This window comes from Hyla sarda, chromosome 5 (assembly GCF_029499605.1).
Source record: "Hyla sarda isolate aHylSar1 chromosome 5, aHylSar1.hap1, whole genome shotgun sequence".
In the NCBI taxonomy this organism is placed as follows: domain Eukaryota; kingdom Metazoa; phylum Chordata; class Amphibia; order Anura; family Hylidae; genus Hyla; species Hyla sarda.
Window position 1 is genome coordinate 203,136,642 of NC_079193.1, and position 144,179 is coordinate 203,280,820.

Genomic DNA, 144,179 nt, shown 5'->3' on the forward strand with positions numbered 1-144,179 from the left:
CTAATCTCCCTGGGTGTGGACGGAAGAGAAAAAATGATGAAAGGTGTCAACAAAGGATAGTCTTGATGGTGGATAAGCAGCCCCAAACAAGTACCAAAGATATTCAAGCTGTCCTGCATGCTCAGGGAGCATCAGTTACAGCGTAATCTATCCATCGACATTTAAATGAATGAAACGCTATGGCAGGAGACCCAGGAGGACCCAGGAGGACCACATAAAAAAAGCAAGACTATATTTTGCCAAATGAACTTGAGTAAGCTAAAATCTTTCCGGGAAAACATCTTGTAGACAGATGAGACCAAGATAGAGCTTTTTGGTAAAGCACATCGTTCTACTGTTTACCGAAAATGGAATGAGACCTACAGAGAAAAGAACACAGTACCTACAGTGAAATATGATGCAGGTTTAATGATGTTTTGGGGTTGTTTTGCTGTGTCTGGCACTGGGTGCCTTGAATGTGTGCAAGGCATCATGAAATCTGAGGATTACCAATGGATTTTGGGTTACACTGTACAGTCCAGTGTCAAAAAGCTGGGTTTTGCGTTTGAGATCTTGGGTCTCTCAGCAGGACAATGACCCCAAACATACGTCAAAAAGCACCTAGAAATGGATGGCAACAAAGCGCTGGAGAGTTTTGAAGTGGCCAGCGATGAGTCCATATCTAAATCCCATTGAACACTTGTGAGAGACCTTAAAATTGCTGTTGGGAAAAGGTGCCCTTCCAATAAGAGAGACCTGGAGCAGTTTGCAAAGAAAGAGTGGTCCAACATTCCGGCTGAGAGGTATAAGAAGCTCATTGGTGGTTATAGAAAGCGAGTGATTTCAGTTATTTTTTCCAAAGGGTGTGCAAATAAATATTAAGTTAAGCCGCTGCCCCCCCCCCCCCTCCGCACACACCCTGCCTGTTACCATCCACAGCTCCCTGTGCACCTTATCTCTGTAACCAGCACAGTGCTTGAATAAAGCTACTCCATTGGTCTCAGCAAGAAACTGGGTGAGTGCGTCTTCCTTACCGCTTGTTCCCAATATATGCTATTCTTCTTCCAGTTCTTCGAATACTGCACCACTCCAGGAGACATTGCACAGCGCATAACAGAGACACATAGGAATTGTCTTATATCCTGTTCATTGTCCTTTGTTTTAGGACTAGCGGTGCCGGACATACTCTTTTTCTCTCTATTCATTGACAAATATTAAGTTAAGGGTGCCAATAATTTTGTCCAGACCATTTTTTGAGTTTGGTGTGACATTATGTCCAATTTGCTTTTTTTCCTCCCTTTTTTGGTTTAATTCCAATACACACAAAGGGATCATTTTCTGCAATCATTTTCTGTGAGAAATACTTAATTTTCTTTAAAATTTTCAGGTGTGCCAACATTTAGGCCATGACTGTAAACTTTTATAGATTTTTGACAAAATGGTATGTCTAGAAATGCATATTTAATTCCTTATGATTGACTTTTTCTGTAAATATATACTGTATACAGTGTAAAGGTTAAAATTTTAATGTGGTTGTCTCCATCCACATAATAGAGGAGTAAATGTATGTTCATAGGAGGTCTGACCTTTGGAACCCCCCACAATCTCAATAACAGGGCTCTAGAGCATTCCATCAGAATGGAGCAGTGCTTATTTGTGTGCACTGCAATCCATTCACTTTCTGTGGGTTTTGCAGACATAGCCAAGTACAGCACTTAGCTGTCTCTAGCAGTCCCATAGACAATGAATGGAGCGGCAGTGCCACATGTCGTTGATGATAAGGGATGTCAAGACTGTGTATATGTTAGCTTCACATCCTACTAGAAAGAGATACTATTTAGAAATACCATATGAGCAGATGCACAAAGTACTGTTTATTTTCGTACCTTTGGTCTACAAATGGCTACATAAAGGATGCCCTTTAAATCAAGACAGTCTGGAAGTTAACACTGCACACAGAGAGAAGTATGGTTGCTTTTGTGACCTACAAATTGTAGAAATACTTTTTATAGTGATTTTGATTAGATAACAGTTGTAAGGTTGCCTGACCATAGTTTGATGGATGCTAAAGCCTTTGAGGATGGCTTTGTGACCTTCTCCATCTTCCTGAACATGAACAATGAACACTGTTTTTTTCTTCTTAGGTTCACGCTATCTCTTTGATCAAGGCACAATTCACTTTTATAAATTTGTACTGTAAAGGGCTGACTTTGATCATGACATAGTTTGTGCTGTTTGTAAGGAAGAACATACAATCTCACATCTCACTGTCAGCTCCCTCAATAAAGCATTTTTAATCTGTTAATAAAACTGATGTAAACCATTGAACACAAGGGCACTGAATGTTCAGAACAAAACCTAAGAAAGTTGATTAATGGTCAGTTTGTTCAATTTGAATAGATCCACACAATATGACAACTTTAATGGACAGTGAATGTTTTCGCTTGAGGTATGTGACCACAGAAAGCAATTTTAATATAAATATGGCTATGGGCATTATTTTTTTTTTTAAATAAAAACACTATATGCAAATCTTGCTTTGTGATATTACTTTGTGTGTTTTTAATTTAAAGTGATATCTTGATCACAGTTTTTTTCTATCACTGTGTGCATAGTTATATACTACATCTTCATCATATACATACAGACTTGGCACACAGTAATACTTGCTCCATAAGTAATTTATTTGCAGTCTATTATAGAAACAATGGAGGTCATTTATTAATGTGATCCCGGCTGTTTTTCTTTTGTTTGTTTTTCAAGTTTTGCTCCCAAATAATGTTGCATACTTTGGGCACTAGAATGTGCAACCTAAAAAATCCCAATATATTTACTAATTTTCCCACATAGCTTGTGGTGGATTTGAGCTCAGAGAAGCTGTACAAAAAGCAAATAAAAGGGAAAATGCCAAGTTAGTAAATACCATGGAAAAAACCTGTTTGGAAAAAAAAACACAAAGAAAACTACATTCCACTATTAGTGTCAGCACTATTAGTGTCATCAGTCAGGGACAATAGGTTTACACACAGGATTTTGGTCAGTATTTTTAGGAAAAAAACAATTATGGGTTCAAAACACCGAAAAAGCTACACATCTTTCCATTATCACCTTAAGAGCGCAGGACATACATGTATGCCCTGAGCCTGCTCCCCTTCTATGACGCACTCTTAGGAGCTGAGCGTGTGTCATTGAGAAATGGTCCCAGCGGCAATCAGGGTGATGCCTAACATTAACTTTTTAGCCACCACGATTAAAGTTGACCTAAAATGCTAAAAAGTAGCTCGGGCTGATCGGGACCACAATTCTGAACAGCGGGAGGGCCCTTACCTGTCTCCTCACTGTCCTATTGGCGCTCTATGTACAAGTCAGCCATGGCAGGCTGGAGCAATGGAGCACTAATGTCACTGAGCAATGCTGCTCTATGGAGCAGCATTAAAGGGGTACTCTGGCGCTTAGACATCTTATCTCCTATCCAAAGGATAGGGGATAAGATGCCTGATCGCGGGGGTCCCGCTGCTTGGGACCCCCGTGATCTTGCACGCCGCACCCCATTAAAATCAGTCCCATTACCGTCGATCACGGGGATGGAGCATTGTGACATCACGGCTCCACCTCTCAATGCAAACCTATGGGAGGGGGCGTGACAGTGGCGCGATCAGGCATCTTATCCCCTATCTTTTGGATAGGAGATAAGTTGTCTAAATGCCGGAGTACCCCTTTAAACAGCGTATGCAATCTGAAGATTGCATGCAATAGTCCCCTATGGGGGGACCCTCATTATCTATTTAGACATCAATGCCGATCAAGAAGTAAGCAAAGGTGTCGGTGGTATATTGATACTAGCTCAGCGAGCTGATAAGGGCACACCATGATGAAATTGTGTGTTCCGATCAGTTAAGAGTAGTCAGTCAGGATAGGGATGAGGATGACCATTTAGCTATAAAATTCTACTTGAGGCTTGCAGCACATCACCTGAGGACACGATGGTGGTAAGGACAAAGTGTCTTTTATTAGGTAAATACATACAGTAATGGTATGGACAACGTATTTCAAAGAACTCTTCCTTCTTCCTTAGGTCCATATTACATCAAACACACAGGGGGGGGAAATATATCAAACTGTGTGAGAGAAAAAGTGGAGTGAGTTCCCCACAGCAACCAATCACAGCTCAGCTTTCACTTTACCAGAGCTCATTAGGGAACCCTGAGGAAGATGTAAGAGACCTTTGAAACGCATTGTCTATAGCTTTGTCCTCACCACCATTGTGTCCTCGAGTGATGCGCCGAAAGCCTCAAGATGAATTTTACAGGGAAAGGAGAACTCTGCCAGGTCATCCCTATCCTGACTGCCTACTTGTATTCCGCACTGTTATGACAACGGCATCGACGGCTGGCTGTTTCCTGACCTCTACTAATCTAAAGTGCTTCACAGTGTTGTGCCTGTTAGCGCAACACTGCAAGGTGAGCAAGATCTATGTACCTATTCTGCACCTCACGGTTATCCATCAAAAGAAACTGCACTTTATAGCGCTGTCTCTGTACCTCTGCTTTTTGCATGTCTACACCATTCAGTTAAGAGGACAAATGGTGGTATCTTATCTTTCTCTGGCTCCGGAACTAATGGAGTGCCAATAACACTGATCAATGCTGTAAACAGTGTATGCAATCGAAAGATTGCAAGTAATATTCCCTTGTGGAGACTACAAAATAGTGTAAAAAAAATTCTGAATGTAAATAAGCCCCTTTCCTAATAAAAGTTTGAATCATTCCCCTGTTCCAGTTTATTAAATAAGAAAATGTAATAAAAAAAATAAACATAAGCATATTTGGTAATGCTGCATACAAAAATATCCAAACTATTAAAACATAATGGTAATAAAACCACACAGTCAATGATGTGAACATATAAAGATACCAAAGTCCAGAATTGCTGATTTTTGCTCACTTCATATAACTAAAAAAATAAAAATAAAAAGCTGATAAAAAAAAAGATAACAGCAGAAAAAAAATTGCCCTCATACACCCATATATATATACGGAAAAGTAAAAGAGCTATTGGGATATTTTCGTACAAAAAGTTATAATTTTTTAAACTTCGTAAAATAAAAGAAAACCTGAATAAATTTGGTATCATTGTAATTATATGGACCTACAGATTAATTTTAATGTGCCACATTTACTGAAAAGTGCACTGCGTTGAAATGAAAACTGCTAAAAGTAGCAAAATGGGGGAGTTTCACTGTAGATTTTGTGGTAAAATGGGTGATCTCATTGCAAATTACAATTGGTGGCACCAAAAGGAAGCCCTCATTTTACCTCAAGTGGTCCAGCCCCATGGTATTGCTTTGTAGTGTTGATTTCGCAGATGGACTCACCTCTGCTACCTCAGGAGTCGGGAAAATGGTAATCAAGGCTTATACTTTATAAATAAAAACATATAAACATGCTTTGACATGTGGTAGCATACTTAGTTTCTTCTTAAACTAAATTTAAAAAAAATGTACCCATGTCTACAGATGACATCTTACCTTAGCACTATAGAAAGTAATGCAAGTGTTTCTTCTCTATACAGGGTGGACAATTTTTATGGATAAACCTTAATAAAATGGGAATGGTTGTGATATTAACTTCCTGTTTGTGGCACATTTGTATATGTGAGGGGGAAACTTTTCAAGATGGGTGGTGACCATGGCGGCAATTTTGAAGTTGGCCATTTTGAATTCAACTTTTGTATTTTCAATAGGAAGAGGGTCATGTGACACATCACACTTTTTGGGGAATTTCACAAGAAAAACTATGATGTGCTTGGTTTTAACGTAACTTTATTCTTTCATGAGTTATAAAATGTGTTCAATGTGCTGCCCATTGTGTTGGATTGTCAATGCAACCCTCTTCTCCCACTCTTCACACACTGATAGCAACACCACAGGAGAAATGGTAGCACAGGCTTCCAGCATCCGTAGTTTCAGGTGCAGCACATCTCGTATCTTCACAGCATAGACAATTGCCTTCAGATGACCCCAAAGATAAAAGTCTAATGGGGTCAAATCGGGAGACCTTGGGGGCCATTCAACTGGCCCACGATGACCAATCCCCTTTCTAAGAAACTGTTCATCTAGGAATGCTCGGACCTGACACCCATAATGTGGTGCACCATCTTGCTGGAAAATCTCAGGAAATGTGCCAGCTTCTGTGCATAAAGAGGGAAACACATCATCATGTAGCAATTTTGCATATCCAGTAGCCTTGATGTTTCCATTGATGAAGAATGGCCCCACTATCTTTGTACCCCATATACCACACCATACCATCAATTTTTGTGTCCCAACAGTCTTGGAGGGATCTGTCCAATGTGGGTTAGTGTCAGACCAATAGTGGTGGTTTTGTTTGTTAACTTCACCATTCACATAAAAGTTTGCCTCATCACTGAACAAAATCTTCTGCGTAAACTGAGGGTCCTGTTCCAATTTTTGTTTTGCCCATTCTGCAAATTTAGTGTGCCAATCTGGGTCATCCTCGTTGAGATGCTGCAGTAGCTGGAGTTTGTAAGGGTGCCATTTGTGAGTAGCTAATATCCACCGAAGGGATGTTTGACTGATGCCACTCTCCAGTGACATGCGGCGAGTGCTACGGTGTGGGTTCTTGCTGAATTAAGCTAGGACAGCCACTAATGTTACGTTAAAACCAAGCACATCAGCGTTTTTCTTGTGAAATTCCCAATAAGTTTGATGTGTCACATGTCCCTCTTCTTATTGAAAAAACAAAAGTTGGATTCAAAATGGCCAACTTCAAAATGGCCGCCATGGTCACCACCGATCTTGAAAAGTTTCCCCCCTCACATATACTAATGTGCCACAAACAGGAAGTTAATATCACCAACCATTCCCATTTTATTAAGGTGTATCCATATAAATGGCCCACCCTGTACTATGACATCACTGTTATTATCTATGTGACATCACTGTATTTTTATCCTCCATACTATATATCAATGTGTATTTGTTTTAAAATGCTACATAATCTTTTTTTGTATAATACTAAAACCTTAGCATCTAGCTATAATCCATGGTTATTATACTTGTTCTGTAACATTATGTTTATTTTGTGAAATGAATGGGCACATTATTTCATACTGTGATACTGTATCAGTGTAAACCTTAACCTGTATCTATGACAGCACTATGTTTTTTTATACCTTTTCTGGACATATTAATAACCTTTTTCCAATTATTTCTCATTGTTTAGTATCCATGTACTGTGACACTACTTTGAATATTATTACTAATATCACCTCATGTGTTATCTCCTTAATGGAATACATAATCACTGTACAGTGTCATCACCTCATGTATCACCCCTGCAATATGATAGCACTGTGACTATTGCTCCTGTGCTGTTATTAGTATGACAATTACCCATCACCGTTTATTATTTCTGTATCGTAATATCACTGTATAAACTATATGTGTACTGTGACATTGTGTTTATTTCCCTTGTGTTGTGACTTCATTGTATTTACTACCATATTGATGTGACATTATGTACATTATAAATGTTCCCTTTCATAATGAAATAATTGATGTGTACAGACATTACTGTGTGCATTTTTGTGGGTGTGCAATGGTCCAGAAGTTGCAGGTATCTGGCAGGGATCTATTTCTTTCTCTTTCACATAAGTGGATAACAGTGTGGCAGCCCACAGAGTGCAAATAGAATAATAGAGAGGAGGCTTGGGGGCTGCTTGATGCGTGTAGTTCTCATGCTGTGTCTCACTGGTCACTATAGCTTGAGGGTGTTCATGGGCATCTCACAATTAGTAGGCTAACAAAGTGAAGAGATAGGAGGAAGGGTTGCATTAGGTGTAACTTGTAGTTTTCAGATCGTCCACTCACGCCAGCACCACATGAGATTGCCCCCTATCTGCATAAGAACAGGAAGCAAAAGAGAGGTTAAAAAGGTCCCTCCCTCCATACTCCCTCAGAGTTTCCTGTTCCTATGGAGCAGGGGTGCAGAGAGGTCAGTACCTTTTTTCCCTGCTGGCTGCGTTGGTGGAGTTAAGGCGGGGTGAGTCGGTCGCCATTGGTCTCGCTCTCTTCTTTCCTGTACCGGGTCGTGGCCTGTTCCTGAGGTGCCTCTCCGGTCCTGCTTTCGGTCACCTGAGACTTTCGGGAATTTATGCAGAGGGCCTAATTCATTGCCTGGCCTCGGGTGCCCTGGTTCCCCTGGCTGTTTCCAGTTTCTGGTGGTGGCGTTGCCCTGGTGTCAGAGTCATTCCAGGACTCTTCAGTCACAAATACTGAAAACCTGGGATCGCTCTCAGTTGTCACTAGAAAACAAGATGAAAGTTCCTCTTATTGTAAATAAATCCCTAAAGTGGTGGCTGAAGAAGGAAAATCTTCTGGTAGGGATACCATGGATCCCTCTTCCATCTATCTCTATAATGACAGATGCCAGTCTGTGGGGCTGGGGAGCTGTGGTGGAAGATCTCCAAATTCAGGGTGCCTGGCCCCCAGAAACCCGAACCTGTTCTTTGAATTTTTGAGAATTAAAAACAATATTAAAAGCTTTAAAAACTTCAAAAAATTCAGTGGAGGGCCAACATGTAAAAGTCTACTCGGACAAGACTACAGCAGTGGACTTTATCAATCATCAGGGTGGAACAAGACACACACCCCTAAAGATTCTAACAGAGAAGATATTTATTTGGGCAGAACAAAATGTGTTATCCCTTTCTACAGTACATCTAAAAGGAGTAGACAACCCATCAGCCGATTTCCTAAGTTGCCATATTCTAGATCCAGGGGAATGGTCCCTGAATGCTCAAGTCTTTCTCTCTTTGACTCAAACTTGGGGCCTTCCAGAAATAGACCTTTTTGCTTCCCTGAAGAATCTCAGAGTTGTCCGTTTCTTCTCTCTCAATCACAGAGAGAACCCGGAGGCAGTGGATTCTCTTCAACAAATATGGTCGTTCAACCAATATGGTCGTTTATGATTTTCTACCAATTCCTCTAATCATTAGAGCTTGCCAGAAGGTTAGATTACGAAGAGGGAAATTCATCTTCATAGCCCCGATGTGGCTGAAGAGAAGCTAGTTCAGTCTTCTAAAAGAACTTGCCATAGTGGAGCCTATTCTTCTACCTCAGAAGGATGAACTATTGTCCCAGGGCCCTCTATTCCACAAAGATCTAAAGAACCTCCAACTGGCAGCCTGGCTATTGAGAGGCTTGTGCTAGAACAAAAGGATCTCTCTAAAAAGGTGGTTGACACTCTCCTAAAAAGTAAAAAGGATTCTACTTGCTCCATTTATCTTAAACAATGGATGACATTTTTTTCCTGGTGTGGCTCCTCTCCTTCGAATCTTCTTAACCCAGATATTCCTAGAATTTTAGATTTCCTGCAGGATGTTTTTTATCTAGTGTGAACAGAGGCGTAGAGGTGGCTACTATTAGACAGGTGCACTTGTGTGAGGACCGTAAGATAATGGAGTAGCTCAAAAGGAAGCCAATAAATATAGCTGGTGCAGCGGAGGTGCTAGGATAAACAAAAGATAGTAGCATCAATATACGGGGTAACTAGCAAAGAAAAATATCCGCACTCACCACAAGAATCATGACCAAGAGCTCCTACATGGAGATGCCGTTCGAACCGGGAGGTCACTGCTGCATAGCGTTCAGAAGGCGATTACTGGTAATTTCACGCACTTAGTGGCTGGCCGGATGAAGTGCTAAGTGTGCGAAATTACCGGTAATCGCTTCTCAACGCTATGCAGCAGTGACTTCTCGGATCGAACGGCATCTCCATGTAGGAGCTCTTGGTCGCGATTCTTGCGGTGAGTGCAGATATCGTTTTTCTTTGCTAGTTAACCCATGGGGTTTGATCTAGGTTTATCTTTGAGAACACTAAAAGTTCAGGTGGCAGCCCTTGGCTGTTTTTTTATGTCAGCATAGCTAAACAAAAATGGGTCAAAAGGTTTTTTCGGTAATGTCCAGAAAAAGACCAAAATTATCTAATCTTACTTCCCCTTGGGATTTAAATATTGTTTTATCATCTCTAACTAAAACTTTTGAGCCTTTGTCAGATTCAGATATCAGGTTCCTTACCTGGAAAACAGTTTTTCTTGTGGCAATAACATCTGCCAGAAGAGTAAGTGAAATTCAAGCCTTGTCTATTGATTATCCTTACCTTACTGTACTCGAAGATAAGATTATTCTAAAACATAATCCTGCCTTTCTCCCAAAAGTTGTATCCAATTTTCATAGGTCTCAATACTTCTTCCCTCTTTCTGTGCCAGTCCCAAAAACAGAAAGGAGGAAGAGTTCCGTAAACTGGATGTCAGGAGAGCAGTCTTATTATTATCTGAAGATTACTAAAACCTGGAGAAAAGATTCTATCCTGTTTGTTCAGTATCAAGGACCAATCGCGGGAAGAAGGCAGAAAAAAACTCAATTTCCAGATGGCTTAAGTCGGCAATCAGTCATTCCTATACTGCTGCGGGTCAAGATGTTCAGGTAAGCATCAAAGCCCATTCGACTAGGGCTGTTTCCGTCTACGGGGCCGAGAGAGCTTTGGCCTCTCTAGAACAGATATGCAGAGCGGTAACATGGTCTTCTCCGCACACTTTCTTCAAGCATTATAAGCTGGACGTGGCCTCTTCTCAGGACCTTGGGTTTGGTCAAAAGGTGCTGCAGGCTGTGGTCCCTCCCTAAATCTACACTTATCTGGTATGTCTCATGTGGTGCTGCCGTGATTGGACAATCTGAAAAGTCGGAATTATAACTTACCGATAATTCAGTTTTCATGAGTCCATCACGATAGCACCTATCCATTTTCCACCCTTATTCTTACATGTGTTACGTTATGCACTCCGGCAGCACACACTGGCCGTGAGCGTATGGTCCCGTTACCTGCTGCTGCTGGCTGGGCTGTGACTTGCCCGCATGCGAGCCCCAGTCCGTCACTCACCTGGGGCTTCTCCTGCCCCCACCTCTGCCTCTCTGCTCCGGTGCGTGTGTCCCGTAGGGCGCAGGCGCGCCAGAGCTTTAAGATTTAAAGGGTCAGTGCACTCATTAATGTAATTCACCTGTGGCTCATTGATAAATTCCTCCGCCCTCCTCATTTCCCTGCCGGATATTTGTTGCCTTGTGCCTGAGAGAAAGCATTCATGAGAGTTGCCTTGCCGTGTATCTGATCCTTTGCTCTGTGACTTGACCTTGCTCCACTGCCACCTGCCTTGACCTGCTGCTATCCTGACTACGAGCTGCCTTATCCCTCCAGTGCTTCGCATCTCCTAAGCCACCTGTGTGGTGGAGCCGTGCTATTGGTAGCGACCTGGGTGCCGCCATCCCCAGCAAGTCCATCTCACTTGCCACTGGCTCTGGTGAAAGCCAGTGGCACCTTAGACTCCACTCCCTGGTATGGTCTCTGCCACACAGTCATCTGCCACACAGGTCCAGTGGATCCACTTCCACCGAAGTTCCTGTCTTCTTAAACGTGCGTGTTACAGTAAGATCCGGCCATTGATCCCGCTGAGGTACCCCTGCCTGAAGTCATGTATGTTCCCTCCGTTGTGGTACGTCAGTTTCTGCAATTGGCGTGACAGGCGCAGCAATTTATCCAACTGTCTGCTATGATACAACAGATTTTGGCCTTGCAACAGCAGCATCCGCATCCTGTCCCACTCCCTCCTCCAGCTCCTGCAGTGTCTTCTGGCTCCCAGCAATGTCTACCATTTCCCTCTAAATATGACGGTGATTCCAACTCATGCAGAGGCTTTGTTACACAGTGCTCCATGCATTTGGTGCTCATGTCTGAACTGTTTCCAATGGAACATGCTTAGGGGGCCTTTGTTATTAGCCTGCTGTCCGGAAAAGCCCCGGCCTGGGCTGCACCCCTTTGGGACCGCAGTGATCCAGTAGCTTCCAACTTGATGGCTTTTCTGGCAGAATTTCGCTGTGTCTTTGAAGAATCCTCACGTGCCTCTTCTGCTGAGACAGCTTTGCTGAACCTCTGTCAAGGGAATTCTTCTGTTGGTGACTATGCGGTTCAATTCCGCACTCTAGCCTCAGAACTTGCATGGAATGATGAGACCTTGTGTGCCACATTCAAAAAAGGACTGTCAAGCAGGATTAAAGATGCCCTGGCTCCACGTGTCTTACTTCTTCTCTGACTGAACTTATCTACCTGGCCACACGTATTGGTGTGCGTTTTGCTGAGAGGCAGGAAGAACTGCGCTTAGAGAAGGAATCTGCTCGAACACGAAGATATCCTTGCCTGGCACCCGTGTTTCAACGTCCACCTCTACAGTTTCCTGCGCCTCTTGCCGAAGAGGCTATGCAAGTGGATTGTTCCCGTCTTACGCAACAGGAAAGATCACAACGACGACGCCCCTGCTGAAAACCAGCAGCACCTTAGACTCCGCTCCCTGGTACGGTCCGAGTCATCTGCCACACAGGTCCAGCGGATCCACATGCACCTGAGTTCCTTTCTTCTGAAACGTACGTACTTAGTAATTTATAAACACAGAGGGAGTATGGTGGGATTAGCCTTTTTAACTTCTCTTTTGCTTCCTGTTCCTATACACATAGGGGGCAATCTCATGTGGTGCTGTCGTGATCTCATGAAAACTGAATTATCGGTTAGTTATAATTCTGACTTTTCGGGGGCACAGACTATGTGAAAGTGTTGGATGATGATGTGTTGGCGTACCCTTGATGGTTGTTTGCAATGATAGAGTTGTGGTAACAACTCAAGGTTTCCTTACAGAAGATCAGCAATTAAACAGTAAAATAGGGAGGCTTTTGGACAGAGAAACACTAACCAAGATGTTGGTGTTGCTAGTGTACCTGGAATAGTACCACTTTTTTCTATCCCTTCTTGTCGCTAATCTCATGTTTTATACATACAATATGGCATAAATGCCTGGCTCACACCTGTGAGGTCAATTTCTAGAGGGTAATTGTTAGAAACACACATTGTACTAGGCCTGGACAGAAGTCCACTTTGTTTCCAATATCTTGGAATTCTCATTCCCGGCCCTAAAATGGAAAATAGCCCTGATTTACTATTGTAAACCCGACATGTTCTTTTGGGTTGTGCATCAGATTCTGGCGCTTTGCGGCAGAATTTGCACCAGAATTTGCATCAGAATTGGAAACAAAAACCTGACCAACTCTACATTTTACTGAAAACAAACTAGAAAAAGGGGCATGGCTGCCAAAAAGGGGACGTGTCCCGGACATTTTCACAAAAACAACAAAATATTTACGAAGGTTTCCACAGAAAATGTCATCAGCTGAGGAAAACCTGACAGATCAGAGCATGTGTAAAAAAAAAAAACAAAATGAAGGGAAAAGTGCAAAATGTAGGGAAGCCCTAGTAAATACTGTGGGGAAAAAATTGTAGGGAATTAAAATCCACAAAGAAAACTCCACTCCACTCTTAGTAAATCAGGGCCAATGTGTTGAACTGGTGTCCTGGACTGTAGTCTTAGTAGGAGTTGGCATTACCTTAAAGGGGTACTCCGGTGGTTAATTTTTTTGACTATATGGCATCTTCTTTGTAAGTTTTGTTTTTTTGCAGTATACATGTGTTATATGTTTTGACAGCATGTGTGTGTTTTTCTTACCTGTTTGTTGGGCAGGAAGTTTTGTAGTTCAGAGGGTTTTCTTTTACTGTTGTCCACAGTTCTGAGTCTGTTGTGGACAAGATGTCACAGCTTTTTTTTTTCTCTGTCTGTATGAGAGGAATAAGCCACGCCCCTCATTCATCCAGCTGAGTACACAGCTCCTAACCTCCCCTCCCTCCTGCTCTGTATTCTAAGGACACAGGTCTGCACAGGAGAAGGACCTCACAGAGAAGATAAGTGTTATCTGAAGGGGAGGATGAGAAGGTGCACGGGCTGGGGATGTATGGACTGCAGGGGAATAAATCTCATACTGGGAATGATCTCTATGGGGGAGATTTATCAAAACCTGTGCAGAGGAAAACTTGCCCAGTTGCCCATAGCAACCAATCAGATTGCTTCTTTAATTTTTCACAGGCCTTCATAAAAATGAAAGCAGCAAGCTGATTGGTTGCTATGGGCAACTGGGCAAGTTTTCCTCTGCACAGGTTTTAAAAAATGTCCCCCTATATGTGAAGGGGGAGGGGGGACTCCTGAATGACACATGCTGGGAGTTGTAGTCCCTTTTGTGTGTGTGTATGACAGTGTATCCCAACCAAGGCTGATTATATTAGTGTGCTGTGTATAAGGGGGCTGACCCGAAAAAAATTGTAGGGTTGGTAAAGGGCGGAACAAAAAAAAAGGAGCCGCCCCAAACCAGCAAGGCATGTGGCATGCCGAGATTTGTAGTTTTCAGCACAGCAAGAAATAGGAAATAGAAGCAAAGATAGGAAAATAAAGTGGGGGATAAAAAGACAACAAAGAACGGAAATAGAGTAGGCTAAACAACAAGAATAGAAATGAAACAAAACAAATAGGGTAAGTCAAAAACAGAAAAACACATTGACCACCGGAGTACCCCTTTAAGCTGTCTTGGACTTCTCACAATTTCTTAAAGGAAGAGTGGCTTGTACACTCCTCTCTCCTCCTTACTCTGCACATAACATAACTAACTACACCTTCTTGCCCTTTTAATAAAGAGTCTGGACCAGGGAAAGCAAATCCCTTCCCTCTTGAAGGTTCCCAGTAGTGTGTGTAGGTGTTAACACTTTATATGCCTGGTTCAGTACTTATACAACTATATAAATTATCATAAGACATATTACATCTGTTCAAGTAGGTTGAAAACTATTTAGATATCAGAATCATTCTTAAAACATGATTCTTAGTCGTCTTAGGGCATTCCTTTTCTCTGAATGCTAAGAATAGCATTCAGAGAAAAGGAATATGGCTGCCTTATAAAGCTATGCGTCAAAGTGTCTTAGAAAAAGAGATCACAGTATGTTGAAATGGTACAGGTATTAATAGCTGTGTCTATTAGTTTTAAGGCAAGCTGTCTATTTGCAATGAATGAAATCAAATTAAAGTGAATAAAGGTTGGTGAAATGACATGTGTGGAGGTCAAATGATCTGAACAGGGTTATTCTGTATAAGTAATTGTATGTAACCATGTGCCAATCATGTTAAAAATGCATGAAGTGAATGGGTACTTGTTAAAATTTAATTGGATTAACATTTCTCTAAAATTAAGTCCTTAGATACAGACTGAAAATAATAACAAAATAAATTGGCTTTAACTGCCTAAATTGTTTTCATAAGGAAACCAATTGTGGTCTAGAGCACATTTTCATGATGCTTATTGTATATTTACTTATTGACCATTCACTTTAACTTAAACACATTATTACTACAACAAATTCCTCATTCACCCACTAGTAAATCCTTAAAGGGCTTGACCACCTTATAATACATTTATAAACTATATGAATGATTAGAGTAATTTACTGTACTTCCAAATGTCTAATCCCTTCCTTGTGGCCCATTCACTGTTAAGAAGTCCCTACAACACCAATAACTGACAGATGACTCCTCCAACCAAAACTTACAGAAAACGGGGCCGCAGTGAAGGGATCAAAAGCAATTATTTTGGCCTACTTTTTTCTTTTATATGCAGCTTTATTAGCTGCACAGGTCACTATTACTGTTGGCTTGTTTGATGCATATAAGGGACTGATCCATGATGAGCATTTGCCAAGATCAACATTGTTTTGTGCATGTGTTTTTATATAATAGGTTAGGAAGAAATACCTTAAGCTTTATGTGAAGGGAATGTATGAAAAGTAATATAATTTATGGCATGTTTGTACTGTATGTCGCTATTATAAAAATGACAAAGGTGACATTGCCACATTATATGGAATTATAGTGAATTATTATGTACAACAAAAGCTTACAATGAAACACACAGGAGCAATTACTGGTGTTTGTACATTTTCAGCACAGAGAAAATCCCCCTGCAGCTCTGAAGTGTCATAATTTTAGTATACATGCTGTAATTGATTTGTATTTGATATCATTATTTTTGCTATATGTAGAGAACAAAATTGTTTTTTTTTTTTACTTTCAAAGAGTTTTATTGAGAGATTAAAAAAGGTATGCAATTCCCTATATTAAAGTAAAATACATAACACGTGGCAATGCATTATATATGGTAAAATCCTCTTCCTTACTATCCACAGGAGACATTTCTGCCACAGGGATGGTGAAGATATGAAGTTAGAAAGTGTCCCCCACATGCCCCGTAAGTAGTCCCCGGGGCAGGAGCTATACTCACCTCATCCCAATGCTAAGACTGTAATCATGCCCCCCTCAGTGTGATTCACAGTCTAGGCACAGCCTTTGTCATGTCTGATGGGCTGTCAATCATGTTGAGGGGGCAGGATTACAGCCGAGCAGCTAGACTAGGTAAGTATAGCTCCCTGCCCAGGGGACTACTTCTGGGGTTGGCGGAGGAGACTTTCTAACTTCCTATCCTAACCATCACTGCCGGTAGAAACATCTCCCCAGGATGGTGAGATTTTACCGTATATAAAGTATTGCCACATGTTATATATGGCAAAATCTCATGACAGGTTCCCTTTAAGTATTGTTACTATGCTCTCATATAGCTGGGAAAAGGCCTCCAACCAGAATGTGCACTCTAACAATAAACTTGTTTTTTCAAAACAAAGGAGCCCTAACTAAACAAACAGACAAAACACCAAAGGAAAGACAAGACAGACAGTCAGTGTACAGTTAAAATGACATGTTATTGTTATTCTGTAGGTTCATACGATTACAACAATTATTTAGGTTTTGTTTTAATGCACTGCTTTAAAAAAAAATCACATCTTTTTGTAAGAAAATGAGTATACTAAAAATTGTCCTTTCTGACCATTATAACTTTCCATATAAGGTGCTGTATGAGGGCTTATTTTTTGTAACTATACCTTACTGGGTGGGAATGGGATAAGGTGTATGTGGTGAGGAACTGTGTGGAAAGCCTTGTGGGGTGTAGGGTAGTTGGGGTGTTGCTGTTATAGAAACTGAAAGGGCGCTGTTAACCCTTGTCACTCGTGACGCCAGGGTGAGGGTTAAAACTCTGTAGTGATGCTGGGCCTATCGACACCCTTCCCAAGAGCGATAGGTGAGTGTGAAATAAATAGATTGTCCACAGCAGTGCTGAACTTAAAACTTGCGGAACCTTTACTGAAGATTTTCTGTATTTGCAATAATGGTAACAGTCCAGATAACAGAGTCTATTGAAACAGCACAGCAGTGATTGACAGATGCTTAGGACCGGAAAGTTCGCTTTAACTTTAGAGGATTGTATTTGCATAGATCCGCCGGATGTAGGGGTTTGATTAGGTCCAGAGATCTTGCTGAGGTAATTGTATGAACTATCCGTCTCTAGCGCAGGCTTAGGCCGCAAGGCTTAGGCCTAGTAATTTGGCTTGTAAGCTGCGGGGGTCCTACCTCATCCAGAGTCAGCAACCCAAGAGCGAAGAGAGAAGAGAGTGATCAAGATGGCGCAGCTCCCTTATATGGGTAGGGGCTGGCCGGTTTGGATTGGTCCAATCAGCTGTCACTCACCGTTACATTGTATTATGGGTGATCACCAAAGGTCCTTCAGCAAACCATAGAGTTCTGCGATCCAGTCACATGACCCACAGGTCCTGCAACGCAAACAAAGTAAAAATTTGAATAGACATATTTACATGTTTATTTACATAAATATTAACTAACTATGGAGTGACGAGGGGCTAGCTAAGGTAGAGGACCCCCCACTGTTCCTAGGGACTCTGTCTTTGGGGACCTCACCACAAGGTAACGTATGAAATACGGTACCGGGACACCCCAAACCCCCTTATTTAAAACAAGTCGACCCCAACGCCTGTCCCCTAAGGCAGAGGGACTAGGACAGGATTATTAATACTTTCTATACATCCTGACAAAATCTGAATAAACATTGAATACCTTCATATTTTCTGGATACTCTTTCTAGTATCTTGACTAGACAATATGAATCTCTCTAGACATTATGAAGCTTAGTATACATCTTGAAGCTTACTAGACATTGTTGAAGCTATCAAACCTTTAGTCTCTAGCTCCTTAGACATTTCTATAGCTCTCTATAACATTTATGAGGCTAACTAGAAATTTATGTAGTTCTTAAGATATTTATGAAGCTCACTAGACATTTATATACAGCTTTCTATACATTTAGTCTCAAGCTGTCTAAATTTTTTTTTGAAATCTCACCACATTTTTTCTTTTTGCCACGATGAGTCACCTGTTAGTACACAGAAGGGTATATTGGCTTGCCCGAGGCTCTCTACCAATAAGGTTAGCTTACTAGGGTCTATCGGCTACACACTACTTACCCCTAGAACACAACAGTATAACCTACCTAGGTTACCTTTAGAAATACGTGTTTAATCTTAAGCTCGGAAGAGCATATACTGGCCAGGTAGAGCATCTCACACACGTAATAAAGAGAAGAGAAATATGAGTGTACCTAACAGTGGCAGGAATTGAATATCAATAGGCTACAATTCCTAAAGTGTTTCTTGAATGTGAGATATATATATTTTTTGTTTTGTGTACTGAGAAGACTGAGGTAGTACATTTAAGTGAGGAATTTGGTGTACTGAAAAGACAAAGGTAGTACATTGAAGTGAGTTATTGAAGGTACTATGTGTGCAGGTACTGAATGTGAATCTTGGTACCTTAAGGGTAGTTTACTCTGTGTAGTCCTTTGAGACCGATGCTAGCGATTGGCGACTGTAACAATGCTACTCTTGGAGGAGCCGGGAGAGTCACCCATTTAGCAACTGCTAAAACACCTTGTAAATGTTCCTAGTGTATGTACTTGTGTACAAGGACTACTGACAATTGTTTCTTTTGTGTACACGTGCATCTAGCGGACAATTTTCGTGTACAACATTTACTTATGTCTTATGTACACAGACACAAAGCTATTTTTCTGTGTACAGGAACCATATACATTTTTATTACACAGACTTACATATTTATTAACACTCCAACAAGGTTCAGGTGCATACACCTGATAAGTGCAATCTTTAGCAAGAAAGTCCTTATGAATACAGGGATATGTACACAAAACTGGTGTGTAAGGATCTGCAGTCCACCTACACTAGGAGTCCATGGGAAACACAGCCTTACCACAATCAGCCGGGCACAAAACTTACGAATCTCCTACTGGCTAGGAGTCTCTTGACCTAATGGTCAGGCACAAAGCTTGATGGTTACGTTGCTGAACTTGAAACTGGAACAATCTTAGCACAGTCCTGCTAGGCACATGTCTTGAACTTGGTTACTGGAAAACAAAAGTGGTTAGCACAAAAACAATAGACATTACTTTACAGTCCTTCAAAATACATTTTTCCGGAATCTTCTTGTGCCTCTTGTAGACCCCCTATACCTTCCAATATCTGGAGCAGGCAAGGAGTTAATGTAACTCTCCCACACCACATTTTGTGAGAGTAGAGTGGGAAACAGTGGGATTCAAAGTGACCAGAGGGTTACTGGTCTGGATCAAGGTTGGTGCATAAGGTTTTAGCCCCACTTCCATGCCAGGAGTGGGCCAGAGCACTTTTGTCGGTACCCTGAAAGCAGGCAAACTCTCCACGTCGGAAGAGGGCCTTGGTACATATGTTGGTACCTGTGCAGGAGGTAAACTCTCATTGCTCCGAGAGGGCCCAGGTACATACATTGGTACCTCTGGAACAGACAAACTCTCATTCCTCCGAGAGGGTCTAGGTATGGTCTTTGGTGTCGGCAATTTGGGCCTACTTTCTTGGTCTTGAGCAGGTTTTGACACTTTGCTGTATGAAGAAGATGATTGATGCTGTAGAGACTCCTCCTCCTTGAGCATCAGGAGCAGACCATTTCGGGTTGAAGGGATCTGATTCCCAATCTGTATACGGAAAGTATTTGAAGGAAAGCTGTGTTGGGGCTGTTGGTCTTGTGACCACTGCAGCCCATTCTCCACGCAGGCTCTGGACGGGGGTGTACTCCACTATCTCACCCACCTCCAGAGAGTAGAAGTTTTTGTGAAGATATGGCCTCTGTACTGCTCGCCGGTTTACGAGTATGGTTTGCCCTTTATGGCAATCTAGGAGTGTCCCATAACCTCTGACCTTGTCAAACTTGGCCACAGTTGCTCTTCGTCGTTCTAAAGGCTCCTCCCCTTCTCGGGGATGATCTCACTTGCGGATGTAGAGTGCTTCCATTTCTTTAGTATTCTCCTGATAATGAATTCTTTCCTCAGGAGGCAAATGCACATGCTTTGGGGCATACAGTTCTCTGTGTCGGGCCTTTAATTTATCCATCAGCTCAGCCAGCTCGGCTTCTTGACGGGCCCTTTGCCTTTGTGCTGCTGGAATTGGTGGGAATGGCTTCCCAGGTATAGGTTGTAGAACCACGTGCATATACTCGATGAGTCCCGGCTCGTCCCCAAAAATCCACTGGGGCAAATCTGGTGAGCACGGTCGTGCACTTGGCAATCTGGATAGGGGTATTTCAGCTTCAGGGCTGGAGGAGGAGGAAAAGGCCGCCTCTGGAGGGGTACTCACTGCAGACTCCTCCGATGGGATTTCGGCCCACGAGCCCCAAGTTCTGTGGTGAGGGGACAATCTCACCAGTGATGCACCTCCAGGTGTCCCTGCGCTCTCCGCTGGAGGTGTGTTCGGCCAGTCATCGTCGTCATCGGGCAGTGGGGGAAGAGTGCAGGCCCCCTCTTCATCCAGTCACAACCGCTGAAGACGGTCGGCAATTTCTTGGAACAGTTGGGCTGCGACTGCCACAACTTTCCGTTGTTCCGGCGCCATTTTGCTGTTCTCACCACGTGGAATGCTGCTCTCCACCATGTCTGTACTCTCCAGCTCCCTGCGCAGACTAAAGAGGTCGCTGTGCGTGGTGTCTTTTATATTGGGCTTCCCCAAAATGGCGGCCGGCAGGAAGGACGTCATCGGTGCAGCCCCGACTTCCGGTCCTCCCAGAAACAACTCCTCTGTTTCCAAGCTCCCTTTCGGCAACTTGGCAGCCACATCCAGGGGCGGGTCGTGGCTCAGCGTGGGACTTCTTTGCGCGCTTCTTTGGTAGCAGGTTAACTCCTCCCGTGCTGACCGGACCAGAGGATCGTAGCATAAATTAGTTTCGCAGTTTACACATTGCAGCAAATAAATCTTCGCCTCCCCCCTTACTTTTCGCGTGGCCCCCCTGTAATTCGCACCACACGCACCGCTCCTGTACACTGTATTGCCGTCTGCGACACATGAATAAAGTCTGTTACTTTTTGAGGGGGAGTACAATTTCACTAGTGGCAACAGCAGCAGGCACACACCCGAATCCTGTTCGTGACGCCAAAAAGGCTTTGTGGTGAGGAACTGTGTGGAAAGCCTTGTGGGGTGTAGGGTAGTGGGGGTGTTGCTGTTCTAGATACTGAAAGAGCGCTGTTAACCCTTGTCACTCGTGACGCCAGGGTGAGGGTTAAAACTCTGTAGTAATGCTGGGCCTATCGCCACCCTTCCCAAGAGCGATAGGTGAGAGTGAAATAACTAGATTGTCCACAGCAGTGCTGAACTCAAAACTTGCGGAACCTTTACTGAAAATTTTCTGCATTTGCAATAACGGTAACAGTCAAGATAACAGAGTCTATTGAAACAGCACCGAAGTAATTGACAGATGCTTAGGAACGGAAAGTTCGCTTTAGCTTTAGAGGATTGTATTTGCATAGATCCGCCAGATTTAGGGGTTTGATTAGGTCCGGAGATCTTGCTGAGGTAATAGGGAATTGTATGAACTATCCGTCTCTAGCGCAGGCTTAGGCCGCAAGGCTTAGGCCTAGTTATTTGTCTTGTAAGCTGCGGAGGTCCTACCTCATCCAGAGCAAAGAGAGCGATCAAGATGGCGCAGCTCCCTTATATGGGTAGGGGCTGGCCAGTTTGGATTGGTCCAATCAGGTGTGACTCACCGTTACATTGCATTGTGGGTGATCACATGTCTTGAGAACCACCAAAGGTCCTTCAGCAAACCATAGAGTTCTGCAACCCGATCACATTACCCGCAGGTCCTGCAACGCAAACAAGTTAAGAATCATCTTTAATAGACATATTTACATGTTTATTTACATAAATATTAACTAACTATGGGGTGACGAGGGGCTAGCTAAGGTAGAGAACCCCCTCTGTTCCTAGGAACTCTGTCTTTGGGGACCTCACCACACGGTAACGTATGAAATGCGGTACTGGGACACCACATGTAGTTCTAAGCATAGAATTAAGGGCTCTATGTTTGGCAGGAATGAGGCACAGAAGAGCTACTTTGCCGATATCAGAAAGGGAAAAAGGTTTAAAATATCATATAGTTTTCAAAAATGTTGTTGAATCTCCCACAGTTGCTCTGGTAAAGAGACAATTCTATCTACAGTTTGATTTGCAAGTATGAATAGTACTGTATATAAATAGAGTACAAACGGTAAAGCTGTTCAGCACCTACACTATAATGTACTTGAAGCACCTGCTTTTGCTCGGAATGCATACCAGGTTCATTTTAAGGTCGCACATACAGAAGAGAAAGCAGATTGGCCTACATTACTGTATTTTCACCTTGGCCTATAGTTATTCCATTCTGCAGGCCCAGTGCTACTACCCCTTTCTGCATTCTATGTAAGTAATATGAAAGGGGTATTCCAGTGTGGGGGGGGGATTCCAAATTAAATGGTGCCAGAAAGTTACAAAAAATAGAGAGCTCCGCGGTCAGACAGAAAAGAACAACTCAACTTCCTATGTAGTATACAGCAGCTGATAAGTACTGAAAAGATTAGGATTTTTTTATATAGTAATTAACAAACCTGTTCAATTTTCTGGAGCCAGTTGATATGAATTTTTTTTTCCCACTGGAGTACTCCTTTAAGAAATAAAAAATTATACAGTATACAAAACAAGATTGATATTAAACATTTATGCTGCACAAAAGGGTTTAAAGAAAATATAGTTCAATAAAATTACCATTAATATTCTGCTGTAAAATGAACATTACTAATGCACAATAAAATTAAACAATAGTGTGTTGTAAAGTGAACGATAATTCTACACAATAAACAGTAAAAAAAAAGTGCAAAAAATGAATTGCATTCTGCTAAAATATTATTAAGATCATGCTGCTAATTAAAGATTTAGACTGTAGTAAAACAAACATTTAAACTTAGACAATAAACACAGTGTTTATCTTATTAATAAAAACTCCTCAATCCTGGAACCAAAGATAGATAGATAGATAGATAGATAGATAGATAAAATATATAATTATATGAGATAGATAGATAGATAAAAGATAGAATTATATGAGATAGATAGATAGATAGATAGATTTATGTGTGTGTGTGTGTGTGTGTGTATCACAATAAAACAGCAAACTTGTTTGCCGCAGTGGTCATGTAGACATACTTTTTGTGACCACACAATCCTCAGCTTCAGGCAATCATTCCAATGCTATGTTCAGTAGAAAGAAGCAGAAACATTTTGGCACATGCTATTGAGAGTTTAGCTGTATTCGGTCATGCCTTTTGTCAGTCGTTTATATACAGTATGTAAACCCCACCATCAACTCAGAAGAAAAGTATATATTAAAGTGTTTACGTTTTAAGACCTCTGGTCTGAAGGTCATGAGAGATGCCATGCCAAGTGCCCTGCAAAATAATACCGTGAACCAATATGTGTAAACATCTGTCCACGGCAAACAAGCATAATGTTGAAAGTATTTGTCTACATCTTAGCACTCTGTCTTCATACCCCCTGCCATGGTGCCCTTCTCCTCCTTAGCTTCATGCACTTTAGAAATTGGTTGGTGACTGGTTCACTCATCTTTCTTCGTGATCTCCCCTATTTATAAACATGGCTGGATAATTATATAAATAAAGAGCTCTGGGCCTTTTGTCTTAACTCCATACTTCATAGATTGTAAGCTCTTGAGAGCAGCATCCTTACTCCTATTTTTGAATATTTATTATGTAACATTGCAATGCCTAATACTTGTCTTTATTTGTACCCTTCAAATTGTAAAATGCTACAGAATTTGTTGGTGTTACATAAATTTATCATTTAAATAAAAAAAAAAAATTGTAGAAGCGAGAATAATAATAATTAAAAAAAACTATGAGGAATATATAGAAACACTTAATGAGAATGTCAAAAGAAGGTTTCTTTAGACCCAAACGTATATTAACACTATACAAGCACTAATATAATCAATAATACCACCACACATTATAGTGGACAGATATTACTACTACACAGGCACTCTGCAATTTTATCATGCTGTAGACCAGGTGTTCTCAACTATTATTAGTGAGGGTCCACTTATCCAGGTCTTCCACTGGTAAACGTCCGAGCAAAGCACTGAGGCCTGATTCACACCTAGTGGCTGGAGGATGTAAATGTACTGTTTCTTGTATTTTCTGAATACTGCCAGAGACTGTACCCCTAAATAAAATACTGTCACATGCTGTACCCCTAAATATAATACTGCCACATGATGTACCCCTGAATATAATACTGCCACATGCTGCACACCTGAATATAATACTGCCACACACGGTACCCCTGAATGTAATACTGCCTCACGTTGTACCCCTTAATGTAATACTGCCACATGCTGTACCCCTGAATATAATACTGTCACACACTGTACCCCTGAATATAATACTGCCACACACTGTACCCCTGAATATAATACTGCGACACGCTGTACTCCTGAATATAATACTGCCACAAGCTATACCCCTGAATATAATACTGCCACGCACTGTACCCCTGAATATAATACTGCCATACTGCCACACGCTGTACCCCTGAATATAATACTGCCACATACTTTACCCCTGAATATAATACGGCCAGACATTGTACCCCTGAATATAATACTGCCACACACTGTACCCCTGAATATAATACTGCCACATACTTTACCCCTGGGTATAATACTGCCAGACACTGTACCCCTGAATATAATACTGCCACATGCTGTACCCCTGAATATATTACTGCAACACACTGTTCCCCTGAATATAAAACTGCCACATACAATACCCCTGAATATATTACTGAGACATGCTGTGCCCGTGAATATATTACTGCAGCATGCAGAGTTGTAGTTCTATAAAACTGGAGAATCACAGGTGGGGGAATGACTGCTCACCTGACAGAATAGGCTCCCAATCCCAGGTCCAACGCTGCTCCACTTCTCTGGCCTCTTTTAGTGAGGCCTGGTCAGAGCAGATGATGCTGGCAGCGCTAATCGCACCACCTGCATCACAGGAAAAGCACCGGGCCGCCGGGCAAGGGGCACAGTGTTCCCTCGCTCTGGCCACGGCTATTCATTTAATTCAAAGACATCTATGCAAATGAATGAGTGGAGAGCGGTGGGTGGTCCACATGACTGGCGGCCACGGTCTGGATCCAGTTGAGTATCCCTGCTGTAGACTATACAAGAGAATAGAGTATTAAAACTATTAAATACTTCTATAACCCATAAAATAACAATCTTGTAACACCCTTTCTTAAAACCCTGTCAATTTGTTATTTTATCACTCCTTTTTGTAAAAGGCTTGTTTTTCTACAGTCATCCGACAGTATCTATTCATCACAGTACTGGATGTGTAGGGATTAAATATCAATAACAAAGTGAATGGTAAAGCCTAATTGTCAATTATTTGATGGCTACAGAAAGCCGTAATGATTTAGTCATGTGATACCTACAGTCCTAAAGCTTCATAGTAAAAATGAAATACAAAAATTCTCATTGTAGTCCATGGCTGATTCTCCTTAATTGTTATCTGATGAATTCCATAAGGATTTACCATAACAGACTTGCAGGTGCTGTCCTCTCGGATTGCAGACATTTTCCTTTCTATTTATCTCTAATTCTATTTCTATTTATCTCTAACCCCCCCCCCCCCCACACACACACACATACACTTTCCTTATTTCTCAGCCTCAATAGCAACACAAATAAATTCAGACTTCAGCCTAGACCCTTAAATTAATTCAGACAATTTCGCCCAATAGATGGGACTTCCCCTGTATGCTTACCTTCCTTAATACTGGTATGCATGGTTCTAATACTGCATACATGGTTTTAATGCTGGGAGCATTAGATCAAGGGGTATGCTGCCACATACTAAGACCTGACACTGCATCAGAGGCCAGCGTGGAAGCTCCTGGAGCTGAAGAGGAACACAGGACAATGGGAGATACATATCATTCAGCCATTTTGGTCACAACCTAATCCCCCTGGAAGTTTTTTCATGTGGTACACCGTCCTCCAGACACATAAACTGATTGCAAATACTAAGCTTGTCATACATCAATGTAAAAAAAAAAAAAAAAAATAACATGTTCCTTCACCAACTTACAGATGCTGAAAGCATCTTATCCCCTATCTAAAGGATAGGGGATAATATGTTAGATCGCAGGGGTCCTGCCACTGGGGACCCCCTCAACCTCTGCCCCAGCACCCCTGTCATACGGTGAGCAGAGCGAACTCCACACCGTGTCCAATAACTGGCGATGCCAGCTGCCACGCCCCCTCCATTCACTTCTATGGGAGGAGGCGTGATGGCTGTGTACTAGTTGTCCCACCCCCTACCATACATATGAATGGAGGGGGCATTGCATGACATCACGCTGCCGATCCGAAGATCGCAGGGGTCACCAGCGGTGGGACCCCCGAGATCTAACATCGTATTCCCTATCCTTTGGATAGGGGATAAGATGTTTAGAGCGGAGTACCCCTATAATCCTTAAATAGTATGAATGATTATTATTTGTATGTCCTCATTCATTCAGACATTATTGTTTTAATATATTATCTCACTAAATAATTACAATTATTCTTGGGTTTCAGATTATGAATATTTGATTTGCTTGGTATAAAGCCTAAATTGTTGTCCTTACCTTAGATGTTTATGGCACATTGACTACAAGCTAGATGGGTTGGGAAATGAAAGCCTGAAACCCTAACAATGTTCATCGCTTATGAAGAAAATTGTTGCAAGTTAAATCCACTTTTTACAGAAATATCTTACAGCGAATACTGAATTTGCTTCCCGACAAGCATCAAGGTACCAATGCTGTCCAAAGAGTTCTGCTTATTACCTATTTGTCCATCATGTCTTCTGTGATATCTGAGATAGTCATGCACTTTTATGTTTGACTTGTTATAATGTAAAGGAGAGAATGATTCTCACTCTTAAAAGAACACACAAGCCTTAGAAAACTTTCCAGACATTTGTCATTCCCAAAAAATATTTTCATAGAAGCTTAGTATACTTGTAGAAATTGTGTGATGAAATGGTCTCTCTCATAATAAGGATCAATATACAGTATGATGTGGTTTAGATTTAACAGAATTGGCTCAGTCTAGCTTGCCTTTGTTTAATCAACTAAATCTAATTTGCAATTACACTTGAATAATCGGAGGGGGCAAGGGGGCATTCACTTTTATACATTAGTGCTATTGGTTTTGAATAGTTTTAATCCTTAGAATAAGGCTGCAATATTTAGGATTTGCATTTTAGTATGACAATTCAGTTCCCTATGTTTACTTTCAGTTAAATATTAGGTGCCTTTCCGTGCTATGTTGAAAGGGAACTGTTTCTCTATTACTGTACCTATTTGTGATAGAATTCTCTGTGACTGAGACACTATAATCCAGCATAATCTTATATGTAGTTTAAATAAATACAAATTTCCATCTTTATTTAAAAATGTTGTCAGCACAGATTTACTATTGAAAATGTGACATACATGTTGCGCCCCACATTTATTATGTGTTTTAGACACCTTTATTGCTATGTCTAATAGAGTGTGATAAAAGAGAGCATAACCTTGGCAAAAAGAAAGATCCCCTGTCATTTATTTGTTTTTAACCCCTTAACGACGCAGGACGTATATTTACGTCCTGCGCCGGCTCCCGCGATATGAAGCGGGATCGCGCCGCGATCCCGCATCATATCTCGTCGGTCCCAGCGCTAATCAACGGCCGGGACCCGCGGCTAATATCACACATCGCCGATCGCGGCGATGTGCGGTATTAACCCTTTAGAAGCGGTGGTCAAAGCTGACCGCCGCTTCTAAAGCGAAAGTGAAAGTGACCCGGTGGCTCAGTCGGGCTGTTCGGGACCGCCGCGGCGTCCCGAACAGCTGACCGGACACCGGGAGGGCTCTTACCTGCCTCCCCGGTGTCCGATCGGCGAATGACTGCTCCGTGCCTGAGATTCAGGCAGGAGCAGTCAAGCGCCGATAATGCTAATCACAGGCGTGTTAATACACGCCAGTGATCAGCATAGGAGATCAGTGTGTGCAGTGTTATAGGTCCCTATGGGACCTATAACATTGCAAAAAAAATGTAAAAAAAAGTGTTATTAAAGGTCATTTAACCCCTTCCCTAATAAAAGTTTGAATCACCCCCCTTTTCCCATAAAAAAAAATAAAACAGTGTAAAAAAATAATAAATAAACATATGTGCTATCGCCGCGTGCGTAAATGTCCGAACTATAAAAATATATCATTAATTAAGCCGTACGGTCAATGGCGTACGCGCAAAAAAATTCCAAAGTCCAAAAAAGCGTATTTTGGTCACTTTTTATAACATTAAAAAATGAATAAAAAGTGATCAAAAAGTCCGATCAAAACAAAAATCATACCGATAAAAACTTCAGATCACGGCGCAATAAAATGAGTCCTCATATCGCCCCGTACGTGGAAAAATAAAAAAGTTATAGGGGTCAGAAGATGACATTTTTAAACGTATAAATTTTCCTGCATGTAGTTATGATTTTTCCAGAAGTGCGACAAAATCAAACCTATATAAGTAGGGCATCATTTTAACCGTATGGACCTACAGAATAATGATAAGGTGTAATTTTTACCGAAATATGCACTGCGTAGAAACGGAAGCCCCCAAAAGTTACATAATGGCGTTTTTTTTTTTCGATTTTGTCGCACAATGATTTTTTTTTCCGTTTCACCGTGCATTTTTCGGTAAAATGACTAATGTCACTGCAAAGTAGAATTGTCGACGCAAAAAATAAGCCATAATATGGATTTTTAGGTGGAAAATTGAAAGGGTTATGATTTTTAAAAGGTAAGGAGGAAAAAACGAAAGTGCAAAAACGGAAAAACCCCGAGTCCTTAAGGGGTTAATAAACATTTTAAATTAGTTAGAAGCCTAACAATTTAACTTGAAATTTTGAAAATTTAGAAAATTTGAAAAGTACAACTTTTTTTGTGTGCTATGCAAGGTTGGCAGAAATTAAAAGGTAGTAGAACATAGGAACACCCCCCCAAATGACCCCATTTTAAAAACTAGACCCCTCAAGGTATTCGCTAGGGGGTACAGTGAGTATTTTAACACCATAGTTTTTTGGCAGGAATTATTACAAAGTCAGTGTTAAAAATTCGAAATTTGCAATTTTTCACAAATGCATCATTTGGGGGGCATATTTTTTGTACATCACTTCTGATATTGAAAGAAATGCACCCTATATTTTATTTAGCTGCTTGTCCCATGTTTGGAAATACCCCCGCTTTGGCCATATATGGTTCCTTGGCCACGTGGTAGGACTCAGAAGGAGAGGAGCGCCATTTGGCTTTGAGGGCAGAACAGTACCCCCACCCCCACAAGTGACCCCATTTATATACCGCACCCCTACAAGTTATTGGCTGGACCAGGGACCTCTCTGATTGGTCCTTGGTCGGCTGGCAGTATAACGCGTCTGTCTGTGACAGTTAAGGCTCCTGATGGATATATCCGTCATGTTGTGGGAATAAGCACCCGCTCATGGCGAATATATCCATCACTGCTGCGGCTGGGTAGCTCAGTGTGTCCGCTCATGACTGCTGGCGGGAAATCCGCCGCTATGAGTGGACACACAAAGCTACCCAGCCGCAGCAGGGAGCTCATTACCGTGACTGCTGCATAATGTGTAGGATCACATGGAGGTCACATGTAATATGCTGCGGATGTCCGCCAATGCGATCCTACACATTATGCATTTTTTTAAATTAGATTCATTTACTAAATGTATTTTTAATATATATATATATATATATATAATTTTTTTTTACACTTTTATTACATTTTTATTTATTTTTACACTTTTATTTTATTTATTTATTTTTACACTTTTCAATGCTTTGGAATACTTAGTATTCCAAAGCATTACAGTCATATGCTGCCTGCCAGTTTTCACTAGCAGGCAGCATATTAGGACGTGCCTCTGGCACGTCCTTTCAGGCAATACCCAGGGCAGACCTGGGGGTCTTTGTAGGACCCCCGGCTTCCCAGGTATGCAGCAGCACCCCGCGATGCTCCGGGGTGCTGCAGAAGAGACAGAGGGAGCCCCCTCCCTCTGCCAGAACTCCTTACAGCGCGCGGTCACTTCTGACCACGGCTGTAAGGGTTAAACTGTCGGGAGTGAAGTGAACTTCACTCCCAGCAGTGCGGCAGGTCCCGGCCAGCCGTGGCCACACACAGCACCCCGCGATCGCGATGCGGGGTGCTGCAGAGAAGACAGAGGGAGCTCCCTCCCTCTGTTATAACACTTACAGCTCGCGGTCACTTCCGACCGCGGCTGTAAGGGTTAAAACTGCCGTGACCGAAGTTTACTTCGGTCCTGGCAGTGCAGCAAGGTCCCGGCTGTGTGATACAGCCGGAACCATGCCGCGATCTTGTGGGTGCACTGGGCAGCACCCACGAGAAAAATGGACGAGTATAGACGTCCAGGTGCGGGAACGGCCGCCAACCTGGACGTCTATACTCGTCGGTGGTCGTCATCGGGTTAAGTCAACAAATAGGTGGTGTAAATTTAGACTAGACACTCTAAACACGTACCAAATTTATAAAGCACAATGAGCCACTTCTAGTGCAACCTTATACTGTCTAGTCTAAGATTACATTGTATTAAGAATTAAACAGTTTTAATAGATTTGTTCAAGTTTATAATGAAAGAAAGCTTGACCTCTACTTTATGTCCTTAAACTGTCCAAGTGTATTGACTAAACTGCGGCAAAAGCTTTAGCCTCTCCATTTGCAAGGAATGCCATTGACAATCTAATCATTGGTACTGCCTTCACGAAAATGATCCATAGCATGGCTAGTTGACTGCAAGATGTGTTCCCCTATCTAGACTCTTCGGCATCTCATTTGAGATGCGGATTAATCTGAACTGTCCCATTTAAATAAATGGTCTCAGTTCAATGATCAGTTTCCCTCTAATCTATACTGTATATAAAACTCAATGGGGGAGATTTATCATTGAGAGTGTACCCTACTCTTTTTTTCTTGCGTTTTTTTCTGTCTAACTTTTTCCGTTGCAGCGTGTAATTTATCATAAGTGTGTACTGTAGATGATGAATTCCCCGACGCTTTGCACGTGCGGGAAAAGCTCTAGCTTACTAGGTTTTGTACGTGTACTTTTGATCGGCGTACTTTAGCGCCTGGAAATCAGGGTTTGCACAATTTTTATTTGCATGTCTAAATCGGAAAAAGGTGTACTGCTACTCAAAAACTTAGGAAAGGCCACCTATAAAAGTCTCACAAATGTCGCTAATATTACATGACTGTGTCATCAGAGCGCCAATGATAGACGGAAAATAACATCTATATTGAATGATAAATCTCCCCCAATGTGTGTGTGTGTGTATGTTTACATGTTCCAGCATCACTTCCAAACGACTAAAGATATTAACATGAAACTTGGCACACATGTTACTAATATGTCAACAACAAACATAGGATAGGTAATTTTACCCTTACCCACCCCCATTTGTGACAGTCAGGGTTTTTATTTGAAGTCCCATACAAGTCTATGGGAAATAGATATTACTGCATAACTTCCAAACAGCTGAAGATATTTCGATAATACTCGGTGACATGTTGAGTATATGTCTATTAAAAATATAGGATAGTTAATTTAACCCTAACCTACCCTCATTTGCAAGGGTCTGGGTTTTTGTTTAAAGTCCAATGCAAATCTATGGGAAAAGTATGTTCCAGCATAACTTCTGTACGGCTGGAGATATTTCTATAATACTTGGTCACATGTTACTTATAATTCAAATAAAAAATATATAATAGTTAAATTAACCCCTAACCTACCCCCATATGTGAATGACTAAGTTTTTGTTTAAGTCTCATGCAAGTATATAGGACTTCTGGTGCCTTACTCCAAAAGCTCCTCTCTACATCCCGTGGTGAATGCTTCAGTCCGGCTGACAAGCCACACCCTCCCTGCATTCCATGCCCCATCGTGCAAAGATATGCCCACCCTTTAAGCCACACCTCTTTTATTTTCAGCTTACAATTCCTTCTTCACAACTCAGCCCCATCTGAGGCTGGGAAATGAGGACGGGATATGAAGTTGGAATATGAGGATGGCATATGAGGTTGGGATATAAGGTAGGGATATTGGGACAGGATATGGGGACGGGATATGGGGATGGGATAAAGGGATGGGATATGAGGCTGTGATATGACGTGTTAATTTGAGGAAGGGATATGAGGTCGGGATATGAGGACGGCATATGAGATTGGGATTTGAGGACGGGATATGAGGACGCGATATGAGGTTGGGATATGAGGTCAGGACATGGGGATGGGATATGGGGATAGGATATGAGGTCGGGATATGAGATCAGGGGATGGGATATGGGGACGGGATATAGGGATGGGATATGAGGTCAGGATATGAGGATGGGATATGAGGTTGAGATATGAGTGCAAAATATGAGGAGAGGATATGAGGTCGGAATGTGAGGAGGTGATTTGGGGTCGGGATATGAGGAGGGGATATGGGGTTAGGATTTAAAGATGGGATATGAGGACAGAAGCTTTCTCCTTTGTTGCTTTTCCTCCACCACAAGGATAAGGTACGAAAAACCGGGCAGTGCCGGGTACTATGCTAGTGCTTTGTAAAAGAGATGTAGGGAAACTGAGCCGAATTGACGGAATTCTAACTCTATTGGCAGCTGTATTGGCAGCATTTCTCCAGTGTTGTGCACATGCATCTTTTGCAAGTGCCTTAAAATTAAATGTTAAAAGTTCTGATGTTCAAGAGCAAACTGTATCATGAATATATTTATTCACGTAGAACTTAAAAAACTAACATAAGCCAACTATGGCATATAAAAGAATAAATAACCATTAACAATATATTTTTGGTCATTCAAACTATTCACTTGCAGTAATAAAATCTGTGAATATTTTATTTTGATAATTTAAAAGCTGTAGGCACTCTACATGGTGCATCTGTTTGACACATTACTACGGACACATGCCCACCTAAAAGCAATGCTTCTGGGGCAAAATAGCTTCATAATATCATATTTGATAAAGCATGGCACATTTTATATCACACTAGATTTACATTAAATCCTAAATAAAATTTAAAAAAAACAACAACACTGTATTGCATTTCTCTGTATGAAACCAGATCAATAGTGAATTTTACAGGAACCTATAGAAGAAAATGTGAAATAATATGGGTTTGTAGTTTGAAGTTTGTACAGAGTTTTAATATGCCTGTGTTCATGTGCCCTAAACCTCATACTTTGGAATTGCTCAAAAGCCCTCATTCATAATTATATGAAGTGAGAAATGCAGTAGAGTTCTTGTGTTTGTAGGTAGTGCCTTCCAAAAATTTTAGTTTTGAGATTACCTACAATATACCGCTTGGATCTCTGTAAGATCTGTGCTTGGGTTTTTCTCCAATCAATACTTAACTTTATATGTATTTTATACTTTTGTACCATTTGATGCAATAATTATAATCCACTCTCATCTTATATGTAGTGATAACTGTATTTGTATTTGTTATGTTTGAAGACCCAAAGTGTTAACATACACACAAAAAGACTTAGGGAACCTTCCAACTTTCCGCCTCTTTAATAAGAGGGACCGGAATCTAGTGTAGGAAACAAAAGCACACTAACTTCTTAACCTGTAAGACTCCTTTCACACTGCCATTGTCACATGGCAGTGCAGCGCACATCAGAAAATCAGGGGAGAATAGCGGGAGAAAAATTACTGCAAGTGCCGTCTTTGTCTCCCGCTAGAAAACAATAGTGCTCGATGGACCACATTGACTATAATGAGATCCATTGGGACCCTCGTTGCCCGTTGTCTAGATGACGGAGGAGAAAAAAAAGAGGCCGTTCTCTACAGGCGCAACAGCAGTGTGAAAGGAGCCTAAGAGATATCTAGAGACCCAGAATAGCTCTGGGCTATAACATCTTCTGTTAAGAATATTTTCCTGGACCTCACCTTTGCAGGCCTCACCTAAAAGCAGAGAAAGAGGAGAGTAGAAAGGAGAAAACAAGACTTTGTGACTAAGCTTTGCAAGGGCCCCAGAGCAAGAAACTAGGATCTCGGTGGACTTCCAGCCATGCATAGTACTATGTTGCTATAAACCTTCAGGACTTGCACTAAAGTAAAAGATCCAGGTACCCTATTATACTTTAGTGTTGTTGGTTGCCCTTGCTCTAGTTATCACTTGCCTGCTATATTGTTTGGGAGAATCAGTTTGTGGATAAATCAGTCATTTAAGTAAAAACTTGACTTGTTTAAGCTACCAAGCTATTTGGCCTTCTTACTGCACCTCACCCACCATGAACATCCCCCATAAAATATCAGAGATATCTTACTTGACCCTTCTTCTTAGAGAGTTAGAGCCCAGTCATATATATTGGCGATCTTGCTCAGTTTCCCTACAGCTCTTTTATAAAACACTAGCTGAGTACCCAGCACTGCCCGGTTTTTCCTACCTTATCCTTGTGGGGGAGGAAAAGCAACCTGTCCTTAAATCCTGACCCCATATCCCCTCCTCATCTCCCAACCCCAAATCCCCTCCTCATATTCCGACCTCATATCCTGTCCTTATATTTCGTCCTCATATCTTGACCTCATCTTACGTTCTCATATCCCAACCTCATATCCCGTCCCTATATCTCGTCCCCATATCTAATCTTCATATCCCGTCCTCATATCCCAACCACATATCCTGTCCTCATATCCCAACCACATATCCCATCTTCATATCCCATCCTCATATCCCGTCCTCATATCCCGACCTCATATCCCGTCCCCATATCCCGTCCTCATATCCCATCCCCATATCTAATCCTCATATCCCATGCTCATATCCCATCCCCTTATCCCGACCTCATATCCCGTCCCAATATCCTGTCCTCATATCTAATCCTCAATTCTAATCCTCATATCCCGTCCTCAGGTGGGGCTGAGTTGTGGTGAAGATATTGTAAGCTAAAAATAAAAGGGGTGTGGCTTTGCAAGATGAGGCATGAAATGCGGGGAGGGTGTGACTGGCCAGCTGGACTGACGCATTCACCAGGAGATGCAGAGCAGAGCTTGTGGAGTAAGGCACCAGAAGTCCTATATACTTGCATGGGACTTGAAACAAAAACCCCATCCTTCACAACATATGGGGGTAGGTTAGGGTTTAATTTTACTATCATATATTTTTATTTGACATATAAGTAACATAAGACCAAATATTAGCAAAATATCTCCAGTCGTACTAAAGTTATGCTGAAACATACATTTCCCATAGAATTGCATTGGTCTTTAACCCCTTAAAGACCAAGGAAGTACATTTACGTCCTTGGCCGGCTTCCGCGATATAACGCGGGGTCACGCGGTGACCCCGCGTCATATTGGGTCGGCATGTATCTGAAGCCGGGACCCGGAGATAATAGCGCGCAGCAGCGATCGTGGTGCCGAGCGCTACTAACCCTCTAGATGCGGCGTTCAAAGTTGAACGCTGCGTCTAAAACGAAAGTGAAAGCTGCCCGGCTGCTCAGTGGGGCTGATCGGGACCACCGCAGTGAAAATGCGGTTTCCCGATCAGCTGGGACACGAGCAGAGGTCCTCTTACCTGCCTCTGGCATGTCCTTTCAGCGATTGATTGCTCCAAGCCTGAGATGCAGGTTTGAGCAATTGACCGCCGATAACACTGATCACTGCAAAGCTATGGCTTTGCAGTGAACAGTGCTGGCAATCAGTGTGTGCAGTGCTATAGGTCCCTATGGGAGCTATAACACTGCAAAAAAAAGTGTAAAAAAAAAGTTAATAAATGTGAATTAACCCTTTCCTTAATAAAAGTTCAAATCACCCCCCTTTTCCCATAAAAAATACACCATGTAAATAAAAATAAATATAAACATATGTGGTATTGCTGCGTGTGTAAATGTCCAAACTACAAAAATATATAATTAATAAAACCGCACGGTCAATGGCGTACGTGTAAAAAAATTCCAAAGTCCAAAATAACGTTCAAAACGTATAAATTTCCGTGCATGTAGTTATGATTTTTTCCAGAAGTACGACAAAATCAAACCTATATAAGTAGGGTATCATTTTAATCATACGGACCTACAGAATAAATATCTGGTGTCATTTTTACTGAAAAATGTACTGCATAGAAACGGAAGCCCCCAAAATTACAAATTGGCGTTTTTTCTTCAATTTCATCGCACAATGATTTTTTTTTCAGTTTCGCTGTAGATTTTTGGGTAAAATGACTGATGTGACTGCAAAGTAGAATTGGTGGCGCAAAAAATAAGCCATCATATGGATTTTTAGGTGCAAAATTGGAAGGGTTATGATTTTTAAAAGGTGAGGAGGAAAAAACAAAAGTGCAAAAACCGAAAAAACCTCAGTCCTTAAGGGGTTAAACAAAAACCCTGACCCTGGCAAATGAGGGTAGGTTAGGGTTAAATTAACTATCCTATATTTTTAGTGGGCATATAAGTAACATGTGACGAGTATTATCGTAGTAGTATGGAAGTATTATCGTAGTAGTATGGAAGTTATGCAATAACATATATTTCCCATAGACTTGCATGGGACTTTAAATAAAAACCCAGACCCTTGCAAATGGGGGTGGTTAAGGGTTAAATTACCTATCCTATGTTTGTTGTTGACATATATGTACCAAGTTTCATGTTAATATCTTTAGCCGTTTGGAAGTGATGCTGGAACAAACACACACACATACACACATTCGGGGACATTCATCATCGTTGCTTTGTTAAGCAAGTTCTGAAGGCATTTTTTTCTTGATTTTGGTTTTGCTTATGTATAACACATTTATTATACTATCACAGGGGGTTGATAAATTTGGCTTACATAAGCAAAAAACGATAAATCACTTTTGAATACCATTTTTTTAGCACACATAAGCAACAAAATAAAATATTACTTCAGAACACCAATTTGCCACTTTGAAAAAAAATTGCTATATATATATATATATATATATATATATATATATATATATATATAAAGCAAAATCCTCGGTAGTTGCAGTATCTTGTAATACCTTTTTTATTGGACTAACAAGATTTTGTAGTCCAATAAAAAAAGGTATTACAAGATACTGCAACTACCGATGATTTTGCTTTTTGCATCACTGGACTAATACGGCTACTTCTAACTAATCTCTCTCTCTCTCTCTCTCTCTCTCTCTCTCTCTCTCTCTCTCTCTCTCTCTCTCTCTATATATATATATATATATATATATCTACAACAACAGAAGAATGCAGCAGCACACTACCAGCACAAAGATATAGATGAAACATGAATATACAGTTAAAACATGGAAAGCTATACAGCTATGGTGTGATAGATGCAAATGTGAAACTATGAAATAGGGAGGCACTTAGCTCACAAATTTGTCTCCGCCGGCGGTCAAATAGCTTGGACCGTCCCACCGCGTCTATATATATATATATATAGATATACATATATATATGTGTGTGCTTATTACATTTTTAACCACTTTTTTTCCCCTAAATGTACCAACTCTTTTTTTTTTTTTTACTTCTCCTTTCAGATCCATGTATCCTGTGGATTACTTTAGATTTGGAGGAGTACGGTGATCAGCATTTTTAATTAAATGGTTAATGAGGGCTTTTGAGGGAGTGTTTTTTTTTATAATTTTTTTTTAAACATGTGTTTTTTTATTTTTATTCACTTGACAGGCTTAGTAGTGGAAGCTGTCCTATAGACGGAATCCATTACTAAGCCGGGTTTAGTATTAGCCACAAAAACAGCTAGCGCTAACCCCCAATTTTTATCCCGGTACCCACCACAGGGGTGCTGGGAGGAGCCAGTAACAACAGGCCCAGAGCATCAAGAATGGCGCTCCTGGGCCTAGGCGGTGACAGGCTGGCATTACTTAGGCTGGGGAGGGCCAGTAACAATTGTCCTCGCCGACCCTGGTAACGCCAGACTGTTGCTGCTTGGTTGGTATTTGGCTGAGAATAAAAATAGGGGGAACATATAAAAAAAACACATAGGGTTCCCAGTATTTTTATTTTCAGCCAAATACCAACCAAACAGCAACAGCCTGACCTTACCAGGGTGGGCGAGGACCATCGTTACTGGCCCACCCCAGCCTAAATTATGCCAGCCAGTTACCGCCTAGGCCCAGGAGCGCCATTTTTGATGCTCTGGGCCTGTTGAAACCGGATCTTCCCCGCAGCCCTGTGCCGGTGCGTATCGGGGTAATAATTGGGGGTTAGCGCTAGCTGTTTTTGGTGCTAACGCTAAGCCCCAGCTTAGTAATGGACTACGTCTATTAGACAGCTTCCACTACTAAGCCTGTTAAGTAAATTTAAAAAAACACAACACGTTTAAAAAAAATTATAAAAAAAGAAAACTAGGTTAATACATTTATTGTCACCCACCCGTGCATCTCCCGTTCTGCATGACTTCAACTCTCAGCATGCCCTAAGGACATGCTGGGAGTTGTAGTCATGTGGTGCGGGAGATGTGCGGGCAAGTGACAAGCTTGTCACCCACCCCCTGCCGCACAACTAAAACTCCCAGAATGCCCTTACAGTAAGGGCATACTGGGAGTTATAGTTGTGCAGCAGAGGGTAGGTGACAAACTTGTCACCGGCCCCCGCCGCACAGCTACAACTCCCAGCATGCCCTTACTGTAAAGGCATGCTAGGAGTTGTAGTTCTGCAAGCCAGGGAATGCGCTCCACTCCCTGGCCCGCGGTGATCAGAAAATCACTGTAATTGCATATTTCCTGCCGAGTCCCGTGTCACAGTAAATTTGAAATTACAGTAAACTCTGTGGCGCCATAGAAAGGGGAGCCTGGGCTGACATAACACTGCAGCCGCCCGGGACTCCTACAGGCGGGCCGGGAGATTTGCAAGAGCCATCTCTGCCATCCCTCAGTGTGTTCCGCAGTGCTGAGTGATGGCAGGGACAGCTCCTGTACATCTCCCAGCCTGTCTGCAGGAGTCCAGGGTGGCTGCAGAGTGATGCCAGCCTGGACTCCCACAGACGGAGGCGCAGTGTTTCTATTTCTACTGTAATATCAAATTTACGCTGGGCCCGCGATTGGCTGTTTGGTCCCGCCCAATCTCGGGACCCAGCAGGAAATGTGAAATTACATATGGATAGAGATACTCGCCGGCGCTGTTGTGGAGCCCGGGCTGGCATCACTCTGCAGCCACCCGGGATCCATCTGATGCTATCCCCCCTACTCTATCTAACTTAATGAGGGAACGGGGACACTGCTTTACATCCCCCCCTTGTCTCCCACCCACGTCGCACATCTCTCGCTCACTACAAGACTACAAGTCCCAGCAGGCCCATACAGTGAAGACATGCTGGGAGTTGTAGTCTTGTAGCTGGCGGGAGATGTTCGGCGCGGGGGGGAGACAAGGGGGGATGTAAAGCAGTGTTCCCGTCCTCTTATTAAGTTAGATAGAGTAGGGGGGATAGCATCAGATGGATCCCGGGTGGCTGCAGAGTGATGCCAGCCCGGGCGCCACAACAGCGCGGGCGAGTATCTCTATCCATATGTAATTTCACATTTCCTGCTGGGTCCTGAGATTGGGCGGGACCAAACAGCCAATCGCGGACCCAGCGGAAATTTGATATTACAGTAGAAATAGAAACTCTGCGCCTTCGTCTGTGGGAGTCCGGGCTGGCATCACTCTGCAGCCACCCTGGACTCCTGAGAGCCCGGGCGGCTACAGCGTGATACCAGCCTGGGCTCCTTTTAACATATGACAGAACCGTGGAGTTTCTATATCCCATACTGTGATTGGCTGCTCAGACCTGGCCAATCACGGGACCAAGCGGGAAATGTGAAATTACAGTAGAGACTAGAAAAACTCTGTGGTGCCGAGGTAGGTTAAGAGGAGCCCGGGCTGGCATCACTCAGCAGCCGCTCGGGCTCCGTCATATTTTCTCCCCGCTACCCTAACTTAATGACGAGAACACTGATTTACATCCACCCTTGTCTCCCACCCACACCGCACATCTTTCGCATGCTACCTACTACAACTCCCAGCATGCCCTCACTGTAAGGGCATGCTGGGAGGTGTAGTCTTACAACAGTTAGCAGACAGATGAGAGATGTGCAGCGTGGGCAGGTGGGAGACAAGAGGCGGGGATGTAAATCAGTGCCCCCCCCGTCATTATATTAGGGAAGCAGGGAGAAAATATGACGGAGTCCGAGCGGCTGCAGAGTGAGGCAAGCCCGGGCTTCTTTTTACAGTTGAAGTATATTCCTCGCTAAAGCTGTGATCACGGCTGCCAGTGGGAAATATAAAAATTTGCTCTCAAAAGCCGTTTTGTAAGCAAGCTCCGAGCTAGCTTACATTTACAGAGTTTTTGACATGTTGCAACTTTTTGTGTGACTTTCGCACTTGATAAAGCCCTGGCCACTGCAAAGTGAAAAATTTAATTCACTTTGGTAAGCTCTTTTGTAGCTTTTTGCTTACAGCCAAAAGTCACACAAAAATTTGCTTAGGTGGACATGCAACTTTTTGTGCGACTTTTGTAAGCAAAAAAAGAGCTCTAAAGCCCTTGATAAATCTACCCCATAGAGTTTTACATGTATATATATTAGAGAGAAATTGATAATTGAACTGAGGCCATTTATTTAAATGCGACAGTTCAGATTAATCTGGCGCCTAAATTAAGATGCCGAAGAGGCCAGATTGGGGAACAAATCTTGCAGTCAATTAGCCATGCTGTGCCTGTGGATCATTAATGTGAAGGCAGTACCAATGATTAGATTGTCAATGGGATTCCAAGTAAATGGAGAGGCTGAAGCTTTTGCCACAGTTCAGTCATAACACTTGGTCAGTTTAATGACATAAAGTAGAGGTCAAGCTTTTTTTTTTTATTAAGAACTTTAACTGGAACTGTTTAAGAATGGTCAGATGTTATATAACTTCCAGTGGTAACATACATATATTGCATAATAAAGAGTATGACTCTCAATATTTGTCAGGAGCTTTCTTCTGTTTAAAATTAGAGATGAGCGAATTATTGAAAAATTCGATTCGTCCGATTCACTACATTTTCCGAAAAAATGTAGTTCGGTCAAATTTATTTGTGGCGAATCTGTATCAAAGATGGCTATTTCTGGCCTCCAGAGAGCCTCAATAAGGGTATAGAAAACGTTGCCTTGCTGTAACATGCATAGGGTGTGTGCTGGGTTAGTGAAATAATACTGTTATTCAGTAAGACATGCAGATTACAGTCATCGCTATTAGAATCACTGCAACAGAGAGGCACAATGACAGAGCCTGGAGGTGGCACCAGTATGAGGAGACCATATAGTGGCTGAATGACACAGCGTGGAGGTGGCAGCAGCATGAGGAGACCATATAGTGGATGAATGACCCAGTCTGGAGGTGGCAACAGCCTGACGAGACCATAGGGCCTCGCAATTGAAAAGATTGAATATATGTTTTAACATTTAAATTGAATATTTCAAATAGATGAACCTAAAAAGTTTTATTTAATGTGCCAGAAGCATGAGAAAACCACATGGCAGTACAGTGACACAGCCTGGAGGTAGCTGAAGCATGAGAAGACCATATAGTGTCTGAATGGCAAAGCATGGAGGTGGCTTAAGCATGAGGAGATCATATAGTGGCTGAATGGTTAAGCCTGTAGTTGGTGGCAGCATGAGGAGACCATATAGTGGCTGAATGACACAGCCTGGAGTTGGCGGCAGCAAGAGCAGACCATATAGGGGTTAACCCCTTAAGGACCGAGGGTTTTTCAGTTTTTGCATTTTCGTTTTTTCCTCCTGGCCTTTAAAAAATCATAACTCTTTCAATTTTGCACCTAAAAATCCATATGATGACTTATTATTTGCGCAACTAATTCTACATTGTAATGACATCAGTCATTTTGCCCAAAAATCTATGGTGAAACATAAAAAAAAATCATTGTCAGACAAAATTGAAAAAAAAATGCTGCTTTGTAACTTTTGGGGGCTTCCGTTTCTACGTAGTACATTTTTCGGTAAAAATGACACCTTATCTTTATTTTGTAGGTCCATACGATTAAAATGATATCCTACTTATATAGGTTTGATTTTGTCATACTTCTGGAAAAAATCATAACTACATGCAGGAAAATTAATACGTTTAAAATTGTCTGTCAGATCATGCTGGGAGTTTTAGTTTTGCAACATCTGTAGTGGTCCGCAGATTGAAGACCACTGCATAGGAGGTAATACTCACGTGACCCCGCCGCTCCGGACCCGTTACCGCTGCCCTGGATGTCGCTCCATCGCTGTTGCCGTGTCCCCGTCGCTCCGGAATGTCTCTGCTGCCGGCCGGGTATCCTCACTCTCCGTCACCGCCATCACGTCGTTACACACGTTGATGGCCGCAGGGACCGCTGCAATAGGGGTGTATTCGCCGTATAAGACGCACCAACTTTTTCCCCCCAGTTTTGGGGAAGAAAAAGTGCGTCTTATGCGGTGAAAAATACGGTAAATTTATTTTTCACAATGGACGACGCGTTTCGGCACACAGAGAGTGCCTTCCTCAGGTCCAAACTTACAGTCACACCAAGTTGATATACACAAACGAAAGGGAGCGCCCCCTGCCTTTTTCCCACTTTTATTCCCCCACATCTCTTCCCTTCCCTATCAGTGCTTCAAGGCTGGATTTGGGCTTGAGGTGAATCGCTGCTGTAAAAAAGTTTTTCTGTGCAACACACTGCTCTCTGTCCCTCTCTGCAATAGAACGCTCATGTGACTGGGAGTTGAATCACTGCTGTAAAAATTTCTGTGCAACACACACTGCTCTCTGTCTCTGTCTCTCTCTCTCTCTGCAGTAGAACACTAATGTGACTGGGAGGTGAATTGCTGCTGTAAAAATCCTTTTCTGGGCAACACACACTGCTGTATGCCCCCAACTCTCTGTAATAGAATGCTGATGTTACTGACTGCAAGATGGCTGCTAATTATATAGGGCTGTGACATCACAGGGGTGGCTGGCTGCTGATTGGCTGCATGCTGCATGTGATTCAGGGTCCTCTCGCCGACCCCTGTTCCCGCCTTCCCAGGATTCCTTGCCCCATGTCCTCACATGTGGACCATTTTAGATGCCTGGCCCCTGGAGCCTGGACCGCACTAAATGGAGTTTAATTAAGCGATTCACGCTATCGAATTACAGCGATATTGGCATTCGTTATGAATCTAATTTTTCCTGAAATTCGCAATGAATTTGGATTTGTCAGATTCGATTCGCTCATCCCTATTTAAAATGTTACACATTACAGCTTCAGTCAGGCTGTGCACAGTCCTTTCTGTTTTGTCTGTCTAGTAATGTTAGCTCATGTTCCCTCCTCATGGAAAAGTGCTTCATGAAATGTAAGCTAGTAAGTAAACTATACAGAATGGTAAAACATTGTATCAAATCCACATTAAGAGCTTGCATTTCCCTCTGTGCAAATACTGTGTAAAGATAGCCGATTTCCTAGTTAATTGCTATGGGTCCCATCTTGTACACAGCACATATTGCTTGTGAGTTACATTTACTGCACAAACACTTTATTGCATTTGTTCAGTAAAACCTATGGCCATTCACTATTATCTTGATGTTAAATGTGGGAACATTTTCCAAGCCGCCTACATCATTCCAAGTGAGGGTTTTATAAGTATTGAAAGGACTCCCATTGTTCTATTCCTTTGATCTTTCACTATCATTGCAGTATTAAAAGTAATCCATTTCTGTTGTAGTGTTTCCGCTGCCTTCAAAGCGACTTGCAAAATGTGTTGGACCTATTCAAAGGAATATTACTTTTAGACAATTAGTTTGTTGAAAACTTTCTGTTCATAACTGACAGTCTAAACATAATGCAGGATCAGCAGTAAGACCTATTTCCATGCCTTGTTTTGTGCCATACGACCTCTCGGGAAGGGAATGTGAAGTCCTGTGGGCCAACAGAAAGCAGTGCTTGTTACTCTTTCATGCATATTTAGAAGGTTAGTTTGTATGCATTTATAGGTGACATTTACAAGTGAACTCCAGGAGGTACATAATTGACCACATAGGAATAAATTATTCTTTCAAATATTTAACAAAATAATATTCTTTTGAGACTTACTGGGTTTCTAAAGGGCTGTGCATCCATAAATGGCCCAGTCCTCTTATGTATTACTTACCCAATTTGTACAAATTGCAAGCTTTTAAGATAAATTTGAAATGCATAAAATGGAATGCATTTGTGACCATCATAACCCTTTTACATTGTTTTACCTGTATATTATTTAATAATATTGCTTTATAACACTTCATTTAGTGATGTTTTGCACCGGTGTTTAAATTTATCCAGAAATTAATGATTGTATTAAAATAATTAGTTGAACTGACATTTCACTATAAATATGCTACACTTTATGAGCAATAAGTGGGATTATTCTTTCAGTGTATATGTTATTTGGAGCTGCATACATATTTAATTCTCTGTTCAGTCTGATCTTGGCAAAGGAAAATTATTCAAAGAGAAACCAGCCTGCAGGGGAGGACAGAGAAGTTAAAGTGTTTTCCAAAAATGTGACCAAAGCTCGACAGATTAAAGGTACAGTTGTGCAGAGATTAAAATGTATGATGAGCCGCAGGTCTTAACTATATTATTCTTACTGTAACAACAACTAGTTTAATGTGTTGAACAAAATAAAAATCCAATGATGTTTCAGTAATGCTTAATATATCAAAATATTAGTTAATGAATACATTTATTCATTTATTGATTGATTGATTGATTGATTTAGCGGGACAGATGTTGGCTGATGTAATTATACTATGACTCTCTTTTAATTTTGAAATATATGCCTGCCCTTGAATATCTTGTTTTTCTAATCTAAATAAAGCATTATGTGCTGGGTAATGTCACGATTCGGCTGGCAGGAGGTGGATCCTCTGTGCCAGAGAGGGATTGGCGTGGACCGTGCTAGTGGACCGGTTCTAAGTTACTACTGGTATTCACCAGAGCCCGCCGCAAAGCGGGATGGTCTTGCAGCGGCGGTAGTAACCAGGTCGTATCCACTAGCAACGGCTCAACCTCTCTGACTGCTGAAGATAGGCGCGGTACAAGGGAGTAGACAAGAGCAAGGTCGGACGTAGCAGAAGGTCGGGGCAGGCAGCAAGGATCGTAGTCAGGGGCAACGGCAGGAGGTCTGGAACACAGGCTAGGAACACACAAGGAAACGCTTTCACTGGCACAATGGCAACAAGATCTGGCGAGGGAGTGCAGGGGAAGTGAGGTATACATAGGGAGTGCACAGGTGAACACACTAATTAGAACAACTGCGCCAATCAGTGTCGCAGTGGCCCTTTAAATCGCAGAGACCCGGCGCGCGCGCGCCCTAGGGAGCGGGGCCGCGCGCGCCGGGACAGGACCGACGGAGAGCGAGTCAGGTACGGGAGCCGGGGTGCACATCGTGAGCGGGCACCACCCGCATCGCGAATCGCATCCCGGCTGGAGGCGGTATCGCAGCGCACCCGGTCAGTGGATCTGACCGGGGCGCTGCAGTAGCGAGGATGTTGCGAGCGCTCCGGGGAGGAGCGGGGACCCGGAGCGCTCGGCGTAACAGTACCCCCCCCCTTGGGTCTCCCCCTCTTCTTGGAGCCTGAGAACCTGAGGACCAGACTTTTGTCTAGGATGTTGTCCTCAGGTTCCCAGGATCTCTCTTCAGGACCACAGCCCTCCCAATCAACCAAAACATTTTTTTTCCCTCTGACCGTCTTGGAGGCCAGTATCTCCTTCACGGAGAAGATGTCAGAAGAACCGGAAACAGGAGTGGGAGAAACAAGTTTGGGAGAGAAACGGTTGATGATGAGTGGTTTAAGAAGAGAGACATGAAAGGCATTAGGAATACGAAGAGAAGGAGGAAGAAGAAGTTTGTAAGAGACAGGATTGATTTGGCACAAGATTTTGAAAGGACCAAGATAGCGTGGTCCCAGTTTGTAGCTGGGGACACGGAAGCGGACATATTTAGCGGAGAGCCATACCTTGTCTCCGGGAGAAAAAATGGGCGTAGCTCTTCTTTTCTTATCGGCAAACTTTTTCATGCGAGATGAAGCCTGTAAAAGAGAATTTTGGGTCTCTTTCCATATGGTGGAAAGATCACGAGTCACTTCATCCACAGCGGGCAAACCAGAGGGCAAGGGAGTAGGGAGGGGGGGAAGAGGGTGACGGCCGTACACCACGAAAAATGGGGATTTAGAAGAAGATTCAGAGACTCTGAAATTGTACGAAAATTCGGCCCATGGTAGAAGATCTGCCCAGTCATCCTGGCGGGAGGAAACAAAATGCCGTAAATAGTCACCCAGGACCTGGTTAATTCTTTCTACTTGCCCATTGGATTGAGGATGATAAGCAGAAGAGAAGTTTAATTTAATCTTGAGTTGTTTACAGAGAGCCCTCCAGAATTTTGACACGAATTGGACGCCTCTATCCGAGACGATCTGCGTGGACAAACCGTGAAGACGAAAAATGTGTACAAAAAATTGTTTTGCAAACTGAGGCGCTGAAGGAAGACCAGGAAGAGGAATAAAATGTGCCATCTTGGAAAATCGATCAACGACCACCCAAACAACAGTGTTGGCACGGGATGGGGGTAAGTCTGTAATAAAGTCCATACCAATCAGAGACCAAGGCTGTTCGGGGACAGGCAGAGGATGAAGGAGACCAGCAGGCTTCTGGCGAGGAGTCTTATCCCGGGCACAGACAGTACAGGCCCGCACAAAATCAACAACATCCGTCTCCAGAGTCGGCCACCAATAGAAACGAGAGATGAGTTGCAAGGACTTTTTGATGCCCGCATGGCCAGCGAGGTGGGAGGAGTGACCCCATTTGAGAATCCTGGAGGAGTTTGCCTGATGGAGGCTGGAGAAGTGGAGATCAGACAGTCAGGAGGAATGATGTGTTGCGGAGAGACCTCTACTTCCGAGGCATCCGAGGAACGAGAGAGAGCATCGGCCCTAATGTTCTTGTCGGCAGGGCGAAAATGAATTTCAAAGTTAAAACGGGCAAAGAACAAAGACCACCTGGCCTGGCGAGGATTCAGCCGTTGGGCAGACTGGAGATAGGAGAGATTCTTGTGTAAATGATTACTGGAAATTTTGATCCCTCCAGCAGATGCCTCCATTCCTCAAGTGCCAATTTAATGGCCAGTAGTTCTCGATCCCCGATGGAGTAGTTCCTCTCCGCCGGAGAGAAGGTCCTAGAAAAAAACCCACAAGTAACAGCATGCCCGGAAGAATTTTTTTGTAGAAGGACCGCTCCAGCTCCCACTGAGGAGGCATCAACCTCCAATAGGAAGGGTTTAGATGGGTCAGGTCTGGAGAGCACGGGAGCAGAAGAAAAGGCAGACTTGAGCCGTTTAAATGCGTCTTCCGCTTGAGGAGACCAGGACTTAGGATTGGCATTCTTCTTGGTTAAAGCCACGATAGGAGCCACAATAGTGGAAAAATGTGGAATAAATTGTCTGTAATAATTGGCGAACCCCAAAAAACGTTGGATAGCACGGAGTCCGGAGGGGCGTGGCCAATCTAAGACGGCAGAGAGTTTATCTGGGTCCATTTGTAGTCCCTGGCCAGAGACCAAGTATCCTAGGAAAGGAAGAGATTGACATTCAAACAGACATTTCTCCATTTTGGCATAAAGTTGATTGTCTCGAAGTCTCTGAAGAACCATGCGGACATGCTGGCGGTGTTCTTCTAAGTTGGCAGAAAAAATCAGAATATCGTCCAGATACACAACGACACAGGAATATAAGAGATCACGAAAAATTTCATTAACAAAGTCTTGGAAGACGGCAGGGGCATTGCACAGGCCAAAGGGCATGACCAGATACTCAAAGTGTCCATCTCTAGTGTTAAATGCAGTTTTCCATTCGTCCCCCTCCCTGATGCGGATGAGATTATAAGCACCTCTTAAGTCCAGTTTGGTAAAGATGTGGGCACCTTGAAGGCGATCAAAGAGTTCTGAGATAAGAGGTGTAGCGGTTCTTTACCGTGATTTTATTAAGTCCGCGGTAATCAATGCAAGGACGTAGGGAGCCATCTTTTTTGGACACAAAGAAAAATCCAGCTCCGGCAGGAGAGGAGGATTTGCGGATAAACCCCTTTTTTAAATTTTCCTGAATGTATTCAGACATAGCAAGAGTCTCTGGGGCGGACAGAGGATAAATTCTGCCCCGGGGTGGAGTAGTGCCCGGGAGGAGGTCAATAGGACAGTCATAAGGCCTGTGAGGAGGTAAAGTCTCAGCTTGTTTTTTGCAAAATACGTCAGTATAGTCCATATAAGCCTTAGGGAGACCGGTTACAGGGGGAATCACAGGGTCACGGCAGGGAGTACTGGGAACCGGTTTAAGACAGTCCTTGAAACAAGAAGTACCCCAGCTCTTGATCTCTCCTGTGGACCAATCAAGGGTTGGGGAATGGCGTTAAAGCCACGGTAGTCCAAGGAGAATTTCGGAAGTGCAATTGGAGAGGACCAAAAACTCAATTTTTTCGTGATGAGGTCCGATGCACATTAGGAGGGGCTCCGTGCGGTAACGTACGGTACAGTCCAATCTTTCATTGTTAACACAATTGATGTAGAGGGGTCTGGCGAGACTGGTCACCGGGATGTTGAACCTGTTGATGAGAGAGGCCAAAATAAAATTTCCTGCAGATCCGGAATCCAAGAAGGCCATAGTAGAGAAGGAGAAGGTAGAGGCAGATATCCGCACAGGCACAGTAAGGCGTGGAGAAGCAGAGTTGACATCAAGAACTGTCTCACCTTTGTGCGGAGTCAGCGTACGTCTTTCCAGGCGGGGAGGACGGATAGGACAATCCTTCAGGAAGTGTTCGGTACCGGCACAGTACAGGCAAAGATTCTCCATGCGGCGTCGTGTCCTCTCTTGAGGTGTCAAGCGAGACCGGTCAACTTGCATAGCCTCCACGGCGGGAGGCACAGGAATGGATTGCAGAGGACCAGAGGAGAGAGGAGCCGGGGAGAAAAAACGCCTCGTGCGAACAAAGTCCATATCCTGGCGGAGCTCCTGACGCCTTTCGGAAAAACGCATGTCAATGCGAGTGGCTAGATGAATGAGTTCATGCAGGTTAGCAGGAATTTCTCGTGCGGCCAGAACATCTTTAATGTTGCTGGATAGGCCTTTTTTAAAGGTCGCGCAGAGGGCCTCATTATTCCAGGATAATTCGGAAGCAAGAGTACGGAATTGTATGGCGTACTCGCCAACGGAAGAATTACCCTGGACCAGGTTCAGCAGGGCAGTCTCAGCAGAAGAGGCTCGGGCAGGTTCCTCAAAGACACTTCGAATTTCCGAGAAGAAGGAGTGTACAGAGGCAGTGACGGGGTCATTGCGGTCCCAGAGCGGTGTGGCCCATGACAGAGCTTTCCCAGACAGAAGGCTGACTACGAAAGCCACCTTAGACCTTTCAGTAGGAAACTGGTCCGACATCATCTCCAAGTGCAGGGAACATTGTGAAAGAAAGCCACGGCAAAACTTAGAGTCCCCATCAAATTTATCCGGCAAGGATAGTCATAGGTCGGAAGCGGACACTCGCTGCTGAGGAGGTGCAGGAGCTGGCGGAGGAGATGATTGCTGAAGCTGTGGTAGTAGCTGCTGTAGCATCACGGTCAGTTGAGACAGCTGGTGGCCTTGTTGCGCTATCTGTTGCGACTGCTGGGCGACCACCGTGGTGAGGTCGGCGACAACTGGCAGTGGAACTTCAGCGGGATCCATGGCCGGATCTACTGTCACGATTCGGCTGGCAGGAGGTGGATCCTCTGTGCCAGAGAGGGATTGGCGTGGACCGTGCTAGTGGACCGGTTCTAAGTTACTACTGGTATTCACCAGAGCCCGCCGCAAAGCGGGATGGTCTTGCAGCGGCGGTAGTAACCAGGTCGTATCCACTAGCAACGGCTCAACCTCTCTGACTGCTGAAGATAGGCGCGGTACAAGGGAGTAGACAAGAGCAAGGTCGGACGTAGCAGAAGGTCGGGGCAGGCAGCAAGGATCGTAGTCAGGGGCAACGGCAGGAGGTCTGGAACACAGGCTAGGAACACACAAGGAAACGCTTTCACTGGCACAATGGCAACAAGATCTGGCGAGGGAGTGCAGGGGAAGTGAGGTATACGTAGGGAGTGCACAGGTGAACACACTAATTAGAACAACTGCGCCAATCAGTGGCGCAGTGGCCCTTTAAATCGCAGAGACCCGGCGCGCGCGCGCCCTAGGGAGCGGGGCCGCGCGCGCCGGGACAGGACCGACGGAGAGCGAGTCAGGTACAGGAGCCGGGGTGCGCATCGCGAGCGGGCACCACCCGCATCGCGAATTGCATCCCGGCTGGAGGCGGTATCGCAGCGCACCCGGTCAGTGGATCTGACCGGGGCGCTGCAGTAGCGAGGATGTTGCGAGCGCTCCGGGGAGGAGTGGGGACCCGGAGCGCTCGGCGTAACAGGTAATTTCAAATAATATTTTTATGGAAGTTGCATCTATGTCCCTAATGAAAAGTACTGTACATAATCCCTTGTGGTAGTGGAAACATTAACATATATAAAGACATTAAATGGGTTATCCACCATAAGGTGACTTTAGAACTTACCTGCCAGACAGTAATGGACATGCTTAGGAAGGATCCGTGGCTGTGGCTATCTTTTTGTGAAATGGTTATTTCCTGTTGGAGTTCCCTACCTCCAATTACAATTTTCATGATTCCTTGTTTGTAAATGTGAGTTCACTTTTCTCTCTCCAACACATCAGCCACCCCATATTAAATAGGTAGGCAGGTAGGATTGATCTCTCTCCCTCCCTCCTCATCCTTCTCCTCCTCCATATAAGATAGAAAGGTTAAATAGATAGGATAGATCTCCCCTCCATATTAGATAGGTAGGTAGATAGAATTGATTCCCCACCCTACCATTAGCTACTGATACTATGTCAGGACCTTGTGTGCCAGTGAGGGGTGGAAGGCCTAGCAACAAAACAGCCTGTAGGGCCAGGCTGGAAATGAGTGGCCAAGCATATGTATAAGATGTCGGGGCGGTCCCTGCTGACCTACAGGGTGGACGCTCACTGGGAAAATTCCTGGTATCCTTGTAGGCCGGTCCAGGCCAGACTACCATGAAACACAGATACAGACACTATATTATGAACTACACTTACTTTACAGCCCCTGTAGAATATTCAAATAAAAAAATCATGGAATACCCCTTTAATCAACACCAGATTTGTGATTTAGAAAATACATAGCTGGTTTCCTCCAAAGAAATCAGTGCCACACTTGTTTATAGGTTGTGTGTTGTATTGCAGCTCAGCACCCTCACTACATTGAAATTGAGTTGCAATTATAGAATACACCCATGGACCCTTGGCGACAATAGTCATAAATGTCTGTCCTGGTGCCATGGTACGTAAAATACCAGAGTGAGGTGAGCACAAGAGCTGAGTTCAATTCATAGACTGTGAGAGATGGCTGCTATCAGCAGCTTTGCATTCACAGTGAATGACATTGATTAGAAAATGTACCGATGTCCACCATAACCCCTTAAGTTCTGTGATCAACAGCAATTGCGGCACTTAAGAGCCACCATGACAGTCCCCCTACCTGATCGGCACGGTGCAACATATCTGCACGCCCGCAGGATGACTGAAACACAATATAAGTGGTAGAGGAGTGGGGGAATTAAAATTTGTGTATCTATGTATAAAATATATATATATATATATATATATATACACAGTTCAGTATAATCTTCAGGAATAACATGCAGATGAACCTATAAAGGAACCTAGTATTGGTACCTGAGGACTTCCATAATGATTCAGATTCAATAATCCTTTGTCCGGTGTTTCCATATTAAATCCAGAGCTCGAAGATGTAAATCCGGTGGTGATGTTTTCCTGGAAAAGGGACGGGAGACTGCCCCGGCCTGTGGCATCTCTACCATACCTAGTCACACTGATAAGAGAGCTTATAAGCTGACTGCCGCTAGTGATGTAACTACGGAATAACGGATGATCCAAAAAACCTCCAACACGTTTCAAAGACACACAGTCTCCGTCATCTGGGATGGCTGTGCTGGAAACCTCAGCTATTTCAAGATATATATTGGATGCACTAAAAGAATGAGTGAACATATGTACAATATAAACATGGTTTCGATGGACACCCATTGTCTTAACATCAAAAATAAAAACATAACTCTTCAACAAAAGATTCAGAATTTTTTGGCTTAGAAATAATTACCCTGAATTGGAGGGGGGAAACTACATCACCCAGATGTCGAGGGCCGAGTCAAAAGGAATTTTCGAGCTAAGCACAGGAGTTCCGTACGGACTTAACACGGGCTTTAAGATATTCGGCTTCCTGGAGAAATAACAAAAGAATATGTTTATACTTACAATGTTAAGAGAGTTAAAGCGTTATGAGACTGGCGCTTGAAATAGCAGAGGTTTCCAGCATACAGCCATCCCAGACGAAGGAGACCGTGTGTCTTTGAAATGTGTCGGAGGTTTTTTGGATCATCCATAATTCCGTAGTAACATCATTGGCGGCAGTCAGCTGACCAGCTCTCTTATCAGCAGGACTAGGTATGGTAGAGATGCCACCGACCGGGGCAGTCTCCCATCCCTTTCCAAGGAGAACATTACCACCGGATTTACAGCAAGCATATCCGATATAAGACTTGAGCTTGAAGGGGTCTGGATTTCGTACGGAAACACCAGACAAAGGATCATTGCATCTGAATCATTACGCAAGTCCTCAGGTACAAATACTAGGTTCCTATTGAGGTTCATCTGCATATTATTCATTATTATGCAAACAGGGTAGGATATCGACTACTGAGACTGTTACTAAAATTTTAAGTTGTTGGCTCTGTACCGTTTTTTATAGAATATACAATAGTTTTTTCTAGGTTGGCACATTGCACTTTATCAACTTGGAACTACCTCAGGGTGAACTCTCATACAGTAGTATTTGGGGCACTAAAGCACTAGGTATGCACTCGTAGGTATGCATACAACAGTATTTATGTTCAATACATATTGACAAATGTTTAATTATCCTACTCCTCTACCTCTTATATTGTGTTTCAGTCATCCTGAAGTAACCAACACAAAAGGCCTTATTTTATATTGTTTTAAAACTGTACACAAAGGCACCACATCTAGTGGAATAAAATCTAAAGAAAAATGTCATCTAAGTGTAAGTCTTATTTAGTATTTATTTATATTATTTAGATTTTTTTCACTTGTATGGTTAGCAGGGCACCACACTGTACCAGGTAGCATAATAGGCAACCTTCACCCTCAGACCAATTAGAGCGCTTGTGGTTTTACATTTATTAATATCTGCACCCCCACAACAGACCAATGATGTTCTCACCTGCTCTGTATGGGTCCTGGGTCCAATCTGCTGATAGAGTCTTCTGAGTAGATCGCTGATAACATACTATTATTTAGTGTTAGCACTCTAATGATTTCTAACAATAGTCTCCTATGGGGACATAAAAAAATGTCAATTAATTAATAAAAAAAAATGTGTTTAAAAAAATGTTGTAATCCCATTTTTGTAATCAAAATGATACTGATAAAAACAAATGATGACATCACAAAAAATGAACCCTCATATAGCGGTGCATACCAAAAAATAATTAAAGATACAGGGGGTCAGAATAGGAAAAGCTTAGGAAAAGCATACTTATCATGTTAAAAAGCAGTACAGTTATAGAAACGCATGACCCATGGGCATAATTTTATTCATATTGGTCCCCATTTACTATTGCAAACCCAACATGTTTTGCCAGGTTGTGCGCCAGATTCGGGCGCATTACGCCACAAAGTTTGTCTTAGCCAGAATTTTTGCCAGAATTGAAAAAACTCTCCATTTTACTAAGAAAACCCAAAAAGGGGTGTGTCCTTCTGGAAAAGGGTGCATGGTCATCGAAAAGGGGCGTGTTCCCGACATTTTCACAAAAAACAAACATATTTACTAAGGTTTCCACAGAAAATGTGTTGGATTTGAGCTGAGGAAAACCCTACAGGTCAGAGCATGTGTAAAAAAAAGCAAAATGTAGGAAAAGTGGAAAATGTAGGGAAACCAACAATTTAAGGGAATTAAAATACACAAATAAACCTACCTTCACTTAACCCCTTAAGGACACAGCCCATTTTCACCTCTAGGACGCAGCCCTTTTTTGCACATCTGACCACTGTCACTTTAAACATTAATAACTCTGGAATGCTTTTACTTATGAATCTGATTTCGAGATTGTTTTTTCGTGACATATTCTACTTTAACATAGTGGTAAATTTTTGTGGTAACTTGCATCCTTTCTTGGTGAAAAATCCCAAAATTTGATGAAAAAATTGAAAATTTTGCATTTTTCTAACTTTGAAGCTCTCTGTTTGTAAGGAAAATTGATATTCCAAATATTATTTTTTTGGGATTCACATATACAATATGTCTACTTTATATTTTAATCATAAAATTGACATGTTTTTACTTTTGGAAGACACCAGAGGGCTTCAAAGTTCAGCAGCAATTTTACAATTTTTCACAAAATTTTCAAACTCGCTATTTTTCATGGACCAGTTCAGGTTTGAAGTGGATTTGAAGGGTCTTCATATAAGAAATACCCCATAAATGACCCCATTACAAAAACTGCACCCCCCAAAGTATTCAAAATGACATTCAGTAAGTGTTTTAACCCTTTAGGTGTTTCACGGTAAAAGCAGCAAAGTGAAGGAGAAAATTCAAAATCTTCATTTTTTACACTTGCATGTTCTTGTAGACCCAATTTTTGAATTTTTACAAGGGGTAAAAGGATAAAATTTATACTTGAATTTGTAGCCCAATTTCTCTCGAGTAAGCACATACCTCATATGTCTATGTAAATGGTTCGGCGGGCGCAGTAGAGGGCTCAGAAGCGAAGGAGCGACAAGGGGATTTTGGAGAGTACGTTTTTCTGAAATGGTTTTTTGGGGGCATGTTGCATTTAGGAAGCCCCTATGGTGCCAAAACAGCAAATAAAAAAAACATGGCATACCATTTTGGAAACTAGACCCCTTGAGGAACGTAAAAAGGAATTAAGTGAGCCTTAATACCCCACAGGTGTTTCGGTGACTTTTGCATATGTAAAAAAAAAAAAAAAAATTTCACTAAAATGTGTGTTTCCCCCCAAATTTCACATTTTTGCACGGGTTAATAGCAGAAAATACCCCCCAAAATTTGTAACCCCATCTCTTCTGAGTATGGAGGTACCCCATAAGTTGACCTGAAGTGCATTACGGGCGAACTACAATGCTCAGAAGAGAAGGAGTCATATTTGGCTTTTTGAGAGCAAATTTTGCTCGGGGGGCATGTCGCATTTAGGAAGCCCCTATGGGGTCAGGACAGCAAAAAAAACCGACATGGCATACCATTTTGGAAACTAGACTCCTTGAGGAACGTAACAAGGGATAAAGTGAACCTTAATACCCCACAGGTGTTTCACGACTTTTGCATATGTAAAAAAAATAATTTTTTTTTTACCAAAAATGCTTGGTTTAGCAAAAATTTAACATTTTTAAAAAAGGTAATAGCAGAAAATACCCCCCAACATTTGAAGCCCAATTTCTCCCGATTCAGAAGACACCCAATATGGGGATGAAAAGTGCTCTGCTGGCGCACTACAGGTCTCAGAAGAGAAGGAGTCACATTTGGCTTTTTGGAAGCAAATTTTGCTCTGGGGGCATGCCGCATTTAGGAAGCACCTATGGTGCCAGGACAGAAAAAAAAAACACATGGCATACCATTTTGGAAACTAGACCCCTTGGGGAACGTAACAAGGGGTAAAGTGAACCTTAATACCCCACAGGTGTTTCACGACTTTTGCATATGTAAAAAAAAAAATATTTTTTTTACACTAAAATGCTTGTTTTCCCCCAAATTTTACATTTTTACAAGGGATAATAGCAGAAAATACCCCCCAAAATTTGTAACCCCATCTCTTCTGAGTATGGAAATACCCAATAAGTGGACGTGAAGTGCACTGGGGGCGAACTACAATGCTCAGAAGAGAAGGAGCATCATTGAGCTTTTGGAGAGAGAATTTGGCCATGTGCATTTCCAAAGCCCCCCGTGGTGCCAGAACAGTGGACCCCCCCACATGTGACCCCATTTTTAAAACTACACCCCTCACGGAAGGTAATAAGGGGTGCAGGGAGAATTTACACCCCACTGGCATTTGACGTATCTTTGGAACAGTGGGCTGTGTAAATTAAAAATTTTATTTTTCATTTTCACAGACCCCTGTTTCAAAGATCTGTCAGACACCTGTGGGGTGTAAATGCTCACTGTACCCCTTGTTACATTCCGTGAGGGGTGTAGTTTCCAAAATGGGGTCACATGTGGGTATTTATTGTTTTGCACTTATGTCAGAACCGCTGTAAAATCAGCCACCCCTGTGCAAATCACCAATTTAGACCTCAAATTTACATGGTGCACTCTCCCTTCTGAGCCTTGTTGTGCGTCCCCAGAACACTTTGCGCCCACATATGGGGTATCTCCGTCCTCAGGAGAAAATGCGTTACAAACTTTGGAGGCTTTTTTTCTTTTACCGCTTGTGAAATTTTAAAGTATGGGGCAACACCAGTATGTTAGTGTACAAAAATGTTTTTTTTTTTTACACTAACATGCTGGTGTAGACCCCAACTTTACCTTTTCATAAGGGGTAAAAGGAGAAAAAGCCCCCCAAAATTTGTTAGGCAATTTCTCCCGAGTACGGCGATACCCCATATGTGGCCCTAAACTGTTGCCTTGAAATACGCCAGGGCTCCAAAGTGAGAGCGCCATGTGCATTTGAGGCCCAAATTAGGGATTTGCATAGGGGTGGACATAGGGGTATTCTAAGCCAGTGATTCCCAAACAGGGTGCCTCCAGCTGTTGCTAAACTCCCAGCATGCTTGGACAGTCAATGGCTGTCCGGAAATGCTGGGAGTTTTTGTTTTGCAACAGCTGGAGGTTCCGTTTTGGAAACACTGCTGTAGGATACGTTTTTCATTTTTATTGGGGGGGGAAGGGGTGGTGGTGGTGGTGGGGGGGGGGGGCAGTGTACGTGTGTATATGTAGTGTTTTACTCTTTATTTTATGTTAGTGTAGTGTAGTGTTTTTAGGTTACATTCACACTGACGGCGGATTACACTGAGTCTCCCGCTAGGAGTTTGAGCTGCGGCTGCTGCAGCTCAAACCTGAAGCAGGGAATTCACTGTAATCCGCCGCCAGTGTGAATGTAACCTGTACATTCACATGGGAGGGGGGGGGCAAAACTACAACTCCCAGCATGCACTGACAGAACGTGCATGCTGGGAGTTGTAGTTTTGCAACAGCTGGAGGCACACTGGAAAATACTGAGTTGGGTAATAGAACCTATTACCTAACTCGGTATTTCCCAACCAGTGTGCCTCCAGCTGTTGCAGAACTACAACTCTCAGCATGTACTGATTGCCAAAGAGAATGCTGGGAGATGTAGTTATGCAACAGCTGGATGCACGCAAGTACAACTCCCAGCATGCCGAGACAGCCATTTGCTGTTCCTGAATGCTGGGAGTTGTAGTTTTGCAAGATTTAGAGGGGTTCAGGCTGGAGATCACTGACAGTGGTCTCTAAACTGTGGCCCTCCAGATGTTGCAAAACTACAAATCTCAGCATGCTAAGACAGCAAACTGCTGTCTGAGCATGCTGGGAGTTGTAGTTTTGTAATATCTGGAGGGCTACAGTTTAGAGACCACTGTCAGTGATCTCCAGCCTGAACCCCTCTAAATCTTGCAAAACTACAACTCCCAGCATGCCAACACAGCAAACAGCTGTCAAGGCATGGTGGGAGTTGTAGTTTTGCAACATCTGGAGGGCGACAGTTTAGAGACCACTCTCTAAACTGTCGCCCTGCAGATGTTGCTAGGCAACAGACTCTGCACACGCGGCGTCATACTTACCTCCACCGCCGCCGTGATCACAGCCGCCGCCGCTACTGCACGGTTCCCCCCGCTGTGCCCGGACACCGATGGGCGGGCATAGCGCGGGGAACCGAACTTTAACCCCCCCGCCCCCAGTCTGCTATTGGTCGGCCGCTCCGCCGATCAATAGCAGGGATAGGAGGGGTGGCAACCCTGCCACCTCACTCCTATCTCTTCAAGGGGGATCGAGGGTGTCTTGGACACCCCCGATCCCCCTTATTTTATCGCGGCGCCGCGATTGATGGGCAGGGGGAGAGCGCTCCCCCTGCAAACACCATAGATGCCGTGATCAGACTGATCACGGCATCTATGGGGTTAATGCTGCCGGGACCGGCGCGATCGCGGCCCCGGCAGCTGCGGTGGGACTCCGGCTGTGATTGACAGCTGAGTCCCACCCGCGATCTCCTGCGCTGCCCGCGGCAGAGCAGGAGATCGCTTGGACGTATGCATACGTCCATTTGCGCGAACGTGTAATTCGCCTGGACGTATGCATACGTCCAATAGCGGGAAGGGGTTAAAGGGGTACTCCGGTGGATAACTTTAGTTTTTTTTTAAATCAACTGGTGACAGAAAGTTAAACAGATTTGTAAATTACTTCTATTAAAAAATCTTAATCCTTCCAGTAATTATTAGCTGCTGAATACTACAGAGGAAATTCTTTTCTTTTTGGAACACAGTGCTCTCTGCTGACATCTCTGCCCATTTTAGGAACTGTCCAGAGTAGGAGAAAATCCCCATAGCAAACATATGCTGCTCTAAACAGTTCCTAAAATGGACAGAGATGTCAGCAGAGAGCACTGTTCTCGTGATGTCAGCAGAGAGCTCTGTGTTCCAAAAAAAGACTTTCCTCTGTAGTATTCAGCAGCTAATAAGTACTGCAAGGATTAAGATTTTTTTTAATAGAAGTAATTTACAAATCTTTACCTCTTTAAATCTTTTTTATTTCCTTTAAATATCAGACCTGTAAATGGGTAAAGATTTTAGAGGCATTTATTAGAAGTAGTAATAGCGCAGCAAATAGTTCCTAGATGGCCAAGTCCAGTAAACATATTATTCTTTTATTAGCATGAAGATAAATCACATTTGCATGGACTACATCTTTAAGCACTGTATTAAAGTTATAACGTGACTTGGATTCCACATAGTAAAGACCAACTGGCATAAAACCATCTTTAGACCAAGCATTTTATGCCGAGTGTTTCTGTGTAGAATGTCAGCTTGCAAGGCTAATGACAAAATAAAGCAATGAAAGTTTATAATAGATGACAATTTTGCATGATTTAAGTGCATGACCCTGAAGAGCGTTGGGTTTTTATTATTGCGGAGAGTTGTTCCAGACTTGTATGATTTCACTCTATGAGGATTCACAGATCGAGAAAGTTCTGACCAGAATTTTCTTGGTGGGAAAAAAAACATGTATTCACAGGATTTTGTAGGACTTCAATAGTAAATAGGTTGGTTTGTGAGAATGTGCACGTTTTCTGGCTGATCACACCCCTATGGTTGCAGGTGTATTTTGGCACATTGCACCACATATTGGCACTGAACCCAACAAAAGTAGGTCGGGTTAACAAAAGTAAAGGGTTAATTGAGAGCTAAAATGTTGACATCCTTGCTTATCTATGAATACAGGTGAAACTAAAAAAATGTGAATATCATTCAAAAGTCCATTGTATTTCATTAAAGCAACTTAAAAGGAAAGGAAGCAAGAAGTGCTTCAAAATCTCCTGGTAGATGGATGCGTAGACCCTGGACTTAATGAAGCACAGTGGACAAACACCAGCAGATGACATGGATCCCCAAATCATAGTAATTGGGGGGGGGGAGCTTTGGGGGTTTCATGAGCTGTAAGCCATAAACATCACAATTATGGCAAATCACGGCTTGAACTATCTTGCTTTGCGTGTAATGAGTCTCTCTCTTATATTAGTTTCACCTTTTAAGTTGCATTACTGAAATAAATGACCTCTGCACGATATTCACATTTTTCGAGTTTCACCTGTAGATTTACTCACATGTGAACTCACATAAACATGCATGTTCTTAGTCTTTTGTTCATTTTTTTAATAATTTTTTAGTACATTGGAATTTTTCTTTTTATGCTATGTTATGATTGTTTAACAAGTAACTTAATGAAACGTATGGGATTACCAGGGTAAGAACATATTAAACATAGTGAAGGTTCAAATCTTAAACATTTTCTAACAAGCTGGGAAATATCCTTAATGGGAATTTATGTCCTATGACAGAGACATGCTGTGCTTATTTGTCTTGGAATCTCCAAATCTCCCATTTCATTGCACACAAAGCACATTACGGACATTACAGAAGTCAGAAGATGAAGAGTCACATTGAAATCACCCCGGTCACACAAGGCCAAAACCATGTTGTCTTTACATTTCTATTAAATGAGAGCATTAACTATTTCTTCAACTAACACATTCAACATAAACTAACATTATCAATTTAATCCTATAGTCTGGAAACCTACAAGGGGCAAAGGTGGGCATTATCATCTTTCTATAAATTCATTTTTTTCTTTTATTTTGCTACAGTTTCTGAAACAATTTTCATCTCATCATTTATGAATTATTTCCCTGGTAGGCAGTAACAGTCATTTTCCAAATCTGGCAACTGGTTCTGTACATCCTAAGGACGAAATGTATCTTTTCATGTTCAGTTATTAAAATATATAAATGAATTCATAGTCTAAACAGTTTTCATATAAATAATTAAAATGGAAGCTGAAATTCTTTACTCGTTAGATTTATTCTGTTTTTGCTTGATTCATGTTGAAAGGTAACTCCTGAAGACATGTTATCACACTGATAATGTGTGAACTTCATAAGTAGCCTATCAATAGGGATTCCATTTGTAGCAAATACACCCAAGAGACCCTATGGTCTCTGCCATTTATAGCATGCTCTCAGGCCCCAAAAATCATCAATATCCTGGAATACCAGGGATCAGACCATCAGCTTCACCAAATAAACAAGGAATAGCTGTTAACTGGTGAGATGTTACTTTTTCACTGACTAATGGGGCTTGACACCTAACTGTAACCAAAGGGACAGATGCAAAAACATCCACCAAATTAAGTGAAGTAATGTATGACCTAATAAGATAGAACATTTAACCACCAAGTGTAAATAACATTATTATGTTCCAACCATGTCTCCTTTTAGACCATTGTAACTTGAAACCATGAAAAACATACAATTGCAGGGGTAGTCTGAATTTGTGATGTATGTAAATGGCTATTAGATCCAGCCAATCAGATTTGGCATTTCACTGGAAAAACACCTGTATTACTGAAGTGCATACACTGATTGGCTGTCTAGTGGCGCCTCTCCTCAGCATAATGCGGTACTACATGTTCTAAACTATTCTCTCCTGTGCTAGGATCAGTTGCTTCTTTGGACATCAGAGGAAGAAGTTTTGTTTTTATTTCTGATACATTGTGTGTTCTATACAAGACCTTAAATAAACTTCTGTCCTCAACATATCAAGTTATTTACAGCTTCCAGCAGTTCTTTCTGACTTTTATAAATAAGGAGTAACAATAGCTGTGTTAGTTATCTGCCTATTTTTCTTTAATCTCTATTTTCATTTTTATTTCGGGTTAGTGTTTCCGGTGCTTAACCCCTTAAGGACCGGGGTTTTTTCCGTTTTTGCATTTTCATATTTTTGCTTCTTGCCTTTAAAAAATCATAACTCTTTCAATTTTGCACCTAAAAATCCATATGATGGCTTATTTTTTGCACCACCAATTCTACTTTGTAATGACGTGAGTCATTTTGCCCAAAAATCTACGGTGAAACGGAAAAAAAAATGATTGTGAGACAAAATTGAAAAAAAAAGCCGTTTTGTAACTTTTGGGGGATTCCGTTTCTACGTAGTACATTTTTTGGTAAAAATGACACCTGATATTTATTCTGTAGGTCCATACGGTTAAAATGATTTTGTCGTACTTCTGGAAAAAATCATAACTTCATGCAGGAAAATGTATACGTTTAAAATTGTCATTTCTGACCCCTATAACTTTTTTATTTTTCCGTGTATTGGGCGGTATGAGGGCTCATTTTTTGCGCCGTGATCTGAAGTTTTTAACGGTACCATTTTTGCATTGATAGGACTTATTGATAGGACTTATTTTGGACTTTGGAATTTTTTTTTGCACACGCCATTGACCGAGTGGTTTCATTAATTATATATTTTTATAATTCTGACATTTCCGCACACGGCGATACCATATATGTTTATTTTTATTTACACTGTGTTTTTTTTTTTTATGGGAAAAGGGGGGTGATTCAAACTTTTAATAGGGAAGGGGTTAAATGATCTTTATTCACTTTTTTTTTTGCAGTGTTATAGGTCCCATAGGGACCTATAACACTGCACACACTGATCTTTCACATTGATCACTGGTTTCTCATAAGAAACCAGTGATCGATGATTCTGCCGCTTGCCTGCTCATGCCTGGATCACAGGCACTGAGCAGTCATTCGGCGATCGGACAGCGAGGAGGTAGGTAGGGACCCTCCTGCTGTCCTGTAAGCTGTTCAGGATGCCGCGGCTATCCCAAACAGCCCACTGAGCTAACCGGCACACTTTCACTTTAGATGCGGCGTTTAATAGCACTATTAGCCACAGGTCCCGGCCGTTGTTAGAGGCCGGGCCCGACCCGCTATGACGAGGGGCCACGCCGTGGCCCCGCGTTATAGATTGGGAGCGGACACATGACATTCCAGTACGTCATGTGTCCTTAAGGGGTTAAGAACCAATTACGGCTTATGGTTCCAAGATATATTTTCAACCTACAAGCATTTTCCTGGAACCATTTCATATTGTAACTTGGGGGATCACTGTATTTGGATTTAGCATTTGCTCTAACACATGGCACTTTATCTGTATTAGTAGCATTTAGTCCCATTATTCCAGATATTTACTCCATTTTAGTGCATTTTATGTGCAAATTTTTAAGTATCACTATTATTATTGTTTTTTATAGCACCCTTGGTTCCAGGGTGCTGTACATATCATAAGGGTTCAAATACATAGCGTGAATGTGACACCGAGTAATTGACATACTGATAAAGAGGGACAGAGGGCCCTGCCTGCAAAGGCTTACAGTTGAAAACATTGGAGAACTGATTGTATAATGTAGTAGTTACAATTTTTTTGTACACATTGTTACAAATCTATATTACCAGAGATTTACACTGTTAAAATGACAGTGGTTCTTTTCCAAATCATTGAGCTTGCATGAGACAGTGAGACTCTTCTATGCTTTGTTGTCATGAAGGACAATGGGGGAGATTCATCAAAACCTGGGCAGAGGGAAATTTCCCCAGTTGCCTATAGCAACCAATCAGCTCACTTCTTTCATTTTTAACAAGACCTCTGGAAAATGAAAGAAACAATCCGATTGGTTGCTATGGGCAACTGGGCAACTTTTCCTTTGCACATGTTTTGATAAATCTCCCCCAATAAGACTAATATTTTGCTGATTTATTTCATAAAGACAAAGAAATAAGGATTCTCATTCTTACTAAAACCATATAGAACTCTTTTGAAGGACATAGGGGGAAGTTATCAATATGTGTCTATGTGCAGCCACTTCACAACCTTAATTTTTTTTTATTTTTGGCAGTTTTTTTTTCTTTTTCTTCTGAACACCAAAATCCAAACAGTGCAAGACTTTGATACATTTTACACAAATGAAAAATCCCATCAGAACTTGCTGTAGGATGTCATTTTTCTAAGGTAAGGCAGAAGTGGTATGAATTAGCATTTTTTTTTATGAAATTTTTTTTTTTAAGTTTGCACAATATTTTTGTGTCTTAAGAAAAAAAAAAAAAAGATGCAAAGTCAAGAATTAAGCACTGTATTTCACAGTTACTTTTGTTAAAGTTGTCTAACTGAGCAAAAAAGTTGTGGCAAATTTCAGCCAATAAAATGTCAGGAAGGCAATGATAAATCTCCCTCATACCGTATATGCAGTAAACCATTTCTGCCTATATCATTTTCAAAATGTTTTCTTCACAACAATGGTAGAACAGACACTTTCTATATATTTCTTTCTTTACTTAAACATCTAGAACTTCTTTCTATTTCATATATTCAATTTTATATTAGACTATGTACCAATAGGAATAACACTTTCGACCATCATACCCATTAAATGATCATTGACTGGATCTTCTTACTGTCACACTTTAATATATATGGCTGCTAACTAGAAGTGCCTGTGGCCTCAAAACAACATCAGGGCCAGACTGATTAGATTGTTATCAGACAGGGTGGAAATGCAGTCAGTTAATGGCTGTTATCAGTCTGTGTGTATCCTGGACGCTAGACATAACAGATGAATAGCAAATCTCCTCCAATTTCACCATCTATGTGTGTGAGACATGATTCTGTCACTCCATCGCTCCATTTTCAGATAAAAAAAAAACATCACCCTGTGTGTTACCACCTTAAAATAATGGCATGCTTAGCAATGAATAATTAAATTAGACAGAAAACTTACCTTACTAAAAGTTTAGAGCGAAGACAAAGAACAAACAGAAGCCGCACTCACCATCCAGGACTTTATTATCTTCTATTATCTAGACATGATGTTACAGGCGGGGGAGCGGGTTGGAGAGCAGGGACCCGAACAAGCTGGGACCCGGAACAGTCGCCCCTGCCTGACGCCGCCCCTATAGACAGGAACGCGGCGCCAGAAGACGTCATTCCGGCTAGAGGAAGTGCGCGTAGACGCACAAAACAGCTTGTTCGGGGTCCCCGCTCTCCAACCGGCTCCCCCGCCTGTAACATCATGTCTATGACCGGAAGATAATAAAGTCCTGGATGGTGAATGTGGCTTCTGTTTGTTCTTTGTCTCCGCTCCATGCTTCCTGTGCAAGCTTCGCACCTCCGCTACAGGCTTCTTGTCAGTCCAGTCCCGTCCCATGTGTCGCTGCATGTCTTAGTGGCTGCTTAGTTCCGTATGTGCCAGCATTCTGTCCTCTTTTGGCTTACTTACTAAAAGTTTAATTATGCTGTTTGTAAGATTATGGGTAGAGATGAACGAAATTACAGTACTTCGATTCTGCACAAACCTCATGGCTCTCCTACGAGAGTCTCCTAGGACTGTATCCACCTTTTCCAGCCCACCGGAGCACCTGAAAGCTGAACTAATTTATGCAGGCTAAAGTCAGAAACTGCCGAGCCACGAGGTTTGTGCAGAATCAAAGTACTGTAACTATGCTCATGTCTAATTATGGGGCTTTATTTAAATATTGTAGGGATTTACTGATATGGATGCCTCGCTGCTTAATATATATATATATATATATATATATATATATATATATATATATATATAAAGGCGGGGAAATAATTCAGGAAATGACATTGTAGGATTTCTAATTAATTAAATGGCATATTCCTCGGTAAAATAAGTATTTGGTCACTTACACACAAGCAAGATTTCTGGCTCTCACAGACCTTTAATTTCTTCTTTAAGAGTCTCCTTTGTCCTTCACTCGTTACCTGTATTAATGGCAAATGTTTGAGTCTCAACCTCAAACAGTCACACGCCAAATTCCACTATGGCCAAGACCAAAGAGCTGTCAAAGGACACCAGAAACAATATTGTAGACCTGCAACAGGCTGGAAAGACTGAATCTGCAATTGGCAAGCAGCTTGGTGTGAAGAAATCAACTGTGGGAGCAATTATTAGAAAATGGAAGACATACCAGAGCACTGATAATCTCCTCGATCTGGGGTTCTGTGCAAGATCTCACCCAGTGGTGTCAAAATTATCACAAGAACAGTGAGCAAAAATCCCAGAACCACACGGGGGGGGGACCATTGAATGACCTGCAGAGAGCTGGGACCAAAGTAACAAAGGCTATCATCAGTAGCACACTACACCACCAGGGACTCAAATCATGCAGTGCCAGACCTGTCCCCCTGCTTAAGCCAGTACATGTCCGTTCCCATCTGAAGTTTGCTAGAGAGCATTTGGATGATTCAGAAGAGGATTGGGAGAATGTCATATGGTCAGATGAAACCAAAGTTGAACTTTTTGGTAAAAACTCAACTTGTCGTGTTTGGAGGAGAAAGAATGCTGAGTTGCATTCAAAGAACACCATACCTACTGTGAAGCATGGGGGTGGAAACATGATGCTTTGGATTTTTTGATTTGCATCTGCATCACTGGACCAATACGGCTACCCAAATTTACTATATATATATATATATATATATATATATATATATATATGTATATCTATACTCATGTGTGCTCTCTGAGCAGGGCCGAATTAGCTTATGGACCTGGAATTCCCAGTCCCTACCTTGAAATAGGCCCAACCGGAAAATAAAGAAATATATAAAATATATTTTTCTCTGCCGCCCGTGCATGTCCACGAATAGGGATCCAGGACACTTGTCCCTGATACTTGGATGAACTCTACTTTCAACTCAATGCGTCCATGCAGTTGAAAGCTGCCTGTCAATGACACATCATCGGCGCCTACATCAGGGCAGAATTTATGGCCTGCACTGCAGAGGAGAGAGGATGTGGCCAGGCGGAACTACGCTGGACAAGATATGACTTTTTTTTTCTTTTATTGTGGCAAAAAGGGAAAGGGGACCTTCCTACCTGGCTACCTTCCTACCTTAGCATAAAACTAAGCTGAGACTTACCTACCCACCTGGTTGCCTACCTACCTAGCTGACTGTCTACATACCTATCTACCTGGCTGTTTATCTACCTACCTATCACCTGGCTGTTGACCTACCTACCTACTCACCTGGCTGCCTACCTACCAAGCTGGCTTTCTACCTACATACCTACCTGATTTTCTACCTACTTTACTGTCCATCTACCCAGCTACTTACCTAGCTATCTAGCTACATCTCTACTTACATAGCTAAAGCTATATGTAGACGGCAGCAAACCAAAGCCAATCACACTTCAAGTTGTGGGGTGCTAGTAGGGTAACAGTCTCAGCCGCGGCCTGTATACAGATAAAGTCCGGCAGCACTCCCAGAGTAAAGGTGCAAAATATAAGGTGCTTTATTGACCCATGAAAATATGACGGTTCAAGTACTTATATAGAAATCTACCTACCTGGCTATCTACCTACCTAGTTACTACAGTGGGGATCAAAAGTTTGGGCACCCCAGGTAAAATTTTGTATTAATGTGCACAAAGAAGCCAAGGAAAGATGGAAAAATCTCCAAAAGGCATCAAATTACAGATTAGACATTCTAATAATCTGTCAACAAAAGTTAGATTTTATTTCCATCATTTACACTTTCAAAATAACAGAAAACAAACAAATGGCATCTGCAAAAGTTTGGGCACCATGCAGAGGTAATATCTTGTACTGCCCCCTTTGGCAAGTATCACAGCTTGTAAACGCTTTTTGTAGCCAGCCAAGAGTCTTTCAATTCTTGTTTGAGGTATCTTTGCCCATTCTTCCTTACAAAAGTCTTCCACTTATTTGAGATTTCTTGACTGTCTATCAAGCACTGCTCTTTTAAGGTCTGTCCATAGATTTTCAATTATGTTGAGGTCAAGAGATTGTGAAGGCCATGGCAAAACCTTCAGTTTACGCCTCTTGATGTGATCCCCCATGGATTTCGAGGTGTGTTTAGGATCATTATCCATTTTTAGAAGCCATCCTCTCTGTAACTTCAGCTTTTTCACAGATAGCATCAAGTTAGCATCCAAAATTTGCTGAAATTTTATTGAATTCATTTTTCCTTCTGCTCATGAGATGTTCCCTGTGCCACTGGCTGCAATATAACCCCACAGCATGATTGATCCACCCCCATGCTTAACAGTTGGACAGAGGTTCTTTTCATTAAATTCTGCTCCCCTTCTTCTTCAAACGTACCTTTGCTCATTCCGGCCAAGGCCGAAGAGTTAAATTTTAACCTCCACAGAACTTGTTTCCAAAATGCATCAGGCTTGTCTATATGTTAATTTGCAAAGTTCAAACGCTGATTTTTGTGGTGAGGGCGTAGAAGAGGTTTTCTTCTGATGACTCTTCCATGAAGACCATATTTGTAATTTGATGCCTTTTGGAGATTTTTGGAGATTTTTCCATCTTTCCTTGGCTTCTTTATGCACATTAATATATCCACCCACTTACTTACTCATCCACATAAATACTGGACAAGGACAAGGAGAATATGTATTTGTATAATTTTTTTATTTATCACTGCACAAAAGGGGGACCTACCTACCTACCTGGCTACCTTCCTACCTGGCGGTCTACCTACCAACCTACATGCCAACCTACCTATCTATTTGGCTGTCTGGAAAAGCATTTAATTCTCAGGTAGTAGGGGAAGTGGCTGGCAGCATGAAGGGAAAGACCAAAGCCTTCCTAGCGCTTCCTGCCCTACAGCCAGAACCATGGCATCAGGTGGCAGGAGCTGGAGAGGTCAGTATTGGGGCCCAGCACATGGGGCAGCCGAGCCTGAGCATTGTGTACAGGGGATATGAGTGCTACCTAGCTACATACTTACATGGCTATCTAGCTACCTAGCTACATGGTATCTACCTTACTTCCTACCTAATTAGCTAACAACCACCATAGCTAGCTACCTACCTGGCTACCTAGCTATGTTACACTAGGTATTGTACAATGTTGCAAATAATATAAGTAAATGGAGTTGCACTGTGACCCATAAATGTTCGCAATCCAGCTGTTGATTTGGGCCCATTTTTAGGCCCATCAAAATCTGCAGCACCAGGCCCATTATACTCTTAACCCAGCTCTGTCCCTTTGTTTGCCATTTTATCTGTATTTACACTATGGTTTATATTAGAATTGAGTGAAATTTTCTAATCTTTGGTTGGGAAGGCCTGCTGAACTTTCCAAAAAAGTTTGTTTTATGGCGAAAAGGTACTCTGTGAACCAGCAATAACATAAGCCTCAAAAAATGGGTATAACACTGCCTAAGAGCTAAAAAGTTCTGTATAACACCTAGAAATGTATTCAAGTAGTTTTAAAGTGGGTTTTTAAGTCTAAGTTAAAAGCACTGCACTAGCGGATTTTGTATGCTTTTTAACATTAACATAAAGCTACATAAAGTATCTATGGTTGTTGGCAGATGTCTGTAGGTGTTAAAATGCACCCAGAGGTACTAGAGACAAAATGGATTTTTCCAAGTGCTTCAAAAACTATTTCTTTTTGGTGTTTCAGAATAGTGAAGAACTTGTAGATAGTGAAGAAATAGTTTTTAAATTTTGAAAATGAAATAAAAAAATTTGAAATCCTCCTTTTTTGAGATTTCCTACAGGATTGGTAAAAAGTGTTTTAAAATAGTAAAAACTTGTAGATGACAAAGAAATAGTCAACCAGTTCACAAGGACCTTATTAGCTTCTGAAACCACACAACCCTTTTTCCTTGCTGATACTGCTTCTACTACTACCTGTACTGGTATTGATACTAACACCAACATTCTTACTGATAGAGGACATGTCAGGAGAATTTCTTTACCAAACATATGTTTTTTATTTGAAAAAGATTTGGAGGTTATCTTATCTTTTTGGGGTGATGTCTCACCAACCTACTAGTCAACTTGAACTCTCAACTAGAGATGAGGGAATTTATGAAAAATTCTATTCGGACAAATTTATTTGCAGCGAATAGCTATTAAAAAAGGCTATTTCTGGCCTACAGAAAGCCTCAATAGGGGTGTAGAACACTTTGCCTTACTGTAACATATATAGGGTGTGTGCTGGGTTAGTGAAATAAAAACTGTTATTTAGTATGACATGCAGATCAGAGGCGTCACTATTAGAATCACTGTTGCAGAGTGGCACAATGACAGATCCTGGAGGTGGCATCAGTATGAGGAGACCATATAGTGGCTTAAGGACACAGCATGGTGGTGGCCGCAGCATGATGACACCATATAGTGGCTGAATGAAACAGCGTGGTGGTGGCGGCAGCATGAGGAGAACATATAGTAACTGAATGACACGGCCTGGAGTTGGTGGCAGTTTGAGGAGACCACATAGTGGCTGAATGACACAGCCTATAGTTTGTGGCAGCATGAGGACAACATACAGTGGCTGAATGACACTGCCTGGAGGTGGCGGGAGCATGAAGAGACAATATAGTGGCTGAATAACACAGCATGGAGGTGGCGGCAGCATGATGAGACCACATAGTGGCTGAATGACACAGCCTGGAGGTGGCGGCAACATGAGGAGACCACATAGTAGCTGAATGACACAGCCTGGAGGTGGCGGAAGGATGAGGAGACCATATTGCGGCTGAATGACACAGCCTGGAGTTTGCGGCAGCATGAGAAAAACATATAGTGGGTGAATGACACAGCCTGGAGGTGGGGGAAGCATGATGTGACCATATGGTGACAGTATGAGACAGTTTGGAGCTGGCATCAGCATGAGGAGAACATATGGTGGCAGAATGAGACATCCTGGAAGTGGCAGCATCAGTATTCATGAAAGTGACCCTGTGAAAGAGTGGTGCGGTCGGTGGCAATACCAGTACCCGGTGATGAAGGTGGGTATAAAAAGGATAACTTGGCATCATATGTGTGGCATCAGGCAGGTGGCAGGATCAGAATAGTAGCTGAGGATGATAGGTAGAAGCAAACGGTCTCTTTTGTAAAAGTGTTAGTGTGCACAAGTAAGTATTGAGGATAAGCAGAACGTAAAACATAGCTTTTAATAATATGCTTAGGATAAAATAAATGGACCAAATTTTTTTTTTTTATAAAAAAAAAAGGAAAGGTGTGCAAAAAAACACCATGTGCCAAATACACCACCAAGTATTGATGTGATGCAAAGACCTCTAAAAGGTGGAAGGGAACAACGTATGGTCCATTGTAACCGGTCGGGGTAAAAACTTCCCCTATAAGGCCCTACTCTCGCATTATTAATTCCCTTCTTGGCAAGTGTTACTCGCCCTAAAAAGGGCGGCCCCACACAGGAAACTCTCTCTATTTCCACCTAAGAACCCTGGAAAATGGAAGTGTTTGTAGTGGGAAATAGGCAGAGGTTCCTGTGTGGGGCTGCACTTTTTAGGGCGAGTAACACTTGCCAAGAAGGGAATTAATAATGCGAGAGTAGGGCCTTACAGGGTAAGTTTTTACCCCCACCGGTTACAATGGACCATACATTGTTCTCTTCCACCTTTTAGAGGTCTTTGCATCACATCAATACTTGGTGGTATATGTGGCACATGGTGTTTTTTGCACACCTTTCCTTTTGTTTGATTTCAAAAAAATTTTGGTTACATATATTTTATCCTAAGAAAAGTCAAGTTTTAGCTAATTCATATCCTCAATACTTACTTGTGGTCTGATGCCGAGGGACGCCAATAACTGGGGAGCAGCACCTTAAATATATTTAGCAAAATTCATATTTGAGAAGTGTTGGTGTGGCACCATGGTCAATCTACTCTGATGCATCAGGCATTGGTGGGTGGAAATCCTGGCTGATTCATGCCTGATTCATTTTCACAAAGGTTAATCTTTCTACATTTTTCGTGGACAGACGAGTTCTCCTTGGGGTTACTATGGCCCAAGTCGCACTAAACACCTGCTCTGATGGCACACTACTGGCCGGGCAGGACAGCTTATCCAGGGCAAACTCTGCTAGTTGTGGCCACAAATCAAGTTTAGCTACCCAGAAGTCCAGCGGATCTTCAAGGTGTGTTGGCATGGTCAAGTCAAGGTATGCCACCACCTGTTGATTCAGGTCCTGCTCCAGGTCTGCCTGCTGCTGATGAGTTGCTTAACTATGTGGGTGAAGAAAGGTACTCATCAGCGAACGGTAGACTCAGGCTGCTGATGGAGCTGGTACTGCTCCTGCCACCTCACCCCTCCCCAGCAGCCATGGCAGTGGAAGGTGAGCGCAGAGGGCCCCTGAGTCAGACCTGCAAGAGGATGGACGATGGTTCATCGGCCAACTGACTATGTAGGATGTCTCTGTAGTAGGTCAGAATGTCCTCCCTCTCAGTGGGTGTAAAAAAGGCACCCATTTTGTGCCGGTAAGGCACAATAAGGTGGAGAGCCAGAAGTCATCCCGCTACCAAATGGTGACAATTCGGCGGTCACTGTGCAAGCAACTAAGCATGTATCGTGCCATTTGTGCAAGTGACTCGGAGGGACTCCCTGCCTCCATCTCTCCATCACTCCCTGCATACATGTACATCATTACCGGGAAGGTTTTCCTGACCTATGATGTACATGTATCTATATGTCATGCAGATACTGGCCGCTACTCGCGATGGTGACTATCTGATGGCAGAATTTCGCACATAAAAATCCTGAGCAGCACTGTGTGTGTGTCCCGATCATGGGGATCAGGACACACATACTGCTTTGCTAGGAGTCCGCAGTGTCCCTTACCTGTCCCCTTTCCCCCTTCCCCTTCCAGAGCTGCCGACGCTGTCCCCTCTATGTCCGCTTGCATGCTCTACTTCCAGGTGAAGCAAGTACAGTAATTTATTTTTGTAAAGGAGCTGTTTAGTTGTACAACAGCCAGTGTCCTAAACCTGTTACTGCATCTTTTGTGCACTAGACACTAGGAGCAGCTGTTGTACAGAAGTTTAAAAAAATAATAATAATAAAAAAAAAATATATATATATATATATATATATATATATATATATTTATATATGTATACACACATATATATATTCAAAGTTTAATCGTTCCCAAAAAAATTTGATTTTGAACTTTTGTAGAATGGCGTAATCAAGTAAAAGAATGTTTAACAAATGATGCCAGCATAAAGTAGACATGTTGTGGATGTGAATTAATAACTAAATTTATTTGGCATGACTATTTCTCTTACAAGTAGAGAGTTTCAAACATAGAGAAATTAAAATTTACACATTTTTCACAATATTTTAGAGTTTTCACAAAAATCGCTTCATGTCTCAACAAAAATTTACCACTTATATAAAATACAATGTGTCTTGAAAAAACAATCACTTTGCCATGTAAAAGCAGTTCAAAGTTATGACCCTTAAAGAGACACATGTCAGATTTTAAAAAACAAACTGGGTTATGAAGGCCAAAACTAGCTGGGTAATGAAGGGGTTAAAGGAGTACTGCAGCCAAAGAACACTTATACCCTATCTGCAGGTTAGGGGATAAGTTTCAGATTGCGGGGGTCTGACCGCTGGGACCCCCCGCGATCCCTGGTACGGGGCCCCAGAACTGCCGCGGCTTTGCACAGCTAATATGTACGTCGTCAACCTCACTAAGAGGGCGACAGTCATGCCCCCCCCATTAAACTTCAGCTGTATGGGAGAGGAGGGGAACGCTGCATCTCTGCCTCTCCCATAGAGATACATGGAGCAGGCGTGTTGGCCGCCGTGTTTAAGTACAGCAAGTAAGCAAAATGTTTCACATAGACTTACGAAGAAAATGTTTTTCTTACTATAATAAGTAGACAGAAAGATAAAAAAAAATGTTTAATTTTAAATCCTTGTCCTTGGAAACATTTTTGTTCCATATATCTGAATGAGGTTGTGTCTGCTGTATGTACATTTATTTAGCATATTGTTTTCTAAATAGAATATTCCGATCGATAGAATACATCTGCAGGTTATGAACATACACTTAGCTTTCCTTTCACATTTCTGCAATCATAGCTTTTGTAGTTTGCACAGAGGCTATTTTTACAATGAAGTCAGTGAAAGAGAGATTGGAGTAGTGGGACAAAAATGCATCAGTTATTTAATTCATTCAGCAGCTATAAGCACACAGATTCATTTATCTAAAAAGGTCTGTGGTTTGCTTTTATTCTGCTAAGATTCTGCTGTGAGTTATCCTCTTTAATTTACTATGGTTGGAAAACCCAGTAGAGATCTTAAAGGGGTACTCCAGCGCTAAGACATCTGATCCCCTATCCAAATGATAGGGGATAAGATGCCTGATCACGGGGGTCCCGCCGCTGGGGACCCCCGTGATCTTGCATGCAGCACCTCCCTACAATCAGTCCCCGAAGCGTGTTCGCTCCGGGTCTGATTACTGGCGATCACGGGGCCGGAGCATTGTGACGTCACGGCCCCTCCCTCATATGACATCATGCTCCGCCCTCTCAATGCAAGCCTCTGGGAGGGGGCGTGGCAGACATCACAATGCTCTGGCCCCGTGATCGCCAGTAATCAGATCTGGAGCAAACATGCTCTGGGGACTGATTGTAACGGGATGCTGTGTGCAAGATCACGGGGGTCCCCAGCGGCGGGACCACCGCGATCAGGCATCTTATCCACTATCCTTTGGATAGGGGATAAGATGTCTTAGCACCGAAGTACCCCTTTAATGAGCATGTGCTACAGTATGTTAGACAGAGGGTGCAATACACACAAGAGTCTATATACATCTGGAGATAGTCCAGGCAATATCCTTCCTAGTTCTATAAAAAGATGGCATTGGACAGCAATAGAAAATGTATAAGTGAATGTGCAAGAGAGAATATAAGTGAAAGACACAATTGAAAAACTATTTACTGAGATCTTATATCATTACACCGCTGAATTCATTGGACATGTAAATGTAAAGTAAGCCATGACTAGGATTCATCTGTTTTGCTAAAAATTCTACTGAAAGCAATTAGTAGTAATGATCTGTTCCTTTTATTGTTGGTGCAGCTGGTATACACAGTCTTAGTAGTTTTATAATGCTCCTGTCAACAGACTGATCCATATCAATAACTTTAATGCAGAAAAACATAGAACTTAAAACATCATTTTTAAATATCACTGCATCATGCAAATTATACATGACCATCACCAAGGGATAACGAACGTATTGATATCCTACTATGGCAAATTTACTCCAGTAGAAATTATTATCATTTTTTTTTATCAACTGGTGCCAGAAAGTTAAACAGATTTGTAAATTACTTCTACTAAAACATCTCAATCCTTCCAGTACTTATCAGCTGTTGTATGCTCCACAGGAAGGTCTTTTCTCTTTTGAATTTCTTTTCTGTCTGACCACATTGCTCTCTGCTGACACCTCTGTCCAGAGCAGGAGCAAATCGCCATAGCAAACCTCCCCTGCTCTGAACAGTTCCTGACATAGACAGAGGTGTCAGCAGAGAGCACTATGGTCAGAAAGAAAAGTAATTCAAAAAGAAAAGAACTTCCTGTGAAGTATACAGCAGCTGATATGTACTGGAAGGATTAAAAATTTTTTAATAGAAATAATTTACAAACCTGTTTAACTTTCTGGCAAAAGTTGATTTAAAAAAAAAAATTCCACTGGAGTACCCCTTTACGCCAGTTTTTTATTTTTATTTTTTATATATATAATTTTTTTTACTTTTTATTAATGTGAAATAAAACAAAAGATTAACACATTTAGGATTGGTGACCCAACAGAACGAAGATGGCATGTCAGTTATACCTTATAATTAGAGATGAGCGAATCAAATTGGATTAATTCAAATTCGTTCTGAATTTCATGAAAAATTTGATTCTGACCGAATACGAATTTCCATCTGATTCGAAATAATGAATTTCTTCATTCACTCCATTTTGTTATTACTCTAAGGCTAAGATTCCAGAGTTTTTGCAGTAAAAAAATTTATTTAACAAAAAAAAAATTTTCTATACCAAAATTTTTATACATTTTTAAACTGGGACTAATTTATGTGGGTGGCAGGAACCTAAACATTTTGCCAACAATAATAAAAATGTAGAAAGGGGCCATTTAAATGTAAAAATAATATATTTTTTAGAATTCATTTTATTAAACTTTTTATTAGTAATGTATTTTAATAATGTAAATAATCACAGGTAAAGGAATTGTTAGCACCACTCCACCTGTGGGGCTACGTCACTACAGGGCTGGATCCTGTCCGACGATCAGCGGGCACACAGCAGACTATCTGGTGCTCGTGTACAAATAGCAAGGCAATGCAATTCCAATAGAAGACAAATGACACGGCACCCTGGAAACTTCGTGCAATCTGCAGCTTTATTGCTAGGAGTAGGGTACACAATGATGCACAACCAACCATGTTGGTTGTGCATCATCGTGTACCCCGTTCCTAGCAATAAAGCTGCAGATTGCACAAAATTTCCAGGGTGCCGTGTCATTTGTCTTCTATTGGTATTTTAATAATGTGTTTAATAAAGTGTGTGTGTGCTTTAACTTTTTCACTTTTTTTTTTATTTTTTACATTTTTTAAGGCAGTACTACTTTCCCAGCATGGAACAGACTGTTCCATGATGGGAGTAGTAGTACCTGTACTAATAGAAAGATTGCCCCAGGGTCTGACACCCATTGTGATCCTTCTATATAATGTATAGATGCGGGCGGGCGGCCGCTCTTCTGCACGATCCTGCACCATGTTCTGCGATGTAACGTTTTTCACATCACAGATTCCTATTTCCCACAGAGAGTTGTGATTGGTCAGATGGTTCCAGCCAATCACAACTCTCTGCGGGAGATATGAATGATAGGTAGATATATATAGTATATATATATATATAGCAACAGGAGAATACAGCAGCACACTGCTAGCACAAAGATACAGCTAAAACATGAAATGCTTTACAGCTATAGTACAAAAAAGAAAAAATGAAACAGTGAGGTACTTAGCTCACAATTTGGCGGCCAAATAGCTTGGACCATCCCTCCACGGTAAGGTGACATCATTGGGACGGACCCTACACTGTGAATGTGCCTCTGTGCAATCAGTTTAACAGGCATTGCAAGGTCTGAGACGTCCAGCACCTTATACACCCCTAATAGAGGTGGGTGGGGTGCAAAAGCCAACATGGAGGTAGCCACTCCCCCGTATGCATAACACAAACAAGGATAAGTTAGCCAGCACAACTGATACCAAACTACTATATGGACCTGACATACAGGTGCACGCAGCTAGGCTAAATATACAGCAACAGGAGAATACAGCAGCACACTGCTAGCACAAAGATACAGATAAAACATGAAATGCTGTAAAGCTATAGTGCAAAAAATGAAAAAATGAGGTATTTATATATATATATATATATATATATATATATACAGCAGTGCAGGGGATCTCACATTTATAGGGGATCCCACATCTACACATTATATAGGAGGATTGCAACGGGTGTCAGACCACAGGGCAATCTGTCTATTAGTACATGTACTACTACTCCCATCGTGTAACAGTCTGTTCCATGCTAGGAGTAGTGGTACTACCTTAAAAATTTAAAAAATAAAGTAAAAAAAAGTTTAAAAAGTTAAAAACAGATGCACACTTTATTATATTGATTTGCCATGAATTTATTCGTCTCAAAGCGACTACTTTCAAAAAATGTGGCGAATCAGACGAATCCAATTTTTCAAAAATATGCTCATCTCTACTTATAATGTATTGCTTAAAAAAACAGATAACAATTATATTTGCCGACTTTTGATATGAACACTTTGTCCCACAAAAACATGCTCTAGTTTGGCTCTGTATATGGAAAATTAAAAGTGGTATGTCTTTTAAAAAATAAGGAGAAAAGAAGTGAAAAGTTAATTAATACAGCTTAAAGGAGATTTGTAGAACACATTTTTTTAGAATTCCCAGCGCCCGGGCTGCAAAAAGTAACAAAACAAACTTTAACTCACCTTCCGACTTTCCCCCGTTGTGCTATATTGGTGTCTGTGTCCTCTGGTGTCGATCTTCTTCCTGCTTCCAGGGACGATGAGTCATACTGCCCTCAGCATATCGCTAGATGCAGCGATGTCCCGCCTCGGCATATGATAGCCTGGATCCCGCCTTCTCCCTGCTGCCCGGGCTCCTTAGATGACACTGCGCTTAGCCTATCAATTGCCAAGTTGGGACATCGCTGCTCCCGGCGATATGCTGAGCGCAGTATGACTCATCATCCCCAAGAAAGCAGAAAGACCGACACCGAAGGACCGGGACACCGATAACGGCGCGCAACAGGGGAACATCGAAAGGTGAGTTAAAGTTTGCTTTGTTACATTTTGCAGCCCGGGCACAGGGGATTCTGAAAAAAATTGTACTAAAGATCTCATTTAACCCCTTAACAACGCAGGACGTATATTTACGTCCTGCGCCGGCTCCCGCTATATGAAGCGGGATTGCGCCGCGATCCTGCATCATATCGCGTCGGTTCCTGCGCTCATCAGTGGCCGGGACCCGCGGCTAATACCACACATCGCCGATCGTGGCGATGTGCGGTATTAACCCTTTAGAAGCGGCGGTCAAAGCTGACCGTCGCTTCTAAAGTGAAACTGAAAGTGACCCGGCTGCTCAGTCGGGCTGTTCGGGACCGCCGCGGTGAAATCGCGGTGTCCTGAACAGCTGATCGGACAGCGGGAGGGCCCTTACCTGCCTCCTCGGTGTCCGATCGACGAATGACTGCTCCGTGCCTGAAAATAAAAAAGTTATAGGGGTCAGAAGATGACATTTTTAAACGTATAAATTTTCCTGCATGTAGTTATGATTTTTTCCAGAAGTGCGACAAAATCAAACCTATATAAGTTGGGTATCATTTTAACCGTATGGACCTACAGAATAATGATAAGGTGTAATTTTTACCCAAATATGCACTGCATAGAAACGGAAGCCCCCAAAAGTTACAAAATGGCGTTTTTTTTTCCGATTTTGTCGCACAATGATTTTTTTTTTTCGTTTCGCTGTGCATTTTTGGGTAAAATGACTAATGTCACTGCAAAGTAGAATTGGTGACGCAAAAAATAAGCCATAATATGGATTCTTATGTGGAAAATTGAAAGGGTTATGATTTTTAAAAGGTAAGGAAGAAAAAACGAAAGTGCAAAAACGGAAAAACCCTGAGTCCTTAAGGGGTTAAGGTGATCACCACAAAGGAGGATAATATAATAATATTACAGAGGGATCTGGGGGAGCTAGAGGCTTGGGCACAGACGTGGCAAATTAAATTTTATGTAGATAAATGTAAGATTATGCACTTGGGCTGTAAAATAAAAATGTACAATTATGTGTTAGAAATTAAGACATTAGGTAAAACTTCTGTCGAAAAGGTCTTGGGGGTACTGCTGGACAGTTAACTCAGCTTTAGTGATCAGTGCCAGGCAGATGCTGCCAAGGCTAACATGGGATGTATCAAGATAAGGCATATAGGCTTGTGACAGGGACATAGTTTTGCCTCAGACAACATATGGAGTATTGTGTCCAATTTTGGCCACCTGTAAATAAGAAGGACATGGCTGAACTGGAGAGGGTACAGAGGAGGGTGACAAATCTATGGTATGGGAGGATTAAAGTACCAAGACATCTTAGAGGTGATTTGATCACAATGTACAAATATATGAAGGGACAGTAAAGAGATCTTTCTAGTGATCTTTTTATACCTAGGCCGAAAACCATGACAAGGGGACATCCTCTACATCTAGAGGAAAGAGGGTTTCTCCATCATAACAGACAGAGATTCTTCTGTAAGAGCAGTGAGACTATGGAACTCTCTGCCATGTGATGTTGTGAGGTCTGACTCAATAGGCAAGTTCAAGGGGGCCTGGATGTTTTTCTGGAAAAATATAACTAGATTAATGGGGATGGAAAATTGATTTAGGAATTTATTCTGCTATTTCATATTGGAGTCAGGAAAGAATTTTTCCTCTGTCATGGGGTAAATGGCATCAGCCCCACAGATTTTTTTTGCATACCTCTGGATCGACACAGTAGAGTTTTAGGTGGAACTCAATGGACTCTTGTCTTTTTTTCAACCTTACAAACTATGTTACTAAATATGAAAATTGGAAGCATCAGGGTAAGTAGTGAACAAGTAAACAATCAATTACAAAGCTGGAAAAACATATTTGTAGGGTAAAATTGAAAGAAAAAATGGAATTGCACAATTTTGTGGGGCAATTTCTTTTTTGAAGTTTACTATGCTGTAAAACTGACATTTTAACTGTATTCTAGGAGTAAGTATGATTTCAATGGTACCAAATTTAGATATCAAACAACTCTGTACATCACAATACCATATATTTTTATGTTAATTTTTTATGTTTTATTTGTATACTAGCTGAATACCCGGCGTTGCCAGGTTTTTCCTTCCTAATCCTTGTTGGGGAGGAAAATAAAAAAAGGCGGAAGCTTTTGACTTCATATCCTGTCCTCATCTATTGTTGTCATATCCCAACCCCATATTCTGTCCTCACATCCCGACCTCCTATCCTGTCATCATATCTCAACCTTATATCTCGACCTCCTATCCCGACCTCCTATCCCGTCGTCCTATCCAATCCATCTAATCCCAACCTCCTATCTCGAACCTCCTATCCTGACCTCCTATCCCATCCTCCTATCTTGACCTCCTATCTCGTCCTCCTATCCAGTCCATCTATCCCAACCTCCTATCCTGACCTCCTATCCTGACCTCCTATCCCGTCCTCGTATCCCACAACCTCCTATCCCGTCCTCCTATCCCACAACCTCCTATCCCGTCCTCCTATCCCGTCCTCCTATCCCATCCTCCTATCCCGACCTCCTATCCGACCTCCTATCCCGTCCTCCTATCCCGTCTTCATATCCCGTCTTCATATCCCGACCTCCTATCCCATCCTCATATCCCGTCCTCCTATCTCGACCTCATATCCTGACCCGTAATGTATACCAGGTATTGAAATATCTCCAGCCGTATGGAAGTTATGGGGGAAGATACATTTCCCATTGATTTGCATGGGACTTTACACAAAAACCCTGACCCTCACAAATGGGGGTAGTTAAGGGTTAAATTAACTATCCTATATTTTAAGTGGACATATAAGTAACATGTGACCAAGTATTATCGAAATATCTCCAGCCGTTTGGAAGTTATGAAGTAACATATATTTCCCATTGACTTGTATGGTACTTTAAACATAAACCCCGCCCCTGGCAAATGGGGGTGAGTAAGGGTTAAATCCCCTATCCTATGTTAGTTGTTGACATATAAGTAACATGTGTGCCAAGTTTCATGTTAATATCTTTAGCCGTTTGGACGTGATGCTAGAACATACACACATACATACACACACACACACACACGTTGAGTTTTATATATATATATATATATATATATATATATATATATATATATATATATATATATATAGATTGGGAAAAGATTATACATTTCTTAGGGGAAGGGAATTTTTTTCTATATATTTTTAATTTTACTTTTTCTTTTTTCACTTTTTTTTCCCACTTCCACACTTTTTTTCCCCACTACAATAGGCTCCCTCCAGGGGTGTATTAAAAGTAATAAGTCGACTGCTTATAATAAATTAATGTAATGCTATTGCATGACATTGATCTATCATATTGAAACTTTGTTACAGCTTGTCTTTTGCAGGCTGTAGCAATAATCACGGAGCCCGGGGGTGGGGGGGCTTAATGGGCCCAATAGACACCAAGGATGTGCAGCATTTACAGTTTAAATTCTGCCATTGCCATTGATCGCCATATCTAAACAGTTAAATGACAGACATTGGCATGATTTCCAATGACCATTGTTATTGGCAGATGACAGCAGCTGAAGCCTTCTGCCAGTTATGATGTGAGCCTGACTACTGAGCCCATGCCATACTTCCTCACCTGACTCATGATGTACATGAACATCATGGGTTGGGAAGAGGTTAAAGGGGTATTCCAGGAAAAAACTTTTATATATATATATATATATATATATATATATATCAACTGGCTCCAGAAAGTTAAACAGATTTGTAAATTACTTCTATTAAAAATTCTTAATCCTTTCAGTACTTATGAGCTTCTGAAGTTAAGTTTGTTCTTTTCTGTCTAAATCCTCTCTGAAGACACCTGTCTCGGGAAATGCCCATTTTAAAAGAGGTTTACTATGGGGATTTACTTCTAAACTGGGCGTTTCCCGAGACAGGTGTAATCAGAGAGGATTTAGACAGAAAAGGATAACCTTAACTTCAGAAGCTCATAAGTACTTAAAGGATTAAGATTTTTTAATAGAAGTAATTTACAAATCTGTTTAACTTTCTGGAGCCAGTTGATATATAAAAAAAAGTTTTTTCCTGGAATACCACTTTAATGCTGATTATGATAGAAGGATGTCAGAACTCACAGTACTTTGCAGGATGCTGTGTATCGGGTTGTGTACCAGCAGACCAGCCAGAATGCCCATGTTGATCCCCTGCACCTTTAAAGTGTACCTGTTGTCAACAAAAACTTTTTATATAATGTAGATAAGACCATTATTTGAATATTTGTAATATACATTGGTTAAAAATATGTATATTTTTGTCCCTACAGCTATTGCCTGTGTGTCTCTATGAGGAGTCCAAATACAGGAAGCGAGGGGGGACAAGCAGGGCTCTGTGCACTAAGAAAAAGCAGGATAGTGTGCACTGAGGCTCTATAACGTGCTCCTGGATGATTGACAAGCCAGGAGTCTGCACAGATCCCTGCTTGTCCCGCCCTCACTTCCTGTATTTGGACTCCTCATAGAGACCCACAGGCAATAGCTGCAGGGACAGCATTTTTTTCACCCAAAACATACACAATTTTTTACCAATGTATATTGCAAATATGCATATAATGGTATTATCTACATTACATAAAAAGTTTTGTTGACAACAGGTACACTTTAACATATTGTGGCTTTGTCTATTGTCAATATTAGCATAAATTTGTGTTTGGCATTGTATTGTGACTTATGTAAATGTTAACCTTTTCACATGTTTCCATCAAATTCAGACACCTACAGTTCAGCTTGAGAGCCATGCATATCTCAATACTTAATCTAAAATCTTTAGCCATTGCCCTTAAGGATTAAATCAGCCAAGTCATGAGACATGAATAATTAGCAGAACTATTCTATACTTTTATGTTTATGCTGGTAAAACTAACAGAAGAAGTCTAATACTAATAATCTTAATAATATCAGTTTTATGTGTTCCCAACACTTATTTTTTCTATTTTGGCTATTACTTGAGAAATGATGTGGTCTTTGCTCCTAGTGCTTTTGAAATAGATCCCGGTTGTACCCAGTAAAGATCGGCCCCATACATGATAGAAATATGCCACTGCAATGTAAGCCTTGGTGGTATTTCCAAAAGTAAAAATACAGGATAGGGTCCTTTTTGTTGCAGACAGGATCAGGATAATCCTTGACTGGAAAATTGTGATAATCTAATTAAACAAGGACATTTCAGTTATTATCTATTTTGTTGTAGCAGAACATTATTTTGAAGTTAACCATTACTCATAGAAAGCAAACACAATTCAGAGTGAATTATTTTCAGGGTAGTTTAGTAAGTATACTTATTTTTCTATGGTTGCAAGTGTTTCATTATTATTAGTACCCGAGCTCCAGGCCTCTGCACCTCTTTGTCCTAGAGGGCCCCATTCATCTTCCCTTAGAGGGGTACTCCAGTGATAAAGAAGTGTAAAATGAATGTATTCAAATCAACTGGTGCCAGCAAGGTTTACAGATTTGTAAATTACTTCTATTTAAAAATCAAAATTTTTCCAGTAATTATCAGCTGCTGTATACTACAGAGGAAGTTGCGTAGTTCTTTCCAGTCTGACCACAGTGCTCTATGCTGACACCTCTGTCCATATCAGGAACTGTCCAGAGTAGAAGCAAATCCCCATAGCAAACCCCTCCTGCTCCAGACAGTTCCTAACAGGGACAGAGGTGGCAGCATAGAGCACTGTGGTCAGACTGGAAAGAACTACCCATATTCCTCTGGAACATACAGAAGCTGATAAGTACTGGAAGGATTAAGATTTTTAAATAGAAGTAATTTACAAATTTGTGTAACTTTCCGGTACCAGTTGATTTGAATTTTTTTTTTCCAGCTGAGTATCCCTTTAACCTCTTAAGGACCCATGACGTACTGGTACGTCATGAGTCCTCTCCCGGTCTATAACGCGGGGGCCACGGTGGGTTGGGCCAGGCCAGGTGTCTAATAGTGCGCAGCCGTGCGCTATTAACCCTTTAGACGCGGCGTTGAAAGTTGAACAAGACGTCTAAAGTGAAAGTAAAATAATGCCGTTTAGCTCAGGGAGCTGTTCGGGATAGCCGCGGCAAAATCGTGGCATCCCGAACAGCTGTGAGACACGAGGAGGGTCTCCTACCTTGCCTCCTGGTGTCCGATCGCCGAATGACTGCTCAGTGCCTGAGATCCAGCCATGAGGAGAAACCACTGATCAATGTAAAAAATCAGTGTGTGCTGTGTTATAGCTCCTATGGGAGCTATCACATTCCGGAAAAAAAAGTGAAAAAAAAAGTGAAAAATAAGTGAATAAAGATCATTTAACCCCTCCCCTAATAAAAGTTTGAATCACACACCTTTTCCCATTTAACCTTTTAAGGATGCCGGGCGTATGCATACGCCCTGCATCCCGAGTCCTTAAGGACGTGGGGCGTATGCATACGCCCGTGGGAATTCCAGTCCCCGCTGCTAGCCGGTTGGGGACCGGACCAAGATGCCTGCTGAAATCATTCAGCAGGCATCCCGGCACATCGCTGAGGGGGGTCCTGAAACCCCCTCATGTCGGCGATCGCAGAAAATCGCATGTCAATTCAGACATGCAATTTTCTGCTATTCCGGGCTGATCGGGTCTCTGGTGACCCGATCACCCGGAAAATAGGGATGATCGGAGCTGTCAGTGACAGCCCTGATCATCCTGAGGGATAGGAGCGAGGTCGTAGTGCTGCGATCTCCTCCTATCCCCTGCCATTGATCAGAACTGATTCTGACCAATGGCAGGGCAGGACAGGGGGTTGCCATGGCAACCCCCCATTCTGCCCACCCCTGGATGTCAAGGGGAACGTGGGGAGAAGATGGAGGCTGGTACCTGGAGGAGAAGATGCCTGGGGACCCCCGATCGTCGCTGGAGACTGTTGGATCCTGGCTCAGGTAGGGAATCCACGTTGGTGGTGGGGGGGGGAATGAAAGTGAAAGTAAAGTGATCTTTACTGTGGCAACCACTAGGAATGCCAAACTGCAACTCCCAGCATGCCCAGACGGCCAAAGGCTGTCTGGGCATGCTGGGAGTTGTAGTTTTGCAACATCTGGAGGGTCACAGTTTGGAGACCACTGTTAGTTACAGTGATGCCCAAACGTTAGCCCTCCAGCTGTTGCCAAACTACAACTCTCAGCATGCCTAGGCTGCCCAGGCATGCTGGGAGTTGTAGTTCTGTAACATCTGTCCCTTCAGATTTTGCAATTTTCATGAAATTTTGAAAATTGCTGCTATACTCTGAAGCCCTCTAATTTTTTCAAAAAGCAAAAATATGTCAATTTTATGATGCCAACATAAAAGTGGACATATTGTATTTGTGAATAAAAATAAAATTTATTTGGAATCTCCATTTTCCTTACAAGTAGAGAGCTTCAAAATTAGAAAAATGTTAAATTTTCAAAATTTTCATGAAATATTGGGATTTTTCACCAAAAAAGGATGCAAGTAACGCCGAAAATTTACCAACAAAGTAAAGTAGAATATGTCAACAAAAAAACAATCTCAGAATCAGAATATTCGGTAAAAGCGTTTTTCGAGTTATTAATTCGTAAAGCGACGGTGGTCAGAAATGCAAAAACTTTTTGCTGTCCTTTTTGCAGCCATTTTTTTGTTGATGAAAAACGGCCGCAAAAACGTGTGTAAAAATATATAAGCTAATTTTTTTATGCAGTGTAAACATTGCCTAAAATCTTTAGGGTAGCAGTGTTAAAGGGGTACTCCGGTGCTTAAACGTCTTATCCCCTATACAAAGGATAGGGGATAAGATGCCTGATCGCTCCGGGACTGATTACCGACAACCGCAGGGCCGGCGGCGTGTGACGTCACGCCTCCGCCCCCGTGTGACGTCACGCTCCGCCCCTCAATGCATGCCTACGGGAGGAGGCGTGATAGCTATCACGCCCCCTCCCGTAGGCTTGCATTGAAGGGCGGAGCGTGACGTCACACGGGGCGGAGGCGTGACGTCACACGCCGCCCGCCCTGCGGTCGACCATAATCAGACCCGGAGCGAACACGCTCCGGGTCTGATTACAAACGAGGTGCCAAGTGCATAATCCCGGGGGTCCCCAGCCACGGGACTCCCGCGATCAGGCATCTTATCCCCTATCCTTTGGATAGGGGATAAGATGTTTAAGCACCGGAGTACCCCTTTAAGGCTAGCAGGAAGGAAGTAAAGGAAGTAAAAATTTAAAATTAAAAATATATAAATTTAATATACCTGTGGCCTGGAGAAAAAATCTATTTTCCCCCTTTGGTTGTATCCATGTGGATAAGAACTGCTGGTGAGATTGTATTGTCTTTTTGTGATTGATTTCACCACTTTCTGTGCATAGGGTAAATCTGCAACAAAATCTCTTGTAACCCACGTATTTTGCTGCATATTTCTGACAGATCTGTATGAAACAATTGCACAAAAACTTGTGGAATTACTCAAAGGGTATGTTCAGTTGAGCGGATCCACAGCGTATTTTACACTTCCAGGTGCCTGCTTGGAGTGACAATCCGCCGCTACAACCAGTCACACTGCAAAGTGTGAGTCGCCGCGCACATGTGTAGTATTCTCGCACATCGTGGCTGCTCTCGGCTTACCTCAGGGAGCAGGGAGAGTGGCCGCGATGTGTGCGAGTACACCGCGCAAGCACGGCAACTTGCACATCGCAGCAGTGTGTCTAATGGTAGTGGCGTAGTACTGCTCCGAGCAGGCACATCTAAAGGCAGCGTAAAATACACTGTGGATCAGCTCATTTGAACTTACACTAATGGAGTGTATCCAATCAGAGTGTCAAGGGCAGCAGGAGCTGTAAATACGGCCCGGGCCCCACTCAACACTTTTCCATTTTCTCCTCTTCTCTGCAGGAAAAATATGTCAGAATTCTCCAGCAAGGAACTAAGCATAAAAAGGTAAGAAGTAACTGTGTCTAATATATAATATTAAAGGGTCCTCTCACAAGTTTTTAGCTCCCCCAAACCACCATTATGCCATAATACTAATAGAATTCTAAAAATGCCATGTATAATCTGGCCAGTGCTCCATAGAGTAGAAACAGAGCCTTTAACATAGAATAGCTTATGCTACACGTAAATTACTGGTGAAGAGTCATCTGGGCATAGCGCAATGCTAAAGCATTATGCAGTCTGGCCAGTAAATAAGCCTTCATGGTGTCATTGTCATCCCACAGGCCATGATAATTTATTACAATCCAGCTGTAACACAGCATGGTATATGTTCCTTTTTTGATTATGCTGCACCTGGCAGAGTGTAACAAAATGGCAGCAGTTTAGGGGCTAAAATTGTTTTATCCAACAGGTAGTGTATACAGTATGTATCTGTCCATGTTTTTAGTTAAAGCATGTATATGTGAGCATCTGGGTGGTAAAAATATGTATATTTATAAAAGACCCTTTTTAATGGAAGCCACTGACAGATATACTGTATGCTTCTGTATACTATATGAAAATGTTAATAACATACCTGTGGAGAACTACTTAAACCAATGGTATTTACAGCACAAAAACCTCTTACAGCACAACAACCTCTGTGTAAATGGGGCCAGATAGACATTTGATAGCAGATGCTTGTGGCTTATTATGGCCTCCTGGTAGACAAGTCAAGAAGGGACATTCAGATTTTTTTTAAAGAGTACCTGTCACAAAAAAAAAAACTTTAATATAGTGTTCCTTGTAGTAATTAGCAGACACTTTCCCATTCACTTGCTTTCAAAACGATCAACATAAATATGTTTCAAATGTAATAGAAAGACGGCCACTAGGTGGCTCTGTTCTGTTCCCTGCGACAATGAATACAGTGAGTTTGGTCTCCTCCCGACCTGGCAGGAGACCAAACTCAAGAAGTGCTTCTCTGCACTGAGCTTGATTGACAGAGGAAGTGGCCCCTCCAGCAGGATTCAGTGATATCATGCCTGCTGGGAAACACCCACTTTCTCCTGCTTGGAAAATGCACTGTGATTTAGAAGAAAAGTATAATACAGAGCTTTTTAAAGTTCAGAATTTTTTTTAAGGGCAGGAGGGGTGTTAGGAGTAGTTAGGGAACATAGCCTGAGTTAGTTTAGAATAGTTTATTTGGTGACTGGTACTCTTTAAACTGGAAGAGTTGCAGTGATACATTAACCCTATTATGTGTGTAACACTGCTGGTTGGCAACCACCAGCATACCATGTGTCCTGGTTCTTACAAGCATTAGGCAACATCCCCTGTGCCATGTATATGATGTGCTTCCTGGTCTTCTTGCTCTGGAGTGTCTCCTACTCCTGCTCTGTCCTCCAGGGTCCATGTGTGAGCGCAGGCTTAATCTTATAGAGACAGTTTTCACTCACTAATGGATCCTCCACCAATCCATGCCTGGCACACTCTATATAAAGCTGCTTCACCTGTTGCCTAATTCCTCAGCAATGTTGTGTTTTCTGCATTGTCTGCATTGCTAGGTCTTTTTGTCTGCCTGCTTATTCTTTGTTCCTGATCTAGCCTGTCTGCAGGACTTCTCCTGGAACATGACCTGTCTCTCCTGTGTATAAACTTCTGTCTGCAAGCAGCTTTTTCCAGTCAGTTTTTACCTGTAGCCATCTTGGCTAGCTGCTTTTTCTGCATCTGCTCTACTGTGTCTGATGCTATATTATGTGTCAATTTGCCATTATTGCCTGCCTGGCCAGCTGCCACTTGTGGCACAGTGGGTCCACACCAGTGGAGCGTTACAATGTGTTGAAAGTCCTGGTGTTTGTTATGGCTTCCTGTAAAAATCAATTGCTCCATAGTTTGTTGGCCTTATTGTTATCTATTCACCTATTAGCAACATGGCTCATTATTCTAATTTTACAAATAAGATCCAAGAGTTCTCAAGAGAATTCTTTAAAAAAAAAAAAAGCTACTTTTTTTCTGTTTAAAAATCTCATAACAACTTTATAGGACATGCTATCACCATCATTTTGTCTTAATTGTAAATGCTGAAATGTTATTTATATAACAGTAAGCACTGTGAACAAAGCCAGTATAGCTATTTTATATCGCTATATGTAACTGCAAAGCTTTAAAATGCTAACAGAATCCTTTTTTATAACAGACACAATCTGTTCATATTATTCCCTTTTATTCTTTTTTAATGTAATAAACACAAGTCTCATAACTCAATGAATTTTACGGGACCATGAGTAACAATTAAATGTTCCAATGTTATCTATAAATGTGGTATAATGACATAAAGAACAAACAATAAACTTCATTGTAGATTAACACACATTGGAGAGATTTAATAAATCCTGTGCAGCAGAAAAATGGCACTGTTGCCCATAGCAACCAATCTGATTGCTTCTTTGATTTTTTTTTTATGAGGCCTTTTCTAAAAATTAAAGAAGTGATATGTTTGGTTGCTATGGGCAACTGCTCCACTTTTCCTTAGCACAGGTTTTAATAAATCTCCCCCATTGTCCGCAACAACATTTTCAGCCAGTTACAGGATATTATGTTCATTTCTCTAGAACTGAAAAGATTGACATTTATACATGAAAATAAAGGAAAATACCAGCAAAGTAATCACAACACATAGACAAAAGCCCCTTCAATGAAAGAAAAGAAAAAAAAAAGAACAGTAATAATGTCCAACATTAACAAATCTACAAGGGAGAGCAAATACGTAAAAAAAAGAAGAAAAATGTCATCTAGAAAATGAATGTTCATTTTTTTTAGGTTTTTGTTAAAATTCATAAAAAAAGATCAGTAATTAGAAGTATAATTGGATTTCACCATATGAGTAATAAAGCTATTAATCCAGAATATTTCCTCTGGCATCCGAGGTGTTAAAATGAAATGAAAGTTATAAAGAATGATCATTCCTTGGTAGAGATGCCCGAAACTAAGTAACATTGCACTGTTTGCGTAACCTGAAATAAAGTGCATGTATAACATAGGTAATAAAAGTGAAGAAACAATATCCCCTTGAGCAGAAAAAAAAGCAACAATAAAGCAAGGTGAGCTCAAGAAGCAAAACAAAGAACAGCTATACAAATACCGCCATCATGGAGAGTAAATGATTGCAATATGTTTCTTGGGTGGTAGCCTTAGTACAGTACATCTGCTCAGTATGTTTTGAGTCCTTAGGTTACAGAGTAATCTTCTATTCAGACAGTATTGAATTACTTGAGGCTTAATGCCACAAAGACACTTTTTTCTTAAGAGGAAAGGCAATGTAGCCAGCTGCATCATCTTGTTATACACATTAAAAAAATTAAGGAGATCATCTATTAGGAAGCCAAGCTACTTTAAAGAAGCTCATGTTACATGTAATGTCAATCTGTTGATTGAGGTGTGTGCAACAGGGCAGATGTGCGGAGCTGGGGTGAAAATCTGGAGTTAGCTGTCAAATTACCAAACACTTTCATGACACGGAAAGGAGCATATGTTCCCAGGCAATGGCAAGCAATAGCAGTACCCGAAACATTTTAGTAATCTAGCAGAAAGAAATTCTTGCTTTACATTTATAAGATTAAGGCTGGAACTCCACAGAGGTTTTTTTGGCAAAAATGCCATTAAAACGCCAATTTTCCCCCACTGCATTTTTTCAGTGAAAAAACGCAGCGTCCAGATGGTAGCTGCAAGTCAATAGTAAACTGCAAAATGCCAGATTCACTTGGCGTTTTTCAGTTTGGCATTTTTTTTAATCCTTTTGTCGTTTTTCAGCAATTTCGGGCTCAGAGGGTGGATTTTCAAAACGCCCGACAAAACCTAGTTTGGCGTTTTTTGCCCTGAAATCGTGGCGTTTTCCTCCCATAGAAGTCTCTGGGAGAGCAAAAACGACAAGAAAACTCCATGTTGGTTTTAAATTTTGCGTTTTTGCAGGCGGTTTTTATTCTTTTTTTGGACTCCAAAAAAATTATGGAGATACCTTTTTTAATAAAATTTCGTAGGGTACCATAAAAAAATAATAAAAAAGATACAGTAGTGATGGAAAAATTGTATCTAACGAAATGTATCTTTTTTTATTACGAAATGTTTATTAATTTTTAAACAGGGATCAATTTATGTGAGCGGGTAAAGCGCAAAAATGTAGCCGACAATAATAAAAATGTAGTGTGTATGTGTTTTTTCACATTTTTTTTTTTACATTTTTTAGGTAGTACTACTACTCCCAGCATGGAACACACTGTTCCATGATGGGAGTAGTACCTGTACTAATAGACAGATCGCCCGCTGCGATCCTTCTGTATAATGTAAAGATGCGGCGGCGCTCTTCTATGGTCCCCTGCACTGACGTATTTATACACATATTCATATTTCCCGCAGAGCTGTGATTGGCCAGATGGTTCCAGCCCATCACAGCTCTCTGTGGGAAATAGGAACATGTGTATATATACGGCCGTGCAGGGGACCATAGGAGAGCGACCGCTGCATCCATACATTATTCAGGAGGATCACAGCAGGTGCGGGGACCATTCCTGTCGCAATAATTATGTAACATTTTGTTCCTGCATTTTGTTCCTGCATTGATACCCGCAGTGATCTTTCCTTAACTACAAGTACTACTACTCCCAACATGTAGCACACTCTGCCTCATGCTGGGAGCTGTAGTACCTGCATTAATAGACAGATCGCAGTGGGTGTCAGAAGTTACACTCGCTGCGATCTGTCTATTAATGCAGGAACAACAGCTCCCAGCATGGAGCAGAGTGTGCTCCATGTTGGGAGTAGTAGTGCCTGCTTAAGGACACATCACAGCGGGTGTCACTACTGACACCCGCTGTGACTGTCCTGTCTATAGCAGAGATTGAGCGACTGTATACATCACTCGCATCCCTGCTCTGCACTATACTCCGGGCCAGCCACTCATTCATTCATTCATCTTTTCCTCAGAGCTGTGATTGGCTGCAACCATCCGGCCAATCCAGCTCTGGGCAGAAATTATGAATAGAACATCACTCAGAGTGCAGAGCAGAGATGTGAGTGCTGCAGAGCTGCTCCGCTTCTCTGCTACATAATGGACGATCGCATCGGGTGTCAGACAAACACCCGGGGCGATATGTCTATAGTTAAGGTACTAGTACTCCCAGCATGGAACAGTGTGTCCCATGCTGGGAGTAGTAGTACTACATAAAAAAGATTGAAAAAAAAAAAAGAGAAAAAAAAGTTAAACACACACACTTTACAAAAAATTGTATTTAAATTTTGTTATAAAAAATAAACAATTAGTTAAAAACATTTTTACATCCCTACTGCAACCTTTCTTTTTTTTTTTTTTTTTTTTGGTACCCAACTATTTTGTAAAAAAAAAACGCAAAAGGGGCCAAAAAAGGCAAATGCCACACAAAGGTAAAAACGCCAGAAAAAAACGCAAAAACACAGGGGAAAACTGTGGGTACAAGATGGGCAATGTGTATGCTTAAATGGTGCCCCATGCACATTGTCTCACAGTTGTAGATACATATTTATACTTCACTGGTGTAGAGATTTCTTCGTTCATTCGTTTTAATGCAACCAGATCAACTAGATCTTCCAATAAGGCATTATGTAGTATAATCTCATGTGATGTCCAATGTAATCTATGTCAACTTGGAATTGAACCCACAACCCAACCCCTACATACTTGGGATTCACGTCTTAATAACAAAAGCCCCAATTGGATAATTGTCCCTTCCTATTTAGGGGCAAGAGATGGATAGGAAAGACAGGCTCAAGGTTAGCTAAACACGGAAAAGTTAGAAACAGGTCCAAAGGTCAAAGTCCAGAAGAGTCAGTTTAAAGGGGAACTCCCATACTATACATCTTTTTCTCTATGCCAGTGGCCAGACCCCATGCGATTGCCTGTCCAGCACCCCTGTAATCCACATGCACAGAGCGATCTCTGCTTTGTTCCAGATTACTGCCGACCAGATAGCAGATAGGCCCCCCTCCATATATCTCTATGGGAGATCCAGAGATACATAAATGCTGTATCTGTATCTCTTTCTCTCATATAGACTGATGGGAAAGACGGTTTTCTGATCAGAATCTGTTAATCAGATGTTAATAGATGTTTTTAAACTCTTTGGGGACCATTCCTGTCGCAATAATTATGTAACATTTTGTTGCAATTTCCAAATATTTGTAAAAAAATATCTTTCTTCCCAAAAACATGTTAAATTTTTTGTCAAGATTTAAGAACACACACTTAATTAGAAATATGGGAGAATTTCAACACTAGGAAAACTCAATTTTATATTCTATCATAGTTGTCTTCAAAATAGCAGCCCTAATTAACCTATGTTAATACGAGAACTACTTTATTCATCTGCAGCTTTGAATTTAGTAGATTTTTCTTAATCTACACCACCACAGACCTTTCTTTTTCATTTGCTGTTGGCATTCTCTGTACAATAATTCTTAAGGGATCTCATCAACATCTGCTGTATAAATTCTAAGAGAACTTCAGAATCTGCAAACCCATTTGGAGATGGGGGGAAAAGCCAAATATAAAATATCATGGGAACAGCCAGAAGCACACTCCAGTATTCATATTATTACTTCAAAATATAGCCATGACTTTGTGTAAAGAACTTAGTATAAAACTAGGGAATACAAAGAGTAAAGGGAGAAGTAGCTGTAGGGTCCATCCTATATTCAACATGATTAATTGTATTAAATAGCCAATTGCTATGCATTCGGGGCAGTATGTCCTTCTCATATATACAATTAGGCTCTTTTTCCCTAATTTATTCCTGCTTCAATGATGTATAATGATAATAAAGCTCTTCCAAGTGGCTATTGATCAATATTCAAAGTGTCAGAGTTAAAGGGGTACTCCCGTGGAAAACTTTTTTTTTTTAAATCAACTGGTGCCAGAAAGTTAAACAGATTTGTAAATTACTTCTATTAAAAAATCTTAATCCTTCCAGTACTTTTTAGGGGCTATATACTACAGAGGAAATGCTTTTCTTTTTGGATTTCTCTGATGTCACGATCACAGTGCTCTCTGCTGACCTCTGCAGTCCATTTTTGGAACTGTCCAGAGAAGGAGAAAATCTCCATAGCAAACATATGCTGCTCTAGACAGTTCCTAAAATGGACAGCAGAGATCAGCAGAGAGCACTGTGGTCAGAGAAATCCAAAAAGAAAAGCATTTCCTCTGTAGTATACAGCCTATAAAATGTATTGGAAGGATTAAGATTTTTTAATAGAAGTAATTTACAAATCTGTTCAACTTTCTGGCACCAGTTGATTTAAAAAAAAAAAGTTTTCCGAGGGAGCACCCCTTTAAAGAAGACCTGTCATCATCCAGACCCCCGTCATTAACACCTTGTCATCATCCAGACCCCCGTCATCATCACCCTGTCATCATCCAGACCCCCGTCATCATCACCAGGTTATCATCCAGACCCCCATCATCATCACCCTGTCATCATCCCCCTCCCCCTTCATCATCACCGCCTGTCAATCCCTTCAATCAGTGGTTTTCAACCTGCAGACCTCCAGATGTTGCAAAACTACAATTCCCAGCATGCCCGGACAGCCATCGGCTGGGAGTTATAGTTTCAAAACATCTGGAGGTGCGCAGGTCTAAGACCACTACCGGGCCTTCATCATCATCCAGACCCCCCCTTTAGTTTGCTACTCACCTCCCCTCTGTGGGAAGGAAGGGTGAGCTGGTCCGGGCCATCTATGCTGCAGGGACCGTCCGGTGGGGATGGGTAGTCGTTGCGGGCTGTCCATCTTCACCGGGAGGCCCTCTTTTCCGCTCACTCTGAGCCCGGCCCCGGACTAGTGACGTTGCCTTGACGACGACACACAGGGACATTCATGCGCAGGGATGTCCCTGTGCGTCGTCGTCAAGGCAACGTCACTAGTCCGGGGCCAAGCCCGGAGCGGAGAAGAGGGCTCCCCGGTGAAGATGGACAGCCTGGAACGACTAACCCTCCCCACTGGATGGTCCCTGCAGCATAGATGGCCCGGACCAGCTCACCCTTCCTTCCCACCGAGGGGAGGTGAGTGGAAAACTAAAGGGGGGATCTGGATGATGACGAAGGGGGCAGTGGTCTTCAACATGCGGACCTCCAGATGTTTCAAAACTATAACTCCCTGCATGCCCGGACAGCCAATGGCTGTCCGGGCATGCTGGGAGTTGTAGTTTTGCAACATCTGGAGGTCCGCAGGTTGAAGACCACTGAAAGGGATTGACAGGCGGAGAGTTCACTCGAGTATAAGCTGGGGGGGGGCGTTTTCAGCACGAAAAATCGTGCTGAAAAACTCGGCTTATACTCGAGTATGTACGGTAGGAACACAGGTAATAGCAAGTTGATCAATATCCCATCTGCAAGTAGTAGGACCAAACAAGTATTTTACTGTTTACACACCTGGCAGATTGAAATGCCCTTATTTTGTTTGCGATTTACAAAACCATTTGAAATTATAGATATTTTAAGACATTTTTGAAAAAGTACAAGTCCACAAACACATAAAAAAATTATATGACAGGAAAGGGTGGAGGATGTATTTCTCACAAGCTGTTTGCTGACAATCTGGAAATGACCATGCAATGGAGGTTTGATTTGGATAAATTCACTTTCAGTTTACACCCTGTTGTGTATTTGTCTTCTATAATCTGCACAGCATTACATAAATACACAGAGATTTGTTGCTTTCTATTATCAATGATAATAGAAAGCTACAAATCTTTGTGTATGTATGTAATACTGTGCAGATTATAGCATAACGTGTCTAATCAATAAGCAGTCAATAAAATGCAACCATGTTTAAAGGGTAGTTCCCCCCATCCCTTTTTTTTCCCTCTCTGTCCCTGCCTATTTCCCATCTATCCCTAACCTCCTCTCTGCCTAATTTTTTTTTTTTTTACTCTATAAAAAATGCAGTTTTGTCTGCCTGGTAGTGTGCTCACTGGGCTCAGTAAAAATATGTCCATTTTATGATGCCAACATATAGTGGACATATTGTATTTGTGAAGAAAACTAAAATTTATTTGGAATATTCATTTTCCTTACAGGCCGAGAGCTTCAAAGTTAGAAAAATGCTACATTTTCTAAATTTTCATGCCATTTTGGGATTTTTCACCAAAAAAGGATGCAAGTAATGCCGAAAATTTACCACCAAAATAAAGTAGAATATGTTACGAAAAAACTATCTCAGAATCAGAATATTCGGTAAAGGCGTTTTAGAGTTATTAATGCGTAAAGTGATGGTGGTCAGAATTGCGAAAAAGGGTTCAGTCCTTAAGGTGAAAAAACCTAATTGTCGTGTTCTAATCACTATAATTTTTTTTCCACCTACAGAGCTTGGTTAGGGTTTATTTTTGGTGCCATAAGCTTTATTTTTTTTTTATCTGTACCACTTTTGTCTTTTTGAGCACTTTTTTTTACTTTTTTTCTGGTATGTGATGTCACCAAAAATCAGCAATTCGGGCATTTGGAATTTCTTTGCCTTTAAGCTTTTGACTGTGCAGGATCAGGAATGTATAAAGTTAATATTTCATATACCGTAATTGCGTACATGGTGATAACTAATACATGTGTTTATTTATTTTTTACTGTGCTTTATTTGGAGCATAAGGAAAGGGGGAGAGTTCATTTTATTGGGGGATTTCTTTTATATTTAAAAAAAAAATTTTTTACTTTAAAAAAATAAATTTGGCCCCTTAGGGCCCAATGATAAGCTGTTGGTTAGTGCTATTGCATTACATTGATCGCGGTCAATTGCTAAAGCTTGCTTATGACACCAAGGCACAGGTAAGGCCTCATCGGCACCCTGTGGTGACATCTGGAGGTGAGCTGATGGGACAACTAAACATTAGGGATGACCTGCTTTTAATGTTTAAATGCCTCAATCACTATCACTGTCGCAATTAACTATTTAAATGATAGACATCAGAGGACATCTATGATTTTAGTAATTTCCAGCAGATGTCCACTGCTGATAGGACTCTGACGATTATGTAGCAGACCCAATTTCTGAGTCCGCATCCCTTAACCTGTCCTATGAAGTACTGGTACGTCAGGGGTTCAGAAGGGGTTAATACATTTTTCAATAACAGAGAGCATTGAGTAAACTTATTTAGAAAGAAAGAGAGAGAGAGAGAGAGAGAGAGAGAGAGAGAGAGAGAGAGAGCACCAGGTATAGTAGTGCAGCTAAATCCTTCCCAGTTACTGCCCATACTCTGAGTACATTCAGTAGCAGGGAGAGACACAGCAGAGCCTTCTCTGTGCATTTGGCTGTGCCCAGTGTGCTCTCTCTTTTTAAACAGATTTATCCCTGATGTACACAATGTGCTCTGTCTCTAGCATAGGTATGGCATTAGGTCAACCTATTTAGAGAGAGAAACAGCTGGAAACAGCCAAGTGTGCAGTGTAGATCTACTGGTTTAGTCTGTAAGTCCAGGGCAAGACATGACTAACATTACTGGGGAACAAATAGGGGGTAAAATAGTATTATACGTGATAGCCAGCATGGTTTTACTGACGACAAAAGTTGTCAAACCAATATAGTTTGCATTTATGAAGACATGAGCAGAAGCCTGGATAGGGTAATGACTGTGGATATAGTGTTAGGGGATTTTTAACCCCTTAAGGACCGAGGGGTTTTCCGTTTTGCATTTTCGTTTTTTGCTCCTTGCCTTTAAAAAATCATAACTCTTTCAATTTTGCACCTAAAAATCCATATGATGGCTTATTTTTTGTGCCACCAATTCTACTTTGTAATGATGTCAGTTATTGTGCCCAAAAATCTACGGTGAAACGGAAAAAAAAAATCATTGTGAGACAAATTTTTTTTTTAAACGCCGTTTTGTAACTTTTGGGGGCTTCCATTTCTACGCAGTACATTTTTCGGTAAAAATGACACCTGATATTTATTCTGTAGGTCCATACGATTAAAATGATACCCTACTTACATAGGTTTGATTTTGTCGTACTTATGGAAAGGGTCACATGTGGGGGGATCCACTGTTCTGGCACCACGGGGGGCTTTGTAAATGCACATGGCCCCTGACTACCATTCCAAACGAAGTCTCTTTCCAAAAGCTCAATGGCTCCTCTTCTGAGCATTGTAGTTCACCCGTAGTGCACTTCAGGCCAACTTATGGGGTACCTCCATACTCAGAAAAGATGGGGTTACAAATTTGGGGGGTATTTTCTGCTATTAACCCTTGCAAAAATGTGAAATTTGGGGGGAAACACACATTTTAGTGAAAAAAAACTTTTTTTTACATGTGCAAAAGTCGTGAAAACCCTGTGGGGAATTAAGGCTCACTTAATTCCTTGTTACGTTCCTCAAGGGGTCTAGTTTCCAAAATGGTAAGGCATGTGTTTTTTTTTTTGCTGTTCTGGCACCATAGAGGCTTCCTTGATGCAACATGCCCCACAAAAACCATTTCTGAAAAACGTACTCTCCAAAATCCCCTTGTCGCTCCTTCGCTTCTGAGCCCTCTACTGCGCCCGCCGAACAATTTACATAGACATATGAGTTATGTGCTTACTCGAGAGAAATTGGGCTACAAATATAATTATACATTTTCTCCTTTTACCCCTTGTAAAAATTCAAAAATTGGGTTTACAAGAACATGCGAGTGTAAAAAATGAAGATTGTGAATTTTCTCCTTCACTTTGCTGCTATTCCTGTGAAACACCTAAAGGATTAAAATGCTGACTGAATGTCATTTTGAATACTTTGGGGGGGTTTTATAATGGGGGTCATTTGTGGAGTATTTCTAATATGAAGACCGTTCAAATCCACTTCAAACCTGAACTTGTCCCTGAAAAGTAGTGAGTTTGAAAATTTTGTGAAAAATTGGAAAATTGCTGCTGAACTTTGAAGCCCTCTGGTGTCTTCCAAAAGTAAAAACACGTCAATTTTATGATTCAAACATAAAGTAGACATATTGGAAATGTGAATAAAATTTTTTTGGGGGGGAATATCCATTTTCCTTACAAACAGAGAGCTTCAAGGTTAGAAAAATGCAAAATTTTCAAATTTTTCATCAAATTTTGGGACTTTCCACCAAGAAAGGATGCAAGTTACCACAAAATTTTACCACTATGTTAAAGTAGAATATGTCACAAAAAACAATCTCAGAATCAGAATGATAACTAAAAGCATTCCAGAGTTATTAATGTTTAAAGTGACAGTGGTTAGATGTGCAAAAAAAACGCTCTGGTCCTAAGGTGTAAAATTGCCTGGTCCTTAAGGGGTTAAGGGGGATGTGATCAAATTACTCAAAAAGGTACGGTGGGAATTTTTTATTTTTTTTCAAATCAACTGGATATGGAAAGCTAAACAGATTTGTAAATTACTTCTATAAAAAAAAATCTTAATCCTTCCAGTACTTATCAGCTGCTGTATGCTCCACAGGGAGTTCATTTTTTGCATATACAAAATATTCGTGCTCCACACCAACTCACACAAATCAGCACTTCCAGAGGACACTGATTCCTCCCTATTTTTGAGTGAAAGATATAGTCGCGCATGCACACTATGCAAATTTCATTATAAATTTTTGCATGGAAAAAGAGGGAAGGAACATAGCGAATATGCACATTTTGAGAACATATATATATATATATATATATATATATCCGCAAAATATCTCAAATTCGAATATGGCCCCTGCCGCTCATCACTAATAGGGATAAACTGTTCCAGGTTAAATTCCCTCCAGAGGTGACAAGCCTTCTTTACCATAAGAACTGTGGATGTGTAGAACTGTCTACCTAAAAATCTGGTCAAACAAATAACAATTGAGGGCTTTAGAAACAGGCTTGGATACATTCTTAGAACAAAATAACATTAATACATATGTAAAAATATAGCATCCACTCTCTACTTGTTTGAACTTAATGGACGTGTCTATTTTCAGTTATATTATTTAACTTTGCACCATTGCAGTTGAAACAGAGAGGCATGATTAATAGTATATGGGGACAGAGAGGGCAATAAAACCTTGTGAGGGGGCACAGAGGGGGCATGATTGATTCGGGAGGGGGGGCAGAGAGGCACTATTATCTTGTTAGTGGCACAAAGCAGCATTATTACCTTGAGATGCGCACAAAGGAGGCAACATGGGGGCGCTGTTATCTTGCAGTGTACCAAGAGGGTTTGGGGGCATTAATACCTTGTGGGTGCAGAAAAGGGTTAATATTACCTTGTGGATGCACAAAAAGATCATTTTAAGCTTGTGTAGGCATAAAAGGGGCAGCTGTTACTTTGTGATGGAATTTTTACTGTGTGAGGGGACTAATATTTTATTAGGGGCCACTAGCTATGTGGGGCACTATTACTATGCAAGGAGCAATATAAGCAGCATTGGAGGTAGTAGCAAGATGTGCAGATAACAATTGTTGCTGTAATACGTCTTACTGACAGTCTGAGCCAGATGGAGAAAGAAAGTGGATGGGAGATCAAAGATGATGTCACCTGGGAGTCCCTTTATGTCATTGTGTATTCTGTCTCTCACTGATCAGTCCCAAATTTACTCATATGGTCTATGACATCTGGTAGTAGCTGTAACTAACGTTGCAGCTCAGTCCATTAACCATGTGGGACAAGCTGTAAAACTAGGTACAGCTGCTACCAAATATCAGTAGTGATGAAAAATATGTCTCATTCACACAAGCACGAATACTCATTTAATCAGTTGATCAGTGGGGGGTACTGAAAATAGACTTGGCATAATGGAGGGGAGACCAAATTTGGGAAGCAGCCCAGGGTCCATAGTATTCTTAATCTGCCACTGTATAATGGCATTGTGTTGACTGTTGCAGTCATCCTGTTCTCTCGTGGATCAACAATATGGACAAACTCTGGTGAAAATGTAAAATAAAAAGTTGTTATGTGCTGCCAGGAGCTTAAAGTAGCTGTGGAATTGCATTTGTATGTAAAATTGTAACATCAATTTATTAAACAGACAACCCTTTCATGATTCAATTAACCTCTTTCTTAGGTCAGATAAAATCTAAATATACAGTAGTAGTTTATGCAGTACACACCTTAAAAGCAAAATCACAGGGTCAAATGTTAATTAGTTTGCATTAGTATAAACCAACACAACATCAACTTAATATAAAATATATAAATATCATAGCATACGAATGAATAGAATAATACATAAATGTAAACACTGAAAGTGATTGCTATAAAAAAAAGAGAAATGAAACTGTTTCCTGCATTTGAATGTTTGCACATTGGTTTTCCCATTCTACCAATTCATCATACGTGTTTTCTAAGTGAAAACTATCTGTAAACAACATATTTCTGAACACGCATTTACTCGTGAATTGAAATTTCACTCCAAGAAAAGGGAACATTATATTTTTAGCTCTTATCACTACAAAAAAATTTTTAAATGTATTCTTCATATTATAAGTATATGCTTTTACATAATTTGTCATATCCCATAATGTAAACCAATTCATTTTCACCCTATGTGATGAAGCTGTTAGTATGTGAACAATGGCACAAGCAGAAATAATGGGGCGTACTCCCGAATGTTGCAAACAACAACCAGCTTCTTAATTCTTTGGGTACAGTACACAGAAATGGCGACGGGACGCCAGGTCAAGACAGGTGTGTGATAGCTATTTCGCACCGCATCTGTGACACCGGCAGCCAGGTAAATACACTTCCTGCTGACTGCGTCACAGGTAGGGGCGTGTAACACATATCTGTCTTAGTGCTCACTAAAACTACATCCTTAACTACATGACAAATACTAAAAACAATAAGTACATTGACAATAGCAATATCCGCAGACCTATTTCATGGAAGCGATTCAGAGGAAAGGACTTAAGTCTAAAAGATTGTTTAAACCCAACTGACCCTGCGCATTAGTGTGTAGGATCCATTTCACTCCACATCTCAGGAATGCCTTGTGTCTATCCATACCTGGAACTTGTATGATTTTTTTAAGACCTAGAAATTTTAACGCCTTTATGTCACCAGCATGTTCTTCTACGATATGTGTAATGAGATGTGTAGAGCCTTTATGTGTCCTAATTGAGTTGACATATTCTCTGAGCCTCATATGGAGAGGATGTATTGCATATCCTATGTAAAATCTCATACAGCTACAAAAAATAGCGTACACTACATACAAGGTTCTGCAACATCTCATGTCTTTTAGGTCTATCTGAACACCACCAAAACAAATGGTCTCATTTATATAGGCACTAGCTGAGTACCCGGCGTTGCCCGGTTTTTCCTTCCTAATCCTTGTTGGGGAGGAAAATAAACAAAAGAAGGAAGATTTTGACTTCATATCCTGTCCTCATATATTGTTGTCATATCCCAACCCCATATCCCGACCCTTATATCCCGACCTCTTTTCCCGACCTCCTATCCCGACCTCCTATCCCGTCCTCCTATCCCGACCTCCTATCCCGACCGCCTATCCCGTCCTCCTATCCCGACCTCCTATCCCGTCCTCCTATCCCGTCCTCCTATCCCACATACATACATACATTGGGGGATATTTATCAAAGGATTTAGACTGGTTTTTCCTGTCTAAATATGTCGCACAGAAAGTCGCAGTCTAAATATGTGTGACTTTTCTGCAACTTTTGCTCTAGAGGATTTTTAGAACATGATGCATGCTAGTCTATTTTAGACGGAAGTGCATTGGAAAATGCATTGGTGCTGAATTTATCAAAAGCGACAAGTCGCTGAAAGTATGCCGAAATGTCAGACCATGTTGGAGCAGGTTTAGATACAGTCTAAAGCATAGATCTCAAAGTCTGTGCACAGAATTTATCAAGAGCCGTGCACCTTTTGATAAATTAGTCGCACAATAGACCAGACTAATGCTCTGAAGTTTGGTCTATATTGATGCGGGGCATAGACAGCTTTCATAAATATCACCCATTGAGTTTTATATATATAGATAAGGACACCAGTTACATGTTCCGCATTTGTACATCGCTGGAGTAAGGGACCTCTGTAACCAATTCTTATTAACCTTCTTTACCCTTGCACTTTAGTAAGTGCTACTTACTAGAACATCCTTTAGGTTTTTACTTTTTTTTTAAACTTATCATAGGTCTATTGCTCGCTACCTCTGAAAGATCTGGGTCATTTTGAATAAAGAACCAATTATCAAAGATTGATTTCTTTATCTGGGTAGCCATCGGGCTGTATCTAAATGAGAATGATAAATAAGAGGTTTAGAAGAGGATTTTGTGGAAATTCTATCTGTATTTTTATATTTCCTTGTGCATCCTGACAGCAGATCTTTTCTGTTCTGTTTTTCCGCTCTATCCATTGCTTTCAAAAGTACCTGTTGAGGGTTACTCCTTTTGAGCAATTGTTCCTTTAGTTCTTCAGCTTGTATTTGGTAATCTTGGTCTCTGCTGTTTATTCTCTTGAGCCTTAAAAATGTCTCATATGGGACAGCTCGTTTGACATGCTCGGGGTGATAGCTCTCAAAGTGGAGCAGTAAATTGCAAGTGGTCAGCTGTTTGTAGCTGGACCCTGGGGTCCAGGTGCAAATTCAGCTACTGACATGGGTGAGTGAACGCATACCTTTATATCTAGCTACAGGGGCAGGAGGGGAGATAGTGACACTTACAAGGAGATAGTAAGTTGCCACATGGTGCTTCCCATGATGCCTAGTCTCTGAGCCATACTGGTTATTTATGTGAATTCTTATATGGGTCATTCCCATTGAATGGTATACAATATTGTAGCTGTCGTTTTTAAGTGTAATTCAATAAAAGGTATTTTTTAATTATCTAAGTGGTAGTCAACTTGGTTTGTTCTATAGTGTATAAGAGTTTGGTTATACCGAGTAGTTGATATATATTGTACAATGGAAGTCTAAAATTATTGCCGTACAAGTCTGCATAAACATAGAGGCAATGGCAGAGATTGCTGGTTGGAGCTATATAGTATAATCTGGTCAGGAAGTGGTCTAGATTTGCGTTTTTGTGCAATTCTGTGCAATTTGTGCAAAAATCTAAAAAAACTCAGATAATAAATTCATGACCACTGCATCCGTCACTTTAAAAAATGGTCTAGCAACACCAAAAGGTCCAAATGACAGATTTTAGCACTTTGAAGGAAAAAAAAGCCACAATTAGTGCAAAAATAACAAAAATGTGCAAATGTAGACCAAAAAAAGCAATAGAACATAATGATAAATAACCCCCCTTTGTCTCTGTTGCTATTAGTATTAGTATGTGAACATTATACTGTGTTTTTGAATGTTATCCCAAGCTGCTCCCACCTTTATTGTATTATTCCATTCTATGTTACTGACAGCTCTGACATCAGGAGACCTGAGAGTCATGAGGACATGGCAGTACAACATTTTACCCAGACCTTCTTTATAGTGCTTGAGGATGCTGGTATAAATGTATGAACCCCTCAAATATTCTAGAACATCAGGGGTTCTGGTTAAAATCCATCACTAGCTAAGATGACCGAGGGCATATTTATGGACATTTATCAACTGGTTTAGTCAGGTTTTCTTTACTATAATTGTCACAAAATTGTCGCAACTGCGACTACGCGATTTTTCGTGCGACATTTTGACTGGAAAGCGAGAAAAGCAAGTTTTCCAAAAATGAACTACGTAGTAGTAATTTTAAAATGGACTACGGGTAGTCAGGTATTTATTAACTGCGACAGTCGCAACTGCGCAAAAAAAAATCTCAACAGGGTTAAAAATTGACTAAATTTACTCAAGCTCAAACATGGAGCAGAAAAAGCTACTACCAAAGTAAAAAAGGAAAAATTACTTACTTGAAAGAAAATTATCTACAGGCTGAAAGCAGTTGATAAAGAAGTCACACATAAGCAAAAAAAAAGTAAGGAAAAAATTACTAAAAAAAATAATACATAAGCAAACATTGATAAATGTCCCTCATTGACCTTATCCCCTTCACTACAAAAGGATGTGCTTAAATTAACTCTTCTGCTACTCTAAACCATCAGAGAGGCAATTATCTTTTAATGCATTAGGCCACCATGGATGCTGGCCCTTTCTACCCCAGACCACCAGGGTTATTAGAAGCCACACTTACTGGCTACTGCAACAAGGGCAGGTTAGAAATCTATTCCTACTAAAATGCAGATCAGCCACAATGTTATATAAGGGGAGGTCGCACAGGTACAAAATACTGATGACAAACCACTCACACACCTACTATTCATGAGGGGGTATCTGCTTAGTATAATGGTATGTTCACACGAGCGGATCCCCAGCGCGTATTACGCTGCGGATCCGCCACTGAAGGACCACTGTATGCTGCCTTTACACGTGCCTGTTTGTAGCGGCAATCCACCGCTACGAGCAGACACACTGCAATGTGCGAGTTGCCGTGCGCATGCGCAGTATACGCGCACATCGCGGCAGCTCTCGGCCTAGCTCATAGAGCAGGGGGAGCGACCGCGATGTGTGCGAGTACACCACGCATGCGTAGCGACTCGCACATCACTTCAGTGTGTCTGCTTGTAGCTGCGTATTGCCGCTCCGAGCAGGCACCTGTAAAGGCAGCATACAGTGGTCCTTCAGCGGCGGATCTGCAGCGCAATACGCACTGGGGATCCCCTCTTGTGAACGTACCCTTATAGTTGAACACAGATAAGGCATACACAGGTTGCCAGTTGATTTATTTTGAGTGATTTTTGTCCTATTTCGTTTTTTCTCTATCATGCTAGTGTAGTGTAGACTAACAAGAGATTGAAGACCCTTGATGTAGGTTGTGAGCTTGCAAATGTTTTCAAAATATCAACTAATACCTCATGTTTATCATATGGAATATGTATTTCTTATGGTGTGGTTTGGCTCTGTAATGTTGGGGGAGCCCGGGGTGCCAGGGCTTTGTGGGGTGCACATATAAGATGCTGGACAGCCCGCCTGATTGAATAGTATGGGCATCTCTAATAGGTTGTAAGCCAGTGTTTTGCACTTCACGCTTCCATGTAACTGGCACTCCTATCTGTGTGCAACTATAATACTAAACAGCTATCACCTTCATGAATAGGAGGCATGTAAGTGGTTGTTCATCAGAATTTTGCACCTGTACGACCTCCCCCTCGCCTAAACTGCCCTTGTATCTGTAACCAGTAAGTTTGGCCTCTTTCCTGTGATGTTTTTTTTTTTTTTTTTGTGATTTTAGTGCCATCTTTCTGGGATTTTTTTCGCCAAGGTTATTACCATAAATTCCTTCATCCATATTGATCAGCCAGGATAAAATGTACTAGCCACTAAGGGAATATTATCTCATAACATCAGCATTATGTTTTTTTTTTTCTTTCTTTTTACTTGAACTTGCAGGATACGACACATGTCATACTAAATGACATATTGATCACATCGAAAAATCACCAGTTGTGTCCTTTAGCAACTATATTTACTAAGTCAAAAGTACAAATGTTTCTAAAGGATATGAAGTGGTGGGCAACTGTTAGACACCTACAGAACTGCTAATCTTGTGAGCAGGCATGTTCACACAGACCGATCCGACGATGGACCCTACAGTGTGACTCCATCTGTGCCTGCTCGGAGCGGCAATCCGCCACTACAAGCAGACACACAGTAATGTGCGCACGCAGTGTACTCACACACATCGCAGCTGCTCCCCCTGATTCCTGAGCTAGGCCGAGCAGCCGCTATGTGTGTGAGTATACTGCGGATGCGCACGGCGACTCACACATCATAGTGTGTCTGCTCGTAGCCGTAAATTGTCGCTCCAAGCAGGCAGATATGGACACACACTGTAGTGTCCATTGTCGGCGGATCCGCAGCATAAAATAAGCTGTGGATCCATCCGTGTGAACGAGCCGACAAAAGTAAAGTGCAACTGTGTGGTTGTTATGAAGATTCCCAAGGATTTTTGGCATTGCCCAAAGACTATTGCAGAAAATTTCCAACCTTTATCAGTAAAGAGTCAGCTCTTGGATTTAGCTGTTAAAGTTAATTCAAATTTTATATTTAGGATTCCTATTGATAGCATACATAAATAAAACACAATAGATATGAATAACTATTATAAAGATGTTACAGAATCAGAATTGTTTTAGAAAAAATAACATAAGCAAAATAGATTTTACACAACAGTTGACATATACCTTATATAAAGACATTGAGGTCTTTGTCAATGTGACAGCTGAATTAGTTATTTAGCATGGCCATAGGGCTGCTGGTAAATGTATTGCTCTTTTTTTTTTGTTCAGTGAGTTGTCATCTTGCACAAAAGAGATAAATGACAAATTCAGCTCTGCTACATGTCAATAAACACCAAATATGCTTGCTCAATTTGTTTCCCTATTCTAAAGGCATATTTCCATGGATAACAGTAGCAATGGATTTCGCTGTTGAGTAGACATGAACTATACTTTGTTGTCTCTTTTCTTAAAGGGGTACTCAAGCGCTAAGACAACTTATCTCTTATCCAAAGGATAGGGGATAAGATGCCTGATCGCAGGGGTCCTGCCGCTGGGGACCCCCGCAATCTTTCATGCAGCACCCCACTATCATCAGCCTCTGGAGCGAACATCGCTCCAGGTCTGATGACTCATACTTGCATTGAGGGGGCAGATCATGATGTCACATGGGGGCGGCTCCGTGATGTCATGATACTCTGGCCCCGTGATCGCTCCGGAGGCTGATGATAGCCGGGTGCTGCATGAAAGATTGCAGGGGTCCCCAGTGGCGGAACCCGCGGTATCAGGCATCTTATCCCCTATCCTTTGGATAAGGGGATAAGATGTCTTAGTGCCGAAATACCCCTTTAATATTAATGTTTCCACAGCAGCACCTGCTTGGCCTCCTCCTCACTCTTAAAATGTGCACATTTCTAAGCCTGTCATCAAGGAGCAAAACTAAAAGCCTCAAAGTCAGAAGCGGCAGATGACAGACACACTTGGTAGCAATGATAGCCTATTTTCAAAATAGATGTTCTGAGGTCGAAAAACACCAATACCAGCAAAAAAGATACTCTTAACCAGTTTACTGCTGAACTGATGTACATTCAAGAACAAACCTTACAGATGTATTAGAGTGAGACATTTCCTTTAACGCTTTCCTTTTGGAATCACTAAAGTTCTTCCAGTTTCATACAGGTGTCATATTATGGCAGCAAGCCCTGGTCTGACAGCTGTCAATATGGGTCAGCAGAATGGAAAGATGTTACTGTATTGTGCCCGTATGAAACTGGAATTACTCTAAGTTAAAGGGAATGCATCAACCAAACTAAGTGTTTATGTTTAACAAATATATCAATGAACCTTTGTTTTCCAAATATTCTTATATTTGTGTTTTCTATTTTACTATCTACGTTAATTAAAGGAAAAATCCGATGCCGCCCCCCCCCCAAAAAAAAAATGAATGCCATAATGTAGCCCATTAAAATACCTTTTGATGGAGCCCTCAATCGTGTAGAAGGGCCCAGCCGTTTTTGCGTTATGTGCCTGGCCTGCGCTGTAAAAACTACATCTCCCAGCATGCCCGCTCGTCACATCCGGCCAGCTCCTGCCTGTATCTCCCCTGCTCGGCCACCTCCAGAAATTATAATAAATCACGCCCCCTCCACGTTTGCTGAGCTGAGACTATGGCAGCTCAGCGCATATATGAATATATTAGTGGGGGGGAGAAGCCGACTTGGGGCTGGGAGGCCGGCAGAGCCCGCAATGACTCTTGGGAGGTATGAGTCACCGGGCTAAGTTGCCGGCGGAATAAGCGTTCGAGCGTCATCAAATGCAGGTAAAGTGCAGGAAAAATGCAGGAGAAGATCGGGAAAGGGGCCATATGGAAAGCGCAAGTATATTAGAATACTGTATAACTTTGCTTGATGCTTCTTTTGCCCCAGAAAAGATTTGCATCGGAGTACTCCTTTAAGAATCCTGATATCTTGTAGTTTATATTCTGGCCACTTGGGTTTACAATAAAATGAAACTTCCTGTTCTGTAAAGATCACTTTTGAGAAGTATTCTTATTATAACAGATAGTCACAGACAGGAGTATAGTGAAAGGTGATGCCAGTACATACATAACACATGATCCACCTTTCTTAATAGCATAGACCTCCCCCTGCCTGTATAAGGACATCTACATAGGTTACAAAGCATGCCTAGAAACATCTACCATAGAAATGAATAGGGTCTCTGCAACTCTATTGTGTCTATTTTTATACATAAAAAATTAGAGTTCAAACAACACTTACTGTAAATTTAAAAAAATATTGGTTACCCGACAGGTATTTTTTGCATTGGTATATGATAGAGAGACTAAATAGTACAATTACTGCAATTTTTGGATATATACTCGAGTATAAGCCGACCCGAATATAAGCCGAGGCCCCTAATTTCACCCCCAAAACCCAGGAAAAGTTATTGACTCGACTATAAGCCTAGGGTGGGAAATACATCATCCCCCCATATCATCATCCCCCCCGTCATCATCCAGACCCCCGTCATTAACACCCCCGTCATCATCCCCCCTTCATCATCACCACCTGTCATCATCACTGCCTATCATCATCCCACCCCCCCTTCATCATCACCACCTGTCATCATCACCCCCCCTTTCATCCTCACCACCTGTCAATCCCTTCATCAGTGGTCTTCAACCTGCGGACCTCCAGATGTTGCAAAATTACAACTCCCAGCATGCCCGGCATGCTGTCGGGGCATGCTGGGAGTTGTAGTTTTGAAACATCTGGAGGTCCGCAGGTTGAAGACCACTGCGGCCTTCGTCATCATCCAGACCCCCCTTTAGTTTTCTACTCACCTCCTCTCGGTGGGAAGGAAGGGTGAGCTGTTCCGGGCCATCTATGCTGCAGGGACCGTCTGGTGGGGAGAGTTAGTTGTTCCGGGCTGTCCATTTTCACCGGGGGGGCCTCTTCTCCGCTCCGGGCCGGCCCCAGACTAGTGACGGTGCCTTGACGACGACGCACAGGGATGTTCATGGGCAGGGACGGACGTCCCTGTGCGTCGCCGTCAAGACAACGTCACTAGGCCGGGGCCAGCCCAGAGCGGAGAAGAGGGCCTCCGGGTGAAGATGGACAGCCCGGAATGACTAACCCTCCCCACCGGACGGTCCCTGCAGCATAGATGGCCCGGACCAGCTCATCCTTCCTTCCCACCGAGGGGAGGTGAGTAGAAAACTAAAGGGGGGTCTGAATGATGACGAAGGCCCGGCAGTGGTCTTCAACCTGCGGACCTCCAGATGTTTCAAAACTACGACTCCCAGCATGCCCGGACAGCCGATGGCTGTCTGGGCATGCTGGGAGTTGTATTCTTGCTACATCTGGAGGTCCGCAGGTCCGCAAGACCACTGAGAAGGGATTGACAGGCGGAGAGTTCACTCGAGTATAAGCCTAGGGGGGCGTTTTCAGCACGAAAAATCGTGCTGAAAAACTCGGCTTATACTCGAGTATATACGGTAATATTTTAATCTTGATGTAAATTATCATTGCCATTTATACATACAAAAAATCTTTATTGTGCTTGGATGATTTGTATTTGTTGATTATATAGCAACCTATAGTAGCCCCTATTTTTGTACTGCATGCCCATTGTGTCACTTCTCCATTACTGCATATAACATGTTTTTTTAGTTTAATATTTTCTCAATAAAGATGATAATATATTTTTTTTAAATGTAGGTGTTGTTTGAACTCAAATTTTTTATGTATAAAAATGTATGCTTGGAGTTCCCCTGTTGCTGACAGGACAGCATGCACTCCCTTATGGGTGATGATGTCATGATGACACAAGGGAGACATTTTTGCAAATTACTAGGACTTTATTATTTATTTTCTATTGTGTCTATGTCCATAAGGCTTGCTGTAAAGAATATGTCTTGAAAACAACTTAGGTAACATGGCTGCCCCATAATAATGTACAACAAAAATTAAATTAAATAAAATCGTGCAAACAGAAAATGGAAAATAGAAAAATGTATTTTTGCATCTGGCTTTAATTTTTTTAAAATCTCTTTAAAATAGGATTTTCTCCAGTTCTATATAAAATCATATCATGTGCCATTTTAAACACTGGTTTCTTCCTATGTGGCAGAAGGCAAGTTCACCTCCCTCAGACACCTCCTCCTCCCTTGGTAAAACTCTTGATCTTCTAAACCTGAAACATTGATCACTGCTGCATCTGAATATATTGCAGGCCTGGGAATTAATGCAATACTTTTCTGGAAAATGACTTCTCAAGAAACTGTTGAAAAATGACTATATTTGTGTAATGATATGGCATATTTCGTTGTTACATTACTTAAATTAAATGATACATTTTTCCCTTTTTCAACAACAGGAAGATCATTTATATAATATAGGATAAGTACTGTCTTATGCGGTATGATAAGTATCAGATTTTCATAACTTTTCTGATACATGATATCATTTTATGACCATCTCTGCAAAGATATCAATCTGTAATTAATGTTGCTTCTGTCACTTGAAGTTTGATGCATTGCTTGCTATACAGTCGGAGAAGCCTCCATTTATTAGAAACCCTCGCTGGAGTGAAGAATATCAAGAGTGCATCATACTTAAAAAAGACTCTTGCTTAGTAACCATAACTCCAAGAAATGTATAATCACAATTCTAATAAGCCTTAATTCAGGTGTATATTAGCAGGTTTGGCTTACGGGTAAAACATCTTGTGTCATGACAAATCCTAGGTGAGATTACCACCTTCTTCCATTGGCATCACAGATAGACAGAAATATATCAAAGTGACTGCCAGACAGTTAAAAGGGAATACAAAATAAAAAGGATGTGTCCAAGTACTGCTGGTGGCAGGTGTCAGAACATAAGCATCAGCAGGATCAAAAAGGAGCTTTTCTCTGTTGCTTATTAAAAAGGAAAAAGAACCTCACATTTCTATACTCACCATCCCAGCCTGCTGTGAGTTCCCTATTCTGAGCTTCGAAACAAATCCATCATAGTTTCTTTTTTTTACAACATTCCATGTACCACATTTAGTCTCCTGGTGCCCCATATAAGTCGACTCTTATGCTATTCCTTTTTAACTGTTGTAATTGAGAGGCAGCTGAGCTTTCATAAAAAATCATGTATGTTACAATGAAGAAGTTATTTCTGCACCTCTTCAAACTTTCTTCTTACCTTCTGCAATGCGCTTTTGCTCCTGCTGTCTCAGAGGATGCAAAGCTGTAATGTTTTCCGATAGCTGTTGAAAAAAATAACCGCCAACTACACTGTCATGTTAAGCTTCTTTTAGTATGCTTGTTCAACGCGCTTGATCTTTGTTAATTCTCAGACATCTCTGCTGATTCCTGTTGACATCCAAATTGCCGTTCACGCTCCTATAATTAAAAATGTATGCGGCTAATAATTTATAACTCTAGGAGTAGATATTAATCATGACTTTTCATGGCTATGTATTGTTCAATAATTCTTTCAGTATTATTAATGATACTAATAGGACACCAGCAAGACATTTTGGATAATATGGTTTTAAATCTTTCCTACAAAGGCTTAGCTGCCTTGAAGGTTATCTGCTTAGGGAAGCATACCTTGTTAAAATATGACCGGGCTAAATAATTTGCTTCCCTGCTTCCGCCTGTTTCTTTATTATGGAGCTGGTAACTTCTTCACACAACATAATCTTGCCATTTTCTTTCCTGCCATGAAGTCTAATCAATGAATCGTCATTAACCGTGCTGTTGTTTTCATACGATGAGTGCCGAGTGAATACCTGTGATTGATTATACATTCTGGCGTAGCTCTTGTGCTCCGGAGTGGCCCTGCCACTTATCAGCTTTACAATTTGAAATGAACATGCACATGTACAATACATGACATTCTGAAACACAGAGCAATTAGAGCCCATATTCCTTTGCTTTAGCCGTCAATATCTAAACACTGCATTCCTGTACTAACAATGAATATAATAAGAATTACCTATAAAGCTTAAAAATATTTTTTTACTCTTGCATGTCCCCCTAAAAGTTACAGGTTTATAAGAAGAGATGAGCAAACTGAACCTGTAGAACCCAAGTTCGTTTCCTCTAGTACTTTAGCTTTATCAGAACCTGCTAAAATAACATGATCCACATAGCAGAAATGAGAAGGAAAGGCCACATGACCTCAGGGAATCCCATAATGCCATTCAAACAGCTCTGCCAGTCAATTAGGAGACAGTATAGAGATGAGGTCAAAGCTTTAAAAAGCCTATGCATATAGCTTCAGTAAAAAGGTATGTTTCTGAATAGCTGCAAGGTAAGTTAGGCTATCCTGACATCATCTCACTAGTGGTAGGCGTGGTGGTTAGAGGCACCATGGTGGATATCACACTATAGAGGCACAGCGGCCAGCACTGCTAACACTTGTATCCACTTCAAGACTGGACCTCTAGAGCAAATAACATCAGTATCAATCCTGGCATGGAATCCAGTATACAATCACAGATGTGCTCGGTGATCTGTACAATTACAGAGGTGCTGTTTCACGCCAATCAGACAACCACACAATTTACAAAAAAAGCTGGTCAGACGAAAATTACCTACAGAAAGAACAGACACAGAGAATGGGACCAAACCCTGCACCAAACCTCACTGTAAACTCTGCCAACATATCTGCACCAAGATGGAAGCCACCCACAAGAACAAGACATATAACATTAGGGGTCTATACTCCTGCACATCCCCAAATGTGGTCTACATGATACAATGCACCAAGTGTGACATGGGATGCTATATTGGTGAAACCAGCCGGAAACTCAACGAAAGGATGAATCTGCACAGACATTCCATCAACCGCCAAAAAGAAAATGACTACTGCACCCCAGTTGGACACCATATTACTCAAACAGGCCACTCCATACATGACCTTACAATCAGGATACTGAGAGGGAATTTCAAAAACACACAAGAGAGAAAGACATTTGAAGCCAAAATGATACTGTTTTTTGACTAGAAAAACAGGGGAGTAAATGTGGATTTGAGCTTCTTATCTCATTATCAAAATGTCTTATAGCCTGTACTATACTGTACTGGATTCTCTTTTGCATCTCACTTTGTCCTGCGTAATTACTGTCTCTCCCCTGCTCCCCCCTCCCTCCCCCCTTTTCCTCATCCTTATCTATTTAGTCTTATTCCTATAGCAGGACAATTTATGGCCCATCTTAGTGTGAATTCTCCACATCTATTGTCTTAACCCCTGCATATTTGTGAGATGTAACCTGTGTCTTCAGATTTTCTCCTTTGGCTCAAGTGTCAAGAAGGTGGAGCTTAGCTCCTTATTTGTAGCAGCATTGCTTCCCTACTTGTCCCCTCTTCCCTCCCTCTACTCCCTAACTGCTGTACAGGGCGTCAAGCCCTCTCTCCAAATCCTCTACGATACAGTGGAATTTAAAAAGGACCTATAGCCAATCCCAAAAAATTTAGATTGTCATATCATTATTTAGTTACGATTTCCCTAATTACATATCTTAGGGTTTATAGTTTGTCTCACAAATCGGAGAACCAGTCAAATGGATGTGAATTGAAATTATAGGAATGATGGACAGGATTATACAGTCAGGCGGTGTGAATGTTTTACATTGAGGGGCGTGTCTGCCTCATATACACCCCCTGGATGTATAATCCATCACATGATAGTCACTCCCAATATTAAAACTAAGTTTCTCCCCATCTGACTGATTCCCTGAATTGTCAGAGAAACTATAATGCCACTTATCTAAGGAAATAAACTGTAAAAAGGTGTTTGATGAGGCCACAACCCAAAGCTATTTATTTAATAAAAATACTATGTTATTTCATACGGGGGTTGACCACAGGTTCTCTTTCGGCAGCTCAGTCATTCCCCCTTGACACTTGAGCCCAGATAAAAACCCAACAACACAAACAAAGGTATGATTGATATATTTTCTGATGGTGTTTGCAACTCATAGCATAAATATCAGCTGAGAGATTCACTTTAAATGGCTATTCCGGGCAAAAAAAATGTTATCCCCTATCCAAAGGATAGGGGATAAGGTGTCTGATCGCAGGGGGCCCGTCGCTGGGACCTCCGTGATCTCCCTGCAGGTGCTGAATCTCCGGTTTCGGAAACCTCCAGGTTTCCGGGACTGGGGACGTGACGTCACGCCCTCTCCATTCATGTATATGGGAGGGGGCGTGATGGCCGTCACACCCCTTCCCATAGACATGAATAGAGGGGGCGTGGTGTGACGTCACGTCCCCAGTCCCGGAATCCCGAAGGTTTCCGAAACTGGAGACACAGTCCCCGCATAGAATGCGGGTGCTGCAGGGAGATCGCGGGGGGGTCTCAGCAGCGGGCCCCCAGCGATCAGACACCTTATCCCCTATCCTTTGGATACCAATACCCCTTTAATAGTGAGGCCAGTACAGTACATTCAGATGTAACAAAGTTGTACCAGATGATATAACACTTAAGTAAAAGAATTGTCTCATATTCATTATTATTCTTGTCTTACAAAGTCGCCCCTGGATCTACCTTTTCTCCACACATTCATATGTATGATTTTCTACAATATTTATTTAAAAAGTGATTTTCTCATATTTGATATAATGATTGACAGAAGTTAAAGAAAAAAGCTGAAAGGGGAATACGGAAGGTGATGGAAACTGATAAGAACACTTGAGGGAGAAGAACAATCAAACGTCTATTTTATTATTCTTAAAAGGTAAGATTCAAGTATCTTTCTGGCATTAATGTAGCTTACCTTTTTTTAAAATAAAATAATAATTTTTTTTTTCTTTACAGTAGCTTTAATTCATATGAATGTTGTGCTACCAAAGGCCTTTCTCACTTTTAGTCCTTGTAGTCCTAATTATCATGGGGTTGTAACATTAACATAGTTAATAAGCCATCACAAGAATCATCTAAAATAACATGTTATACTATACATGAACATAGAACCCTGTAATGCTTGACTGACGCTTCTTATTAATCTACAAAACATGTATGGAATAGAATTTCAAGGCAGGGTTCTAATACATATGTATAATTTCACTGCAGATGAAAATTGAAATTCAGAGAATATTCATAGGTCAACGGGGTCTTTGTTCACTGCAAATAAATATGATTTAAACAACTCTCTCATTGATAGAATGCAAATACAATTACTTTCCTTCTATTGAGGTAGAATAAACAATTTTCCTTTGATAATCATAAAATAAATGATCAGTGACTCAAGATCACAGTTATTACACGAGTACAGTAATGGAGTCATGATTTATTGCATGTCCATCAAACCCGTAGCTTCCTTGTAACTGCATCATTGGAACCTCGGTAGGAACTTGATTTATTACCACCAAGCCTCAGGCTCCTGGTTACTAACTAAACATATAAAACAAATCTAATACAGTCAAATATTTTTCATACAAGGGGATAAACATCCAAATAGATTTTTATCATACATAGAGCTGGAAGAAAAGATTAAAGCAATGTTTCCCGAACAGTGTACCTCCAGAGGTGGCAAAACTACAACACCCAGCATGCCCGGACAGCCAAAGGCCAAGAAGGCCTCTTAATGATGTGGGAATACCCCTTTATATTGTAAAAAGGTAAGTACAAGTAGATACATAAACAGATAAGCTCTCTCCGCAACAATGTTTGTGCAGCTCTCACTCAAGTTAATGGGAGTTACACAAACTGTTTTTGACTTCTCAATCACTTCTGACAAACACACCTCTTGTTTAACCCCTTAAGAACCTTAATGTGCGGTAAAAAAAATTATATTTATTCCGTTGGCTGGTACGATTATTGCAATACCCAATTTATATAGCTTTTTATGTTCTTTTCTCTTTTCACAACAAAATGCTTTTTTTTTTCTTTTCTTTTTTGTGTTGCTATGTTCTGACTAGAGATGAGCGAACTTACAGTAAATTCGATTTGTCACGAACTTCTCGGCTCGGCAGTTAATGACTTTTCCTGCATAAATTAGTTCAGCTTTCAGGTGCTCCCGTGGGCTGGAAAAGGTGGATACAGTCCTAGGAGACTCTATCCTAGGAATGTATCCACCTTTTCCAGCCCACGGGAGCACCTGAAGGCTGAACTAATTTACGCAGGATAAGACATCAACTGCCGAGCCGAGAAGTTCGTGACAAATCGAATTTACTGTAAGTTCGCTCATCTCTAGTTCTGACCTAATGCATATAGGGTTGTTCTATTTTCATTTTTTTTATGTTTAGTAGTAAAAAATCACCAATGACCATTATATATATTTGGCTGGGGATGAAATGTGGAGTTTAACTCCTTAAGGACTCAGCGTTTTTCCGTTTTTGCATTTTCATTTTTTCCTCATCACCTTCTAAAAATCATAATGATTTCAATTTTGCGCATAAAATTCCATATGATGGCTTATTGTTTGCACCACTAATTCTACTTTGCAGAGACATTAGTAATTTTACCCAAAAATCCACGGTGAAACGGAAAAAAAAGGAATTGTGCGACAAAATTGAAGAAAAATTTCATTTTGCAACTTTTGGGGGCTTCCATTTCTACGCAGTGCATTTTTTGGTAACAATAACACCTTATCTTTATTCTGTAGGTCCATACGGTTAAAATGATACACTTTTTATATAGGATATTGTCGTACTTCAGAAAAAAATCATAACTACATGCAGGAAAATTTATATGTTAAAAATTCTCATCTTCTAACCCCTATAACTTTTTTTTATTTTTCTGCGTACGGGTCGGTATGAGGACTCATTTTTTGCGCCGGTTTTTATCGGTACCATTTTTGATCGGAATTTTTAATCGCTTTTTATTCATTTTTTCATGATATAAAAAAATCACCAAAAATACGCTATTTTGGACTTTGGAATTTTTTTGCGCGTATGCCATTGACTGTGCGATTTAATTAATGATATATTTTTATAGTTCGGACATTTCCACATGCGGCGATACCACATATGTTTATTTTTATTTACACTTTTTTTTTTAATGGGAAAAGGTGGGTGATTCAAACTTTTATTAGGGAAGGGGTTAAATGACCTTTGTTAACTTTTTTTTTCACTTTTTTTTCCAGTGCTACAGCTCCCACAGGGAGCTATAGCACCGCACACACTGATCTCTTATGCTGATCCCTTCAAAGCCATAGCTTTGCATGGATAAGCGAGATAGGGGCTCGATTGCTCAAGCCTGTAGCTCAGGCTTGGAGCAATCAAACCCAGATCAGACGTGACGGAGCAAGGTAAGGGGGTCTCTGCCCACATCCTAGCTGATCAGGACATCGCAATTTTATTGCGATGTCGTGAGGGGGGTAGCACTGTAGGAGAGGAGGGTAGCACTGTAGGAGTGTGGAGAATGGTGGGGAGGGGGTGCTTAGGACTGTGGAGGATGACAGGGGTGCTGAGGACTGTGGAGGATGACAGGGGAGTGCTGAGGATTGTGGAGGATGACAGGGGTGCTGAGGACTGTGAAGGATGACGGGGGAGTGCTGAGGATTGTGAAGGATGACAGGGGTGCTGAGGACTGGGAAGGATAACGGGGTGCTGAGGACTGTGGATGATGACAGGGGGATGCTGTAGTAGTATAGAGGATAAAAGGGGGGGACAATGTAGGAGTGTGGATGATGACAGGGGGGCTGTAGGACTGTGGAGGATGACAGGGGATCCTGAGGACTGTGGAGGATGACAGGGGGCTGCTGTAGTAGTATAGAGGATGAAAGGGGGTGCTGTAGGAGTGTGGAGGATGACAGGGGGTGCTGAGGACTGTGGAGGATGACAAGGGGTGCTGAGGACTGTGGAGGATGACGGGGGGCACTACAGGAGTGTGGAGGATGACAGGGTGCGCTGTAGGACTGGGGAGGATGACAGGGGTGCTGAGGACTGTGGGGGATGACAGGGGAGCTGAGGACTGTGGAGGCTGACAGGTGGGGAGGTGCTGAGGACAGTGGAGGATGATGGGGGGCACTGTAGGAATGTGGAGGATGATGGGGGATGCTGAGGACTGTGGAGGATGATGGAGGCACTGTATGAGTGTGGAGGATGACAGGGGGCCCTGTAGGAGTGTGGAGGATGACAGAAGGGGAGCGCTGAGGGGTGTGGAGGATGGGGGACTGAGGAGTGTGGAGGATGACAGAGGAGCTCCGAGAGAGGAGATGGGCGGGGTCATAAAAGTGGAGAAAAAGGGTCTGGGGGCAGAGGAGTGTGGAAAAGAGAGGTCTAAAGGAGGACTATGGGGTCTGGCCAGGCAGAGGGGTCTGGAGGAGGACTTAGGAGTATTAAGAAGTAGGACTAGGAGGTCTGGGGGACTAAGTGCTTGTCCACACTGCAGAGATTCCACTGGTGAAATTATACTGTGAAATTTCACTTGCAGCAGAGTCCCATTGTTTTCAATGGGATTTTGCTGCCCTGTGCAAACTGCAGAATCGCGGCAGTGGAATTCTGCCTCTGGAATGAACGTTCAGGGGCCGCAGTGTATGGCAGTATTATATTCAGGGGGTACAGTATTTGGCAGTATTATAATGATTATTGTCTTCATACAGAGGATGAGGATCTGCTGACATGCAGTAGTGAGGAGCCAATTATGTCCGGGTGTCAGACTCTTCAGAGAAGGTGGATCTGAAAGAAGACCTAACATCTGGACCAGATGAAGAAGAAAAGAAAAGTAACCAGAGAAAATGTCACTGAGGTCACTGATACCATTGTGTATTCTCCTTACTGTCCCATCAGCTGTAGTCCCTTTTAGTTCTGCAGTGATGATGGGTAAAACTGTACCCCAAACTGTGGCTCTCCAGTTTTTGCAAAGCTACAACTTCCAACATGCTTGAACAGCTACAGGCATGATGGGAGTTGTAGCTTTGCAAAAACTGGAAAGCCACTTGAACCAATGGGATTTTAGACTATGAAGCCCATTTTATTTTGGTGGGGGTCCGACTGTATATATCCAGTGGGGTGAAAAGTATTTAGTCAGCCACCAATTATGCAAGTTCTCCCACTTAAAAAGATGAGAGAGGCCTGTAATTTTCATCATAGGTATACCTCAACTATGAGAGACATAATGAGAAAAAAAAATCCCATTGTCTGATTTTTTAAGAATTTATTTGCAAATTATGGTGGAAAATAAGTATTTGATCAATAACAAAAGTTCATCTCAATACTGTTATATACCCTTTTTTGGCAATGACAGAGATCAAATGTTTTCGGTGAGTTTTCACAAGATTTTCACACACTGTTGCTGTTATTTTGCAGGTCTCCTCTAGAGCAGTGATGTTTTGGGGCTGTCACTGGGCAATACGGATTTTCAACTCCCTCCAAAGGTTTTCTATGGGTTTGAGATCTGGAGACTAACTAGGCCACTCCAGGACCTTGAAATGCTTCTTTCAAAGCCACTCCTTCGTTGCCCGGGCGGTATGTTTGGGATCATTGTCAGGCTGAAAGACCCAGCCACGTTTCATCTTCAATGCCCTTGCTGATGGAAGGAGGTTTTCAATCAAAATCTTTATTAGGAATTTTTTTTTACAGTTTATTGATTACCATTTTATTTTTGTACTTTTATTTTGTTTTTTCATGGCCAGGAATCTACTCCACCAATTTGACCTAGGTGTTTTCAATTAGCAGAAGACTACATAAGGCTAGGTTTCCACATGTTTTGTTTTTTTGGGCAGTTTCTGGAAAACTGCCACTGCAGTTTTTGAGCTACAGTCAGAAGTGTATTCAAAAGGAAAGGGAAATATAATGGAAGGACTTACACTTCTCCTCCCTTATGGATCCACTTCTGACTTTGGCTCAAAATCCACAATGGCAGTTTTCCAAAAACTGCCAGAAAAAGACCAAGTGGAAACTTAGCCTAAGGGTTATCTCCAAGTGTTCAAACATTACAAAATAAAAACAGAAATGCTGCAGTAAAATACATATAAAAAAGTGTCTGTTTAAAAAATTTAGCCTGTATTGGTAGCTTTTGTCCTGTCATGAAATGGAAAATGATGAGAAAAGGAAAGAGGATCCCTGCCCCTGAGCCTCACCGTAAGACAAGCAGATGTGTTTTTCCTGCTTCTAAGCTAAACCGAACATCTTGTCCCTGGACCAGTAAAGAGTAACAAAGAGTTGAGAGCCAAGCAAGTTATTGCAATAGGAGTGGTTAACAGGGATATAGTAAAAGAGATACAAATACTCGATAATACCTAATGTAGTAATAAAAACTTGGTTAAACCCTGTTCCAGTCTAAGCCAACGCTGTCTAAATCTGTTTTAAAGTATTGTGCCTCCCTCCTGGATGTGTTTCAAGTGATTCTCAGTATAGTTGTGAGTTATAACTTTTACAAAAACATCAGCCAGAACACCTGGGGACTATCAAGGGACAAGAAACTGTGGAAAGAAGATATGTTTATATGAGAACCTTTTATATCATTTACCATTAACATCATGGCCATTTTTATTATATTGTAATATACTGAGCAATTTTAGTCAAGTTGTTTATGTCCATCTGATTCAAAAAGGCAACCCTTTATTTAACCCCTTGAAGAAAGCCAATTTTCATTTTTGTGTTTTAATTTTTTCCCTCTGTCCTTTCTAAAAGCTGTAACGCTTTACGTTTTTCATCTACAGAGCTAAATCAGGGCTTGTTTTCTTGTGGAAAACTGGACTTAGCTTTTTTTGTGGGACCAATTGTACTTTGTAATGACTCCTTTCATTTTACCATAAAATCTATGATGAAACTGAAGACAATTATTTGTGAAATAAAATTAAGGGGGAATAAAAAACAACACAATTTTGGGGGTTTCATTGTTTTTCATGCAGTACACTTTATGGTAAAATTGTTATTCTAATTCTGTGGGTCAGCACTATTACAATAATACCTAGTGTTAGGGGTTACACTGCGGCTAGACATGCTGGCTGCTAGCGCACCCCTATTCTGTCCCCCTGAACCAGCAGTGCCCCTATCCGCACCTCTGGATGCAGTCGCAGATGTCCGCCGGTCCATAACTCACCCTGCCTCGCTCCTGCTGCCTCTGTCTGCTGGTGTGTGCGTGGCCGCTTTCTAGGGCGTACGTACGCCGGCTCTCTCTACTGCCTTGCCGAATCTTTGTGCCATCATTGCCTTAGAGAAAATGTTCATTTGTGTCTTGCCTTGCCGTGTATCTTTGCTACGTTTCATAGAAACGTAGAATGTGTCCGCAAATAAGAACCATTTGGCCTATCTAGTCTGCCCAATAATCTGAATACTATGAAAAGTCCCTGGCCCTATCTTATATGAAGGATAGCCTTATGCTTATCCCATGCATGTTTAAACTCCTTCACTGTATTTGCAGTGACCACTTCTGCAGGAAGGCTATTCCATGCATCCACTACTCTCTCAGTAAAGTAATACTTCCTGATATTACTGCATAAACCTTTGCCCCTCTAATTTAAAACGATGTCCTCTTGTGGTAGTTTTTCTTCTTTTAAATATGCTCTCTTCCTTTACCGTGTTGATTCCCTTTATGTATTTAAAAGTCTCTATCATATCCCCTCTGTCTCTTCTTTCTTCCAAGCTATACATGTTAAGGTCCTTTAACCTTTCCTGGTAAGTTTTATCCTGCAATCCATGTACTAGTTTAGTGGCTCTTCTCTGAACTCTCTCTAGAGTATTTATATCCTTCTGGAGATATGGCCTCCAGTACTGCGCACAATACTCCAAGTGAGGTCTCACCAGTGTTCTGGACAGCGGCATGAGCACTTCTCCCTTTCTACAGCTTGTACCTCTCCCTATACATCCAAGCATTCTGCTAGGGTTTCCTGCTGCTCTATTACATTGTCTTCCTACCCTTAAGTCTTCTGAAATAATTACTCCTAAATCCCTTTCCTCAGATACTGAGGTCAAGGCTGTGTCAAATAATCTATATTCTGCCTGAGGGTTTTTACGCCCAAGGTGCATTATCTTGCACTTATCCACATAAAATTTCAGTTGCCAGAGTTCTGACCATTCTTCTAGTTAGCCTAAATCCTTTTCCATTTGGCGTATTCCTCCAGGAACATCAACCCTGTTACATATCTTTGTGTCATCAGCAAAAAGACATACCTTACCATCGAGACCTTCTGTAATATCACTAATTAAGATATTAAACAATATTGGTCCCAGTACAGATCCCTGAGGTATCCCACTGGTGACAAGACGTTGCTCTGAATATTCTCCATTGACTACAACCCTCTGTTGTCTGTCACTGCCTAATCCACTCAACAATATGGGAGTCCAAGCTCAATGACTGCAGTTTATTGATAAGTCTTCTATGTGGGACAGTGTCAAAAGCCTTACTAAAATCTAGATATGCGATGTCTACTGCCCATCCGCCATCTATTATTTTAGCCACCCAGTCAAAAAAATCAATAAGATTTGTTATAAATATAGGTTAGGAATTATGTTAAAACAGTAAAACAAAATCACAAAGTCAAAAACACACATTTGCTGATATTTCCTTAGGACACATCCCATTTTAGCCTTAAAGGGGTATTCCAGGCAAAAACTTTTTTATATATATCAACTGGCTTCAGAAAGTTAAACAGATTTGTAACTTACTTCTATTAAAAAATCTTAATCCTTCCAATAGTTATTAGCTTCTGAAGTTTTCTGTCTAACTGCTCAATGATGATGACACGTCCCGGGAGCTGTGTATGATGGGAGAATATCCCCATAGGAGCTGGACAGCTCCCGGGACGTGAGTCATCAGAAAGCAGTTAGACAGAAAACAGCAACTCAACTTCAGAAGCTAATAACTATTGGAAGGATTAAGATTTTTTAATAGAAGTAATTTACAAATCTGTTTAACTTTCCGAAGCCAGTTGAAATATAAAAAAAAAGTTTTTTTTCAAGCTTTGATTTTTCCTCCCCGCCTTTTAAAAGCCGCCTAATTTATTTTCCCATCTTCTGGATGACCAGTTGTACTTTGTAATGACTTTTTTTTATCTTACCATAAAGTGTATAGCACAACAAAAAAATATATATTTTCTTTTTTGTGCAGGGAAATTGAGTTTTGAATTTTAAGAGTGTACTTTACGGTAAAAATGACATCTCTTTATTCTGTCGGTCAATACAATTAAAACAATATCCATGTTTACATAGATTTTCTATAATTGTACTGCTTTTAAAAAAGTTAAACTTTTTATAACAATATAAGAATGTTTAAAATAGCTGTATTCTTACTCTTTTTTTCTTTCTCTATAGATAATTGGCTGTATTTTCTCATTTTTTGCACCATGATCTGAAGTTTTTTCGGTACTCCCTCAATTCATGCCTATGGGAGGGGCCGTGACGCCCTGTCTCAGTCTCTGGAGCAGCACCCAACACAGAATGTCGGGTGCTGCACGGAGATTACAGGGATCCAAGCGGCAGGACCCTTTGCATAGGGGATAAGATGTCTAAGGCCGGAATACCTCTTTATGTACCAGGCCACAGGGCGTACATTTGCATGCAATATCTTTAAAGGGATAAACATCAGTTTTTTACTGTAATGATAATACAAGAAGTTTAAGTCATAGAAGCCATTGTACGATTCTAAGGCAGATGTCTGATATGGTTGTCTAGCCTAGAGATGGAGAGTATGATCATTTATAGAAAACTATTGTATATTCTTGTATTTTCTGATACACATTTCAAATACTCCCTGCAGTTTATACCCATCATTGCTTACCTTTGTACTGTATATGACTTACATTGTATAAAAATCATGAGCATATAATTCCTTTAGTTACCTGTCATCTGCTTTATTACATAAGTGACATAGTAGGCTACCGTGTAGAAAACTAATTTTAAGGTACAATGCCATGTATTTCCCCAGCCGAGCTGATTGCTTAGTACACACAGTGGAAGATCAGCATGAATGCGGCATTGCCACCATGAAAAATGACTTTGAGATTTTTGTCATAAATCATGCTAGTTAATTGAAGTGCTGAGTTAACCTTTGCGCATCACCACATGGTTTCACATCAATACAGCCAACACAAATGAATTACAATATGATGCCTGATATTACTCTTTTCAAGATTTCGTTGTTGTGTCTACACTTCAAAAATCACAGCTCAGGGAGTATTATAGTAAAGTCTTCCAAATCACGGTAAATTTTTCAAATACCGTATTTTTCGCCCTATAGGACGCACCGGCGTATAAGACGCACCCAATTTATAGGTGCAAAATCTAAAAAAATAAAGATTTTGAACCCAATAGTGGTCTTCAACCTGCAGACCTCCAGATGTTGCAAAACTACAACTCCCAGCATGCCCGGACAGCCGTTGGCTGTCCGGGCATGCTGGGAGTTGTAGTTTTGCAACATCTGGAGGTCCGCAAATTGAAGACCACTGCATAGGAGGTAATACTCACGTGTCCCCGCCGCTCCGGACCCGTCACTGCTGCCCTGGATGTCGCTCCATCGCTGTCGCCGTGTCCCCGTCGCTCCGGAACGTCTCTGCTGCCGGCCGGGTATCCCCGCTCTCCGTCGCTGCCATCATGTCGTTACGCACGCCGACGCACGTATGCGACGACGTGATGACGAGGAAGGAGAGCGCCGGCCATACAGGGGATCCCGGCACGGAGCAGACACCGAGGAGGCAGGTAAGGTCCCTCCCGGTGTCCTGTAAGCACTAACCCGGCTATTCAGTCGGGCTGTTCGGGACCGCCGTGGTGACATCGCGGTGGTCCTGAACAGCCCGACTGAACAGCCGGGTTAGTGTCACTTTCCCTTCAGAGGCGGCGGTCAGCTTTGATCGCCGCGTCTGAAGGGTTTATACAGGGCATCACCGCGATCGGTGATGTCCTGTATTAGCCGCGGGTCCCGCCATTTATGGCCGCAGGGACCGCCGCGATAGGGGTGTATTCGCCGTATAAGACGCACCGACTTTTTCCCCCCAGATTTGGGGAAGAAAAAGTGCGTCTTATACGGCGAAAAATACGGTAGATATTGTAATGTAGATAAACAACAACATTTTTTTTTTAAAGATTTGTCAACATATATTTTAGGAGTAGTATTTGGGTTAGTTACTATTATCCTACACATGCTTTCTTTCTGCTGTGCTAATGATCTAAAACTAACTAATCTATTATCCAAACCTCTCACTCCCTTCTTCATGACTTTTCTTGTGCTGCACCATTTCTCTGGGACGCAATACCTTATATTGTATACAGGCCGATAACATTCCCGAATCGGTCTCCTCTACTATCGCATTTCCCCCCTTTTGAGACCTCTGAGTCTTGAAGACATCAAAAGTAACATCTTTGGCAGTCTCCTCATACACACTATGCAATTTAGACATTGGTGACATGTTCACCTGCATGTATGTAATCTCCTCTATTTATAAAACATGGCTGGAACATTGTATCAATAAAGCACTTTTCTGCCTATTATCCCAGTCCTATTCCTCATAGTCTGTGAGCTCTCCTGTTTGAATATTAAATGTATAATATTTTAATCTCTGATACTTGTTTTTATTTGTACCCTCAAAATGTTATCTGTTAGTGCTATGGAAAAAAAAACTTCTTATTGTACATACGGTAAATATTATTATTATTATTATTGATAATAATAATAAATGTATGAATTATACTTAGTATACCTTTATAATCTTTTGTGAAACATTTTATTTCATTTGTTCAATAAATTACTAGTGCATGTGAAAATAATAAACAAAATATATTTTCTTAACAAATAATGCTTCTTTCCTCCTAATACTGGCTACAAATGACTACAATGTATTTACAGTAACTATTTAGACGCTCTGCACTCCTGGAAAAGCCAACACTATAAAGTAGTTGTAATTGAGCTATCACTCAGAGCAGAGCAGTAGAGAGATGTGTATGGAAGAAGGTGGCAAGGAAATCTGTCTACAAACATGTGAATACATAAAAAGTCTGTTCTCCTACTGGACATTTCATTTTTTAGTAAGTTAGTAATTTTTTAAGATAGTAATATAATCATCTCTCATGTTGTAAAGTATTATGATTAGTTCTGCAATGCATCAAAAGTTTTTAACAATGAAAGGGCCTCTTTAACTGTGTGAAAAGGGGGGTAGGACATTAATTAACCTGCAGAGGGCAGGTTTGTTGATACAGCACCTCAACTGTGATATAAGGGGCACAAGGCACATCTCTGCACATGTCTGTGCATTTACTTGTTTAGGCCACTGGATTCTGTTGTACTCCTATTAAACCCTTAACGACAATGGACGTAAATGTACGTCATGGTGCCGTAGTACTTAACGCACCGTGTCGTACATTTACGCTCCACCATAACCGTGAGCACCAGACCGGTGTTTTCAGCAGCCAGGGACCTGCCGGTAATGTCTGACATTAATCCCTCAGATGCCGGGATCAATACAGATTACGGCATCTGCGGCAGTGTAGTACTTTAAATGGATGATTGGATCGCTCGCAGCGCTGCCGCAGAGATCTGATCATCCATAATGGCAGATGGAGTTCCCCTCACCTGCCTCTGTCTGTCTCTATGGGGCTTCTGCTCTGGTCTGAGATCGAGCAGACCAGAGCAAAAGATCACTGATAACACTCATCAGTGCTATGCCCTATGCACCACAGCACCCCTGCCACCTCGCTCCTATCCTTCAGGATGATCGGGGCTCTCTCTGACAGTTCCGATCATCCCTATTTTCTGGGCTATCAGGTCATCAGAGACCTGATCAGCCCGGAATAGCCGTGAATCGCTGATCTGAATTCATCTGAATTGGTCTCAGGACCCCCCCTCCCCCCAGGCATTTGCACCGGATGCCGTTCCGATCCCTGTCCGGCTAGCGGCGGGGAACGAAATTCCAACGGGCATACAGGTATGCCTTTGGTACGCAAAGGCGTATCAATATGCCCGTGGTCCCCAACAGGTTAATCGGCAGAATCGAATTTTCCTAAAATTTGCTCATCTCTAATTAAAACCATTCTACTCATTTATAAAATTGTTTGGGCTTTTATCATTATACGCGACAATGTTGACACTTTAGTTCTTTAATTTGTTTTGCACTTATCTGGATTATGGAAATGTAAGACTTTTTACTGTGATTACATTCTTTAGCAATACTAACCAAATGTAATTGTTAAATAGTGCACCACAATTGGTTTAGTGTAAATAAACAGTTTTCAATTCTTTAACCTAAGAGGCAGATGAGCTAATTAAGATAAATTAGATAGTATAATTAGATAATATAACTCATAACATATCATGTATGCCTTTGACAAATCTGTAAATCTGGTCATGATCACAGATTTGCATAATCACTTTTATAATCTCTCAGGAGACTATCAAGATAGATACTGACTTTATTATTCTGTGCGGTATAAGAAGGATTCCCTTGTGTTCATTTTTCACTCTAAAGCATCCCGTTCAGTATAAATGTCGCTCAACAATTCAGTCTCATGATGGTCTCATATTTATTAGAACAGATGTTTTGCCTAATATGTTAGGTTTTATTGACAGGTCATCTAAATTCTTCTTTGAAGTGAATATACAGTACACTGCTCTTTAAGTGACTAGATAAAAGCAGGTAACTTTAGGTGCAGGTGGGTATGTGTGGGCGCTGACCAGGAACAGAGTGCAGAGGAGCCAGGATAAAATCCAACTTGTTTACTTAAGACCAAGATGCTACGTTTATCGATGCGCATGCGCAGCTTCCTCAGGCAAGGCATGCCAAAAGGAAGGGACACAGATCTTTTTATAGGGATACATTAACCCCTTACAGACTATGAACAAACACTTCAATCTATCAGGTATACAAGATCTATTTTAAACAAAAATAGAATGGAATATATATATATATATATATATATATATATATATATATATATACAGTTATACAAATAATTGTACAATTATTGAATAACTGTATACATATTCCATTCTATTTTTGTTTGAGTTAGATCTTGTATACCTGATAGATTTTTTAAGTGTTTGTTCATAGTCTGTAAGGGGTTAATGCATCTCTATAAAAACATCTGTGTTCTTTCCATCTGCCATGCCCGAGCAAGCTGCGAATGCGCAGCGAACCTCGTTGCACCTTGGTCTTAAATAAAGAAGTTGGATTTTATCCTGGCTCCTCTGCACTCTGTTCCTGGTGAGCGCCCACACATTGCCACCTGCTATCTACCTTGATAGGCTGCAGACAGGACCCTGTGTCCTCTATTTGCATATTCCATTGTTGTGTATGGTTGACACAACCACCTGTGGTTCCCTGTTTCCTTACCCAGTGTCCGGTGATCTTTCACCATTGGAGCGCCCTTTTCTTTATTGCTTCAGGTGACTAGGAAGTGATGGTTTATCTTCCTGACAGAGAGAGTTAAATACCTTGCTTTTATTTACATAGCTTTAGAATTGAATGGGAAATTCTGTTTGCCTGCAACCACCACTAGTAGCAGTGTAGGAGTTTACTACACACATAATATATTTTTTTTGTTTAACCCCTTAAGGATACAGCCCATTTTGACCTTAAGGACACAGTCAATTGTATTTTTGCGTTTTCTTTTTTCCTCTTCGCCTTCTAAAATCCATAACTCTTTTATATTTCCATTCACAGACCCATATGAGGGCTTGTTTTTTGCATGACCAGTTGCACTTTGTAATGCCATCGCTCATTTTACCTTAAAATGTAAGGTAAGACCAAAACATTTTTTTTTTTTAGTAAGGAAATTTAAACAAAAATCATAATTCTATCGCGATCACTGATGTCTGCCATAATCACTGATTACCGGTGGGTCTGTGGCTGCTGACAGCTCTCGTCACAGCCGCGCCATAAATACATTTACGGTGCATGTCCTTAAGGGTTTAAAGGGGTACTCTGCCCCTATACATCGTATCCCCTATCCATAAAATGTCTGATCGTGGGGGTCCCGCCTCTTTGACCCCCCCCCCCCGTGATCTCTGTGCAGCTCTGTTCACTTAGAACGCTAGGTGCTGCACTGGGGGCTCGTGACATCACGACCACGCCCTCCCTCATGATGTCACACCACGCCCCCTCAATGCAAGTCTATAATTCTGACAATTCAGTGAAAAGTACAAATAGTCAACCAAATACTTAATTCCCCTAAATTCTGAGAACTAGGGGTGGGTATAGCAGAAACGTAACAATATTGGAATCAAAGCACCAGATGCTGCAAGACCAGAAAAAGAAAAACTACACACTCACTAACATAACTAACAAACCACAGTCCAGAACAATATTTCCTTTATTGAATTCTATAAAACCAAAACTGAGCTCATCAGAGGCAGATTTCATTTGATACCAAAGTTTCTTAACAACCCTGGGTTTCACCTGTTGCTTCTTCTGGGTCATTCTAGACATGTATGTACAAGGTACTACAATTTAAATAGCCATTCCCATGTTAGGCCCCTTTCACACTACCGTTGGTCACCTGTAAAACCTCCCGTCATGAACTCCCATCTGAAAGTCCCTAATATAAAGTCCCTTTACCGTCAAAATATCCCATTCATGTCAATGGGATTGTTTGACCATCCTGCAGCACCAGTTATGTCCCGTTATGAATAACGGATGTTATTTTTGACAGCACAAAAGACGGTGCATGCACTGGTTTTTTCCCCGTCAAAAATAACGGTGGAATAACAGCCATTAAAACTTTAACATTGTAGTCTATGGCTGACGGATGTTCATAAGAAAACACCCATTAGGGCCAGTTATTTGCAATGCCCTTTATGAACCATTATTGCTACTGAGCATACGCAGTACAGCTTTGCAACCAGGAAGTCTCATGGAAAAAGGAAGAAACGGGGGGGGGGGGGTTCAGCCATTTTACAGCCAGCAACCAGGCCACACATGTGAGGCCAAAAAATTGTCCCAAAGTGTATCACCGCTCGTCATCCATTTTTTTTTAAAGGTGGGTACAAGGATGGCTGGTTAATGTTGGATTGTGACTTAATTATGTGTTGATTGTGAACATGTGCATAGTGATTGTGGCCCATGTGGATGCCACTTTGCAGACTGTTAGCATTTGTGCTATGCGTTCATGTGCGGGCATGAGTGGGAGTACTGAGCATGTGTGCAGGATCATTTTGGGCCCTGAGGCACCACAATGCGCATGTCTGGTGACCCCCATGATTGTTAATTTTTTTTACATTATTTTTACAGCTTGTCATATTATCTTTAAAAAAAAATTTTTTAAAAGAGGCCACCCAAGAAGGCAACAACAACAAAAAAAAAACAGCAATCCCACTGTGAGTTTTTTTTCAACAGTATATTATTCTAAATCTATAAATCTTTATAGCACTTTTCTACATATCATTGCTTTCTTTTAGCCTATCAGGAAACGGAAACAGAATATGAGACGGAGGAGCAGGCGGAGACCTTGTCAGAAGGTTCTAATGTGAGTATTTTGGTTCAATGTGAATAAAAAAAATCACACTCAATGTTGGAGATTTTCTAAACCTGCCCAGATGAAAAAGTTGCTGAGTTGCCCATAGCAACCAATCTTGCTTCTTTAACTTTTGAAAGGCCATGAAATATAAAAGAAGCCATGTGATTGGTTGCTATGGGCAATTCAGCAACGTATCCTCTTGGCAGATTTCAATAATTCTCACTTATGTCCATCTTTCCTAACATACTGTATATGCCGGCGTATAAGACGACTTGGCGTATAAGACGACCCCCAACTTTTACAGTTAAAATATAGAGTTTGGGATATACTCGCCACATAAGATTACCCCTCCTACCGCGATGTACGGTACCTTGTAGTTCCCCCCACATTAGGTAGGCATCATGTTCCCCCACATTAGGTAGGCAGTATAGTTCCCCCCACATTAGGTAGGCAGTATAGTTCCCCCCACATTAAGTTGGCAGTTCCCCCACATTAAGTTGCCAGTTCCCCCACATTAGGTTGCCAGTTCCCCCACATTAGGTTGCCAGCTCCCCCACATTAGGTCGTCAGTTCCCCCACATTAGGTCGGCAGTTCCCCCACATTAGGTCGGCAGTTCCCCCACAATAGTAGGCAGCTCCCCCACAATAGGTCGGGAGTTACCCCACATTAGGTCAGCAGTTACCCCACATTAGTAGGCAGCTCCCCCACATTAGTAGTAGTTCCCCCACAATAGTAGGCAGCTCCCCCCACATTTGTAGGCAGCTCCCCCCACATTTGTAGGCAATTCCCCCATGTTAGGACAGCATTTCCCCCACAATAGTAGGCAGTTCCCCCACAATAGTAGGCAGCTCCCCCCACATTTGTAGGAAGCTCCCCCCACAATAGTAGGCAGCTCCCACCACATTTGTAGGCAGCTCCCCCCACATTTGTAGGCAGCTCCCCCCACATTTGTAGGCAGCTCCCCCCACATTAGGTCAGCAGTTCCCCCACAATAGTAGGCAGCTCCCCCCACATTAGATTGGCAGCTCCCCCAACAGACATACAGCTTCCAGCCATATACAGTGTATGGCTGCAGGCTGTATGTCTGTACTGGTCAGCCCCCACAGTGTTTCGATCACTGCTCCTCCGGCCCGGGTCACCATCTACTGCTATGGCCTATGGACCATAGCAGTAGGTGCCGGGACCGGGGAGCGGGGACCGGATCACTTAAGATAGCACGGCCGGTCACTCACCAGTGCGTACAACCATAGAGACGGAGGACCGGACAGCAGGAGGACTGAAGGAGGATCGCAGGAGGACACGCGCCGCCGGGGAATGGTAAGTGACCGGCGGATATCCTTATGTCCCGAAAAGATTTTTCGGGACACGGGGATGTCCGGCATAGGAATACCTATGATTATCTGCCCGGGCCGGCTCCCGTGTGTGGCTGCAGGCGGGGGCCAGCCAGAGCAGCTAAAAACTAATACTGTATACTAAAGACCAGCTGTTGTAAAACTACAACTCCCAGCATGCCCGGACAGCCTTTGCCGTGCTGGGAGTTGTAGTTTCACAACAGCTGGAGGCCCCCTGGTTTTTAGTATACAGTATTAGTTTTTACTTGCTCTGGCCGGCTCCCGCCTGCAGCCACACACGGGAGCTGGCCTCGGCAGATAATCAGAAGTTTTCCTATCCCGGACCTCAATACCCGGCGTATAAGATGACCCCCGACTTTTTAGAAGAAAATTTGGGGGTTAAAAAGTCGTCTTATACGCCGGGATATACGGTAAACTTATTTTTTCAACAGATGGAAGCAGAAAGCACCCGAATGCAGGAAGTCGTCCCTTATATATCGGCTACGATTTTCCAAGAGCCCGAATCAGTATGTACCACCCTATATGATGCTGAAGTCTATTATTTTATATTCCGTCCAAATTTCATAACTTCTAAATTTATTTACAGCGGCCACTTCCTAAGCCCAGAGGAGTAGTTTTAGACAGAGGAGCCAAGAAAATTTATTATTTTTTTTTTTAACTCCTCAAAATATGCTGTCTGGTTGATATGCTTTTTTGTTTAACTATCATTTTTACAGGTTGCCATACATTTTGTCTATTTTGCGTAAAATAATTTTTTTTATTTTTTATTACAGGGTTGCAAAAGTCCAGTGGGCTGTACCAGAGGGCCGAACAATGGGAGTAAGCTAATAATAGATGTGGAACAGCTTATCACTCTTGTCCATGAACGTCCTGCTCTCTGGGGTGCTTCACACCCTATGCACGCCCTCAAGACCTACAGCAAGGCTCTTTGGGAAGAGGTCTATCTGCACCACCTGGGAGGACCTCGCCCTGGCACAGAAGATTGCTGTCAGTGAGAAATTCTTTCATTTTATATAAATCATTTTTCTTTTATATGTCTCTTCCCCTAATTTTTTTCTATTGTTCTAGGCAAGCTAATCAAGACAAGGTGGTCTTCTATGCGGGACCACTATATAAGGGACCAAAAAGAGGAGGCGGGCATACCGATTGGCTCTGGTGCCACAAAGAAGTCGGAATATTGGTTCACCCTCAGCCTGGACATCCTGAAGAAGTGTGGGGAACTGCGGGAGTAAGTACATGATTTAATTTCTTCTCTAACCATATTTTGATTTTTAATGGCAAAATCTAAAATGTTTCTTCTTTTTCAACTTCCAGTGTCTCACAGCCGGACCTCCAGAGCCAGGACATGGACTCCTCTACTGTCACACCCACATCCATCACTGCTGAACAAGGGCACCAACCATCTCACCTACCAGCAACCTTATCGGATGGATTAGTTCGCCGAGGGAATACTACTTCCTTCAGTGCTCTGGCCAATCCGGTGAGCACTGGTAGGAGACATCATGGGACGATGGAGGAACTCATCATGCTGACAAGGAACAGCATGATGAGACTGGATCAAACAATGGCAGACTTAAGGGAGGAGTTTTGCCAGTCACAGCAGGCGGGGCAGTGCTGTCGACTGGTCCCCCTTCTGACTGCCTATTGTTTCTTCAGAGCCTCACACCCAGAGCCTCCTTCAGAGGCGTTGCCACTGCCCCCCTTGTTCCCCTCCCCAGTCCCATTCCCCTCCCAGTTCATATGGCCGTTCCCATTCCCCTCACTATTCCCATGGCCATTACCCTACCTGCCCCACTCCCCATGGGCATTACCGTTCCTGATTCCCTTCCATTATTATGCCTGTTCCCATCCCCTCCCCATTCTTATGCCCACTCCCAGCCTATCTCACACTCCCAGACCCACTCCCTGGGACATTCCCAGCATTTGGGCCTATACCATGCCCCACTCCAATCTCCTCACCCCAGCATGGTCCAAATGCTGTCCCATGGAGACCCTCTGTCCCCTTCCACCCCCCCCCCCCTCCCTCTGCCTCCTCTACCCTCAGGTAAACCCACCCCTTCCACACCCCTCACTACCCACTATTCATTCTCCCAACCTTATTCCCTGGAGACCTCCACTGTTTTCCCCGGCGGATTCCTGAATAGAAGAGCTGACTCTCCCCACCCCACCCCCACCCCAACCCCTCCTCACCTGATCCCTCCCAATAAACAAGGTTTGTTTGTTACTACAACAATGTGTTTTTTATTTTATTTTATTTCAATAACTGTATGTTTGCTATGGGAATCGAGGATGGGTACTTGGTACCCCTTGAATCTCACACTGGGGCATACCAAATGCCCAAACCAAAGATAACACTTGTGGGAAAAAGGAACAGAATCACCATAAAGTCTTCGCTTTTGGAATACAGGATGGGTACTTGGTACCCCTCAGTGTGAATCTCACACTGGGGTGTATCAAGTACCCTCCTCTATTCCAAAACCAAAGATAACATACTACGCTGTAAATATCATAAAAGTAACATAAACCTAACAGTACAAAATGTTCGAAACAGTTAAAGTCCAAAACAGTCCAAAAAAGTTTAGATCATGTGATCTTGCCATTCCACCCTCCCAGGTTCTGTCAGGAAGTATTCCGAGAATTGGTCTCTCATCCGCATGACAGCTGCTGTAGTTCTTCTTGGTTCATCCTGAAGTCCAGGTAGTGATGAATCCTCTTCTTGATGATCCCTGGGGAGAGGCTCCTTGATGAGAATATAGTTGTGCAGAACAACAGCTGCTTTCACCGCTTGGTCCACTATATCTGGGGACAATTGGATCTGCCAAGTGAAGACCCCCCATCTGTTTGACAAAATGCCAAAAGCACACTTTACATAACGTCTGGCACGTGACAGTCTGTAGTTGTAAATCCTTTGGCTGTGGTTCAGTCCTTGGTTGGCGTATGGCTTAAGCAAGCTGCCATACATCTGGAAAGCCTCATCTGCAACAAAAATAAAAGGCATTGGAGGTCCATCAGTCTCAGGAAGGGGTCTAACTGCAGGAAATCCCATGTCTCCAGAATAGATCCTCTTCCCAATGGCAGAGCTCTTGAACACCCATTGGTCCTTCCATATGACCCGATGTCCACAGCGACAAATTTGTAGTCGGCATTTACTATGGCCATAAGGATGGTGGAAAAGTACTTCTTGTAGTTGAAGTACTCTGACCCGGTGTTGGACGGCTTCTGGATCCTGATGTGTGTGCCGTTGAGTGCTCCAACACAGTTTGGAAACTGTGTCACTTCCCAAAATCTATCAGCGATGACAAGCCATTGTTGAGCTGACAATTCAGGAAAGTATTCTTCAAGAAGGCAGACCCACAGGGCCTCGCAGGTGGTCCGCACAGTGCCAGAGATGGTGGAAATACCAAGCCAGAACTGAAAGTGGAGCGAGGAGTAACTCTTTCCAGTGGCCAGGAACCTGTAATAACAAAACACCTTTTTAGCTACTCAAACATAACATTTGATTAACATACAACAAACTAGGAATATGGTTACATACCTCAGGGTGACAACGAGGTGTTCCTCTGGTGAGATGCTCCTATGGAGATGGGTGTCCTGCTGTCTTTTTCTGTCCGCTACTCGGTGAAAAGCTTGTCGAAACTAGCCACCAACATCCGCACGTAGCTGGCAAACTTTGCAGGGTGCTGATGAAGCTTGACATGCACAGTTGCTTGCACCCCACGGGTCATGCGGGCCTCGGTGATCAGGTGGACCCAGAAGCAACGATGGCGACGTTGACGTCTCCTCTCCTGTTTCTGCAGTAGCCTCCTTCTCCTTCAGACATGCATAAGCAAGACTTTGAACCTGTAAAGTAGGTTGCAAGGCAACATGGTGTTCAGCACAATAGATAAAAAGTCCTACAGCAAAGACCTACAACACTCTCCCTCTCAATGCTTGGATGCAAACTGGTGTGAGTTCTTTGTGGCAGGCTTTTATACCTCTATCTTGTTCTAGGAGGTGGTTTTAGGAGTTAAAAAGTGACACAGCTAGATAGGGGTTAAAGAGGTGTTAAAACGGCCATAAAATAACAGACTATAACAGTACATGATGGATGTAATAACGGGTCCTAACGAAGGAATATGCCCGTTATTTTGACAGAATGCTCGTTAAAATAACAAGCATTGTTCATCTGTTAGCACCCATTGTGTTCCATTATTTTAACTTTTTTTTACAGGACCTTTTGGAGCAAAAATGGCTGTTAAAATGCAGGAACATGATGGTAGTGTGAAAGAAGCCTTACTCTAAAAACATCCCATTAATTCACAGATATTCAAAACATTTATTTATAATGGCAATAATGTGATCATTTTATGCATGTAAATATATAGATGCATAAAACGACCATATTATTCCCATTATAGCAATCTCACATATCTTTACACATTTTATATGTTTTGAATTATGGCTATTAATAATTGTATTCTTCTTTAAAACTACCACTCCCAAAGGATATATACACATTTATATACTTATCTGTATTCATTAAAAGTCTGTGATCACATGACTTCTATTGGCCTCACCACAGGATTCTTTCCAGCCAATAATCATTTCACACAGGCTTCCATTTATAAAATAAGATTAAATTTCAGTGTCATGGCAGTACTGAAGGTCTAGAAGTAAAATTCTAATACCGATATTATTCCAGATTGTATATTAATACTGTATACTGATACCATATAATAAATATGTTCTCACACAGAATATATTCCTTTATGTTCATTGTGAATTTTTATTTTTATTTCTATTCAAAACTTCCACTCCAATATATCTGTCCTCTTCATTTAGAAAAACTGGTCACATGACTGGAATTGACCAATTCCAGTGCAGATTGTCTTTTTATTCACAAATCTAAACCTCACATGATTTACTTTAGCCATTACTGATTTTAGCTAGTGAGATAATGGGTAACAAGTCACAATAGTTGGCCCCTATGAGGCTATCTTTACTGTATTTTGGTAAAATATAAAACTTTACGATCAAATTTTTAAAAATGAATTTATGTTTTATTAATTTAATAATTAAATGGTACCTTTGTGATGATTTAATGTTTCATTTTTTATTACGAATACAATTTTTAAAGCTGTCAAGATGTCTACCTGTTTATTTTTACAATATTACTTGCCCTAGTATATTTTTAATAAATATAATATTATTAAATATTTTAAAAACAGATCTACACTGTCTATGTAAAAGTCTCTAATGACTAAATGGTCATGAAAAAGTCTCTAAAGTGTCCCTATCCACTGAAAAGATACTAAAAATGAAATGGGTAAAAGCAGTCTCAATATGCTAAAAACTTGCAAAAAACTTGCAGGCAAATCTGTTGTGACCGTCCAGTTGAACAGAAAATTCTACAGAAACAACAGTTAAAAAAACAGTGTGCCCATCTAATAAATAAGATGTCAGTACACCTTCAGACAACCAAAAGCAATGGTGTAAAAAAGGGTTTTTGAATTCAAATAGAGAAAAAACAGACATGGTGACACATCTACAACATGCAGCTTGAGCTAAGGCTTCTCAGCAACATTATTAAACTAACAGGTCATTAGTGTACTTTATGATCATGAAGTACAAGCCAGCTAGCCATATCACAGCCACATGTAAGTAGCGGGTCCTTATCATCCCTAGCATAAAATAACGCCACACTGAGCGGCGACCAGCACTGCCGCAACACCAGAGCCCACAAGGGGAACAGCCCACTGGCAGAGCAGCCCCACTGCCGCCCAACCACACCCTAGGCCGTGCCTCCCCACAGGCATGGTGCCGTGGCAGCAATGGATGCTGCACAGTGTCACTCTGGTGCTGCGCTGTGCTGCGTCCATTGCTGAAGCGGCGGGATGTCTGTGGGGAGGCACGGACTGGTTCTGGTGCATTTGGGCTGCTCTGCCAGTGGGCCATTCCCCCTGTGGGCACTGGTGTTGTGATGGTGGTGGTCGCTACTCAGTATGGTGCCATTTTATGCTAGGAATGCTAGGGACTTTCTTCTTACAGGTGGCTGTGATGTCCCTAGTGGGCATGAACTTCATGATCATACATAGAGATGGGCGAATCGAAGCTGACAAAGTCGAATTCGTTCTGAATTTTATGAAAAATTTTATACTGAATGAATCCAAATTTCCTCGTGCTTCGTGGTAACGAATTGCTTCATTCACTACATTTTGTGCGGGCCAGGGGGCTAAAATGGTGGCTACACGAGTGAGGACATGGGGTAAGGAAGTCTGGGAAGGTGGGTAGGCAGAATAAAACTGAATCCCATGGCGGCATACAACCTATCAGCAGCCAGCCAGCCCTGTGATGTCACAGCCCTATATATTCGGCAGCCATTGACAATGTGTGGTCAATATTCAGCGTTACTGACAATACAGCACTGGGGAAATCTATTGACCTCAAGCCCGCATCATGGCACTCAGGCAGGGAGAGTTTAGAAGTCGTTTCATAGTCTGCCAATTGAGATAATCTCAGGAAGCACTCCCCATTCAAAGACTGCAAGCAACCATAGTGCAGGCAGGGACAGTTCAGAGAGAGAGTGCGTTTTTTCTATTGCAACCGTACTGGGGTGTATTACTGTAAAAAAATCTCTTTAATCTCTTAAATTGTACCATATGGTCTTCCGACCAAGCTGCCACATCCAGACTCTGTCATTGTGCCACTTTGCGGCAGTGATTCTAATAGCAATGCCTGTAGTCTGCATGTCATAATGAATAACAGTTCTAACACTGCACACTCCCAATGCGTGTTAGGACAAGGCAATGTGTTCTACTCCCCTATTTAGGCGTGGTATACCGTATTTATCGTGGTATACCACACACTGGCCTATAACACGCACCCTTATTTTTCCAAGGAAATTTTGGTTAAAACGTTTTTTCACCAAAATATCCTTGGAAAAACGAGGGTGCTTGTGTGTGTGCAGGTGTACCTCGATAAACTGTTTCTGGCAGCTTCTGCAGTTCAATGATTTAAAGCAAGCGCTTTAAATCATTAACGTGCAGTGGCTTCTGTGGGGCCAGAGTGCCGCTGCTCTATTCCCTCCCCGTCCCTGGTTTTATAGTTTAATATCCTGCCGCTGCCATGGCCCAATTCCCTCCCCGTCCCCGGTTTTATAGTTAAATATCTCGCCACCGCCACTGCCCAATTCCCTCCCCGTCCCCGGTTTCATAGTTACATGTGCCCTTCATGCTCCGGCGGCCTCCTGATCTGTCACTGTGCGCTGCGCAATGACGAGTGACGTCCTCAATACGACGTCACTCGTCAGTCAGTGCGCGGCGCACAGTGACAGCTCAGAAGGCCGCCAGAGCATTAAGGACCGCAGTCCCCAGGGCGCATTTAACTATAAAACCGGGGACGGGGAGGGAATTGGGCAGTGGCGGCGGCGGGATATTTAACTATAAAACCGGGGACGGGGAGATAACCGGGCAGTGGCAGTGGGACTCTGGCCAGGCAGAAGCTGCTGCAGTGCAATGATTTAAAGCGCCCGTTTTAAATAATTGTACTGCAGCGGCTTTTGTGGGGTCACAAACAGTCTATCGGCGTATAACACGTTATACGTCGATAAATACGGTATATTCGGATCAAACCATTTTTTTTCGGAAAATCAGAACGAATCGGATTTTTTTAAAATTCACCCATCTCTAATCATAAAGTACGCAAATGACCTGTTAGTTTAATAATGTTGCTGAGAAGCCTTAGATCAAGGTGCATGTTGTAGATGTGCGACCATGTCTGTTTTTTCTCTATTTAAACTCTAAAAAGGGTTTCTGCCTTAAAATCAGGGCCGTTTGAAGGAATTTGGTGGCCCCAAGCAAAATGGACATGGAGCCCCCCCCCCCCCTTTGATGTTCACGCACGTCACGCTCTAGGGCCGGCGTCAGGACATAGTAACGCCAGCCCTTGAATTCTGGGAGCGCAACGTGAGCGAACGACGATACGACGCGCATTAGGTGCAGCAGTGTTCCCCCCACATTAGGTAGGCAGTGTTCCCCCCACATTAGGTGCAGCAGTGTTCCCCCAACATTAGGTGCAGCAGTGTTCCCTACCCATACCCCCTGTCCAGACCACCCCCCTCCCAGGGCCATTTTTTTGGGTGGGGGTTTGACTGCTGAGACCCCCACCGATAACCTTAGTTAAAGTGGTTCTCCAGCTGTTGGAAAGCTAAAACTCCCATCATGTCTGAAGAGCCTCTGTGAATTGGAGTTGTAGTTTTGTAACAGCTGGAGAGACACAGATTGGACACAGTTTTACCCATCATCACTGCAGAACTTACAAGTGACTACAACTCTGATGGGACAGTCAGGAGAATACACAATGATATCAGTGACCTGAGTGACCTCTTCTGACTTGAGTGATATCTTCTCTGTTATCTTTTCTTCTTCATCTGGTCCAGAGACCAGGTTTTCCCCCAGCTTCATCTTCTCTTCAGAGTCTGACATTCAGACATCATTGGCTCCTCCCTTTGTCAGCAGATCCTCATCCTCTGCATGAAGACAGTAATCATTATAACCTTGCCAGAAAGTGTACCCTAAATAAAATACTGCCCCACACTGTACCCTGAATATAATACTGCTATACACTGTACCCTGAATATAATACTGCCACACACTGTACCCTTAATATAATACTGCCCCACACTGTACCCTAAATATAATACTGCTATACACAGTGCCCACTAAATATACTACCACACACTGTACCCACTAAATATAATACTGCCATACACTGTACCACTAAATATAATCCTGCTATTCACTGTACCCACTAAATATAATACTGCTATACACTGTACCCTAAATATAATACTGCTATACACTGTACCCTAAATATAATACTGCCCCACACTGTACCCTAAATAAAATACTGCCCCATACTGTACCCTAAATAAAATACTGCCCCACACTGTACTTTGAATATAATACTGCCCCACACTGTACCCTGAATATAATACTGCCACACACTGTACCCTGAATAAAATACTGCTATACACTATACCCACTAAATAAAATACTGCCCCACACTGTACCCTGAATATAATACTGCCAAACACTGTACCCTGAATATAATACTGCCACACACTGTACCCACTAAATATAATTCTGCTACACACTGTACCCTGAATATAATACTGCCACACACTGTACCCTGAATATAATGCTGCTCCACACTGTATCCACTGAATACAATACTGCCACACATGCATACACATCATATATACATATACACCCCCTCTTATCCACTGTGACCTCATCACCCCCATAACCCCCCTCCAAACCTCTCCTCATCATTACTATAACTCCCCCCACCTCTCCTCATCACTATTATAACCATTTTAACCAGGGGGGGTTATGGGGGGTTGATGAGGAGAGGTGCAGGGGGGGGGCACCTCTCATTACCCCCATAACACCCCCCCCCCTGCACCTCTCATCACCCCCATAACACCCCCCTGCACCTCTCATCACCCCCATAACACCCCCCTGCACCTCTCATGGCCCCCATAACACCCCCCTGCACCTCTCATCACCCCCATAACACCCCCCTGCACCTCTCATGACCCCCATAACACCCCCTGCACCTCTCATCACCCCAATAACACCCCCTGCATCTCTCATGACCCCCATAACACCCCCTGCATCTCTCATGACCCACATAACACCCCCTTCATTTCTCATGACCCCAATAACACCCCCCTACATCTCTCATGACCCCCAAAACATCCCCCCTGCATCTCTCATGACACCCATAACACCCCCTGCATCTCTCATGACCCCATAACACTCCCCTGCATCTCTCATGACCCCCATAACACCCCCCTGCATCTCTCATGACCCCCATAACACCCCTTCAGCAGCTCTCATGACCCCCATAACACCCCCCTGCATCTCTCATGACCCCCATAACACCCCTTCGGCAGCTCTCATGACCCCCATAACACCCCCTGCATCTCTCATGACCCCCTAACATCCCCCTGCATCTCTCATGACCCCCATAACACCCCCCTGCATCTCTCATGACCCCCATAACATGCCGCCTGCATTTCTCATGAACCCCATAACACCCCCCTGCATCTCTCATGACCCCCATAATACCCCCCTGCATCTCTCATGACCCCCATAACACCCCCCCTGCATCTCTCATGACCCCCATAACACCCCCCTGCATCTCTCATGACCCCCATAACACCCCCCTGCATCTAACATGACCCCCATAACACCCCCCTGCATCTCTCATGACCCCCATAACACCCCTTCGGCAGCTCTCATGACCCCCATAACACCCCCTGCATCTCTCATGACCCCCTAACATCCCCCTGCATCTCTCATGACCCCCATAACACCCCCCTGCATCTCTCATGACCCCCATAACATGCCGCCTGCATTTCTCATGAACCCCATAACACCCCCCTGCATCTCTCATGACCCCCATAATACCCCCCTGCATCTCTCATGACCCCCATAACACCCCCCTGCATCTCTCATGACCCCCATAACACCCCCCTGCATCTCTCATGACCCCCATAACACCCCCCCTGCATCTAACATGACCCCCATAACACCCCCCTTGCATCTCTCATGACCCCCATAACACCCGCCGTATCTTCCATGACCCCCATTACACCCCCCCTGCATCTCTCATGACCCCCATAACACCCCCCTGCATCTCTCATGACCCCCATAATACCCCCCTGTATCTCTCATGACCCCCATAACACCCCCCCTGCATCTCTCATGACCCCCATAAACCCCCCCTGCATCTCTCATGACCCGCATAACACCCCCTGCATCTCTCATGACCCCCATAACACCCCCCCTGCATCTCATCATGACCCCCATAACACCCCGCCTGCATCTCTCATGACCCCCATAACACCCCCCTGCATCTCTCATGACCCCCATAACACCCCCTTGGATCTCTCATTCCCCCATAACACCCCTGCATCTCTCATGACCCCCATAACACCCCCCCCACACACACACACACACACACCTCATCACCATTGCAGTCCCCTAACCACCATACAATGCCCCCCGCACCCCCCGCACCAGTTTACTTACCCTGCCGGGGATCGTTGCAGCAGCGTAAGTCTGCTGCTGCTCCTGTCTCTGCACGGAGGATGCTGGAGGTTCACGTGGGATCGTAAGCAGGGACAGGTTAGGGGATTGGCGTAGACGTGCATGCCTGCTGAGGGCATGTGACGTCTCTACCCCCATCAGCCCCTGACTTGTCCGGTGCCAGCCCTGCTTTGTTTCTTAAGGGGCC